Below are 144,179 nucleotides of genomic sequence, written 5' to 3'. Positions count from 1 at the left end.
AAACAATAGAAAAGATCAATAAAACTAAATGCGGGTCTTTGAGAAGATAAACAATATTGATAAACCATTAGCCAGACTCATCAGGAAAAAGGGGGAGAAGATTCAAATCAACAGAATTAGAAATGAAAAAGGAGAAGTAAAAACTGACACTGCAGAAATACAAACGATCATGAGAGACTACTACAAGCAACTATATGCCAATAAAATGGAAAACCTGGAAGAAATGGACAAATTCATAGAAAAGTACAACCTTCTAAGACTGAACCAGGAAGAAAGAGAAAATATGAACAGACCAATCACAAGCACTAAAATTGAAACTGTGATTAAAAATCTTCCAACAAGCAAAAGCCCAGGACAGATGGCTTCACAGGTGAAATCTATCAAACATTTGGAGAAGAGCTAACACCTATCCTTCTCAGACTCTTCCAAAATATAGCAGAGTGAGGAACACTTCCAAACTCGTTCTATGAGGCCACCATCACCCTGATACCAAAACCGAATAAAGATGTCACAAAAAAATAAAACTTCAGGCCAATATCACTGATGAACATAGATGCAAAAATCCTCAACAAAATACTAGCAAACAGAATCCAACAGCACATTAAAAGGATCATACACCATGATCAAGTGGGCTTTATCCCAGGAATGCAAGGATTCTTCAATATACACAAATCAATATGAACAAACTGAAGGATAAAAACTATATGATAATCTCAATAGATGCAGAAAAAGCTTTCAACAAAATTCAACACCCACTTATGATTTAAAAAAAAATCTCCAGAAAGGAGGCATAGAGGGAACCTACCTCAACATAATGAAGGCCATACATGACAAACCCACAGCCAACATCATTCTCAATGGTGAAAAACTGAAAGCATTTCCTCTAAGATCAGGAACAAGACAAGGATGCCCACTCTCACCATTATTACCTAACAGTTTTGGAAGTTTTAGCCACAGAAATCAGAGAAGAAAAATAAATAAAAGGAATCCAAATCGGAAAACAAGAAGTAAAACTGTCACTGTTTGCAGATGACATGATACTATACATAGAGAATCCTAAAGATGTTACCAGAAAACTACTAGAGCTAATTAATGAATCTGGTAAAGTAGCAGGATACAAAATTAATGCACAGAAATCTCTTGCATTCCTATACATTAACAATGAAAAATCTGAAAAAGAAATTAAGGAAACACTCCCATTTACCATTGCAACAAAAAGAATAAAATACCTGGGAATAAACCTACCTAAGGAGGCAAAAGACCTGTATGCAGAAAACTATAAGACACTGATGAAAGAAATTAAAGAGGATACAAACAGATGGAGAGATATACCATGTTCTTGGATTGGAAGAATCAACATTGTGAAAATGACTATACTACGCAAAGCAATCTACAGATTCGATGCAATCCCTATCAAACTACCAATGGCATTTTTCACAGAACTAGAACAAAAAATTTCATAATTTGTATGGAAACACAAAAGACCCTGAATAGCCAAAGCAATCTTGAAAAAGAAAAACGGAGCTGGAGGAATCAGGCCCCCTGACTTCAGACGATACTACAATGCTACAGTAATCAAGACAGTATGGTACTGGCACAAAAACAGAAATATAGATCAGTGAAACAGGATAGAAAGCCCAGAGATAAACCTACACACATATGGTCAACTTATCTTTGAGAAAGAAGGCAAGAATATACAATGGAGAAAAGACAGCCTCTTCAAAAAGTGGTACTGAGAAAACTGGACAGCTACATGTAAAAGAATGAAATGAAAACACTTCTTGACACCATACACAAAAACACAGTCAAAATGGATTAAAGACCTAAATGTAAGGCCAGACACTATCAAACTCTTAGAGGAAAACATAGGCAGAACCCTGTATGACATAAATTACAGGCAAGATCCTTTTTTCCCTAGAGTAATGGAAATAAAAACAAAAATAAACAAATGGGACCTAATGAAACTTAAAACCTTTTGCACAGCAAAGGAAACCATAAACAAGACAAAAAGACAACCCTCAGAGTGGGAGAAAATATTTGCAAATGAAGCAACTGACAAAAGATTAATCTCCAAAATATACAAGCAGCTCATGCAGCTCAATATAAAAAAAAAAAGAGAAAAACAACCCAATCTAAAATGGGAAGAAAACCTAAATAGACATTTCTCCAAAGAAGATATACAGATAGCCAAAAAACACATGAAAAGATGCTCAACATCACTAATCAATAATTGGAGAAATGTAAATCAAAACCACAATGAGTTATCGCCTCACACCAGTCAGAATGGCCATCATCAAATATCTACAAACAATAAATGCTGGAGAGGGTGTGGAGAAAAGGGAACCCTCTTGAACTATTGATGGGAATGTTAATTGATACAGCCACTATGGAGAACAGTATGGAGGTTCCTTAAAAATCTAAAAATAGAACTACCATATGACCCAGCAATCCCACTACTGGGCATGTACCCTGAGAAAGCCATAATTCAAGAAGAGTCGTGTACCATAATGTTCATTGCAGCTCTATTTACAATACCCAGGACATGGAAGCAACCTAAATGCCCATTGATAGATGAATGGATAAAGAAGATGTGGCATATATATATATACAATGGAATAATTCTCAGCCATAAAAGAAGCAAAATTGAGTTATTTGTAGTGAGGTGAATGGACCTAGAGTCTGTCATATAGAATGAAGTAAGTCAGAAAGAGAAAAACAAATATTGTATGCTAACACATATATATGGAATCTAAAAAAAAAAAGGGTTCTCATGAACCTAGTGGCTGGACAGGAATAAAGATGCAGATGGAGAGAATAGACTTGAGGAAATGGGGTAAGGGTGGGGACGGGGAAGCTGGGACAAAGTGAGAGAGTAGCACTCACATATGTATACTACCAAATGTAAAATAGATAGCTAGTGGGAAGCAGCTACATAGCACAGGGAGATCAGCTTGGTTCTTTGTGACTGCTTAGAGGGGTGGGATAAGGAGGGCGGGAGGGAGGCTGAAAAGGGAGGAGATATGGGGATATATGTATTCATATAGCTGATTCACTTTGTTATACAGCAGAAACTAACCCAACATTGTAAAGCAATTTTACTCCAGTAAAGTTGTGTAAAAAAAATAAAAAATAGCATTCAAAGAACTCAGGACAAGATTTAATGAACAGTGAGAAGTTAGAAGCTTTTAACAAAGAGTTAGAAAATATACAGAAGAACCAAACAAAGATGAATACAATAATTGAAATGAACAATACACTAGAAGGAGTCAACAGTAGATTAAATGATGCAGAGGAATGGATCAGCATGCTAGAAGACAGAGTGGAGAAAATCACTGAAACTGAACAGAAAAAAGAAAACATAAGAATTGAAAGAAATGAGGACAGTTTAAGAGACCTCTGAGACAACATAAAGCGTACTAATATTCACATTATAGGGGTATCAGAAGGAGAAGAGAGAAAGGAAAAGGCAGAGAACATATTTGAAGATATAATAGCTGAAAACTTCCTTATCCTGGGGAACAACAACAATATCCAGGTCCAGGAAGCAAAGAATCCCAAACAAGATGAACCCAAAGATATCCACACAAAGACGTTTTGTAAATAAAATGGCAAAAATGAAGGATAAAGACAGCAAGAGAAAAGCAACTCGTTACATACAAGGAATTCCCTTATGGAAAGCAGCAGACATTTCAGCAGAAACTTTGCAGGCCAGAAGGGAGTGGCATGATACATTCAAAATGATGAAAGGTAAAAAACCCCTACAAACAAGAATACTCTGCCCAACAAGGCTCTCATTCAGATTTGAAGGAGAAATAAAGAGTTTTACAGATAATCAAAAGTTAATGAGTTCAATAGCACTAAAATTGGCTTTACCATAAATGTTAAAGTGATTTCTCTAAGTGGAAAAGAAAAGACTACAACTAGATATATGATAATTATGACAAAAAATCTCACTGGTTAAGATAAATATTCAGAAAATTAGATTAACCCTTATAAAGCTAATAGGGGGATTCCCTGGTGGCACAGTGGTTAAGAATCCGCCTGCCAATGCAGGGGACACAAGTTTGAGCCCTGGTCTGGGAGGATGCCACATGCCACAAAGCAACTAAGCCCATGCGTCACAACTACTGAGCCTGTGCTCTAGAGCCCGCGAGCCACAACTACTGAAGCCCGCACACCTAGAGCCCATGCTCCACAACAAGAGAAGCCACCACCATGCTCCACCAATGAGAAGCCTGTGCACTGCAACAAAGAGTAGCTCCCACTCGCCACTACTAGAGAAAGCCCGTGCACAGCAACGAAGACTGAACACAGCCAAAAATAAATAAAATAAAATAAATAATTTTTTAATAGAATAAAGCTAATAGGAAGGTTAAAAGGTAAAAGTAGTAAAATCAACTATATCCACAATAACTAGTTAAGGGATACACAAAAGAAAAAGATGTAACATATTATGTCAAAAATTAAATGCAGGGGGGATAAAAATACAGGGTTGTTAGAATGTGTGTGAAAGTAAGAAATCATCAACTTAAAATAATCATATATATATTCATATATAGTCATTATAGTTATACATAAACCTCATGGCAACAACAAACATGTATCTATAATAGATACACACAAAAAAGAAAGGAATCCCAACATAACATTAAAGATGTTCACCAAATCACAAGGGAAGAAAGCAAAGGAAGAAGAAAGGAACAAAAAAGAACTACCAAAAAGCCCCCAAACAATTAATAAAATGGCAATAAATATATACCTATCAATAATTACTTAAAATGTAAATGGAATATGCTACTGAATAACCAATGGATCACTGCAGAAATTAAAGAGCAAATCAAAAAATACCTGGAGGCAAATAAAAATGGAAACACAACAATCCAAATTCTATGGGACACAGCAAGAGCAGTACAAAAAGGAAAGTTTAGAGCAATACAAGCCTACATCAGCAAGCAAGAAATATCTCAAATAAATAATCTAACCTTACACCTAAAGGACTAGAAAAAGAAGAAAAAACAAAACCCAAATTTAGTAGAAAGAAATAAATAATAAAAATCAGAGCAGAAATAAATGAAATAGAGGATAAAAAATATATACAAAAGATCAATGTCATTAAGAGATGGTTCTAAGAAAAGATAAACAAATTTGAAAAATCTCTAGCCAGTATCTTCAAGAAAAAATGAGAGAGAGGCCAAATGAATAAAATCAGAAATGAAAAAAAGAAGTTACAACTGACACCACAGAAATACACAGTATCATAAGAGATTGCAACAAACATTTGTATACTAATAAAATGTACAACCTAGAAGAAATGGATAAATTCCTAGAAATATACAATCTCCCAAGGCTAAATCAAGATGAAATAAAAAATATGACCAGACTGAATACCAATAATAAAATTGAATTAGTAATAAAAAAAATCCAAAAAACAAAGTCCAGGATCAGATCGTTTCACAGGTGAATTCTACCAAACACTTAAAGAAGAGTTAACACCTATCCTTCTCAAACCATTTCAAAAATTTAAAGTGAAAGGATTGCTTTTGAACTCATTGTAAAAGGCCAGAATCACCCTAATACTAAAACCATACACAGCACCAAGTCAAAAAAAAGGATAGTACTAAAATACTTGATAGAAATAGCATATACTTTAGGACTGGATGATTAGAGTTAAAGTATTCTAAAATCCTTTTATTGTTTAGGAGGAAGGTCAAAACATGAGCTAAAATTAGAATTTTGTTAGTTAAGTATGCATGTTAATACAGCTAGAGTAAACACTAAAAGACTAAAGAGAGCATATAACTTCCAAATGATAGAAGGAGAAAAATATAGAGTAAGGAGGAAAAGCTCTAATCATTCCAAAATATGGTAAAAAGTTAGGGGGAAAAGGGGGGAAATAGAATACATGGGACAAATAATAAGTGCATACAAATAAACAAAAATTATCAGCAATCACAATAAATTTACTATGTTAAATGACAGAGGTCATCAGAATATTTTTTAAATCCTGCTGTAAACAGTTCAAAAGAGATACACCTAAAACAGGATGGCACAGCAAGTGTGAATGTCAAAGTATGGAAAAATATATAACAGGCAAATACTAATAATGGAAAAAAGGTTGCTGTGGCTATGTTAATATCAGTCAAAATAGACCGTGAAGCAAAAAGCATTAGTACAGATAAAGGTGGTCACTATACAGTGACAAAATGATCAGTTAATCACTAAGATATAACAAATATAAATTTATATGTATCTAACAATTTAAGCTCAAAATTTATAAAGAAAAAAAATAACAGCACAATAAGGAGAAACAGACAACTTATACCATCACCATGGGAAGTTTAACACAGCTTTCTCAGTATTGATCAAGCGGACAGAGTCAGTAAAGTTATAGAAGACCTGAACAAAATAACAATCAAATTTGAACTGCTGGAGTTCAAAAAACTATATACAGAATTTCATACCCAGAATTTGGAGGATACATATTATTTTTAAGCATGCATGAACATTTGTGAAAATTGACCATGTGCTAGGCCCTAAGACTAACCTTAACAAATTTCAAACGATTGGCATCCTACAGCTCAAAAAAATGCAATCAATTTAAAAAACACTTATAAAAAGATAATTAAAGATATATTTAGAAATGAAGAACACCCTACTAAACAACTCATGAATCAAAGAAGAAATCAATGGAAAATTTGAAAATACTTAGAACTGAAAAATAATGAAGATACTACATAGAAAAACTAAAGTGGTACTTGTAAGAACATATTTACCTATGAATATTTATATTAGAAAAGAAGAAAGGCTCAAAATTAATAATTTAAGCACTCAAGAATTTAGAAAAGGAAAAGTTGAATGAACCCAAAGAGAGTAGAAAGTAGGGATAACATGCATGTAATTTGATAAAGTATTGCCAGTTTTTCCTTCAGTTTACACTCCCATCAGTAGTGCCTGAGTATTCCTATTTCCCATATGCTCATCAATACTCGATATTTTCCTCCTTACTAATTTTGTCACTTTTATCTGTATAAAGTGGCCGTTCATTATTTTATCTTTTCTCCAGATAAATTGAATATATATCCATATACTAATGAGCCATTCAGGTTTGTCTTTTTGTGAATAATTTTATTCTATAATTTTCCATTTTTGCTCTTGGATTTTGAGAGATATTCAAGAGTTAGAACCACATGACTGGTGACTGGATGTGGGACATTAGATAGAGGGAAGAGTCAGGGATAAGGATATCAATTTGGATTTCTCTAAGTTATCACTTCTCACCAAACAGCCCTGGTTCTAAAACCCTCCATGGATTATGGTATCCAGCTCCTTCATAAATTGACTTTTTGTCTTCTGAAAAAGTTCTGTCAATATCCTCCTAAAAGAGTTAGTACCAGAGCTGGATGAAGCCTTCTAGGTCACCTTCTCATTACAGACTTCTATAAATTCAGATTTGATATAGCCATACCATTAATTGTGCATTAATGAAGCAATTAGAACCCACCAATACAATGATGAAATGACAGAACTTTCTGTATTTGGGGGTCTATAGTGTTCCTCTTTCCACCTTCCCTCACTACTTAAAGCATATAGCCTCCTTAGCAGCTGTCCACTAATTCCACAAATTTTCCTGAAGCATATGGTCTGGATTAAGAGTAGAACACAGACAAGTGAGACCAGAGAATGGGTTATATTTCCCTAGGAAGCAGGTAGATCCCAACAGACAGAATTTGGTTCCCCAAACACAGACTGCTCTTCTTCTCTCCATTCATCTATTTCAAAGATGTTTGCCATCGGTCATAATGCACTGCTGCATATAAAGACCATTCCTCTTCCTTGGGATGAAAGTCAAATTATATGCTCTACCCATGGTGGGTCAAAAGAATCCTTCAAGACAGACATCATAACGTAGTAATTATGAGCATAGGTTCTGAAGTCAGACAGACATCTGTATTTGAATTTTGTTTCCACAACTCGCTGTCTGTGAAATCTTGGGCAAATTGTTTAACCTGTCTGAGCCTGTTTCCTCATCTGGGGAATAGCACATATCTCTTTGGAATGTTGTGAAGGTTAAGTGAGATAATGTGTGTACTAGGACCTTTGAACATAGTCCTTCATGAACATTAATAACTGTATATTATTGTTATTCAGTGATATAACAGTGCATGAGCATAAAGCAGAAGTAAATTAGACACTAAACATAATGAAGTGAAAAGAACACTGGTCTGGAGTTAGCAGAAGAAACTCCAATTATTAGCCAGATCCACTCATGCTGGTACAAATTTTTCAGACTAGATGAATCAAAAAATGCCCAGGTTATAATCTGTTCCCCCTAATCCTAGAAAAGAAGATTCTATCTCCCATTAATCTGCCCCTGGCTGCCTTGTCCTGGCCTGGGTTCTACCTGCCATCTATCTGAGCAGGTACCTCTATCTGACAGGGCCCAGGACAGCTCATAAATAAGATCCTAGATTTTTAACATACTAATTACTTTTTATTTGGAAATAATTTCAAATGTATGAAAAGTTGCAAGAATAAGAATAGTACATGATATGTCAATTATTTCTCAATAAAATTGGAAAAAAGAACAATAATACATAGGATACCCCTGTACCCTCTAGACTTTTTCATACTGAAATGTTTGTTTCTGTTATCACAGTGTGGAGTTTATTCCTCCTGACTATTGCCACCTCCCTCTTCTCCACATAAAGAGTAATAGAGAAAGAAAGGGCAACCAAGAGGTATTCCCCAAGTGACAATGGGAGGTCCAACCCTGGGAAGTTGCCCAGAAAACTCCGCTATCTTTCATTTTATTTAATGTAGTTTTTTAATAGGAAAAAACAAATTTTTATTTCTGTTACATTTTGGACTTTTTTATTCCTCAGGAGCTACCAGGGTCCCAAAGGGATCCAAGGAGATAGAAGAGTTACCCAAAGCAACCGATCCCCTCATTGGTTGCCAAGGAAACATCCTCTGTTGACAAAGGTCTCATGCAGTATCAACTTCATAGTTGAAGGAAGAGGGCCTTGCACAAAGCTGGCAGCTAGTCCCTAGGAGGCCAGGACATGGGGCTCAGGCCACAGTAACCATACTTTTTCCAATTTCAGAGAAAAAAAAGGAATAAATAGCCAATTTTTCTCAGAAAGACACCATGACTTTGGACACTTTGAGGCTCCTCCAGGCTAATTAGAGAGTCTTACCACATGATTGCTGCCCTTTCATTACCTGATTCACTCTCGCTACTCAATTCATAAGGCTTGGCTCCTGCTCTCAAAAGACTCTTAGAGCATAACTAGGTGCCATTTTGGGAACTGAACTTAATTTCAGAGAGGCACCATTGGCTTGTGGGAAGAATAGTTAACTATAGGAGTCAGTCGTCTCCACTCTGATTTTGACAATTTGTAAGACTCTTGGTCCAGACTCTCTTTGAGCCTGAGTCTTTCCATCTGACAAATGAGAGGAGAGAGAATTGAACTGGGTGATCCCTGAAGTCCCTTTGAACTCTGATGCTTTCTGAGTCAATACTGTCTCATTATTACTCCTCCACCCTGAGGTTAGCTTTGGTGTTCTTATAGCAATAAGAAAGGAGAACACCAAACCAGCCCCTCCCTCACATCGACAGTGTGGACATTTTCATCTCTGATATGCATCCCTATCCTTCAAACAGGTTGACATGCTGTTATTTGTATGGTCCATGGTGAATGAGAAGAGAAAAGGTAAATGACCCACAGAGGAGTTGAATTGGGCCTGTTGGCTTCAATAATGAGGTGTGCTAATTAACTGAGCTAATCTGCTATACACTAATAAAGCAGCTTAATGGCCTTATCTGAGCTTCCCAAGGGAAGATACCAGGAACAAAGAAGTTCCAAAATAGTTATTTTTCCCCTGAAAAAGGAAGGGCGGAAGGAAGGAAACTAGCACTTCATAAAAACCTATTATGTCAGCCCCTGTGTTTATTACACACCTTTTCATGCATTACCTCATTCTGCTATGAGGGGGGTTACAGATACATATTTGTCACCTTATTGACCTCCAACTTTGACTCCTCTTTAACCCTTGTCATCCCCTGTGTGTCACTCTTCCTTGAAGAGGATGATTTACAAAGAAGAGGACCATTATTCGGCAAATGACTTAAGGGTAGCTGTTCCTGCTGGAATCTTTGTTATCATATTTAATCCTCTTATCAGCTTCATGAGGTCCTGATCTCTTGCCCCCAGGTAAGACAGATGATGAAACGTATGTTCCACAAACTGAAATGGCTTACCCAAGGACACACACTAGCAAGTGTCAGATCTGGAATTGGAACCTAAGACTCTGATACCATGTCCAGTCTTATCTATACTGTTCCTTATAGGTGTTACTTAGATCCCTCCATTCTTGGGGACTAGGAATAACAGACAGGGGTAAGCCTCAGGAACACGGAATGGGCAGCCCAGCAAAACTGGGAGCTCTGTTTCCCAGAAGATGCTTCAGATTGGGAGATCCTCCCACGTTTACAGGCTGAAAAAAGTACCAAAATCAGCAAAGTAGCTTAGAGACCTGCTGAATTAATATTTCCATTTAAAGAAAACCACACTGTGAGACTAGTGAGACATCAGTACAGTCTGAGTTAGCTCTAGTCCACTCCGTCAGTCATCCCAATTTCTGTGTCATTAAAATGTTCTTGACTTCTCTGGCCCTTGCCTACTTCTTCTTGGAAGAGAAAGGAAACCAAGAAGTTCCCTGGAGCCCCCCAACCTGCCTCAGACTCCATGAGACAAAGTCCAGCTCCTGGGCCTTTGGCCAGTGGTATCTCAGTTTCATGAACTTACCCACAACAAAAAGCAAAAGGAAAGAGTGGGAAGGGCCCAGTAAGGTGGCAAGAGCTAAATTGTTTTTCCTCAAAATGAAATAAACTCATGGCAAAACAGGGCCCTCAGCAATTTTTTCCTCTGGCCCTGGTCAACTCATCTGACGTAAGCCATAAAGCCTTCACTGACAAAGAGTCATGAACTACACAAACTTAATGCCTTCCATATGCACAGGCTTCCTACCTGGTACTAAATCTTATACCAGGTACACTCAGAAACCTTATTGCATTAACTTATTATTAACTTATTGCATTAACTCCTCCAAACAACCCTAGAGAATGAGTAATAATAACTAATGTTCAATGAGTATTTGCTATGTTTCTAGCTCTGTTCTCTAAGCTTGGCATATATTAACTCATTTACTCCTCACAACAACAAATCTATGAGGAAAGTTCTACCATATTTCATCAAATTTTAGATGCACTTCAAAAAATTAATGTCAATAAAATTTGGATGTATTCAATATCTTGTTTCTTTAACATCTTGCTCTTCATCACAGCACTCATCACAAATTATACATTTGCTTGTGATTACATCTCTCACTGAACTGTGAGCTTTTTGAGGGCAGAACCCTTTGACATTTTTTGACCTTCTTTACTATCTTATCCCCAGCACTCAGCACACAGCATAGTGCATAGTAAGTGCTCAGAAAATATTGAATAAATTAATCAAACCACTAAAAAGTAGACATTTCAAAATAGAAAAGTGACTGGAATCATGTAAACTGCCCCTTTGCTTCTATGCAAAAATATTTGCAAAATTGACCCACATTAATAAAGCCTTCATGACATAAGTCACAGCAAGATCCTTTTTGACCCACCCCGTAAAGAAATGGAAATAAAAACAAAAATAAACAAATGGGACCTAATGAAACTTAAAAGCTTTTGCACAGCAAAGGAAACCATAAACAAGACCAAAAGACAACACTCAGAATGGGAGAAAATATTTGCAATAGAAGCAACTGACAAAGGATCAATCACCAAAATTTACAAGCAGCTCAGGCAACTCGATATCAAAAAAAAAAAAAAAAAAAACCCAATCCAAAAATGGGCAGAATATCTAAACAGACATTTCTCTAAAGAAGATATACAGATTGCCAACAAACACATGAAAGGATGCTCAACATCACTAATCATTAGAGAAATGAAAATCAAAACTACAATGAGATATCACCTCACACCAGTCAGAATGGCCATCATCAAAAAATCTACAAACAGTAAGTGCTGAAGAGGGTGTGGAGAAAAGGGAACCCTCTTGCACTCTTGGTGGGAATGTAAATTGATACAGCCACTATGGAGAACAGTATGGAGGTTCCTTAAAAAACTACAAATAGAACTACCATAAGACCCAGCAATCCCACTACTGGGCATACACCCTGAGAAAACTATGATTCAAAAAGAGTCATGTACCACAATGTTCATTGCAGCTCTATTTATAATACCCAGGACATGGAAGCAACCTAAGTGTCCATCAACAAATGAATGGATAAAGAAGATGTGGCACATATATACAATGGAATATTACTCAGCTATAAAAAGAAACGAAATTGAGTTATTTGTAGTGAGATGGATGGGCCTAGAGTCTGTCATACAGAGTGAAGTAAGTCAGAAAGAGAAAAACAAATACCGTATGCTAGCACATATATATGGCATCTAAAAAAAAAAAATATGGTCATGAAGAACCTAGGGGTAATTGATTCAAGATGGTGGAGTAGAAGGATGTGCTCTCACTCCCTGTTGCGCGAACACTGGAATCACAACTAACTGCTGAACAATCATTGACAGGAAGACACTGGATCTTAACAAAAAAGATACCCCACATCCAAAGACAAAGGAGAAGCCACAGTGAGACAGTAGGGGGGGCACAATCACGATAAAATCAAATCCCATAACTGTTGGGTGGGAGACCCACAAACTGGAGAACATTTATACCATAGTAGTCCACCCACTGGAGTGAAGGTTCTGAGCCCCACGTCAGGCTTCCAAGCTGGGGGTCCGGCAATGGGAGGAGGAATTCCTAGAGAATCAGACTTTGAAGGCTAGCGATATTTGATTGCAGGACTTTGACAGGACTGGGGGAAACAGAGACTCCACTCTTGGAGGGCACACAAAAACTAGTGTGGGCATCGGGACCCAGGAGAAGGAGCAGGGACCCCATAGAGACTGAACCAGACCTACCTCCTAGTGTTGGGGGTCTCCTGCAGAGGCGGGGGGTGACTCTGTCTTACCGTGAGGAAAAGGCAAGTGGCAGCAGAAGTTCTGGGAAGTACTTCTTGGCATGAGCTCTCCCAGAGTCTGCCATTAGCCCCACCAAAGAGCCTGGGTAGGCTCCAGTGCTGGTTGACCTCAGGCCAAACACCCAACAGGGAGGGGACCCAGCCCCACCCATTAGCAGGCAAGCAGATTAAAGTTTTACTGAGCTCTGCCCACCAGAGCAACAGCCAACTCTACCCACCACCAGTCCCTCTCATCAGGAAACTTGCACAAGCCTCTTAGATAGCCTCATCCACCAGAGGGCAGACAGCAGAAGCAAGAGGAACTAGAATCCTGCAGCCTGTGGAACAGAAACCACATTCATAGAAACATAGGCAAGATGAAAAGGCAGAGGGCTATGTACCAGATGAAGGAACAAGATAAAACCCCAGAAAAACAACTAAATGAAGTGGAGATAAGCAACCTTCCAGAAAAAGAATTCAGAATAATGAGAGTGAAGATGATCCAGAACCTTGGAAAAAGAATGGAGGCAAATATTGAGAAGATGCAAGTAATGTTTAACAAAGATCTAGGAGAATTAAAGAACAAACAAACAGAGATGACCAATACAATAACTGAAATGAAAACTACACTAGAAGGAATCAATAGCAGAATAACTGAGGCAGAAGAACGGATAAGTGACCTGGAAGACAGAATGGTGGAATTCACTGCTGCAGAACAGAATAAAGAAAAAAGAATGAAAAGAAATGAAGACAGCCTAAGAGACCTCTGAGACAACATTAAATGCAACAATATTTGCATTATAGGGGTCCCAGAAGGTGAAGAGAGAGAGAAAGGACCCGAGAAAATATTTGAAGAGATTATAGTCGAAAACTTTCCTAACATGGGAAAGGAAATAGCCACCCAAGTCCAGGAAGCACAGCGAGTCCCATACAGGATAAACCCAAGGAGAAACATGCCGAGACACACAGGAATGAAATTGGCAAAAATTAAAGACAAGAAAAATTATTGAAAGCAGCAACGGAAAAACGACAAATAACGTACAAGGGAACTCCCATAAGGTTAACAGCTGATTTCTTAGCAGAAACTCTACAAGCCAGAAGGGAGCAGCATGATATACTTAAAGTGATGAAGGGGAAAAACCGACAACCAAGATTACTCTACCTAACAAGGATCTCATTCAGATTCGATGGAGAAATCAAAAGCTTTACAGACAAGCAAAAGCTAAGAGAATTCAGCACCACCAAACCAACTCTACAACAAATGCTAAAGGAACTTCTCTAAGTGGGAAACACAAGAGAAGAAAAGGACCTACAAAAACAAACCCAAAACAATTAAGAAAATGGTCATAGGAACATACATATTGATAATTACCTTAAACATGAATGGATTAAATGCTCCAACCAAAAGACACAGGCTTGTTGAATGGATACAAAAACAAGAACCATATATGTGCTGTCTACAAGAGACCCACTTCAGACCTAGGGACACATACAAACTGAACATGAGGGGATGGAAAAGGTATTCCATGCAAATGGAAATCAAAAGAAAGCTGGAATAGCAATACTCATATCAGATAAAATAGACTTTAAAATAAAGAATGTTACAAGAGACAAGGAAGGACTCTACATAATGATCAATGGATCAATCCAAGAAGAAGATATAACAATTATAAATATAAATGCACCCAACATAGGAGCACTTCAACACATAAGGCAACTGCTAACAGCTATAAAAGAGGAAATCGACAGTAACACAATAACAATGGGGGACTTTAGCACCTCACTTACACCAATGGACAGATCTTCCAAAATGAAAATAAATAAGGAAACAGAAGCTTTAAATGACACAATAGACCAGATAGATTTAATTGATATTTATAGGACATTCCATCCAAAACCGCAGTTTACACTTTCTTCTCAAGTGTGCATGGAACATTCTCCAGGATAGATCACATCTTGGGTCACAAATCAAGCCTCAGTAAATTTAAAAATTGAAATCATATCAAGCATCTTTTCTGACCACAACGCTATGAGATTAGAAATGAATTACAGGGAAAAAAACGTAAAAAACAAAAACACATGGAGGCTAAACAATACGTTAGTAAATAACCAAGAGATCATTGAAGAAATCAAAGAGGAAATCAAAAAATACCTAGAAACAAATGAAAATGAAAACACGACAACCCAAAATCTATGGGATGCAGCAAAAGCAGTTCTAAGAGGGAAGTTTATAGCTATAGAAGCCTACCTCAAGAAAAAAGAAAAATCTCAAATAAACAATGTAACCTTACACCTAAAGGAACTAGAGAAAGAACAAACAAAACCCAAAGTTAGCAGAAGGAAAGAAATTATAACGATCAGAGCAGAAATAAATGAAATAGAAACAAGGAAAACAATAGCAAAGATCAATAAACCTAAAAGCTGGTTCTTTGAGAAGATAAACAAAATTGATAAACCATTAGCCAGACTCATCAATAAAAAGAGGGAGAGGGCTCAAATCAATAAAATTAAAAATGAAAAAGGAGAAGTTACAACAGACACCACAGAAATACAAAGCATCCTAAGAGATTACTACAAGCAACTCTATGCCAATAAAATGGAGAACCTGGAAGAAATGGGCAAATTCTTAGAAAGGTATAACCTCCCAAGACTAAACCAGGAAGAAATAGAAAATATGAACAGACCAATCACAAGTAATGAAATTGAAACTGTGATTAAAAATCTTCCAACAAATCTAAGAAAAAAGAAAAAAAAAAGGTCATGAAGTACCTAGGGGTAAGACGGGAATAAAGACACAGACCTACTAGAGCATGGACTTGAGGATATTGGGAGGGGGAAGGGTAAGCTGTGACAAAGTGAGAGAGTGGCATGGACATATATACACTACCAAATGTAAAATAGATAGCTAGTGGGAAGCAGCCGCATAGCACAGGCAGATCAGCTAGGTGGTTTGTGACTACCTAGAGGGGTGGGATAGGGAGGGTGGGAGGGAGGGAGATGCAAGAGGGAAGAGATATGGGAACATATGTATACATATAGCTGATTCACTTTGTTATAAAGCAGAAACTAACACACCATTGTAAAGCAATTATACTCCAATAAAGATGTTAAAAAAAAAAACAACTAAAAATAAAACTACCATATGACCCAGCAATCCCACTGCTGGGCATATACCCAGAGAAAACTATAATTCAAAAAGACACATGCACCTCAATGTTCATTGCACCACTATTTACAATAGCCAGGTCATAGAAGCAACCTAAATGTCCATTGACAGATGAATGAATAAAGAAGATGTGGTACATACATACAATGGAATATTACTCAGCCATAAAAAGGAACGAAACTGGGTCATTTGTCACACAGTGCCAGTGTCAGAGCTGCCATAATTTCTATTTCAGTGCTTTTTCTACCATACCATTCTCTTTCAGAACCTGCCAAAGAAGAATAATGGCTGCAATTTATGGAGCACTTATTCTTTACCAATCTCTGAGCCAAGCAATTTATGTTTATTAGTTGAATTGAGAAGATGGTTGGTGGTATACATAGAATGAATTGAAGAAAAGATTGAGGGTGGAGAGCATCAGATAGAAGGCTATTGAAATAGGTTAGTTTGAATAAAACTCATACTAGGAAACTGGTGGTGGAAATGGAAAGGAAAGGAGAAGTGGGAGATACTTCCATTGGATTAGCTGGAAACAGTAGGATCCCAAGGACACTGGACACATGAGTTTTGATGTAGGAAAAGATAAACAAATGTGTCCTCTAAAGAAAGGTGCTGTCCAGATTGCTATCCAGCATCTGTGAAGCTAGCTAGTTTCTAGAAGAATCCCAGCCTATATATATATCCCATATGCCTGTCTACTCCTCCCTCAATATGGAACTTCTCTCAAATGTGGCTATCCATTGGTAGCTCCAAATGCATCCATGTGCTTGCCATAAATCCTGCTCCACAGCCCCTCAAAATTCCATTAGCTTTCATTTCTGCAATGGGTACATCTGGGCAAAAGAGTAATTGGCAGGATCTCCTGCAGAATTTTGGTTCTGCATAATCTAAGTGAGGATGTTCCCTAGCATGTCCAGCTCCATCCTATCTTCTAAATACACACTTATACCCACATCTCAAATTTAGCATGTTTAAGACCTGCCCTTGATTCAACCTCCTTGATTTTCTAGGTTCTATAGACAGTCTCTCCATTCTCCCATCCCTGCGAGTTAAGTCCTGGGATATCCCAGACTTCTTCCTCTCTCTGACCTCCCACATCAAATCAATCACAGAGCCCTAACAATTCTCCCACTGCAGCAAAGCTGACATCAGTGTGGGCCTTTTCTTCTGCACTGCTCAAATTAAAGCTCTCATTACCACTGATACAGATTATTGTAATATGTGTTATTCCTGCCTCCTCTTTCTTACTCCTGTGATATATACTGCACCAAACACCCACCTATTTACTGAGGCCTTATGATGGCCTCTACACTGAACTAGTTGTGGAGATACAGATAATAACAACATTGCCCTTAAGAACCTCACCATCTGGTTAAGGAATACAGGTGAAAAATCAATGCAAAAATATTTTTGCAAGTACTACATTGGAAGCATGAATGAAAATGCTATAGAAACTTTTGTGCTTGTTGGGTGAAAATATTTGAAAGGACAGCTTCACAGAGGGGGTGACACTTGAGTATGATCTTAAAGGTTAAATAGTCGACCTGGTGGAAAAGCAGGAGAAAAGCACTGTAAGCAGAGGAAGGACATGCATGATGATATAAGGTGGTTACACCAGGACTGTTGAACAGTCTGAATGGTTAAAACACAGAAGAAAACCAGTAAGGCAGGGGATAGGGCTCAGCCAAACCAGGCAGAAACCCATGCCCCTTTTGTAGGAAGTGAGGGTGGGGAGAAGACTGTACAGCTATCTCAGACAGGATTCAGACTGGGCAGGGGAGCTGTCCAAATGAGGGCTTGTTTCTTGGCAACAGTATGATAGCCCAATAACTGTGTCCAGGGGTCTGTCAGAGCAAGACTATCATTGAGGAGCCAGCTCCTTCTGGCCCCACTTGAGCAGTCAGCCTAGCTCATGTGCCTTGCACTTTTCCCTAGGGGTACAATCAGGGTTGGCTCCAGTCCTCGTCCCACCAAGCTCTACCATCAGCTAGCTCTGCCTACCTCCCCATCAGCATCTCCAGAACCTCCTCATCTCCACCCTGTGCTTCCCTGAAATTGCTTGTGCTTTTCCCAAGGAAACATCTGGTCCCTACACATTCTTTTCCAGGCCACATCAACATTTGGCACTGTACATATCCAGAGCCCCTCCAAATTCTTTGCTTTTACTCTCTCATCCCCAAATACCCTATTTTGGCTGAAGCCCCTCAGCCTTGATGGCTCATACTCTAAGTGTGTGTGTGTGTATGTGTGTGTGTGTGCGTGTGTATGTGTGTGTGGTGTGCTACTTCCACTAGCTCCCTCAGAACAAGGGAGGGAAGCACTCACCACAAGGTCTTGAAGATTGGAAAGATCCAGTGAGAGCAGGATTGAGCTCTAAACCCAAATCATTTCTTCTTGCCCTTTCCTATGTCCTTGGGGTATGATTCCTGTCACTACAAATTAGCCAGACATTCTCCCAAACATTCTCCTATGCCTTCATCTCTCAGTGCCCCCCTCCTTTCATTCCCCACTCCCTTCAGAATCACTCAGCTAGAGGTCTTTTCTTGCCTTGTACTTTCCTCTCTGCTCAGGATACCCAACCCCTGTCTTCCCTGGGGCACCTTAGCCCCTGCCTCTCTCTACAGTGGCCCCAATCCTGCCCTCTCTTTCCTGGCCTCCCGAAGCATAGGGGAGACATGGTCCGCTATACCCCCAGCCCCTTACTCTGAAGCCCTATTCTTATGGAGTCTTCTACAGCCCCCGCCCCAAACACTGCGCTGTGAGATCTGCACCAGATTCCCTCCCCTCCCCTTCGCAGCTCTCCAGTAGCCCCTCCCCAGGGCGGTCTTAAGGTCAGAGGCTCTTTCCAGCTCAATTCCGTCCAATCCGTCCCAGTCCAGTCCAACCCGCCCCCAGCCCCCGCCAGATGACTCACGTACGTATTTAACAAGCGAGGAGGGTGATCGGCGGCTGGCAGGCTACAGGGAGGTTCGGAAACCCTCCGGTGGGAACCAGGAGTTTCTGGTCAAAGGCTGTTCCGCGCCTTCAGGGTCAGTCCTCGCTGCATCCCTGTTCACCTTCTTCTCTCTCGGTCTCCAGGCACTTAGGGCAGCCTCACTCGCTAGCCCGCTGGGCGCCGCCACGGGTCTGGGGCCCCAGGGCGGGGACGGGGAGAAGACAGCCGATTGTTGAAGAGAGCTTTACTCCTGTGGCAACCCCGCCACCATCCCGGCTACTGCTGCTGGTTCATGACAGCGCTGAGGGCTTCTGACAGGCTACCACTGCGACCTCGCGGAGCATGTCTCCCCTATCCTTTGGGCGAAATGCTGGACAAGCCCCGCCGATCGCTCTCCACTAGCCAGATCTGGCCAACTTCAGTGCCTGGCCCCCGTAAAGAAGATCAGAGCAAGGTATGTAGTTGGGGCAGCGGGGACGGAACAGGAGGCAGTTGTGCTCTACAACGTGGCCAGGCTCCGCACGAGAAGATGCACGTGGGAATACGAGTGGGGGGAATCAGGGCTGAGGGAGAGTCCTCCAACACCGACTCCACCTCCCGTAGCTTCAAAGCCCCGTCAACACCCTGATCTCCCACCCCAAACTTGAAAGTATATATATGACCTCACTTCCGAGGTGCGAAAACCACTTCCTTCTTCCCTGACGTGCCTGGAGTGCGAGCTGGAGAGTCAGATCCTAGAGTGCCAGGGGCTCTGCAGGGCTGGGTTCTTCCCAGTCAGAGAAATGTGGCATAGGCAGAGGCAAGCCCCCTCCCCAGACTGGGCATGATGATTCCCCACTCCCACTCAGCATTCAGAGGGGGTGGGAGTTCCACTTTGCTCCATCCAGCCCCAGAAGCTTTTCTCCACTAAGCCACAGTTTATTCATCTGTTAAATGAGGCTACCAAAGTCCACTCAGAGGGCTGCTGTGAAGATTACTGGAGGTAATGTATGTGCACAGCTCTTGACACACAGGGGTCACTCACTTTTACTTTTCTTTGCTCTTGACCCTACAACCTTTGAATGATAGAAACCTGGCACATTTCCTATGGGGTGATATTCTTGACCTCGCAGGCACAAATCATGCTGAATTAGCTACCTCAGGGACAGAGGCTCAAGAGACAAGTAGGGGTGGGCAGGAAAAGTCCAGAAGAAACGAGGAACCTGCTAATGAAAGGAGAAACTCTGGTGACTAAAGAATCCCAAGGAGAGGAAGAGCCTTGGAAAGTAGGAGGAGATGCCAGCAGGGAAGTAGAATCTGAGAAAGAGGTAGAGTCCCAGGGATTTGAACAGGGTAGCCCCAGGAGAAAAATTAAACCCCCAAAATAAAAAAGATTGAAGCCTCGGATTTAGAAAGGATACTGAAGAAAAAAAGGTGGTGCCACAGAGACATGGGGGACAGTGAATCCCATGAGACCTAGAAACCCAGGAGAAGAAGAAGATTGCAGAAAAGTGGTGGAGTCCCAAGGATGCCCAAAGGAAATAACAGGCTAGAGATGGGACTGCAGAAAATGAGTGGGGTCCCAGTGGTACAAGGAAGAGTCTCTAAAAAACAGTACTCCGGAAAAGGGGTGGAATCAGGAGGAGGGAGAGAAGGTTTCCTGAGAGAGATAAAAACTGCCCTGCCGGGCTTCCCTGGTGGCGCAGTGGTTGGGAGTCCGCCTGCCAATGCAGGGGACATGGGTTCGAGCCCCGGTTGGGGAGGGTCCCACGTGCCGCGGAGCAACTAGGCCCGTGCACTACGGCCGCTGAGCCTGCGGGCCACAACTGCTGAGCCTGAGTGCCACAACTGCTGAGCCCATGTGCCACAACTACTGAAGCCCGCTCTCCTAGAGCCAGTGCTCTGCAACAGGAGGGGCTGCCGCGGTGAGAAGCCTGTGCACCACAGCGAAGAGTGGCCCCCGCTCACCACAACTAGAGAAGGCCTGGGCGAGGCGGTGGGGACCCAAGGCAGGCAAAAATAAAAATAAATTAAAAAAAAAAAACTGCCCTGTAGTGCCAGGGATTTAGGGAGAAGAAAACAGAAAAATGATAAGAGATGCAAGCATAGGGGGTCCCCAGGAAAGGTAAGATTCCAGAAAAAATGGTGAAGCCCCAGGGAAAGATGGAATGGGGGCCTAAATAAAATTTGGACCCAAAGAGGGGTAGGACTCTATATCTAAAGGGAGGGTATTTTAGAAATGAGATAGAACCTTTCAAAAGACTGGCCTGTATATTGGAGGGACATCAGAAAAGGGAAATAGGTCCAGGGATTTGGGGTAGTGATACCAGAAGAAAGAATGAAGAAAAGGAGTAGAATTGCAGAGGTGCAGGAAGGGCACACCAGAAAAGTGGTATAGCCCTAAGATGTGGGGAGACCCTGAGAAATAAAAGGCCCCTAAAGGGAGTACAGCTTCAGAGATGTAAGGATGAGTCCCCAGGAGAGACATAAGACACTCCCTCAGAAAAGGCAAGGCCCAGAGACATAGAGAGTAAACCAAAGGAGAAAGTTAGGACTCTATTAAAAAGAAAGATGACTTCTAACAAATACGGGGTTTATTTTGGGGATGACGAGAATGTTCTCCAACTAATTATTATGGTGATGGTTACGCAATTCCGTGACTATAATAAAAAGTATTGAAGTGTACACTTTAAATGGTTGAATTATATGGTACCTGAATATCTATCTATCTAGATATATATAGATAGATAGATAGATAGAGGGAGAGAGAGAGAAGGAAGGAAGGAGGAAAGGAAAGAAAGTAGGGAGGGAAGGAGAAAGGAAAGCTGACTTGCCGATATAGGAAGGAGAGCCCCAGAGAGAATTTGGACTCCCAAATGGATGGCCCTAGATATAGAGTGAGGAGACACCAGTAGCGATAGAGGACCCCAGAAAAAAGGTACCCTGCAAAATTGGTGGCATGCAAAAAAGGGGTAACTCCAGTAATTTGGGGCAAGTAGGTTGAAGAAGAGACTTCAGAAAAGGGGTAAAGTCACAAAGATGTAAGGAGGGGCTTCTAGGCAAGAAATAAAACTGCCTAAGATGGGGGAGTCCCAGGGCTGCAAGGAGGGGACCCTAAGAGAGAGAGAATTGGCAATCCAAGTTGAAACCCCAGTGATTTGGGAATGGAACTCCAGGGGAGAGGCTGAACCCCAGAGACTTGAAGACCATGATTCTAAGATAGTTATAGAACTTCAGAAAATGGCCACAGCATTAGAGATTGGTTAAACGTATTGTTAAAAAGGTGGGGGGTGGTAAGCCAAATAAAAGAGACTCAGGACAAGAAGGAGTACCTCATAAAATTTTAGACTATCAGGGATTTCAGGGAGTTGAGGAAGAAAAAATTTCAAGAAAGAGATCGATACCCAGAAAAAAGGTGAATCCCTGGGAGAGAAGAGCAATTCAGCAAGCCAGGTAAACACCCAGAATTTAAGGATGAAGACCCCAGGAGAACAGTGTGATCAATGAAGAAGGGGCTTTGGGGAAAGAGTTTTATCCCAGGAGAGGGCTGAAATCCCAGCCCGGCCACTATCTTTTACTTTTTTGTCCCCCCAGCCAGCTGGGCTGAGATGACTGTGGTTTAAAACTGTGATAGGTTAAGGAGATCCTCAAGGAGGGGATTGGACTAGGCCACAACCCCCAGCTTCAGGGTCTTAATTAAAACATTCCCGGGCTTCCCTGGTGGCGCAGTGGTTGAGAATCTGCCTGCCAATGCAGGGGATGCGGGTTCGAGCCCTGGTCTGGGAAGATCCCACGTGCCGCAGAGCAACTGGGCCCGTGAGCCACAACTACTGAGCCTGCGCGTCTGGAGCCTGTGCTCCGCAATGAGAGGCCGCGACAGTGAGAGGCCCGCGCACCGCGATGAAGAGTGGCCCCCGCGTGCCACAACTAGAAAAAGCCCTCGCACAGAAACGAAGACCCAACACAGCCAAAAATAAATAAATAAAATTAAAAAAAAAATAAAATAAAATAAAAAAAAATAAAACATTCCCTGCCCCTACCTCCTTTCTTTCCTTACCTCTGGCACCCACCCTGGCCTTAATCTTAAAGGGCTTATTGACCATTATATTTTAAGTGATATTTGAACAGAGGGGCCTTCTTGTCTTTTTCAGATTTCAGCTGCTTACCTACTTGCCTGAGGTTTTTTCCCTCCCTTCTCATTTAATGCTCATTTTATTTCTGTTTTAGCTATTTCATTAATATATCATTATTATTATCATTACAATCACTGTTGTAAGAATAAAGCTAAAATATAAACCTACTAAGGAGAAGTGACATCATGTAATAAGACAAAGTCAAAAACACTGTATTACCTAGTTCTGTATTGAACTTGGGAGTGCTGGAGTAATTCACTTTTCCCAGCTGAGCCTCAGTTTCTTCATCTGAAATTCTCTATGTGATTCTGTGATTCTATAAACCAATTTCTGGACAGCACATTTACTCATCTACCTCAGGGTAGTCAGTTAAGGGAGTTGAGGCAATGGCTGGCACTCAGGGCAACCTATTCCCCCTAGTAGAGTCTCAAGAGCTCTCCAGGTAATCTCACTGCCAAATTATTCTAGTGGTCCTGGCTGGGCTACCAGGGGATCCTGGGAATCCAATTTTTGGTGCAGGTGCAGGAAGATTCTACTTCCATATCGGGCTTGGTGGTCTGACAATCACTGATGCTTCTACCCTGTCAGTGAGTGAGACAAGAGACTTATTGCTTATGCCTGCTGATCACCACTCAGAAGAAAGATTATTAGACTCTAAGGGGGCTGGGGCACCCTGTTATCTCCAATCCTGAGCTCATACCCAAGTGCCTTTAGGTGGGGCACCAGGAGAATCCCAAATGTCTTCAATCAACATACCAAGAAAAGATATCTGAAGGATTATACTGCTCCCACAGAGTGCAATGCCCTCTCAGTTGCTCCCATCCCACAGGAATTCTAATTTATTAAATCGGTCGGCTCAGTCTGAATTGTTTCCAGAGAATGCTGGTTAAATTCCTTTTCTTCTTGTTCTCTCTCTGCCCTACCCAGAACCTCTGCATTTGTTGGTAGCTGCCAAAGAGTAAGAACCTCTGTGGGGTACTGCATTGCTGCTGCTGCCACAAACCCAAGGAGAAAGACCCAGAAAGACCAAGGTTTGTTGATGGATTTTATTGGGGACCTAAAAGTCTAGGAATTATGTGGGTAATATTTTAAAACTAGCACTACTATTAAGCTTATGATAAGTACCCTGTGTTAATTATGAATATACCGAGATTGACTGCTCCCTGGGCATACTCTTTAGCCACTAATAACCAAGTATGCACACCCTGTCCCATGAACGTAACCTCTATGTCTTCTCAGCTCTAACCAGGGTCAAACACAAATGCCCTGTGTCCCAGGTATCTTTCTCCTTCCCATCCCCTCAGCTGAAATGAAGGGTGCCTGCTCTACCCAAAGATCCATGGGAGGGGAAAAAATAAACCATTCCTCTGCCCACCTTTCCCTCCCAAGGAAAACACTCCTAGGATAGAGCATACCCAGCCTTCCTGACTGGAAAGAATAATTAATATTTAGTCTTAAATCTCCCCTTACCTCATCCCCCTACCCACCTTACATTTAACTAAAGTGAGTCCAGATACAACACTTTCATGTATGTCAAAGCTGGAAGGGAACCAGACTGTCCTCTTCACTTTACAGGTGGTAAACTGAGACCCAGAAAGAAGAGATTTTTCTCAGTAACACTGTTAGTGGCAGAATAGGATATAAAACCTGCATTACCATTTCCCTCTCAGCACCACCCCTCCCACCCACTCTCACACACAACTCTGAGGCTTCTTCAGAACTGGACCTATGCATTTACAATGAAATGCTAGCCATCTACTGTATTTCCCTTCCCAGGTGGATTATCCCTGAAAAGAGGACCTCAGGGCAGATTTTCCCTTAACCAAATGAATGTCCTACCAGATACCTTCTAAAGTATCTGGTATCTGGTATCAATAATAGACTGAGAGAGATTGGAGTGGAGCAGGCTAGGAGGGGACCCAAGGAGAAGGAATGTGGACAATGTCTTCACTTTGACTTAGATTTATAAAGCCCACTCAGCTCATGCATGACCCCTCTCCATCACAGGCAGTTAACTCTGCACCCCCTACTCCACTCCCTTGCTAAACTGTCCTCCTGAAGCCAGCTCTAAGACAGGTATCTCAGACAGGAGTGAAAAGATAAAAGGCCAAGGTAAACACTCATACTTTTTGATTCCTTACCTACCACTCAGTGGCCCTAGACCAACCTTGGTTATCTGAAGTTTTGTTATGGGAAGTGGAGTTTTCAAGAAGCCCCCATATTATTACTTACCTTGGGCTCTGGACTGCATTTTTTAATCCCTGAAAACCAATTCCTTTGCCTCTGGTATTATGATACCATGGGCTGCCCACATAGACTTCTTCATCAGATAAGGCTTAGTAGCTAGACAAAGAAATGAGCAATGAAGCTTTGAAATTTCTGGGGTTTTTTTTAAGGGAAGAGAGGTGGTATGTGTGGAGGAGATCTATTTATAGATATTGGTTTTTCAAAGACTCCTCTAGGCCCAGAATTCTGGTCCATTTTACACGTCATCTTGGCAATCATCTACCCTGGGAACAGGAATAAGGGGGGTGAATACTTACTTTTCTTACTATAGTGTGACTTCTATGTAAATTATGTGAGTGAGTGGTGTTGTGTGTGTTCATGATTATATTTGTGAGTATGGTCGGTTGCACAGGTCAGTTTTACAAGTTTGTGTGTTCATATTTCAGCTAAAATTAATACAGTTAATATTGCTGGTTAACTTTGGCATGAATGAAAACAAACTTCCAAGCACTAAAATTATATGGAACAAAATCCATATATTCTAATTTCCCTAAATACTACAGAAGAGGCCTGTGTGCACATCAGTCTTGGCAGACACACACACACATCACTGGAGAGGATTATCCTTGTAGGGACACTATTGCTGTTTACTTGGCTCTTAGAGTAGAAACAAATTCTAATTTTAGAGACTATATCATTGAAAATGCCTGGGGCTGACTGGAAGCCTAGGAAGCTTAGTTCTTGCTTTGGTTCTTAGAACAACTCACTATGTGACCTTGGGCAGGTCTCTTCAACTCTCCAGGTCTGTTTTCCTCAACTGTAAACTTGGGCTGATGACATTAGCCTTCCTTTTCTAACAGTTTTGGAAGTTGAGGAGGCAAAGTACCCAACACAATGCCTGACAGAGAGTAGGGCCTCACTAAATAGCAAAGGGCAAAGGCTATACTATCTAATTCCTCCGTGTCCCTGTCCAGCTTCTTCCCTGGATAGGGGCCAACTCCTTGGCTTAAGGGAAGCATTTCTCAAAGTGATCAGGGTGAATGGTAGGTAAGTAGACTGCTTAGTAAAATCATTTTGAGCCCAGAAAGCCCTATCTTCACCAAGTTTAGAGCAGGAAGTACTGGCATCAGCCCATTTGCGCTTGGACCTCTGCCCAAGCGCAATGGAGTGGTGTTATTCCTTTCTGCTTGCTTCCTTATGGTGGTGAGGGCCCTTCTTCAGGACTATCCCTCCAGAACTTCTATTCCCTCCACCTTCTTCCAACCCTACCCATTCACCTGCTCACAGATTTTTTCTTTTTTTTTGGAGGCGTTGCAGCATCATGTGGGATCTTAGTTCCCCGACCAGGGATCAAACTCTGCCCCCTGCATTGGAAGTGTGGAGTCTTAACCACTGGACCGCCAGAGAAGTCCCTCATAGATTTTTAAAAGTCATTTCACTGGATGTACAAAAGGGCCAATAGTAAACCCTCCATGGGAGTGAAGTGGTCACTGCCTCTTTTCAGTTTCAGGGTTGCCAAGTAAGGTACTGTGACCTAAAAAATTATCCTCCTGGATACTGTTGCTATCTTAATCTTATGAGTCCTAGACACTTCAATGGAAATGACCTTGTTATGGGAGAAAAGAGCATGGCTATGCCCTTAGGCAGATTGCTTCTCCTCTCTCCCTTACTTTATTCATCTGCAAAATGGGACTGATCAGTCCCACCTTGATTGTCTTACAAGGTCTCACAAGGATCCAACAAGACAAAGCATGGTCTTTGTGAACCAAAAAACACAGGCCAAATAATGTGGATACCAAAAAAAACCAACCAACCAAACAAACAAAAAAACACCAGGCCAAATATCCATCAAATATTTATTCTCAAGTCTAAGAAATAAAAATAAATCAATACAAATGAGAGGCAGGGCTACGGACAAGGGCATAATTCAAATATAAATTTAGCCCAAGTACCATTTCTGTTGCCACTAAGAATAGCAAGAAGAGAGATGGAACAGAGGGATGGAAGTATGGATAGCAGTAGAAGATGTCTAACTTTCTCCCCTTAGTTTGATCATCACCTGAAATTCAGCCACCTGCCCTGTTCTGCATATTTTGAATTTTCATTTTTGGTTTTCTTTTCTTTTCAGGTGATTTCCACATGGGAGATATGGGGACTAAGACAGTAGGGTAAGAGGTAAGGGTAGCTAGGGCAAGGCCCTAACAGATAGTGGGCAGTTCCTTTTTTTCAACCCCAGTGTAAGGGCTGGCCCCCTTACATTTCTGGAGGAGACTTCTTTTGTGGTACAAGTGGTTTGAGGGCCTGCAACATTGCTAGCCCAGAATCATTCTGGCCTCTGACTCTGTGCCCATGGACAAGAGACTCCAAAATCACCCTCTTTGTCCAGGCCACAAAGCTGGAAGCTGGCCACACAGGCTGCTTGGCTGCTGTCTGTTTTGGCAAAAGCCATCCTACCTCCAGCAAGAAAGACCTAGATCCAGATGACTCCCCAGGGGCCATGAGGCATTTGGGGTAGTGAGGTAAAGGTACAGGTTGGAGAGATCCAGTGTTCTTTCTAGGGACATAGAACAGCTGGGGGTGGTTGTGAACCAGTTTGCCTCTAAGTCTGTCTAAAATTTCCCCATTCCCTTTAGGAGAAGCACTGTCTCCTCCTTAGGGATAGATCTGAGAGCCAGCCAATGAGACTGAAAGGATCCATGAGATGCAAGTCCAATCCTCTCTGAGATGCTGCTCACAAGCCAAGTGACCAGAGTCCAGAGTCCACAGCTGGGTCCTGGGCCCCTTCAAACTACCTCACAGGGTTGTTGTGAGGATGTCACGAGATCATGTGCCCAACACAGTAAAGAGCTCAATAAATGTCTCTTGAACAGATCCATACATGTGATGGTGCTTTGCAAACTATAAAGCTCCATGCCAAGTGGTAGAGAGAGTCAGGACACTGTTTTGCAGTCACATAAAGGAAGTGATTTTTGCCACTCATTCTCACCCCTCACTTAAGACTGGGGCATGGGAAGGAAATGGAGAGGAGGGAGAAGTTTGAAATAGGAAATAAAGGAATAAGAGAACAACAAATAAAAGAAGAACCTAAAGGCAGATTATTCTCCAGGGACCAACTTGTATTTGAGAGTGGCAATGAGGATACAGACAGGAGGGACTTAGAACTCTTTCTAGGGACAGAAGAACAGAGTTCAAATGGATCTTAGATATTTACTTCAAGGCCCCAGCTCCTGTTTGCAACACCTCCAATGATGGGTAACTGTTTTCTCCCTGAGGCAGCTGGTTCTAATTATAACCAGTTCTAATGGTTAGAAAGTACTTCCTTGTATTAAGCTGTTTCCTGCAGCTTTAAATTCTATCCCTTGGTGCCATATAGAAAAAAGCTAATGCCTTGACATCATGTGAGCATTCAATAAGTGTCTGTTGACTGACATATGGGCAGGTGCTAGGGAGGAGTAGACGATCTCCTTTTGTGTCTTCAGGAGCCAGTCAGCACAGCCTTATATTTTACTGAAGGTTCAATAAATATGTGTTGAATAAATGAATGAATGACCATCCCAGGGTAGGCATGACTGCTACAATCTCTTGAGTTGAAATGGTCCATTAAAAGTCATCCAAATCTATCAACCTACCTCTCAAAGAACTCTAAGCCATCCCATAAGATTCTGAGTCTTCAAAATAAGCACCTGGCTGTTCAGTGACTTTGGGCCAAACTGCAATCTTACAGTGAGAAAACTAATCTCTTATTGATCTACCCTCATCCTCTTCCACATCCCAAAGCTGATGGAAGGCAACATCTTAAGTGGAAAATGACTCTCAAAGCTAATGTGTGACAAATGCTCAAATAGAGGGTGCTATGGGAGCACAGGTACAGGAGTACTTGAGTCCACCTGGCTAGGAGGGGCTGTGTGAGGACATTCTAGAGCTGAGTCTTGAAAGATAAAGAAGCTGCATGTATAAATGAGGTGGGAGGAGCGGGCAGGTAGCTCAGATAGAGGGAACTTCATGGAGTCCTGAACATGCATTCATGGGAAATAGCAGGAGTTTGCAAAATGGCTAAGGCTTCCTAAATGGGGTCCTGAAATTTGGATGGGGGGTGGTGAGAGAGCAAATAACAACTTCTAATTCAATTTGATTCTGGAGGTGACCCAGAGTTTGGCAAGAAGCCGGGCCGTGATTAAATAATCACCATAGCTACTATGATCAGCACTGTTCATCTTCACCGCTCTCATCTCATGTGTCACCACTGGCATCATCACCGTTGTCAGGACTGTCATCGCTGCTACCCGAAGTGTCAACATAATTGTTACCATTCCAGCCCACTAGCATTCCAACTATTACTTCACCCATGCTCTTCACCACTGACATCCACCATCACTCTTGTCATGGCCCTCTGAGCCAGTGTTTCTCATATACTCCAGGAAGTTGGGGGGAATATTCTGTCCTTCTGGGGTGTGCTAGGGATGCAACCCAAAACAGCTAACTACAAGCCAAATTTTCTTTGAAATGTTATGTTGTGAATCAAATATTTATGCAAGTTTTGTTTTCTTTGATATAGCCATGTTTGTTTTAAGATAAAAGCAACACTATTTAAATTGTTTACTCCCCCTCCCCCCGCCAAATCTGTAAGTAAAACTGATGTTGCATGAAGGTGTTTTGTGTTTACTCTGCCACTTCGTGTATCCTTCGGTGCCTGAACTATTTCCTTGCTTCCATCCCATCATTTTCTGTCCCTGATTTTCAGAGGCAACAGAGCATAACAGTTAAGAGTATGCATCCTGATGTCAAACAGCTTGGGTTTGAATCATATTATACTGTGGTATGTCCTTGGAAAAATTACTTAGCCTCTGTCATTCTGTTTTCACATCTCCAAAACAGAACTAATAATAGTACTTACCCGTAGGAATATTGTGTTTTTGTAATGAGTTAGTGCATGTAAAGTGCTTAACACAGTGCCTGGCACATAATCTGTGTCCAATAAATTTATTGTACCACGGTTGAATCAATTCAGTCTTTACAGAGCACATACTCTATGGCAGACATAGTGATAGGCTATGCTGTTGGGGGAGAAAGAGTGGAGTCAGATATGGGACTAATCTTTAAATTGCTCGCACTTGGTGGGGTAGGACATGAAGTGAGGAGTATGAAATAAAATGTATTTAATCAATACCATAAGAAAGGAAAAATCAAATTGTGCCATGGAAAATTTAGCATTTAATAAGGATCTTGAAAGATAGGTAGAATAAAGATACACAGAAATGTACCAGATTGAAGGAATCCCACGGGTGAAAGGGTAGAAATGGGAAAATAGAAGACACAATGAAGAAACGAGTGTTGCAGTTTGATTGGAGCATGGGATTTTTGGAATAGGGAAATATAAGATTGACCTGTGAAACAAAGACCTATATGTAGAAAAGAAATTACTGGAAAGAGAATCCAGCAATGTATTTACCTTGATTGTGTTTGAGAACTGGTATACTAAGTAATTTCCTTCTTTTTTGTATTTTTCAAAATAAGCATGCATCATTTTTATACCAAAGAAACAAAAAAGTTATATTTTATTTTTTCTTGAGGGAAGATGAATTGTATCAGGTTATCCAGGTGGACTTGAAAGGGCCTATAGGTTAGTATAGTGGAGGCCTGGGGTCTCCTAACCACCAACCCCCCAATTCTGCCACTGTGTGACTTTGGATAAATCTGTTTCAGTTGCCATATCTGTAAATTCATTAATTGATTTTAAAAATGTTTACTGAGCACCTACTATGAGCCAAGTTCTAGGTGCTGGGGATATAGCAGCAAACCAAACAGAGAAAAATTCCTGCTCTGTTTATTCTAAGCTTTAAAATAAAAGTCTTCTTATTTTCATCATGTGAAATCTTCAAAAGTATCCCCTACTTCCTCAGATTACATAAGGCCTGTTGGCACGCTTTATTCTCCATAGGCCCTATTGAGGAACCTACGTGTTGGTCCCTGTGCCTGTCTGCAGACACCTAAACATTCCTATTAACACCTCCTCAGCTGCTCACACCTTCAATGATACCACCTGTTTGTTCAGTGACTTTGGGCCACATCTTCAATGATTCTTTCTTCCCTCTAAGGTCACTTTATAAACCAACCAACAAATATACCTTCATTTCCACAACTCCCAAGAGATCAGGCCATGGGAAAGAGGGTCCGAGGTCTACCTTCACCTACCATGGGCAAATGCCCCATTGTCCTTGGTGCCCTGTTCCAAATTCAGCTTGGTACTATTCAGCAGGCTTAGGTGAACACCTGTGCCAGGCATGGTGTTGGACTGCCTGGTAAAATCTTTGCAAAGAGATAGAGTTTTAGATGGGCAGCTCTGCATTCTCTAGAGATCCCCAAGTTTCAGAGAAACAGGCTAATAACAAAGTATGTCTCTCTGTTCTTAAGGAGCCTCTGAAAGAAAGGCCTTGGTCCTAGTCTTAATTCTGTCACTGTTTCCTTACTTCAGAATGGGAAGTGCTGATGAGGGGCAGTATCTCATTTAAGGATAGGTTTCCTGGAAATATTCCAGGGTGCAAAGACTGAAGGTGGCCAGAGAACTCTAAGTCTACAGGGAGCATTCCTAGACTGGTATCCCCAAACCTAGAGCAGAGCTCAGTAGCCTTAAAGCCCTATGATAATCTCAGATTCACCGTTATAGGGATGGTGGGTGATAGGGAGGGGTGTGGTCAGAGAAAGAACTATAGATGTAGCCCAATGTAGGGTTCTCCCTGCTATCAATGAGCACAATGCCTTAAGCCTAAGTGGCTTACTGAGAACAAGGAACTAATCATATCAACATTCAGCCAAGGTTTGCTTCCTTTCTCCCACATCATGCCCTTTCTTAGCCCTTTCTATAAGAATCTAGGACCAAGGCCAGTCCTACTTCCCTACACTCCACTCCAGCTACTTGACCTTTCTGTGATTCAGTGTCCTTAGTTGCAAAATGGAAATAATAATGATACAACTTCACAGGGCTGAGGAGAGGGTGACATGAGTTAATCTAAGTAAGTGCCTAGTGCATTTACTAGTGCATTATATTACTATCATCAATATTATAACAAGTGGTATTTAATGAGTCCAAGCTAAGTTTTGAGACTCAAGGGGTATCTGAGGATGGAATGTTACTTTAAGGAAGGTATACCCCTCAACCCAGGAGAAAGAGAAATTTTTCCAAGCCTTAGGAATGGCAAAATATCATCCCACAAGAAAAAATTCAATAGCCTCTTTTTGGAGTGTCTACCACCTTTCCTCAGGAGCAAATGACCCATACCTGCCTAGAGAGGGGAGGAGAGCAAAACGAAAATATCAAAACAAAACACAAAACAAAACAAACAAAAAAATGCCAGACTTGACCCTGATGCCACCCCTGATAAGGTGGGACCCTAATCTCTTTGGGCTTCAGTTTCCTCAGCTACCATATAGAATAATGATACTAACTGTATTGGGTTGTGGAGACTATCATGGATATAATAGAGGTGAAAACAGTTTTCAACTATAATACATGCTCCAACCATAAGGTCTTAATGGGGACAGAAACTAACTGCTCCTGCCACAAGAAGAATTTAAGGAAGAACTTCCTGGTAACTCAGGGTTTTCTATTATTGCAATGGGTTAGGGAGAGGGAAAAAGAAAGAGACAGTGACATCCTTTATAATCAGAAGCCATCTGCTCTGCCTGGCTTGGCGCTAGTATAATCTTTTCTCCCAACGGGAGAAAGGTCTAATTTCTGATGATCCCTTCCTCACTGAAGATCCCAGCTCTCTTTGGTTGCTGGACAGCCTAACACTGTGAGTATCATACCCAGCTTCTGTTTGCATTCAGTTTCCCCCTTTCCTTCCTTCCTATCTTCCATCTTCCTTCTTTCTTTCCTTCCTTCCATCTTCCTTCCTTTCTCCTTCCCTCTCTCCCTTCCTTTCTTTGTAAAAATTATTCCCTGACATACATCAACTACTGCAGTCCTGTGTGGGGAACTGTAATTGCCAATCACTTGTTCTCTTCCTTAGCCCCTCCTTCCTGCCCTGTCCCAACACTCCTTCCACATCCCTTCATCCCATTATCTAGGTCCCTGTCTTGGGAAGATGAATTAAACTGTGGTGGTAGTATCAGATTTGAAGTTTTACTGAATCTACCCAGGGGATAGGCGAACATCACTCTCAGCCCTCTAGCTCCGAAGAGCTTGCTTGGGCTTCAGTAAGGCTGAAATTCTCAAATTTCAAAGGGCAAAGGGAGGAAAGTTGGGAATTTGAGTGTGAGAGGGACTAGGAAGGTGTGGGCCTTTAGTGGCCATCACCATTAATGGTTTTTAATGGACATTCACCATCCTGTGTGTTTTAGGGAAGGGAAAGGGGACCAAAAAGAGTAATAATAATGCTTTTTGAGCACCTACTATATACTGGGTATTTCGTGTGGTTAGGATTATTATTGGTCCTCCATCTTACAGAGAAGGAAATGGAGGTTCTGAGAGATGAAGTAACCTCTCCAAGAGTACACAGTTAGTAGGTACGAGTGCTGGAATTGATACCCAGAACTGCCTGATTTTTCCAGCCCAAACAGGCAATGGTCAATTAGAAACTGGCATAAAAAGTGGATGCTCTGACCACTAGATGCAAGTATTTTTTTTTGGAGTATAGTTGATTTACAATGTTGTGTTAGTTTCTGGTGTAATTAAAGTGATTTAGTTACATATATATGTATACATATATATCTGTATACATATGTGTATATATATATATTCTTTTTCATATTCATTTCCATTATAGTTTATTACAAGATATTTAATATAGTTCCCTGTGCTATACAGTAGGACCTTGTTGTTTATCTATTTTATATATAGTAGTTTTTATCTGCTAATCTCAAACTCCCAATTTATCCCTCCCCCACACTCTTTCCCCCTTGGTGCACCATAAATTTGTTTTCTGTGTCTGTGAGTCTGTTTCTATTTTGCAAATAAGTTCATTTGTATCATATTTTAGATTCCACATATAAGTGATATCACATGGTATTTGTCTTTCTCTGTCTGACTTACTTCACCAGCATGACGATCTCTAGGTCCTTCCATGTTGCAGCAAATGGCATTATTTCATTTTTTGTTTATGGCTGAGTAGTATTCCATTGTGTGTGTGTGTGTGTGTGTGTGTGTGTGTGTGTGTGTGTATTATATATATATATATATATATATATATATATATATATATATATATATATATATATATATATATATATATATATATATATATATATCTCGCATCTTCTTTATCCATTCATCTGCCGATGGACATTTAGGTTGCTTCCATGTCTTGGCTTTTGTAAATTGTGCTGCTATGAACATTGAGGTACATGTATCTTTTTGAATTAGAGTTTTCTCTGGATATATGCCCAGGAGTGGGATTGCTGGATCAAGGCAACTTTTCAGTGTTTTAAGGAACCTCCATACTGTTTTCCATAGTGGATGCACCAATTTACATTCCCACCAACAGTGTAGGAGGGCTCCCTTTTCTCCACACCCTCTCCAGAATTTATTATTTGTAGACTTTTTAATGATGGCCATTCTGACTGGTGTGAAGTGATACCTCATTGTAGTTTTGATTTTTGTTTCTCTAATAATTAGCGATGTTGAGTAGAAATAAGTAATTTAGGATGTGACTTTGGTCAAGTCACTTCTCCTCTCAGCTTCATCTTCCTCATCTGTAAAATGGGGGTTGAGTTGGGTTGGGTTGGGGAAAGTGGAAGCAAAGGTGTTGGACCACATGATATCAAAGATCTTGTAGACCACTGACATTTTCTACGTCTCAGGTGTTATGAATATGTTCCTCATGGTCATGCTCCTTTGGGATGCTTGGTATTGAATGAGATGGGTAATAAAAAAGGTCATCTGCCAGGAAGACAGATGATTTCTTTCCCTCCAGACATACAGGCTGAGAGCAGGGCATCAGTGAGACCAGAGAGTGGATACGGGGCTCTGGGCTAGGTGCTGACTGGGGAACTGCACAATTAGGGACATAGATCATGGGGCAGACAACTTGTGTACATTTTCCCTCTCAAAATGTCTTCTTTTAGGCATCATTTCCAAAACTTATCTAATACTTGCAATCACTTGGAGTGGGAGTTCTTTCAATTACAAATTGCCAGGCATCTCCCTTGAATATTCTGAACCAACATATTTGGGGTGGGATTGATTCCTCCAAAGTTGGATTGTCCCTCATATGTGGCACAGACCTTTTTCCAAAGGGTCCTCAGCTGAGACTAACATCCATCAAAAGTGATAGTGACAAATCCTAAAGAATAGAAAGGAAATAAGTACAGAAATCATGAATAGGAAAAAAACAGCCAAGTTTCTTAAGTATAGTATACGTTGATTGATTTGTGCATATTAAAGAATCCTTGCATCCCTCAGATAGTTCCCAGCTGATCATGGTGTATAATCCTTTTAATATGTTGTTCGATTTGGTTTGCTAGGATTTTTGCATCAATGTTCATCAGTGATATTGGCATGTAATTTTCTTTTTTCGTGATATCTTTGGTTTTGGTATCAGGGTGATGGTGGCCTTGTATAATGACCTTGGGAGTGTTCCTTACTCTGCAATTTTTTAGAAGACTTTCAGAAGGATTCGGGTTAACCCTACTCTAAATGTTTGGTAGAATTCAACTGTGAAGCCATCTGGTCCTGGACTTTTGTTTGTTGGAAGATTTTTAATCACAGTTTCAATTTCAGTATATGTGATTGGTGTGTTCATATATTCAGTTTCTTCCTAGTTCAGTCTTGGAAGGTAGGACCTTTCTAATAATTTGTCCTTTCTTCTATGTTGTCCATTTTATTGTCATACAGTTGCTTGCAGTAGTCTCTCATGATCCTTTGTATTTCTGTGGTGACAGTTGTAACTTCTCCTTTTTCATTTCTAATTTTATTCATTTGAGTCCTCTCCCTTTTTTTCTTGATGAGTCTAGCTAAGGCTTATCAATTTTATTTATCATCACAAAGAACCACCTTTTAGTCATTGATCTTTGCTACTGTTTTCCTCATCTCTGTTTTGTTTATTTCTGCTCTGATCTTGATGATGTTTTTCTTCTACTAACTTTAGGTTTTGCTTGTTCTTCTTTCTCCAGTTGCTCTAGGTGTAAGGTTAACTTGTTTATTCTAGATTTTTCTTATTTCCTGAGGTAAGACTGTACTGCTATAAACTTCCCTCTTAGAACTGCTTTTGCTGTTTCCCATACATTTTCATTCGTTGTGTTTTGGTTGTCATTTTTCTCTGGGTATTGTTTTTATTTCCTCTTTGATTTCTTCAGTGACCCATTAGTTGTTCAGTAACATATTATTTAGCCTCCATGTGTTTGTGTTTTTTACAATGTTTTTCCCTGTAATTGATTTCTAATCTCATAACATTGTAGTCAGAAAAGATGCTTGATATGATTTCAATTTTTTTTAATTTACCGAGACTTGATTTGTTACCCAATATGTGATCTATCCTGAAGAATGTTCTGTGTGCACTTGAGATGAAAGAGTATTCTGTGCTTTCGATGGAATGTGCTATAAGTAGCAATTAAGTCTATCTGGTCTAATATGTCATTTAAGGCTTGTGTTTCCTCTTTAATTTTCAGTCTGGATGATCTGTCCATTTGTGTCAGTGGGGTGTTAAATTCCCCCACTATTATTGTGTTACTTTTGATTTCCCCTTTTATGGCTGTTAGCATTTGCCTTATATATTGAGGTGCTCCCATGTTGTGTACATATATATTTACAATTGTTATATCTTCTTCTTGGATTGACCCCTTGATCATTATGTAGTGTCCTTCCTTGTCTCTTGTAACAGTCTTTATTTTAAAGTTTATTTTGTCTAATATGAGTATTGCTACTCCAGCTTTCTTTTGACTTCTATTTGCATGGAATATCTTTTTCCATCCACTCACTTTCAGTCTGTATGTGTCCCTAGGTCTGATGCAGGTCTCTTGTAGACAGCATATATATGGGTCTTGTTTTTGTATCCATTCAACTAGTCTGTGTCTTTTGTTTGGAGCATTTAATCCGTTTACATTTAAGGTAATTATCAATATGTATGTTCCTATTTCCATTTTCTAATTGTTTTGGCTTTGTTTTTGTAGGTCTTTTTTCTTCCCTTCCTCTTTTGTTCTCTTCTCTTGTGGTTTGATGACCATCTTTTTGTATTTGGGTTGCTTTTCCTTTTTTGTGTGTGTATCTATTGTAGTTTTTGGGTTGCATTTCCCATGAAGTTTTGATATAGCAGTCTATACATATACAAGGTTGTTTTAAGTTGCTGGTCTCTTAATTTCAAATGCAATTCCCATTTTCTGCATTTGTACTCACCTCTTCTCATGGTTGCTCGTTTTGATATCATATTTGTGTATGGATGATTTCCTGCTTTTACTGTATGTTTGCTTTTACCAGTGAGCTTTCCCATTTGTGATTTTCTCGTTTATAGTTGTGGCCTTTTTTTTTCCCCTTGCTAGAGAGGTTCCTTTAGCATTTGTTGTAAAGCTGGATTGGATGTGCAGAATTCTCTTAGCTTTTTTTTGTCTGTAAAGCTTTTGACTTCTCCATCGAATCTGAATGAGAGCCTTGCTGGGTAGAGTATTCTTGGTTGTACATTTTTCTCTTTCATCACTTTAAACATATCATGCCACTCCCTTCTGGTCTGCAGAGTTTCTGCTGAAAAATCAGCTGATAGCCTTATGGAGATTCCCTTATATTGTGTTTGTTGCTTTTCCCTTGTTGCTTTTAATATTTTTTCTTTGTATTTAATTTTTGTTTGTTTGATTAATATGTGTCTCAGCATGTTCCTCCTTGGGTTTATCCTGTATGGGACTCTCTGGGTTTCCTGGATCTGGGTGACTATTTCCATATTAGGGAAGTTTTAGACTACAATCTCTTCAAATATTTTCTCAGACACTTTCTCTTTCTCTTCTTCTGGGATCTCTATAATTCGAATGTTGGTGCGTTAAATGTTGTCCCAGAGGTCTCTGAGACTGTGCTCATTCTTTTTTTTTAATTCTCTTTTGTGGCAGTGATTTCCACCATTCCATCTTCCAGCTCACTTATCCGTTCTTCTGCCTCAGTTATTCTGCTATTGATTCCTTCTAGTTTATTTTTCATTTCAGTTATTTTATTGTTCATCTCTGTTTGTTTGTTCTTCTAGGTCTTTGTTAAACATTTCTTGTATTATCTTCTCAATCTATGCCTCCATCCTTTTTCTGAGATCTTGTATCATCTTTACTATCATTACTCTGAATTATTTTTCAGGTAGTTTGCCTATCTCCTCTTCATTTAGTTGTTCTTGTAGGTTTTTATCTTGCTCCTTCATCTGCAACATATTTCTCTGTCTTCTCATTTTGTCTAGCTTACTGTGTTTGTGGTCTCCTTTCCACAGGCTGCAGAATCGTAGTTCCTCTTTCTTCTGTTGTCTGCCCCCTGGTGGGTGAGATTTGTCTAGGGGCTTGTGCAGGCTTCCTGGTGGGAGGGTCTGTTGCCTCCCCTCCTGTGAGTGGAGCTGGGTCTTGTCCCTGTGGTTGGCAGGGCAATGTCAAGGGTTGTGTTTTGGGGTGTCTGTGAGCTTAGTACAACTTTAGGCAACCTGTCTGCTGATGGGTGGGGCTGTGTTTCTGTCTTGCTGGTTGTTTGGCCTGAGACGTTCCAGCACTGGAGCCTGCTGTCTTTTGGGTGGGGCCAGCTCTTGGTGTAGAGATGGGTACCTCTGGGAGAGCTCACAGTGATTAATATTGCCTGGGGCCTCCACTACCTATCCCCTTGCCACCACAGTGAGCTACATCTAACCCCGCCTCTCCAGGAGATGCTCCAAGACCCCTAGGTAGGTCTAGACCTGTGTTCCTATGGAAGTGCTTCTTTTTGCTGGGTTCCACTGTACGTGAAGCCTTGTGTGTGCTCTCCAAGAGGAAATGTCCCTGTGTAGCCTGCATATGCATGGGGTTAATTTTTTTGTTGTTGTTGTTCAAGGGCTCTTTTTAGTATGGATGACTGCCACCTCTTTCCTCAGTGTATGCTGGTCATTATTCCCTTGATAGGGTGTTTGACTGGTGTCTTGGTGACCAGAGCCTGCCCTGGATATTGAGCGGGGCCTCCCCTTTGCTGTGTGGTTGTCACTGCCCTGTCAGGGACAGTGTCTGCTCCTTAGTTTTTGGAGTAGTGGCCCCCAGTTCTGTTTCTTTACTGTGTTTCTGATCTGCATTGCAAGGTAGGTGGGATTGGAGCACCCCCACTGGGAGAGAAGGCACTGAGAATTCTTCCTCTGGAGCTGTTCAACTGTGCGTGTGCTCTGTTGTGTCCCCTTTCACCCATTGTGCTGGCTCACAAAGTACACTGTTGTCGGGACTGGTCTCAGTCCTTTCACCATGGGTATGTTGGCAATTGGCTCTGGTGTCTCTCAGGCACTCTTTCACCAGGCCACCAGTGCAGAATCACTGTGGTCAGGTCCCAGGACTTCAGTAATCATGTACCTGGACCTGCTATGGGAGCTATAGAAGTAGCTCAGATTCTGGCCTGGCCCGACCCCCATGTGTACATGCCCACAAATCCCACATCTGCTAAAGCCAGACCCATCTCAGCTGCAGAAGCACTTGTCTGTTCGGATGTTGTGCAGGTGCTGAATTTAGGAAGCCTTTAGCAGAGTTATAACTCCACCATTCACACTGGTGGGAGGAGAGATTTCAGCTCTCCTTCCTTAGTCACACCACCTCTGGGACTCAGCTGTGGTTTCAGTCTCACCTCTGCATGTGGGTCACCCACTGGCATCTGCTTCAAAGTCTGCCAGAGCACACAAGCCTGTCAGGTGGGAGGGAGCTGCAAAGGCGATGGGGCAAGCGGGCTGCCCAGGAAGGAGGGAGCAGAGGCAGAAATCGGGGCTAGCATGTTGCCCAGGTGGGGAGGGGCAGAGGAGGCGATGGCTGCGGTCAGTCGTGTAAGCCTACTCCGGCGGAACCCCTCCCTAGTGCCCATGGAGGCAGGGGTCGGCACCTGAGGGCAGAAGCTGCAATGGTGGCCCCACCCTTTGCACCTCACACAACAATGGTGCTTTGCTTCTATGGTGGTCTGGGCTTCCTCCATGAGCACTCCTGTTTGCAGATTTCCTTACTCCCATGCCTTCAGGCTGTCTCTTCACAGCCAACAGCAGTCCCCTCCCCACATCTGCTCTCCAAACCCCACGTTCCAGCACCCATCCCCCTTGTGCACTGGCAGACACCCATCTCAGCCTGGGCTGTGCAGAGCTGTGGCACAGACCATCTGTGTAGGTCTCACTCTGCCACATACCGGTTGCTGTGCTCTCCTCCAAGCCCCCGAAGCTCCCCTTCTGTCCCAGCTGATCTCCTCACCAGTGAGGGGCCTTCCCCAGATGCGGAAACCTCTCCTCTTCTTTAGCTCTCCCCCAACCAGGGGCACAGGTCCCGTCCCACTTCCTTTCCTCTTCCTTTTCCCTTCTTCTTTCTTTTGGCCTACCTGGTTATGTGGGGATATTTCTTGTCCTTTTAGGTGTCTGAGGTCCTCTGCTAGTGTTCAGCAGGTGCTCTGTGAGAATAGTTCCATTTGTAGATTTATTCTTGCTGCATTTGTGGGAAGAGATGAACTCCATATCCTCCTACTCCTCCACCATCTTGACCTCCCTCTTTGCCATTTTAATTACAATGTGTCTTGGTGTTGTCCTCTTTGGGTTGATCCTGTTTGGGACTCTGTGGTTTCTAGACCTGGGTGCCTGTTTCCTTTCCCAAGTTAAGTAAGTTTTCAGCTATTATGTCTCCAATATGTTCCCTGTACATCTCTCTCTCTCTCTCTCTCTCTCTCTCTCTCCTCCCTCTGCGACCCCTATAATGCAAAAATTAGTATGCTTGATTTTGTCCTTGAGGTGTCTTAAAATGTCCTAATTTTTTTAAATTCATTTTTCTTTTTTCTGTTCAGCTTTGGTAATTTCAACTACTTTGCCTTCCAGTTTGCTGATTCATTCTTCTGTATCCTCTAATCTACTGTTGATTCATTCTAGTGTAATTTTTATTTCAATTATTGTATTCTTCAGCTATGTTTGGTTCTTTCTCTGTATTTTCTATTTGTTAAGATTCTCTGCCTGTTCATTCATTCTTCTCCCAAGTTCATTAAGCATTTATGATTGTTACCTTGAACTCCTTTTTGGGTAGGTTACTTATCTCCATTTATTTTCTTTTTCTGAGATTATGTCTTGTTCTTTCATTTGGAACATAGTACTCTGTCTCTTCGTTTTGCCTAATTTTCTCTGATTATTTCTATGTATTATGTAGGTCTGTTACATATTCTGATCTTGGAGAAGTGGCCTTATGTAGGAGACATCCTATGAAGCCCAGAAGCATACTCTCCTCTGGTCACCAGAGCTATATGCTCTAGTGGTAACTTCCATGTTGGTTGCATGGGCCCTTCTCTGTGGCAAGGCTTACTACTGTGGTTGTGCTGGTAGGTGAAGATGGCCACCAGCCCAGTTGACTGCCAGGCCCTGCCTCATGTGATGGTCACTGGCCCACTGGCTCACTGGCAGGCAGGGCTGGTCCTGGTGCAGCTGGCTGCAGGGCCCAGGGGACTCAGGGTTGGTGCTGGCCCACTGGTGGTGAGTAAGCCTCCGGCACTTGTAGGTTAGAGGGAGGACTCCAAAATAGTGCTTGCCAGCATGAGTGTCCTCACAGTAAAATGAGTTCCCTAAAATGGCTACCGCCAGCATCTCCATCCCCAGGGAGATTCTCAATTGCTGTCTCTCTCTCTGGGAGGCTCTCTAAGATCATCAGTGTGTCTGACCCAGGTTCCTTTCAAATTACTGTCTCTGCACTGGGACTTGGAGCATGTAAAATTGTTAATAGCAGAGTCTCTGTTTCCTCTGGCTCTCCGATATGTAAGCCCTGCTGGCCTCAAAGCCAGATGTTCTGAAGGTTTGCTTTCCTGGGGCAAGACTCCTGGGCTGGGAAGCCTGATGTGGGGTTCAGACCCCTTGCTCCTTGGGGAGAACTATGCAATTGTCATTATCTTCCCATTTGTGGGTTGCACACCTGGAGGTGTGGGTCTTGACTATACCATGTCCCTGCCCCTCCCACTCATCTTGTTTTGGTTCCTTTTAAAAATCTTTAGTTGTGGAAAATCTTTTCTGCTAGTCTTCAGATCATTCTCATAGATAGTTGCTCTGTAAATAGTTTTGATTTTGGTGTGTCCATTGGAGGAGGTGAGCTCAGGGTCTTTCTAATCCACCATCTTGGCCACACCTTCTATAGCTGTTTAATTTCTCTGTGCCTTAGTTTCCTTCCTCATCTATAATGAGGTAATAAAAGTATTTACCTCATGGAAGCATAATGAGTATGATTTAATATATAGAGAGAGCTTAGAACAGTATCTGTCATATAAGAAGTCATATGTTTTATTTATTGTAGGTGTGTATGTGTTGGGAGTTGGGGACTAATTTAGATAGGGTAGGAAAGGAAGGACTCCATGAATTGGGACCTGAACAATTAGGAGCCAGCCATTGGAAGAGCATTGCAGATAGTGGGACAGTTAAAGGCCTTGATACTAGAATGAGCTTAGATTATTAAAGGAACAAAAATAAGCACCAGGACCAACCTGGTAGGAGAATCTGAGCAAAGAAGATGAGAAGGGTATAGGGGTTTCTAGCAGGTGGCTGGCAGCAGAGGGTAGAAAGGTAGACAGGAGATCTAGTGAGGAAGCCATGACAATCGTCCCAGCACCAGAGGAGGAGTAAGGAGATGTGGCATTAAAAAGTTATTTAGGGAGCAGGATTAAAGGCAGGAGGACTGGGAACAGGGACATGGTAAGACGAGAGGGAATTGTCAAGGAAAATATCCAGGTTCTTATTTTGGAAAAATGAGTAGATAGTGGTGCCACCAAGTGAGAGGGGAACAGATGAGGATAAGCAGAGTAGGGTGACAATATAGAGAATATATTTGCTTATTAGACATTCTGAATTTGAGGTTCCAAGAAATATTTAAATCTTGTCTCTGTCACTCCAAGCTGTGTGACCTTTGACAATTTATTTATCCTCTCTGTGCCTTAGTTTCCTCATCTGTAATAATTGGCCTTGACTCAGAGATGTGAAAATAACATGAAGAACTATAAAGCACATTGAAGAGTGTCCGACATACAGTAAGTGCTTAGTAAACATTAATTATAATTACAATTATTATTACAAAGCCATGAGCAAATCTGAGATGTTGAGGGGCTGGGAAGGATCTACTATGTCTAGAATGTAAAGTGCTGGGGGGAGATAGACGATGATGAATAGTGGAAGAAAAGACAAGTCAAATTCTGAAGAGTCATGAATGCTCCCTAAGCTAAGCAAGGTAATGGATGTTCTCAAAGAGCAACAGGCTTGGAGCCCTCCATTTCAGCTCTAGAAAATGATTTAGAAGTAGTGTGGCCTATTTCCTTAAGATCTTGACTAAAGGCTTCGAGAAACATCACCTATGCACAGATATGTAAATGTGGGATGGGGAGGTATCTTTAGGAAGAGGATTGGAAACAAAGCAGCTAAGACAGTAAGGGTGCCCCATGGTAGACTGTGTACAGGTCTGAGGCAGATACAGGAGATAGTTCAAGGCTAAGTCCTGCTATTGTGACTGTGGACAAGTACCTTTGATCCTTGAGCTTCAGTTTCCCACTCTATAGAATGGGGAGAAAGGATTAGATCCAGGAATCTCTCTGGTCCCTTCCTGATCAGATATTATAATTAAGGGATATAGTAAAGCAAGCAATGGAGCACTACTCCTGGATGGCAGAGAAGGCCTGACCTAGGCCTTGAAGGCCCACTGAAGAGTCAGGAAGCAAGTTCTAGGCCCCTATCTGCCTGACTGCTTGTGTGACCTTAGACAAGTCTCTTATCTCTCAGGAAAGTATTTGTCTAGTCTGGACTCCAGTGGCTCTCAAAGTGTGGCCCCTGGAACAGCAGCATCAATGCAAATTCTCAGGTTCCACTTCAGACCCACTGAATCAGAGACTCTGGAGGTGGAGTCTAGTAATCTGTTTTAAGCAGCCCACAAAGTGATTCCAATAGACAGTAAAATTTGAGAACCATTATTCTAGATATTTTCAAACTTTTGCAGCGAGAGAACCCCCCCCCTTTATCTTTTCTTTTTCATGGATTTGTAATTTACATACACCTTGATGAATTTTTACATGTTTATACCCTGTATCCACCACCCAAACCAATTGTATTTCCATGACCTCAGGTTTCCTTGTGCCACTTTCCAGTCAATCCCTCCCACCCCAGCTCCAGACAACCATGCCTGCTCTAGAACTTGACATAGATGGAATTATATGTTCTCTTTTGTGTCTACTTTTTTTTCTCTACAAGATATTACCTGTGAGATTCATTCATATTGTTGTGTCAGTAGTTGTTTTTTCTTTAATTTCTACTGCTGAGCAATATACCATTGTATGAATATACTATAGTTTTGTCCATTCTCTAGTTGATGAATATTTGTGTTGTTTTCAGATTTGGAGCTATTGCAAATAGTACTGCTACGTCTTTTGGTGGCCAGAAACACTCATTACTCTTGGATATATACCCAGGAGTACCACCACCCCTTTTAAAAATTAAATCTTTTTCTTTTGAGATCACTGTAGATTCACATGCAGTTATAAGATAAATAATACAAAGAGATCTCATGTACACTTTATTCACTTTCCACCAATGGTAATATCTTGTAAACTATGGTATAACATCACAACCAAGATATTAATATTGACACAGTCAAGATAGAGTGTCACTGCAAGGATCTCTCATGTTGCTCTCTTATATATCCAGATCTACTTCTCAGATGGCTTCCCCCCACTTCCTTAACTGCTGGAAACCTACACTTTGGAATCATTAAATACATTGATACCTGTGTCCCACTACTAGAGATTATAATTTGATCTGAGGATGTGGTCTAGGCTTTGGAATCTTTAAGATTCTAATACGCAGACAAGTTTGAGAGCCACTGCCTCAAAGGGTTGTCGTAAGGATTTAAAGCTCACAGAATACATACTTACTTTTCCTTGCAAGTGTTGGCTCACCAAGAAGGGAGCTGGTAAGTGAGAGAGTATGCCAGGTCCAAGACGGCCTGGAAGGCTGATCTGGGTCTCAGTTTCCTCGTCTGTAAAACTGGGATAACCATATCTAGGCTACAAAATTGCCATGTTTTATAAACCATAAAGTACATCTTTTGTACATACATATACTACTCTCCATTCTTACTTCATACTCCACTCCCTACTACCTTTTGCAACAGGGCTCAAGGTAATTTCTCTGACCTTCACTGGCACTGCAATAAGTGATAGTAGGAGGTGAGCAAGCCTGGAGGCCTTCCTGAAAAGAGGCAGGATAGGGCCTGACCACCCCAGGGGGAGTCCAGAGATATAAACCACCCCCCACAAGCAGCCCCAAAGCCCCAATGCCAAACAAGCCCAGGAGCATCATATGGTCAATACAGGGCCCATCTACACCAGAAAAAATTGGCCTAGGGCTATGGAAAGGGCACAGGCTATTAAGTCATACAGTCCTGTGCCATTGGGCAGTTATTCTACTTTTTCAAGTCCATTCCCTCCTCTATAAAACGAGGATAGTCATATCCACTCTCCATAGGACTGAAGTGAGAATGAAATGAGACCAGGGATAGGAAAGTGGTCCACAGAGTGCAAATTACAGTGAAGTATCTTACAGCCACCCACTCATGCCACAAAGAAAGATCAAGTCACAGTGAAGTCTTCCTAGATTTTATTGGCACTGAAATAGAACATTGGTTAAGCATAAACCCCTCCGAAAACAAATTTTAAAAACCCCAAAAATACACACACAAAAAAACTGAATATAAAATCTAACCTTTTTCCCCAGCTTCCCTGGGGCGGGGGGGTACTACCTTTAAGGCAGCTAGATTGCCCCACAATTCCAGGTTTGAATTTAGCCAATATAGGGCATATCACCAAGAGAGTGTCAATATAATTCACAGCAATGCACATAAGACTCCGCAAGGTCAAGCAGGAGGCAAGGGGAGGGAGGGATCAAAGCCATGGACTCTGGGCTAGGGGCACTGCATGGAAGGACAGTAGGGCCCCTTGGGGAATGAACTCTGAGGAGAAGGCAAAAAAAGGAACAATAAAACCAAATACCAAGAACCTTAAAAAAGGATTGTATGACCTATAGTGACAGGTGATATCACTAATACTGAAAGCTTCCTACATTAATTTTTCTGGCAAAATATTTTTTTACAATATAGTATATGCTTCCTAGGTGTAGGGGTGGCAAGGGAATGAGGCCAAAACGATCCTGTCCCAACACTAATATCTTCTAAGGGTGCATTAGCAAGAAACACAGAAATCAATATTGAGTTAGATGCCACTAAAATATATAATACTGTTGGAAAGAAAAAGAGCACACATGAGACAGAGAGGAGGAGGAGGCTGCTCCTGGGTTGAAAGAAAGAGGTGGGGGTGTGAAAAGGACCAGGCCAGAGCCCCTAACAGCTCTCTGGTTTACAGCTCCAAGGGATAGCACAGCTGGTGGCAAGACCTGGGTTAGAGGTTTATTAAACAGAGGCAGGACCCAATCACCACCTTGGAGAGGTGTAAACTGTAGGATCTGGGCCACAAGCTTCTCTCATCATACTCAGCTTCTTCCACCCACTCAACAATTGAGCCAACTGACATCAAGATCCAGGGCTCACCAAACCAAGGCCTTAATGGCCCTGAAACAGGAGCTGTGGTCCAAGTAACTCTGAAGGGAGAAGTGGTCTGGGACCCCTGGCAGGTAAAATACTGAAGCCACGTGTGAATATTTCCTCCCTTTAGCAAGAGTTCTGGATGGGGCTGGCTGGGTTTGGGGGTAACCATCCCTACTGTTCTACCTGGAGGGGGTTTGGGGATTGGAGTGGGGAGGGGCAGATCCCAAGAGGGGAAGAGGAACACAGAATAATAAGTAAGGGATATCTCTGCCCATAGAGCTCACTTGAAACAAGTCTAGGCTCCCATAAGGCATAGGGGCAGATCCTCTACCCAATCTTGTCTGAACAAAATGGCCAACGGCCTTCCAGGATGTTGGTGAAGCCTCTTGCAGGCACTGTCTCCCCCATATCACCCTGAAGAGAAACTGAGTCCCTGAACTCAGGGACAAGGTTTACTGGGACCGAGTTTGTAACAGGCCCAATCTGGGAGGTAGAGAGAAGAATGAGTGAACATCTTTTTAGCCTCCAATCATTACAAAGCCTAAACAACTCTAGAAGGAATGGACACTGGGAGGCTTAATCCTAGGGCAGTTGACATCCTAGAGCATATAGCCAGGGCTCCACCTCCTTCTCTAAACCCTGTGATGTTCCAATTCTGCAAATCACAGGACCGTGAAGAGGAAGGCAGTGGTGGGGGCCAGTTTTCAACATACTACACTTGACTCCTGCAGAGCAACAGTAAATGTGGGGGTATTTCCCAAATCAAGTGGGAAGTGCCTCTGAGCTGAGAAAGTGATCTCTTCTAGCAAGCTAGATCACCTGGGATAGAGGAAAAAGAGGGTCCCATCATCACCACAGTGGGCCGTCTCTCTGCCTAGGGAAGTGAGTGAGGGCTGAGGGGCTAGGTTTGGTCCCATGGCTGTACTGAATGCTTGGCATGACTCCTGGGCTGCTCTAGTTAGTGGCTCCAGCACAGTGTGAGTTAGGCAAGAGTGTAGGAGTGTGGGGGCAAGGAAGAAGGGAGGAGGGGTCCCTAGAGGCTGGGTGCCCATTACATGGACTCAAACTCATCAATGCGCTGCTTAGTATTGCCCTGCCGGATCTGGCGCAGGGTCTTGTATTTGTCTCGACCCAGTCGCATGTTCTCAGCATGGATCATGTCATTAGCAGTCTTCTTGGACTCATCACGGGCATTGGCCAGCTCTGAAGTGAGGGCCTGTGAGGGTGCAAGGGGATAAGGGGTTAATGGCTTCCTCTCATTTTACCTCCCCTCGTTAATCAGATGTATTTTCTGATTTATTTCCTTCTTACCTTCCTCCCACCCTCTCCACCACCTTTCTCTCTCACCCCCCCCCACCCCTGCCCCCCTCTTTATACACACAAACACAGACACACACATTTTTTGAGAGCCATTTCCAGCCCTGTTAGAACTGCAGTGGGGCAAGAATTAAAAAAACAAAACAAAAAAAACAAAACACCAACTTAGCAGATCAACTGATGACAGAATCCTGAGAGTAGAACAATACACCAAAGATTCAAGTAGGAATTGTGACAACTAAGTGTTTTCTGAATATGAGGTACATGGAATATAGGTGGAGGACGGTGCAAAAAAAACAAAAAAAAAAAAAGGAAGAGGCGGTCCAGGCTCTGATTAATAAGTGAGAGGTGGGACTTCCCTGGTGGCACAGTGGTTAAGAATCCGCCTGACAATGCAGGGGACACGGGTTCGAGCCCTGGTCCGGGAAGATCCCACATGCCGCGGAGCAACTAAGCCCATGTGCCACAACTACCGAGCCTGCGTGCCACAGCTAGAGAAAGCCCACGCACAGCAATGAAGACCCAACACAGCCAAAGATAAATAAATAAATAAATTTATAAAATAAATAAATAAATAAAAAATAAATAAGTGAGAGGTGCCCTCCCTGAAAGTTCTCACTGAGAAATGCTCAAGCTCCCACACAGCACTGAGACAGGCTCCTCTACTGCTCACGTGCCCCGATGATCTAGGGAAGGCCATGGGCTACTAAGTCAATACACATGGTCTCCATGACCATGCCTCGATACCTTCAGGTGCTTCTGCACACGCTCATTCTTCTCTGCCTCAGTGGTACGTTCCTCCTCGCTGCGATCCTTGGCCATGGCATCAGCCCGCAGTTCGGCGCTGGCCTCTGCACCGTTCTCATCCTGCTCATCCTGCTCATTCTCGGCAGGCTCTGCCACATGAGGCGTGCTCATGGCAGTCTTCAGCTCTGCACGGGTCTTCTCCAAGTCTTCTTGTACCATCTGAGCCTGTCCAGTAACAGAGGAAGAGAAGGACTGGCAGTCAGACCAGGCTAACTTTCAGCATCCCTATGTGTGCCTAGAATGGCCCAGCAGAAAGCAGGCACCAGGTAGGCCAAGTCACTTTGTCTGACTGATCCTGAGTTCCTTCAGCTGTATAATAGGAGTAATTGTACCAAATTCCCTGGGGGTATTGGAGAATTCTGGGAAGTATTTGAGAAAGCCTTGAGCTCCTTCTCCCATGATACCCACTGTCAAGGAAGGATGGAAGCGTGAAGAAACCCAAATCCTCACATCAGTCAGAACGGCCATCATCAAAAAATCTGCAAACAATACATGTTGGAGAGGGTGTGGAGAAAAGGGAACCCTCTTCCACTGTTGGTGGGAATGTAAATTGATACAGCCACTATGGAGAACAGTATGGAGGTTCCTTAAAAAACTAAATAGAACTACCATATGACCCAGCAATCCCACTACTGGGCATATACCCTGAGAAAACCATAATTCAAAAAGAGACATGTACCACAATGTTCACTGCAGCACTATTTACAATAGCCAGGACATGGAAGCAACCTAAGTGTCCATCGACAGATGAATGGATAAAGAAAATGTGGCACATATATACAATGGAATATTACTCAGCCATAAAAAGAAATGAAATTGAGTTATTTGTAGTGAGGTGGATGTACCTAGAGTCTGTCATACAGAGTGAAGTAAATCAGAAAGAGAAAAACAAATACCGTATGCTAACACATATATATGGAATCAAAAAAAAATGGTTCTGAAGAACCTAGGGGCAGAACAGGAATAAAGACACAGACGTAGAGAATGGACTTGAGGACACGGGGAGGGGGAAGGGTAAGCTGAGAAGAAGTGAGAGAGTGGCATGGACATATATACACTACCAAATGTAAAATAGATAGCTAGTGGGAAGCAGCCACATAGCACAGGGAGATCAGCTCGGTGCTCTGTGACCACCTAGAGGGGTGGGATAGGGAGGGTGGGAGGGAGACGCAAGAGGGAGGAGATATGGGGATATATGTATATGTATAGCTGATTCACTTTGTTGTAGAGCAGAAACTAACACACCATTGTAAAGTAATTATACTCCAATGAAGATGTTAAAAAAATAATAATATTTTTTTTAAATAAAAAATAAAATAAAAGATACTTCCAGGTATTATCTTTAAAAATAAATAAATAAATAAAAGAATCTAAGGAACTGGAGCCTATGCATATGATACCCCATCCCACACTGCTTTGTCCTGGGCACTGTATCTTACCTTCTGCTGCCATTCCACAGCCTCACTCTCCTTTTTCTGTCGGGCCATCTCCAGCTGGGAGATCCGAGCTGTCAGCTCTGCCATTTCCAAGGCCTGTGGATCAATTGGAAGCTTATGAGAGGTGGGCCTTCTGGTCCTCAGGCCCCAGGTGTCTTCAACCCCAGATCCCCTGAGAACTAACAGGGAACTTGCTGCTCTACTTGCTTGCTGCTCTGGAGGCTCTTTTTACCACACTTCCTCCAGGAAGCCCAGAGGAACACTCTTATTCTCAGATCTACTATAGCACCCTATTAACTCCAAACTATTTCCTTATAAGTCAGAGCTCCCTGCCTAGACTATAGACCTGAGGACAAACAATGTGTCATCTCTGGCTCTTCCTCATCTCTCTCTCTCCCTCTCTCCCTCTTGGTATTGCCAATTGCACAGTTAGGGCCTCAGTAAAGCTTTGGAGATCACTGTGTCACTGCCTGAAGTGGCAGACCCTTTCCTGTTATCCTACAATGCTCAGGGCTCCACTAAGACTCTTCCCAGGACAAGTATAGGAATGACACTCAAGTGTCACAAAGTGATCTGAAGAAGGGAATAAAGCTTATGTATGCCCTCACACTTTGGGCAAATCTCCCAGAGGACGTTTCCCCCTGAGAATTAGGTTTTAGGTTCCTGCACTCCCACTCCAAACGGTACAGGGGGAGAGCATATGTCAAGGACTTTGGGACACAGGTTCTTAATTTCTGAGTCACAGAACCCTTGAAAATTGTGATGAAAGTATAGATGCTCACCCTTCTCCCCTAAAAAATGTATAGACACACAGTTTTACATGTGATTTTAGGGAGCAAACCTTTAAAAGAGAGGCAGAAATGACTTCTCATTCTTACTCAGTCACAACAGTGTGACCTCTGACGAGTCTCTTCAACCTCTCTGAGCCCTAATTTCCTTATCTGGGCATATTATCCCACAAGGATTAATCTCATAGGGTTATTAGGAAGAGGAAATAAGGAAGTAAGGAAAAGGGAAAAGTTGCTAGTATAGCTTGTAACACACGTAGCTAGTCAATCAAGTGTGAATCCCTTTACTTCTTTCCTCCCTCTCTCCTTTGTCAGGTCATCAGCTCAAATCCCCAATTGCTAAGAAAGAGAATAAAAGTAAGGGTTAGGGAAGAGTATTTGCAAAATGACTTCTCAGCTTGCTTCTGAAGGAGCTATCTGCTGGAAGCCTGCTGAGAGTTACCCTGCTGGAAAGAACCAGTCCTGCAAGCAGAGGTGGCTGTGAATAGGTAGGCAGACAGAAGAGAAAACTCAGGTCCCATAATCCCAGCCCATTTTGTAGCTTTACCAGTTGTTCCTGGGTCTTCTTCTGGTCCCGGGAGGCCTGCAACAGGGCCTCCTTGGCCTCTTCAGCTTCTTGACGCTCTTTGGCCAGTTTTTCAGCCTCGCTCTGGGCACGCTTCCGCTCCTGTTCAAGTTCCAGAGCCCTGCGGGTCTGTTCTTCCAGTTCTGGGAAGAGAAGGTAGGGGAAAGGTGGTGAAGAGTGCAGAGATCAAGAAGGGACACCTAACTTCCTTCCTGGAAATGCTTCACCCCAGGACACAGCTGGCAGAATGTTCTAGGCACTCTTCCTCTTGCCCCATCACTCCTCTATTCTTTAGCCATATCTGGAATATATGGCCTGAGTCTGCAGCTCAGACAGAAGGGTTTCCAGCTCATAGAGTCAGACTGTGGGAAAACCCAGTCTCCAAGGTGACTCCAAGCCTCACCTTGTTGAGCCTTCTTAGTCTGTTCCTCAATCTGCTTCAGTCTCTCCATCAGTTCCTCCTTTTCCCGTTCAATCTTCTCCTTCTCCTTTTCTGCCATCTCACGTTTCTTCTTCTCATTTTCCAGCAGAGCACTAGGAAAGGAGAAAGAAGGGATGGAACAGGATAGCAAGGCCACATGGAAGCCTTGGAATCCCCAAGGCTCCCTGGCCCTGGCCCCTCAGTCCCCACCCATCCAACACACTCAGGGCTTGTGAGGCAAGACCACTCTCCCTTCTCTCTACATTCTTGTCCTTACATCATAGCCCTACGTGGGCCGGTATGCTCAGGGCCCTGTCAGTTTGTCCCAGAATCAGGAGATCCAACCTGGACTCTCAGCTTGTCCACTACCCAGTGGGTAATCAGTGGGTGACCTTAGCTACATCATTTCTTTGTTCTTGTTCTCAGTAACCTTATCTGTAAAATGGCCAAATAAGTCCTGCCCTATCTACCTTATAAAGTTACAGGGAGAAAAGTTTTGGATCTGTGCTGATATACTGTGGTTCAAGTCTGGTGATCCCTATGGCTAGGGCATCAGTCCTCTGGCTGCCCTCTGAAGCTCAGCTCTAGGCTCCTTTTCCCCAGAATTTGTTGTAAATCTAAAATAAGTATTTGCTTTTTCTTGCCCCAGCGCCTCTTCCAGGAGGCCTTCTTTTCTCCCTTGGCTAGATGTCTTTTCTCTTTCTGACCCCTCAGAATACTTGGCCTATCCTTCTCCACATCCTTCCTCCCTGTTATTTTTCTCCATAGTACTTCTTATCATGTCACATACCATATAATATGCTTATTTGATCTGTCTGTCTCTTCCCACTAGAATGACAGCTTCATGGGAGCAGAGCAGAGATTTTTGTCTTTTTTTTTTTTCACTGCTCAATAAATATATATTGAGTGAATGAATGACACAGCATTTGTACCTTGAACCGTTATATATATACTGTTTTTTCCCTTTCTTCTACTATACTGTGAGGTCCTTGAGGGCAGGTTCCTGCCAGATCCAGTTCTGTAAACTGCCCCTAATTTCATTTTTTCAGAATAAATGTGAACTTTGGTGTCTAACCTCTCACACACGGAGTCATTTTCCAGCCTACTAGATTAGAAGCCTCCTGAGGTTCCAAACTCTTTATGACAGAGTATCTACTAAAACAGTGCTCTCAAACATTAACATGCACAGGAATCACCAGGGATCTTATTTTTCAAATAACTTACTGAGGTGAAATTCACATAATATAAAATTAACCATTTTAAAGTGAATAATTCAGTGGCATTTAATACATTCACAATGTTGTATGACCACTACCTCTACTAGTTCCAAAACATTTCATCACTCCAAAGGAAAACCTCATACCTGGTATTAAGCAGTTTCTCCACATCTCCCCTCCCTCCAGCCCCTGACAACCACCAATCTGCCTTCTGTTTATCTATTCTGGATATTTCATATAAATGGAATAATACAATATGTGACCTTTTGTGTCTGGTTTCTTTCACTTAGCATAATGTTTTAGAGATTCATCTACATTGTAGTATGTATCAATACTTTGTTCTAAAATTTTTAATGGCTGAATAATATTTCACTGGATGGCTGTACAATTTGCTTATCCATTCATTCACTGATGGGCATTTGGGCTGTTTCCAATTTTTGGTTATTGTGAATTGCACTGCTATGAACAGGTACGTGCATGTACATGTTTGAACACCTGTTTTCAATTTTTTTCAGTATATACCTAGGAGTGGAATTGTGGAATTATATGGTAATTCTACATTTAACTTTTTGAGGAACCATCAAATTGTTTTCTACAGCAGCTGAACCATTTTACATTCCCACTAGCAATGAGCATGAGTTCCAATTTCTCCATACCCTTGCCAACAACTGTTATTTTCTGTTTTCATTTATTATATCCATATTAGTGAGTATGAGGTGGTACCTCACTGTGGTTTCGACTTGCATTTCCCTAATGACTAAGGGTGTTTTCATGTGCCTGCTGGCCATTTGCATATCTTCTTTGAAGAAATGTTCAACTAGGATCTTAAGTTGCAGATTTTGAATCAGCAGCTTTGGGGTAGGTCTCAGAATACTGCCTTTCTAAAAAGTTCCAAAGTTGATGCTGATGCTGCTGAGCTTTGATGCACTTTGAGTAGCAAGGGGCCGCAGTGCAAAAGGGCTTGGTAGGGAAAATTCTGGTGGCTCTGCCCAATTCCACTCAAAAAACCCTAGAGTCCAGGTTTAAATGTGCATGAAGCCTTCTGCTACTGCTGCGATACTGGTCAGATAGCCCAGAGCAACCCAGAGTCCACCTAGAAGAGCAATGGCATGAGGGTCATAGATAATGGGGAACTATGAAATGCCCCTCCCTCCTATGAGCCTCTGAAATCCTAGGGTTCTAAATGCCTGCCTCCTGGGGATGGGGATGCCTGAGACTTAATGGAAGGGGTGTATCCCTGTACAGCTCTCTCTCCCCCAGTACCAGGATGGCTTCATGCCTTGACTTTAGCAGGCTTGGCACCTCTGAGAAGCTTCCTTGCCGCAGCCCCGGCCCCCACTTCAGTTCCATGTCACCTACCGCTCCATCTGTTTCTGGTGCTTCTCCTCCCGGGCCTGTGCCTTCATCTGCTGCACCTCGATTGTGTCGGGCTTGCGGCGGCGCATGTATAGCTCATGGTTCCCCATACACAGAGCCAAGATCCGCTTGTTAATCCGCAGCCGAGGAGCATAGAAGACGAAGTCCTGGTGGAAAACCAGCAGTCAGAAAGAGTTTAGAGGGACAGATAAAGGTGGGCTTCTGCCTTCTGAAAAGCTAAGTCCAAAAGCACTGGAAAGATCACGTTACAGATGGGAAGACCAATTATCAGAGTGGGGAAGTGACTTGCCCAGGGTCAGATGGCAGGTTAGTGGCAGACCCAGGGCTAGAACCCAGGCTTCTTGACTCCGAAACCAGTGCTCTTTCCACCGAGCCACAATTTCTTTCAACCTTTGCTTATGAAAAGCATCCTAAAATACCCTCAATGCAATTGAAAGATAGAAACTGACTTTATCTGCTAATTAGATATCCTGCTGGGTCTCAGGGGCCTCTCTTAGAGGCCCAATAATCCCTGCATAATACCGTGGTGAGTGTAGTATGGGTGGGCTGGACTGGTTCTATAATCTCCTAAAAGCATATCCTAGACCCAGTCCCTTCAATCCTGTTTGGAATAAGGCAGTTTGTAAATACATACATGAATATATAAATCTCCTGAACATCGATTATCCTGGTTGTTGTTTTTTAAATATGCCCTTGATCTCAGCTGGCTTTGTTACTTACCTTTTTCTGATGAAAGTTGAGCACAGCAGCAGTATTAAAAAAACAAAACAAAACAAAAAAAAAAAAAAACAAAAAAACAAAACACACACACACACACAAGAAAATCCAGTGAGTTTGAGTTTGTTACTACAAATACCACTGGACCAAGGTCACCAGCTGATGGGCTAACCACCAGCTCCTCTGCCACTGAACCCAAACTGCTACCATCTCACATAGCTTGGGGTGCAGTAGAAGAAGCACAAGAACCAGAGGTCAAACAACCTAGGTGTAAATCCCAGCTCTATCACTTTTAGCTGTGTGATCTTGGGCAAATCACTCCATCCCTCTGAAACTCAATTTTATCATTTATAAAATAGGTATGCTACTACCTACCTGACAATGTCGTTGAGGGTTTAAAGAGACAACATATATAAAGTTCCTAGCAGGGCAAGTTCAGAGACCTCGGAGCTGGAGAAGAATGGCTGAGGCCTCATGAGAAAGGTCTGGTTCAGCATGGCCATTGGCCCTTGTTGGACATGAGGTACATCAAAAGAGGAAACTCCCATCTCAGTTTTCTATCCTATTCCCAAGCACCAGCTTTCCAGTCTTGTCAGCCACAGGCAACTGAGTAGGTGACAGGTGTGGCAAGCATGTTAGAGGAATGACTGGACTGAAAGCACTTTCTTGATTTTGGATTGCTCTGGAGATAAGTCTTGAGAGGACAGCAGCAAAGTTATAACAAAAAGAACACCTGGAGAATCATCTTTGGATCTGGACTTCTCCTGGCTCTGTCCTTTCTCCACAATTAAAGATAAATCAAGTACATGAACAGTTTCCACTTTCTAGGGCCTAGAGGCTTTAAAAGATAAGATGTACTCTCTGTTTCTACCCCAGAGCCTCAGGGAAGTAAAAGACAGTGGCTAAGAGGCAGTAATTAGACTGCCTGTGGCTCTCCATAATCCATGCTTCTCCTGAGACACAGGTAGCAGTGTGGCACCAGTTATAGGATGCCTCCTGACCATTTCTTGGCATCAGCATCCCCTTTCATTGCCAATCGCCTTTTGTGCCTCCTATTCCCACCCACATACACAAAAAAGCCAAAAAAGGGAGAGAAATATAGAATGACACAATTGCTTCTAGCATTATCCAGGCCTTGGCAAGTACCTGTGTTGGCCAGCAGGAGGAGTCACTTACCGGGGCTTTTTTGTCAATGGGCTTGATGACAAATTTCTTGTCATTGAAAGAGATGTTCCTGATTTCACTCCAGGGGAAGCCTATCTTAGGAGTCAGTCTGTAAAAATGGATGCCAAGAACATTAGGATAAAGGCAAGACAAGAAGGACTTAGAGGGTTGGTGCCTTGCTCTCCCCACCACCAACTTCTTCCTTAAGGAGGTAGATTCATTGCCAGCTCAGCCAGTGTCATCACATGCCACCACGTCAGCTGCCAGCATTGAGGGTGCACAAAGGACCTCCTGATACCACAATCAACATATCCCTTGTCCCAGTATCTGAGGTTTGTTTTATTTTATTTTTTGTTGAGGCATGGACCTTGTAACAATCTCTCACAAGAATCCCCAGCCCTACTTAACTCGAACTATTCTACCCAAGGTTGTAAAAGTTGGGGAGAAGGTAAATAATGAGTTCCAAGACTCAGAAGTTACACAAAACAATAATATACTGATCTCCATCCTCATCAAGAGCAAGCCAAGAAGGGACTTCCCTAGTGGTCCAGTTGAGAACCCACCTTCCAATGCAGGGGACACGGGTTCGATCCCTGGTCAGGGAACTAAGATCCCACATGCTGCGGGGCAACTGAGCCCACGTGCCGCAACTACTGAGCCCACGTGCTCTGGAGCCTGTGCGCCACAACTAGAGAGAAGCCCGTGCACCGCAACGAAGAGCCCATGTGCCACAACTAAGACCCAACATGGCAATAAATAAATAAAATACTTTTTTTAAAAAAAAGAGCAATCCAAGGAAAAAAAAATAAGCTAGTGAGATAAGGCTGTAGCAAGAGGGATTACAGGCCAAAAGGCACTTAATCATCATATGCAAAGGAGATTAATTACACATCGTGACAAGGTAGGTTTTAGACCAGTGTTGTCCAACAGAAATATAATGAGAACCACACATGTAATTTTAAATTTTCTAACAGCCACATGAAAATAAGTAAAAGGAAATAGGTGGAATTAACTATAACAGCAGTTCATTTAACCCAGTATATGTAAAATACTATCATTTGAACATGTAAATCAATATTTTTAAAAATATTAGTGAGACATTTTGTATTCTGTTATTCACACTAAGTCTTCAAAGTCCAGTATGGAGTTTACACTTATAGCACATCTCAGTTCAGAGCAGCCACATTTCAAGTGCTCAACAGCTATATGTGGCCAAAAGCTACCATAGTGGACAGTGCAAGTCTAGTCAATGCAAGATTTAGAGGCCTGAGGGAGGTTGTACAATCATCTGGACTGGTCTAAACTAGGTAGAAGAAGAATGATATAGGTGGGACCCAGGAAGTATAATCTTACTCTGTCAAATCCCAGGTGTCAAAGTGGTCCAAAAAACTAAGTAAGCTCTGAACTATACCTGTCATTCTGCTCATAGATGTTGAGACCCAGGGCATCCACTCCCAGCCACAGCTCTGAGCCTTTCTTGTTCTTGATGCTGAAGTAGTTCACACCATACATCTCCAGATCCTGGGCAATCTTCAGATACTCCAGGACAGCATCCTCCCTAAACAAGAGAGCAGGGTGGGGCGGGGGCGGGGAATATAGGGGAGCCTGTGAATCAGACCCAGGGAGACAGAAAGCCTACTTGTTCTGCACTTCTGACAAGAATCTTGCTATAAGGGGTGGGAAAGAGGATGGAAGGTGAACAGATGATGGCGAACAGAGCACAACATGACTTTTGCCAAAACATGCTCACAGGAGCCTCAGGTCTGAGGTTCCCAAGGGGAATAAAGGCAGGCTGACCCTTGCTGGCCTCTGGCATGTTAGCTATCACAGAAGCCTCGTACGCAGGCACATTACTAGCAGAGCGCAAATGAGGTGGTGATGGCAAAATGGTAAGATTTGTTCTTCAACTAGACAACTCCCAAATGGTATGCCATGTTTATAGAGCTCCTTCTTCATTTCATTCTTGGGGAGGAGCCCCTGGTGGCGCAGAAACTCCCTAGGGATCCTGAGATCCCCTTCATTTCTTTATGGTCAAAATTGTCTGGGCTATCAGTTGCCATCATTCACAAAAAGTACAGCTTTATAATGGCCCTGATTTGCCTTCCATTTCTAATTTCCTGTTTCTCTCTCTCCAACGTCCTCCAGTGTTCCTAGCCCTCTGCCTCTTCTCCCTCCAGAACCAACTCTCATTCTCCCTGCAGGGGCAGTAGAGCCCACAGTTGCTAGGGCCGGCTTACCTGAGCATGCCCCGGTGCTCTTCATGCCACACCTGGATCCGTTCCTCCCACTGGTCCTTGTTAAGTTTGTGCTGTTCCAGGACCCTGGAAAGACAATGCATGGTGAGTAGTTTAAAGCACAAAGTCCAAAAGCAGGGGTAAAGGGAAGTCTACTTAGCTCCCTAAGGGGTTGATGCAAAAAGAATGTGGGGTCATTACACCAGAAGCAGACTGAAATTACAGCAGGAGGTATTAATTAGACATAGGGAACTGCCTGAGGGGTATGAGAGATACAGAATGGGTGACCAAGAAAGACAATAGGAACACCTTCCTTTGTACCTTTAACCAGAAAATCCAATATGTGCTGTGGTCTCTACGCAGAGCAATAACATATCAACAGTCTGTGCTGGCTTGTGGGGCTAAGAGTAGGAACGGGCCTCGTGGAGGCATGCACACGCTCTCCTAGATCTTTGTGGTACCAACAGTTTGCAATTGTGAGACTATTGCTCAGGGATAAGATTACAGCCTGTGGCTACAGAACAAAGAACTGAGCCCAAATGGCTCTGGGAGAAACTATTGATAATGGGCTCAACCTCCCAGATCTACTAGATCATAAACAAGGCTTGCTTTAAATATGCTATCTCAGACATTATGGCAGTGACTTAGGTAGAGTCCGAGGGCACAACCACTATCCCTAATACCTTCAGGTGAGTTGTACATTTGCCACAGCTCCACTGGGACTGAGGCTACCAGAATGAAGCAGAACTTTTCCTTCCAATCCAGAAGCCTATGAAAATAGCGAATGGATGCAGTGGGGTTAAAAAAATCAAGAGACTAGGGTTCTAGGTCACCTTAAATGAGCTGTGGGAGATTGAGCAGGTCAGAGTGAGCACCTCTGCACATCTATTTCCTGAGCCAATGAGGATTGTGCTGCCTTATTCATTTTGTGTGTTGTTGTGATGCTAAAACAAGAATAATGAGTGTTTGAGAATGTTCAATTTTGAAGTTTACAAAAGCAGAAATCTCTGTACACTGGTTATCAATATTAAAAGACTGTTCGAGCTCCCCACATCCTTGGCTTAAGTATTTCTCACTCCTATGAACCTCTGATATAAGAGGTCTAAATCAGTGAAAAGGATTGAGAAAATGGAACCGGGGCAAGGAGAATCAATCCATCTCTGGTTCTCTATATAAGCACCTGTTTACAGGGTAATGAAGTCCTGTAATTAGGCAAACAGAGGAGGAAAAAAAGCTTTTTATTTTGAGAACCAGAGAAATAACAACAGGGTATGGTGCCATATGCAAATGTGTCTGTCTGAGCAGCATAACACGGTCTTCAGACAGACCCTAGTGGAGAGGGACAGATCTGGCAACCCCTGTATAATAGGGATCAGTCAGCTTTGGGCTGCAGCCCACTCTGACCAGGGCAGATGGCCAGTACATCACCTCACCTCTGTGGCAGCAACTTGTCCCCGGCCAAGTAGCCAGACTTGTGGACTTCCTTATTGAAGTCACCATACTTGGACTGGACAGCATAGGAGGCCAGCAACACAGCAGTCTCAGGTGGGCAGTAAATATCATCATTGAGAATGCCCTCCTTCACTTGCAGGAAGAATAGTCGCTGTGTGATGTCCTGGATCAATTCCTCGGATACATCCTCAGGGTAGAACTTAGCCCGGAACTTGAAAAGCAGGGGGCTTTCCTTCCGCACATCCTGGGCAGTCACCTGGGAGCAGCAAGGGGTTATGGGCTCTCAAAAAATAGACTTTAGGGGTGGGGGAGTGGCTGTAGGGTGGGGAGAAGACACTGAAAAGTCATCAATTTGGATAATCCCAAAGAGTTGGGTGGCAATTCTCCTGGTAATTCAGAAAAGAGACACATTACTTTCATTGGGGACCCAATCCCATATCCATAATTGCTTCCTGTTGGGAATTTCTTCCTGAAATAACCTAACACCCACTGATAGTCATAAGCCCTTAAGCCATCATCATCTGACAATATATCCAGCTGCCCCCACGTTCTGAAAGTAGGCTTAAGAAACTCCTCTTTTAAGGCTCCCCCAACTCCATAAATCAGCAAAGTAAAGACTAGGATGTATGACTGAGGTCTGGGAATTGGCTATAGGCAAAAGCACAAATCAGACTGTCTTTTAAAGCCTGAAATTGGCTATTAGCGGCTCCACATTTTTCCAGCAGAAGTCTCCACTCTTTGTGAAAAGAAGACTCTGCCAGTAGAAGGTGGGGCACCCATCCCCTAGACACTGTCAGGAAAATAAGCCATAGGACAATATGGAGACCTCCAAGGACAAAGTCAGCCAGTTTGAGGATAATGAGATGGAGAACTGCCATGTTCCTGCAGAGATGCTGCTTGGAGGTGGAGAGTTTGAATGGACCTATACTTAAACCATCCCACTTGGAGTTCAACTGAGACAGAAAATCAAGAAAGAAGGACACATCTGTATGGGGCTCAGGCATCAGTTGACAGGTAAGAAAAGGGACAAGATAAGATTATGAGACTTTCAAGATTCTTTCCAGTTTAATAGTCTATGACTCTCTGTTTAACAAATTTCCTAAAGCCCTTCAGTTTGGAAAAGAAAAAAGGATACCAATCCCCTCCTGAAGAACTACTAATGGCTATGGTCCATAAGTGGGTCCCATCCTCCTTGGACACTGGCCATTCTCGCTGTTAGGAGTCCAAGTGGAGACAGCAAGAGATCTGCCCTTATTCTGATCTAGTGGTCGATCAGAATTTTTCACTCATGAAAAACTGAGCCCTAGATGCCCTGCATTTGCCAGCGAACACATTTTACACCCCTGAGAAAGATCTGGTAGAGGAGTGAATTCCAAACCTGACAATGGGATAAGCAATTACCTTCTTATTGAGTTTTAGCCAAGTAGAGAAACCCTTAGTGTCCTGGTACTGCAGACCAAAAAACCAAACTTCCCTCAGGCCGATAGTTTTCACCACCTGAAAGACAAAACACAAAACAACCACTAGTTGAATGCCTACCTTGTGCCAGGCACAGAGGACAGAAATGTGGAGCCCACATGGTCCCAGGGTCTGGCAAGAAAATATACTTGGGCAGGAGCTAAGAAACTATGTCAACATCTCTCTGAACAAAGTACTTTCACTGAGGTAGGGACTGGATCGATTACTTATGAGCACGACCACACACCAATAACTTGATATCCATTATCTCCTTGAATTTTCACAATAGCCCTATGATATAATTACAATTGGGCCCATTTTATAGATAATAAAAGTAAGGTTCAGAAGTGAAGGTTCAGTTAGTAAGTAGCAGAGTCAGGTCTGTTTGACTCCAAACCCATTCAAATCCAGTGCTTTCTGCCACCCCCCCCACCCCCCCTCAATTATGCCATGCAGTTTCACACACCCAGGATGGATTAAAAGCTGAAGGTAAAAACTGTTGGTTTAAATCCTGAATCTTGTTCTCCTGGATTACTTCTTTATGTTTAGCAACTAGGAATAATGCCCACACCCTTCAGAATGAATCCTATTTACAATGTCCAAATAAAGAATGTTTGAGGAGACAGAGCAGGGACTGTGGTATCTATACACCCCAAAGCTGTGCTGTGCCTAGGGGCTGAGATGCTTCTTTCCAGTCCTGATTAGAGTTCAGTCATGATTCCCCTTTACCACTCACACAGGTTGAGAGTGGGAATGAGGGTGGAAACAGGGTGAGTACCTCAGTGTAGTAGCTGAGGGGCCCCGTGGTGTTCTGGGCATCTTGGCTGAGCAGTGGGCAGGAAAGGGAGGCCAGCCAGGAGAAGACAGATGGGGTCTGTTTTCCAGTCCCCGACATTAGCATGTAAATAGTTCTGGCTGGTGGCTCAAACCCAGCATGCCCACCACTGGGGATAGAGGCAATAAAGCTGAGCCACATCCTAATGAGGTCACGCTGGCATCAGAGTCTTCTTTATATTTTCTTCTATTGTGGGGGGGTGGTGCTGGGGGTGTGTGGTTGAGGTGAAGAAATTTACCTGGACTTAGAAACAGGTAACAAGGACCCAGTGTTGCTTATGTCTTCCCTGTGAATAAATCAGTATATCCCCTCAAAACGCACACATGCACGCTCACACACACACACTGCACTGTATCCAAAGTCTGCACTACACATCCAAGGCCAGGCCCCATAGTCACTCCCAGAGCTTACAATCTAGAGCTTCAGAGGTCCCAAGGAAAAAGTAGATCATGTTTATTAAAGTACCTGTTATGTGCCAGGTACCAAACACTGAACAACCATGAGATAGCTATTATCTCCATTTTATAAATGAGGAAAATAAGGCTTAGAGAGGCAACCTGTCTAAAACTGCAGAGCCTAGACTAGAATCCTAATTGTATGACTCCAAAACCTATACCCTTTTCTCTTGCATGCTATCTCCTAATGCCAAGGGTTCAAAGGATCTTAGAAGCTCTGGGGTTCCCAAGTGACTAACTCCCTTGTCTCTCTTTTGGCCCAGATATCCCAGCCAGACAATGAACTTTGACTACCTCTGCATCTAGATATAGTTCCTGGCTTTCCCACTAGACTCAATCAACAACAGCTTTGGAGAGAAGCCATATCCCGAGGTCATTAACCTTCATTGCTCACCAGGGTATGCATGGTGATCGCCCTTCCCTTTCTAGCTTGAATCAGGTATCAGAAAACCTCAGTGGAAGTCTCAATTCTGTCTCCAACTTGCTGTGTGATCTTAAGGTACCATATTTCCCTCTCTGGGCCTCAGCTTCCTCATCTATCCAGCTTCCCCATCTACTACGAATGGTGTGGCTTAAACGATCTCTTTTTGCTCTCAAGTTCTACCATTCTACTAATTAGGTTATTTGTAAATGACCAAGAAATACAACCCCATTTCCCACCTACCTCTTGCCAACTTGGGTAACTAGGAACATGCTTAGAAAAAATAAATGAAGGAAGGTGCATGGTATGAGGAAAGATCAAAAGACTTCCAGGATTCAATGGCAAGGTGAGTCCTTGAGTCTAAGTCAATAGGCAGTAGGAATTACCAGTTTTTAGATGACAACAAAGTAGTCATGTTGAAATGTGATTTTGGCTTTTTTGCAGAGGATAGAGGGAGAGGATGTGGACAGGAAAGATTTTTTTAAAGCACCTCTTATCTCATCCTATATCTAAGATAGGGCCTAATTAACAATTCTAATGGTTTTTCACAAGGCTGCAAAATAATAATGTGCCAAGGTACAATTGGTGGAAAGAAAGAAGTTCCAAGAAACAATTCAGCCCCAAGAGAGAAAGGGACCCACTGAAGATGTTGAAAATGGACCATTAGGGCCAGGATGCTAGGTCACGGCAGGGCAGACTGGGAACAGAACTAGTAGGGCAGCAACTGGTTTTTGCCTGTACCAACGGTACAGCTGTAGAGGCTCAGAGACCCCAGAACTAAAAGGGAGTGAGGAAGGCACAGACTACACAGCCAGTCCCATAGGTCCCAGGAGTAAGTTCCTTAGCCTCTTCTTGCACCATGTTGTCTGTTTCACTAGTGGGATGGGTAGGGGTTGATGAGAAGAGGATCATGGGAGCCAAAACAGTTCCAGGATCTAGAGTATCTCTTAGGATAAAGTAATAGCTAAAGCGATATCAAAAGAAAGATTTCAGGATCAGCAAGGCATTTTAATCTCTCTGAGCACTGCCTCTTCCCTTATGAATACAGAGAAATCAGATGCATATAAATTTTCCACTTCCTTAGGCTGTAGGGCTTGGAGAGATGAGCAATGTCTCTTAGCCTCCACTGAAGTCCTAAAGTGAGGAAGTGAGGGTGTGGGGGGAAGGAAATATGGTCTGAAGTCAGAATCAAGACTGAAAAAGAACAAAGGATAAAACAGATGACCCCTGGACCCCAGGCTATAAGGAAAACTCCAATTAAGGTCCACAGGGCGCTGGGAATCACTTGATCAGGCAACTCTTGGCCCCATTTCAAAGTCCTGAAATATGGAAATGAGGTCAAGCTTAGCTTGCTTCCAGCTTTGCCTCCAGCTGAGACCTTACTCCAGAGGAAACAGAAACCTCGTTTTCTAGTGGGAAAGAGTATCTAGGTCCCAGTTCCAGGAACATCTGTGGCTCCAGTGACGGGTCCTTACCATTCCACTCTGAGAAATGGCTGCATCCCTGAGAAAAAATGTCTTTCTTTGCTCCCTTTGATTCCAGAGAGCCAGCTCATCTGGCCTGAGCTAGTATTTCTCAAAGTTGCCGTGGAAGAAATCCTTAAGCAGCAGAAGATAATGAATGCATATACCCGGGGGACGGGGGTGGGGTGGGGTGGGGGTGGCAGCGTGAGATACAAGAAGATGGCTGCAAGCCACAATTTTTTTGAAGCCTGAAGCTTTAACCTTAATCATTTGTGCAAATTTTACTTTCTGCTCCTTAAATATCCATGTTTTAATAATGAAATAGATATTATCTACAAGTAAAACTGATGCGCCAAGATACTAAATCACATCCATCCCATGGCTCTGTGTACCTCCTGGAACCTGCCACATTCACCTAGAGGGGCTAGGACTTCAGTTTGTAAGACACTGGCTGTGGATTCTATTCAGCCACACAATAGAAATCCCCCAAACAGACTGGAGCATTGCAGGATCCAAGCAGCATAAACTAGAAAACTGGGGTCCAGTGAGGGAAAGAGATTTGCCTCTGAGAAAATCCTCACTAATTACCAGGAGCATCTGGATGTAAGCAAGAACTCCCTTTTGCCTCTCTTTTGCATGTGAAAGCTACTTACGTCTGAGGTCTGGGGAGGGGAGGGGAGATTAGGTCAATTCTGGAAACCAAAGCCCCCCTCCTCATATCCTTTATGCATCTATCTGAGTAAACAAACTAGTGACATAAGCAGTCACTTCAGAAGCCCAGAGCAGGATTGGGAAGCAAGGCTTGAGCCTCAAGAGGAAAACTGCATGAGAAATTATGTGCAAAACTGCACCAAAGCCCAAACACCTGAGGCCCACTGAGATACCATTACAGGCTTGGCAGCAGCTGCATCAGCCACCCACCTGAAAGCAAATCAGTGCACAACTGGAAAATTCCAGGAGGGCTGCCACCATCACTGCTTCTGCTACCCCACACTGCCTGTGCCCAAGTGGCCACCTGCTCTGTAACACAGAACCCATTCAGCTAGCGTTCTAAGTTTAGGGACCAAACTTTGTTCTTAGAACGGAAACAGGCAAATAAAGAGGAGGTCACAGAGGACACAGCTGACAAAAGGCACTGGGAAAATTGCAAATGCTATAAGCTTTGGTTCAAGCCACTATACTACTTCTTAGCTATCTGACCTTAAACAGGTCTTTTCCCCTCTCCAAGCCTCAGTTCATCATCTATAAGATGGGGATACTATTATTATAATAATAGATATTAGTTATTTTATAAAACAAAAATGGTAAGAAAAAAAGAAGAAGGGATTGCTGCCTTCAATGCAGAGTCGACAAATCCTAAGGCCTTCACTGAGCCAGAAAAGCATCCTGATTTCATGGCTCCCTTATCTGAACTCCCAGGGGAAATTCCACCCACTTATTTAGCCCTTAATAAGAATAAGCAACATTAGAATGCCTGCTATGCACCAGGCACTTTACTTACTCCAGGATTAAATAAGACTACAAAATCTCTAAGATTAGTGTGATTACTATTTTACTGAGGAAAGTAAAGTCCTAAGAGGCTAAACAAGCCATCCAAGGTCACACAGCTGAATAGCAGGACAGAATTTGAACCCAAGGCTGACACCAAATCCCATGCTCTATATACCACCTCTATACACAACCTGAGCCTCAAGGGTGTTTGTTTCATTCAATGTGAGAGGAGAGTTGCATGTACTTTTCTCTGCTTCCATAGGTGAGTAACTCCAAGTTCCTTAAGGACAGAGATGGTGTTTGATAGGTCTAGAGATTCTCCTAGAGACACAGTAGACCTTCAGTCAATACTTAATCAATGAACAGATGAATGAATGGATGGATGCTCTGAGATTTCACCTCTCTTCTAGAGCTCAAAACCTTAAGTGGAGGGGGCAGGTAGAGCTAGAATAGAGCTAGAGCTAGAGACCACGGCTGAGGAGAAGCCAGGCAGAGGGTTCTTAAAGTGGAACTTATTATGGCAGCACTGCCCCCTAGTGGCACCTAGGTAATCAAGAGCCCTCGGAAGAACCTCACGCTTTAGAAGTGGGGCTAAGTGACAAAATCGCTGTAACAAAATGTGTTCTCTCTCCTCCTTAGCTGTGAACACACTCACAAGAAGGAACAAAGGCAAACGGGAAGAACTATGGGCCCCACTTCCCTTTCCCACCAGGCCTTGTAACTCCTCAAGCTATGGCTTCCCATTGTTGCCTGTTATTTATCGCTGGTGCCAAGGAGGGTGCTTCCTCTCCAGTCAGCTTCCTCTCTGGTCATCAGCCAGACAACTGCTGGATTCCAGGATGGCCCCAGAGCTTCTGTCAATTCCTCCCAAGGAGTCCAGCTCCTTCCTCCTAGGCCCCTGATCTCACTGAATGATGGATCTCAAAGGTCAGACAGAATGGACTTCCTTCCTTATGCCTCATCAACTTAGAGAGAGGGAAGAAGGGAAGAGATCAAATCCCCCAATGGCCTGTGAACACGCACCTCTGAGGATTTCCATCCAGACCGGCCTTGGCCCCGAGAGTGCCATATGCTCAATTCTGTGTCAGAGTTCAATTTTTTTTTTCCTGTAGTTTTCACCTATGGGGTCCCAGCTCTGCTCCTTCTGACCTCACAGAACATGATTGCCCCCTCCTTCCTACAACAGCCCCTCAGTGATCCCAAGACAGAGAATACATCTTCTCTTGAGTCTTCTCCAAGCCAAACAGGCTCATTCACCCCAAACAGAGTAGCACAGTAGGGAAAAGTATAGTTTTACAGTCAGAGCTATATTTGAAACTCTGTATCACAATTTACTAACTACATAACCTAGAGTGTGTTTTTTCACCTCTCATAGGCAGGGTCACTACAAGGATTAAAACAAGGTTAGTCCATAGTAGGTGCTCACTAAATCATATTTCTCAAAACAACACCGATCTTCCTGGTCGGAAATCATGAACTTCCTGGTTTCCTCCCTTTCCTCTCCCCAACCAGTATGAAAGACTCAAGTCTCTCAAGGGCTTTTTTGGGGAAGCAGTAGCTTTCAGAACTAGCACACCAATCTGGCCAGGGCTCCCTACCAACTGGGCTTCCCTCAGAACCACACCCACAGTACACAAACCAAACCAACACTAACAAAGAACTATCCGGCCCTGTGGCTTTTCAAAGTTAATAAACCCCTTTGTTCAAGTATTTTTCTGCTCGAGGCTCTAAATTATGCCTTCCTCACCCTCCACAGCTACGCCCTCCAATGCAAATGGACAAAGCCCCCAGTGTTGAAGGCAGGGAACGGTGTCATTTGTTTGAGAGAGGTGGGGTATAGAACCAGGGCTCTGGGAAGACGTCTGGGTAGAGGCCAAGGGAGTCTCTGGTACCCAGCTGGACTATAAAATCCACATTGGCTGATACTCTCCTCTCTACAGCTGCTGCCCAGAATGATACTGCTGTCTGAAGCAAAGGGCCCAACAGCCTACCTATGGTATGGACACCTTCTCCCTTTTGTCCCAGAGACAGTAGAAGCCTACCTAGGAAGAGTTGTCCCCCCGCCAGGTATCCTTCCCCTCCCCACGCCCTGGCATATGCCAATTGCAGATCATACTCAAGTGAAGCATTTCCCTCCTTTTTACAGAAAGGGGTCATCTGAAATCCAAATAGTGGGGTTAGAAATGGGAAAGAAAAGATATGGAATACAGAAATAAATGCCACAGATAAATTTCTGAGAGATAACCAAATTTGAGATATCAGTTAGACAGTGTACAGATGGGGAAACTGAGGCCCAAAGAGGGGAAAGTTTTGTGTAAGGTATCAGGAGAGTTAGTGGTAGAGCTAGGCCTAAGGCCCAAAATTTCCAACTTTCTATCCAGTGCCCTTTCAACTTCACCAGGCTGTCCCTTGAAAAGCTTTCCAATATAAAACCTGCATGCAAAGGGAGAATGCAAAACCTTAATGTAATCAAAATGCATTCAGTCATTCCAGACTAGCATTGTAATCACTTGTGAACTATGTGAATGTCAGCACATTAATTGTAGTAAATGTGTGTTTAAATGTTCCTCTGACTAACTTGTCTTTTGTAGATTAAATATCAATGACTACCTTTCACCATTCGATACAAAACAAACTCCAGAGAAGAAGCAAGTTCTAGCTAGATCCAAAGTTAGATATGCTGAGGATCTTCAAGCCCATCTCCCAACTCTAGCTGATTAATGAGACAAGAAGTGTCACAGCATTTGGAAGCTATCATTTATTACATCTCTACTACATGCCAGATGCTTCACATAACACTCACTTCTCTATTTGTATTTTCTTATTGCCTTTCTCTCCTATTTCTAATTTATCCTTTTGTATCCTTATAAACCACCGTAACAAGTTTTCTGAGTAGCAAGTGAGATACAAATAACATACTCTTTCATAACCTCACAAAAAGCCTGTGAGGTAGGTATTAGACCCACTTTTGTGGGGCAGGGACAGGAGAGGAATGAGACTACCAACCCAGAAAGGTTCAATAATTTTCCCAAGGCCTAGCTACGAATATGAAGATTTTGTTTCCCCATCTGTAAAATGGGGCCAGTACTAATTCCTGCATTCATTGGGCCTTGTGATAGTCAAATGATATGGTACACAAAATGTCTGTCACAGTACCTGACATACTGTAAGCCCTGGACAAATGTTAACTTTCATCTGTAATAGCCATAGACAACAATTTTCCCACTCTACCACATGACATCAGGGACTCAGGAGACATGCCCAAGCTGTCCTCACATTTCTAGGCATATTTTCCTTCCTTTTACATAGAGATCTGAATGGAAAACAGCCTTGCACCATCCCCATCTCCATCCTCTCCCCTCACCAGTCAGGAGTATTCATAGTAACAGAATGATCTCATTTGAATATAATCTCCTTCTTCCTTTCCCTTCCCAACTCTGGGTAAGCTCTCAGACAGCAGAGGTACTCAGAGAGCAAAGGAGAAAGGGAAGCAAGAGGGCCTGGGAAATCCATTAAGGGGACATGCGGTCCCAACAACCAGGACAATGTTAGACTCCCACCTCACCAGAGGCGGGTGTGGAAATAGGATAATGGCCCACCTGGAGGGATTCCAATCTCTGGAAATGGGAACCCCATTTTTACTCCTAGAAGTCTGGTCACAGATGGCACACTCCTTTGGCCCCTGGAGGGTCTTTGAATGCTAATAGATTCTGTGGCCCCCACCTGGCTATTATATAGCACACCCCTTTTGACAATGGTGATTCACAGCGAAGGAACACCCCTTGGATTGGAGATGGGAATGACCACTTCAGCATTATCTCCATGGCATGACTACAGGAGCTGAGGTATCCTCCTATTGCATTCATCACCCCCGGTGGTATCCTAAGTCCCAATATTCCTTGAGGGAAATGTACATAGAGCACACTACTTCAGGGAGAATATGTTGGTTTCTTTCTACTAGGAAGAAAAAACAATGTGACAGAGGCCATGTTGTACAGTGACAAGAACATGGGGTTCAAATACCAGCCAGATACCAGCTGAGTGCAATTAAGTTATTTAATTTCTGAGCATCATCATCAAAATAGAGATCACTTACATCTTTCAGAGTTGAGAGAAAGGCTCTGCATGCTGACATTTTAAAAGCATCTAGCACAGTCATATCCCACTCGCTTCTCTTTTCTCCCAGGTTCAGCACCAAGGATAGGATTAATCGGGGCCATCAAGGTGCAGGCTGCCAAAGTTAAACTTTGCCTCCTTCGTTATTAAGGCTGAGGCCAGACTTTGTTTTGACCTATCCTGGAGGAGTGAGTAGGAGAAGAGATTCCCCAAAAGTGGGCATTATGGTGGAAGCTATTGGGAGAAGTGGGGGGCTAAGGAGCAACAAGTCCCTCCCTTACCTGGTCAAACAGCTGCTTGCCAGTGGTGTTGGGCTGAATGGCAAATTCCAGCTCTGCATCCATGGTGGTCACACGCACATTGATCTAGGATGAGATCAAAGGAGGCAAGTTAGTTGTCTGGCTCTATGCTCAGCAGAGCCTGGGACAAGTCTCTGTTCAACCACAGGAGAGGGAACTAAGATGCAAGAACCTAAGACATTTAGATACTGGTGTGAAGGAAGGGAGACTATTGAACAAACAATAACCTAGCCCCTGCTCCCAACCAGTTTACTGAAGACAAAAAACCCCATAGCTACAGGGCAATGCTTACCAAGGGGCAAACAAATGAATGCAAATCAACCTACTATCAAGAGGAAACAAGTGTTGACTGTACTTCTTCCACCTACACCAGCCAGCTCCAAGCCCACAGCATTCTCTCCCCACCTCTGATCTATAGCCTGGATTATCTACAGCACTGATCTTTGCAGAGGCAAGTTAAGGGCAGGATAAAGAACACTGCATTCTAAGCCTAGCATCATAACTGGTTCACTCTACAACCTTGGATAAGTCTTATCCCCTTCCTGGGCCTTAGTTCCCCTCATCTGTGCAAGGGCAGGAGTGCAGGGGGTGGAGGTTGTCAATTACACTAGGCAATCTCCAACAACCATTTCAGTGCTGACGTCTATGGTTCTATATACTGACTTACATTGTTAACACTTCCTGTATTTATGTCTCACTGGTCTCCCTAGGCTCAAGAGAGGAAAGGGGCCTCAACAGAGATAGGTGTGGGCAGCACAGAGGTGCTTGACTTCCCAAAGCCAAGTCAGCAGAGGCAAAAGGAACAGGGACAGGCCCAGATGGAAACACACAGTATTTCACAGGCACTAGAAAAAGTATCCTCTACCTTTAAGAAGAGATCCCCTAGCCAAAGTCAATGATAGCTGAAATTTCATCAATAGAGATATGTTCCTTTGGCTGAAAGCTTGGTGGTGGTGGTAATAGTATTAATAGCAATAATAAGCAGCAGCTTTCATGTATGGAGACTTATTACTCACTAGGCACTTTATATGCACTACCCCATTTAATATCAACAATCACCCTGTGAAGTAGAGAGTATTATCTCCACAGTGGGGATGAAGACTTAGATACTTGCCTAAAGTCACATCACTAGTAAGTGGGGAAGACAGGGTTTGAATTCAGATCTAAGTCCAAGCCTCACAATTTAAACCAATACGCCAAACTCCTCTTACACCAAAGTGTAAAATGTCTCCATTAAAAGAAATCAAAGATTAAGTGTTTTTTTCTGCTGTTGGACATTTTGCTTAAGTAACCTATATGGTATAGCCACAAGATGGCTTGTTACATGGTCATATAAAATATTCATAAAGATTATTTCATGCCCAAGGCAAATACTTCAGTAATATTAAGTAAGGAAGACTAAGCAACAAGATTTCATGAGCTCAACTTTGTAAAAAGTATGCATACAGAGGTTATTGGAACCATACCCAAGTGTTAGTCAGTCTTGGTTTTTGGGTAGTGATCTTACGAGTGCATTCTCCCTTCTTTAAATTAAAAAAAAAACTAATCTACATTTTCTAAGATGCTCACGTATTACTTATACTATTGGGAGGGAACTAAAAATAGGATCGTCAAAGATGCAAATCCCCACGGAGTGGGTAAGACATTAGGCCTTATCAGTCTTTGACACCTATGGGCCCTTCCTGAGCACAGGGGTCAGCTAGCAGGGAAGAGGGGGCCAGACAGCAATTTTGCCAGCTAAACAATTCTGATGAGGACCAGGCCTGGGGAACAATTTTGTAAATAAATCTCACCAGGGAGCCAAGGAGGAAATCTATTTCAGGATTGACAATGGGACAGGAAAGGCCATGAAGGCAGGAACAAGTAAGGCAAGTACCCCAGTGGGAGACAACGGGCAGGGTTAGCCACTTTGACTCAGTGTTACCTAGGCTTCCTGCCAATCCAGTGACCTCCATAGAATAGGCCCTCATAAGGTAGGGAGAATGAGGCCCAAAGGGCTGGAATTTGGCCTCAACATCTAGCCTTAAATCACCCTTAAGCTGAGTCAGGGGAGCCCTCAAAACACCAATGACTTGATAGGGATAGGAAAGAGTAGAAAAGGGACAGTGGCCCTTTTAGTACATTGAGAAATTTCATTCTCACCTCAAGGTTTCTGTCTTAATTAGAGTTACCTCTCTAGTATCCAAGACTCAGTGGGTACTCACAAGATATTGGCTAAATGAACAGTACTAAGCAAGGGGATATAAGAGATAAATATAGCATAGTATACAGAATCAGAGGTGGGAACATTTTACATCTTGACATTTTTGTGCCATGGACCTTTCCAAGCAGTTTAGTGCTGTCTATGGACCTCCTTCTCAGAATATTTGTAAATGCATGAAATAAAGTAGATACAAAGAGACCAATTATATTGAAATAGTTATCAAAGTTTAATATGTACTTCTTTATTATATTATATAATTACCTAACACTGGGTCTTATTAATTATTACTACTGTAATTTCAACTTTGTCTTCAGCATAAATGATATTTTGAGAAATCTATAATAAGTAAATCGTGATACAAAAGTATCTTAGATTTCCACTGGTGACAAAGTCATAGTTACTAACTTTTTTTTTTTTTGGCCTACATTCATAATTGAAAGAGGGGCTAAATTTCAGTGAGAGGTTAGTGAAAACAAATATGTAATTTTCCTCCATCCAACTTCATAGATCCTTCCCACTTCAAATTATACCTATGGACTTCATGGAGGCTCAAGGACTCCAGGTTAAGGAGCTTCCTATAAATTTATTTCAGTTTACCCAATATTAATGGAATACTATGTTTAAGGAACTATGGTTGCAGTAGAGCTATAGGACCAGTCCCTGACCCCAAGGTACTTACTGAATAACAGGAAAATTATAATATACAAGGGAAACCCTGAGAAGTGCCATACCAGAACAGAAGAAACCTTTTGTGGAAATACGGAACCACAGTTCAAAGTGGTATTTGCACTGGTCTCTAAGGATAACCTGGATTTTGAAAAAGGGAGAGTGCGGGAATTGGGGGGAAGAGCACACAAATGCCCTAGGTAGAGAAAGAAATATGTGCAACGGCCCAAAAGGAGACAGAGATAAAAGCATGCAGGTCTATACTGCTGAACTGAATGAATAAGCATTTTCAGAACGCTAATGGAAAACTGATTAATTCATAAAAGTGCTAACAAAAGATCAAGATGAAAAAAAAATTAATTACATGGGACTGAGTGAACTGATGAGGATGATTATAATTTTTGTGACTTTATGTTTGAATAAAAAAAAACACATTTGTAATTAAAAAAAACAAAAAAAGCATGCAGGTCTCCTCCAGGGTAAATGAGGCCCGCAAGGTGAAGAGTGGGCAGAGAGGCCAGGAAGGTAGGTGGAAGGCCTTGAAGAATATGCTAGAAAGCTGGGCCTTAATCCTGTTGAGAGTGGCCAGCCACCCTGAAGGTTCTGAGCAGGGTGGGGCAGAATCAGAACAGGGCTTTTTAGAAGAAAGCACCCAGGGAGGACACTGAGGAAAGGGGTGGGGCTCTAGGGAACATTCCACAGCTAGGAGTTCCCTTTATTTTTTTAAAAGATTTATTTATTATTTATTTATTTATTTTATTTATTTTTGTCTGTGTTGGGTCTTAGTTGCGGCACGCGGGATCTTCGTTGGGGCATGCGGGATCTTTCATTGCGCTGCACGGGCTTTTCTCTAGTTGTGGTGTGTGGATTTTCTATCTCTAGTTGTGGCGCGCAGGCTCCAGGGCGCGTGGGCTCTGTAGTTGTGGCGTGTGGGTTCCAGAGTGCATGAGCTCTGTAGTTTGCGGCACACAGGCTCTCTAGTTGAGGTGAGGAGCTCAGTAGTTGTGGCACACGGGCTTAGTTGCCCCGCGGCATGTGGGATCTTAGTTCCCTGACCAGGGATCGAACCCGTGTCCCCTGCATTGTAAGGTGGATTCTTTACCACTGGACCACCAAGGAATTCCCAGGAGTTCCCTTTAATTCACTCTATTGGGAAGAATTTTCAAAGGAAATTCAGTGTCTCTTGCAGATCATGTCAGTCACAGGTCATACCAATCTATCATCTTCAGGGGCTGGCCCACAAGTCCAAATATTTAACTTAAATATTTGGTAAATAAATGTTTCTTAAATAAATCAACTGGTAGAAAAGAACTCAGCCTGGGTTAGGAATAAGCATGTCAGAGAGGCTACTACTGTCCAGCTTCCTCCCTCCTAATAGAGCATCACCCCAGAACAAGGGCTCTCCTCAAATCTGAAGCTGTCCAGCTGAAACCAAACTGGAACCTACTTCTCTAGAATCCCCGCTCAGAGTTTCTGTCATTCCACTGTGGCTGCTTCTCGAGGGAAAGCAGCCTGTGGTTTCCTGAACTTCACTGTGGAGACAAATAATCTTAGGTTTAAAAAAATTAGAAAGAAAAGCAAACACAAAGGGACTTCTCTTCTTGCCACTACTTAACTCAGAAGAAAATGTGAGTCATGAAGACAGGGTCATGGGTCTGTGTTCTTTTTTTCTGTGTGTCAGAGGTAGGGGGTAGTAAGGGTAATAGCATGACTGGGGCTGAAGGTGATAGGTATAGGGCAGGAGTGTTGATCAAAGAATATCCCTTGTTTTCCTTAAGAGTAATCTGAGACCCAAATGTGTATAAGGAGCTGCAGGCCCAGACCCACTGCCACACAGGGCCCACTGGATGCTCACCCTAGTGGGCACCCACTGCCTTCCTTTTGGGCCTGGCCTCTTCAATCTCAATGAGGAGAAGAGGGCACTCTAGTTTGAGAGGCAAGAACTTGAAAATAAAGCCTCCAAAGTCAGCAGAAAGTTCCCAGGCAGCCCCTCAGCTCAGCAGGAGTGGAGGAGCTGGCCTGGGTGGAGTAGCATTTCAAGATGTGGTCCCCAACAGAGAACTAACGCCCTGTGTAAGCCTGTCCTTGAAAACTGTGTCTCTGGAGAACATTTAGAGTTTAAGGAACAAAAAAAGTCTGGGTGTGGTGGGGGGGTGTGACACCCTCTCATACACCCTAGCCCTCCCACCCCTAGCCCAAGAACAATAAATCCACTTTTATTGAACAACTGAACACAGACACTTCCCACACCAAGCCTTTCACTGGACACTAACAAGCCCATCTCAGTGGTCTGTGATCCAAAGCCCTCAACAAACTGGGATCTCTCCTGTGTCCCCAGTTGGCTGGCCTAAGAAACAAAATAACCAGGCCAGATGCTACCTCTGCCTTGGCTGCAACAGCTGGGGTACTTTGCTCTCTGGACTTGGCCAACTTCAAATAAGGGACCCTCTCTTTCCCTAGGGCCAGGAGTACCCAGATGAGCAGTAGCTGGGCCACAGGGAGATCAGGGCAAAGTTTCCTCTTACTCACCCATGTCACTGAACTACAAGATGGCTCTTTCCTGGAAAGGAATTTGGGGGAGATAGAGGACAAAGCAGAGAGAGTCGAATAATCACAAGTGGCTTGTCTGAAGCATGGACCTGTACACATAAGGCAAATGGCATTGCCAGCCTCACGTCACGGATGAGGAAATTGACGAGCATAGAGGCAGGTAACAGAAGGATGGAAATGAACACTTACTGTATAGCAGCTATGTGCCAAGCCCCTTCACTCACAGTCTCACTTAACATCACTGAAACCACATTTACTCAGCCAGCAAGTGGTGAAGACAAGTCTTCTGGACGTTCCCAGAGCACCATCCTTGACTCCACCTACCTCTCCAGTGATGCTGATTTCACTGCTGACTTCAGACACCACCTTGGCAACTATTTTGGCTAAGGCCCAAACACTTTAGCATAGGAAGCCTGGGCACATCTGGGAAGCACTGCTTGGGAAGGCCCCCTTGCCAGGGCAGAGCTTATGAGTCAGTCCAGTTGTGGCTGAGCTCAATGACATCACCCCTCACCTGCCACCTCACCATTCTCTTCAAAGGCCCAACTCCTCTGGGCTTTCAGTGGCACCGCTGCTATGGAGAAGGCAAAGGTTAAGTGTAGGAGGGTGGCCAGAGGCAGGACAAGCCCTACCAGGGTAACCCCAGAACTTCAGTCTCTTCCCTGGACAGAGAGCAGTCACCACAGTGTCACTCAAACTGCCTATCCCCATTATTTAGGCTCTAGCACCCACCACTTCCTGCTGCCAGAACTGGGGCCAGCGCAGGGCAGGGCAGGACAGGGCAGGGCCTGGTCTGTCTTGCCTCTTGGGATGACAGCACTGCCTCAAGCAGCTGTTTTCCATAAGGGGTAAAACAAGGGTTGCTTTGAATCTCTAGCCTAGGAGGCATTCTCCCCCTCCCCCTTCCCCTCCTCCTCCTCCACTGACTCACTCACTTCCCGGCAACTCAGCCTCTTCCCTGTGGACTTGGAAGTGGTACCTGGTACAGTTATCTGTTCTGACCTCTTCCTGCCCATTTCCAGACCCTTAATACAGCTGGCAAGACCTGCCTAGGGTTAACCCTTCCTATGCCTGTGCTTTTTCCCAGTAGGTTCTAGAAAGGAGACCACACCCAACCCCATGCACACCCATACCTTTAATGGGTCAGCAATAATTCTTTAATCACTCCAACTGCTGCAAAGGGCATGGGCGACAAGGGTCCCCTTTCACTTGCTTTGGCCCAGTCCTGCCTTCCAAAAGCTCCCTGAGAAGCATTTCAACTGGGAGACAAGGGCGTATTGGACACTGGGTGTTACTCCTCCAGTTATCATATACTTAGGGGAGTAACCCCAAACAAAACTAACCCCTCTTAGCAATGAGAATATAACTACATTGTCACTATAGGAGGAGAGCTCAGGACAGAGAACAAAGCTGAAAAGGTCAAAGGTCAGAAACAGTGAGGTTACCTTCGTAAGCTACAGCTTCCCCATTAATCCAGCCTTAATTGCACAGCCTTTTGCTCAAACTCAGACTGAGGTAGAGTCCCCCTCTTCTTCTCAACACATGAAGGTCAGGAAGGAAACTAGCTCCTCACCATTTATACCTAACTCCAGGACTTATTTTCAAAATCAGCTCAGCCAAACCATATCCCAGGAGCAAACACCACCCACTCCCTTACCCCCCACCCCAGCTCATCTCTCCTTCCAAGGCACAGGGGGCTGCCCCACAAGCTCCTTAGCATAGCCATTCCTCCTCTTTAAATTTCCTCAAGATTTCAATCCACTCATCCTAGAATCTCATCTGGCACCTCCAGAATAAACCCTTCTGAACTTCTCATCCCTATTCTCCAAAAGAATAAATAATCCAGAATCCCCAACTATCAGACCTGAAAGGAACCTTAGAGATCACTTGATTCAAACTCTGCAATATACAGCTGGGGAAACTGAGGTCCAAGGAAGGGGAAGCACTGGCCCAGGGTCACACAGCTGCTGGACAGTGTGAGAGCAAGGATTAAAAATCTGGCTCTTGAACCAGTGGCCATAATAAGCAATAGAAACATCCTAGCACTTGGAAAACAGTAGACACGTCAGGCTGTTGAGCTGGAAAGACTATGTGGAGGAGGCAGCACCAGCTTGCTTCCATGAAAAACTCCAAGCTGACACCGAATGGAAATCTAGTTTATGACAGAGGGCAAGCCTAACTTTCAGGCTCTGATACATTCACCATCACCCATTCTAGGGAGACTAAACCTTTTATAACAGCATGGAAGGAAACTCAAAGATCCCTTGTTTCTAGGACAGTTTCTTTTGCAAAAACCTGGTTAGCAACTGATTGGGAAGGTCCCTGGCAGCAGTCACAGCCAAGACCCAAGCTGGAGGTTGGGACAGGGCGGGGAGGTACAGAGAGGGTGGAGACGACACAGCAGGGAAAGAGGCAGGGAATTTGAGGAACGGATTTATATCTAGATAGCCAAGAACAACAGATTCTTCAATTCTCATAAAACTTTGAAGCTGCCGAAATAAAAGGAAAGAGGGCCCATCATTAATAAAATAAGTCTCTCAAATGGGTTAAGCCCCTCTCTGGGGCCCCACCCAGCTGGGCTTCAGTCTCTAGCATCAGTTTCCTGCTTGACCCAGCTTCCTGCCTACAAGTTTCACAGGAAGTATTTATAGACTGGAAACACAGACCGTTTGCAGCTGCCTGGAGACACCAGTTCTGCCCAGAGCACCAGAAGAGGGCTCTACTTTCTGTGCTCAAGAACACATCACAGCGACCTCCAGCACCCCAGCTCTGAAAGGCACTGGAGCTGATGATCTAAGCCTCAGCTTGGGTTCTATCCATTATTCATGGGATTTCTGCCCTGTCCTGTGCTCCTCGGTATTAAAATTGCTGAAGCCAGGATCAGTCAACTATGCAGGAGCAAGGGGAGGCTTCCAGGGTAAATCAAAAAGCTGTTTTCTAAATTTATGGTTACCAGCAGGGAAAGGGAGGAAGGGATAAATTGGGAGATTGGGATTGGCATATATACACTACTACATATAAAATAGATAACGAATAAGGACCTACTGTATAGCACAGGGAACTCTACTCAATACTCTGTAGTGACCTATATGGGAAAAGAATCTAAAAAAGAGTGGATATATGTATATGTATAACTGATTTACTTTGCTGTACACCTGAAACTAACATAACATTGTAAATCAACTATACTCCAATAAAAATTGGAAAAAAAAAAAGCAGCTCTGTTTTCAACCCCAGAGCTAAGCTAAGGTCAGCTTCCTGCCAACGTTGCTGGTAAGCCAACAGCCAAACCTGGTATCTGGGGAACTCATAAAATTGCAGCCCTCGTCCCAGAAATAATGGTCTCAGTTCTTTGAGGAACAGATCATGTTATAGCAGAAAGAGGCTTTGGAGTCTCTCTGACCTTCCTCTTTCTGAAACTCAGTTTTCTAATCTATAAAATGGGTCTAATAACATCACCCTCACAACAGGGTTACTGGGAGATTTAAGTTAAAATAACAGACATGAAAGTACTTGGTATATCATAAGTAGAATGTGATGATTACTAACCCCTCCTTTTTTAGCCATATTATTACAAATATTCTACCTCTCTGAAATGATTTAAAACAAAAACCTGTTCGACTGCACCTAAGGGCTATGGATTGCCCAAGAAGACCTCCAGAGAGCCCTTCTAGCATAAAGGACTCTTTGACTGTGGGGGCAAACTCTAAAAACGTGATTCGATTTCTACTTGGTTAGACAGTTTGAAGCCATGCACATCAGGTGCACACACACATCCTTGCATTATTTTAAATGTTTTCTCTCTTGGGAGGGATGGGGATTTCCCCCAAGAAGCAGAGCCCTGAGGGGAGGCAGAATACAACAGAGCGCCTATGCTGCCTTGTTCTTTTAAAGGCTGCCTGATCTTCTTTCCTCGTTCTAGGCTCTGCCTTGCCATTTTCTCCAAACATGTCCCATCAATATATACAAGTTCCCAACCCTTCAACACAACACACTAAGATGTCCAAACTCCTTCAGCTGTTATCCAGAAAAATCACAAACTTTTTAAAATACAGATTCCCTGGCTTCACCCACAGAGATCATGATTTATTATTATGTAAGAAGCAGGGCCTGGGCATCAGAAGTTAAGAGCTTCAGATGATTCCAAGGCCCAGCCAGGTTTGGGAACCTCTGGCATGGAATACAGCCTCTCATGTGCTGGTGTTAACACGGCCAGAGGGATGCTTGATGGAAGGGAAACAAAGCCAAGTAGAGAGCAGTAACTACAGGGACACCTAGGCCAGTGAGCCTAGTGAATGGCTCTCCAGAGTTGAATGCAGCTCACCTCCACAAAAGATCAGGAATGCAGTCAGTCCTGCTACTGCCCCCAAAGCCCTCTGCAACCTGGTCTCTTTATTCGTAAAGTAGGGCAGGAATTATCTTTGCCCCTCCCTACCTAGTATCATCACTTCCCACCACCACAGACACTATTATGTACTAAAGCAATTTCTCTCTTGTAGGAGGAACATAGCTTTGTACTCTAAAAACCTGAGGGCAGCATCCAGCTCTGCCAATAACAAGCCATGATCTCTCAATCATCCTATCTGTAAAATGGGCATAATGACATCCACCTGGCAGACGGTTGTGCAGTGGTAATGTGGTGTTTCCCAAACTTAACTGTTGGGAATCATTTGGGGCACTAGTTTAAAAACCCAGATTCCTGGACTCCACTCTAAGCTTACTGAAACAGACTCTCCAGAGAAGGAGCTTCGGAAGCAGTAGCTTTGTCCCAAGTGATTCTTACCCTCTGGGAAGTTTAAAGAAACATCACCTGGCACAGATGCGGTTGAGATGAAATGAGAGGTCAGACCAGAGCTCCGGTCCTCCAAAATGCCTCCTGGCCCAGAAATCCTCATAGCAGGAACCTTTAGGTTAGAACCCAGCAGAGGACGCTCTGCAGGCAGAAGAGGGAGGAGAAGGCTTTGGAATTCCAATCAGAAAGCTAAGTGCAGGACTTCCCTGGTGGTCCAGTGGTTAAGAATCCGCCTTCCAATGCAGGGGACGCGGGGTTCCATTCCTGGTCGGGGAACTAAGATCCCACATGCCCCCGGGCAACTAAACCCGCAGGCTGCAACTACAGAAAAGCCCGCTTCGAAGACCCAGCGCAGCCAAAAAAAGGAAGAAAGCTAAGTGCTTTCTGGAATGACCATACCCTCAGGCCACTGTCCAGAGCCTTCCACTATCTTCCCATCTAGTTAGGAATTAGACAGTGGGAGGAAACAACTGGTGCAAATACCTCAGCAGCCAAAACACATTGATCAAAATACTCTAATTAGGGCCCCAATCAAAATCTTGTCAAGTTCTCTGCCCCTTAAACACTTTCTCTTGGGAGAACTTTCAGGCAAGGAGCAGACCTTAAATGATATTCTCCCTTTCCTGGATGCTCTGGGAACTTGGGGAACAGAAAAGACATGGTGAGAGGGTCTTGCATTTGCATACAGATGTGAACAGATTGAGGGTGGGAGTGAGCCTGGGACTCTAAGATAGGTGTGATTAATAACAGTGCACTGGAACCAGCTCGTACTAGAACTGATCATGTGCCACTCTGTACAACTCCTCCTTCAAAGACCTTGTATTGGCAGTTTGAAATTGGCCATGGTGAGAGTATTTACACCACAGGGATTAGTAAACAGTTCAAATCATGGCTTCACCAGAGAGTTTGTTGTGAAACATTTACCAGCACATGAAACACACGTGAAGTTAAGCCACCTTTAGGCCCATTTTACAAATGAGGAAACTGAGTCTCAATGAAGGGAAGCAACTGCCATCTTTTAGTTGCATGATCTTGGCCAAGAGCCAGGTCTGTCCAACTAGCAACAAATCCCAGGCTCTTCCTACCAGCACCCCAGGGCAGTAGTAAGCCCTTGTCAACAAAAAGGGAGCTGACCCAAAGGGCTCCTCCATCAACTAACAGCCAAAGGGCACCTAAGTGCACCTGGTGTACCACCAAGGAAAGCAAGAGGTAAAGAGCCCAGGACTGAGACATGAAGGCAATAAGAGACAGTTTCATCCCCACCAGAGGAGAGAGGCTGGAGTGGAGCAGGGAATGGGTTGGAAAGCCCCAAAGGAAACCACAGCACTTTCTTAAGGTCTCTTTACAAATACATGACGGAGAGTGTGGGTTCTGGAAGGAAGCCCTGGGGGCACTGCAAGTCCCTAGATCTCTTGAAGCATCAGTTTTCCTGCAAGTAAAATGGGAGTAACAATGCCTACCTCACAGATTGTTGTGAGGACAGCATTATCTCCTTTACTCATAGGAAAGGACCTGGCTTGGCACCTAGCATGTATTAGATGTTTGATACCTTTTAGTTCCTTTCTCCTGCAACCTCATTATCCAATCCAGGACCTCTGGCTCACCCTTATACAATAAAAATCCTAACCCCATGTGCACAGTGCTTTACACTTTAAAAGACACTGTCCACATGCATTCTCTCACTGAACTCAACTCTGTATGAAAGGCAGAGCAGAGATGAGCACCATTTTATAGACAGGTAAAATGGAAGCTCAGTGAGGTAAATGGCAATTTGCTCAAGTGTGAAGGAGACAGGACTAGAACCCAGGTCTCCTCAACTACTAGCAAGTACACTGTTCTTTGCCCTTCCAAGTTTCTCTTATTTAAGGTTGCAAGAGAGTCCTTCCAAAGGCTTACCTGCTATCATTTATTTCATCCAAGAAATCTAGTGGCCTCTGGCCTCTAGCTCTGTCTCAGGGTGCTACAAGAGGGGCTCTCCTTGGGATGGGAGAAGATCAAGGCAGCACAGGGTGGGAACAGTCTTTCTTGTAGTGGAGGGAGCCACACCATTAGTTGGAAGCAACCAGCCAAAAACAGTGGACCAGTAACCTTGAGATAGTCCCTTCCCCCTCTGGGTTGGAGTGTCCCTAACTGTACTGGGTAGGTCTTGATCAGTGGTTTTCAGTTTTATTACTTTTTTTAGCAGCTTCCTGCCTCTTCATTCTCCCAAACAGAAAATCTCATGAAATTTCAGGATATAAAGTACATAAAAGTAGAATTGTTCTGGTCGAAGGATGGCTACAGCTCCCCAGGCAGCTTGGCCAAATACAGTTTGCAAACCACTGGACTAGCAGCTTGGGGGAAGAGAGGGAGCTCCAGTTCTAACCTTGTAAAATTCTACTCATCTTAACTCTGCTGATTCCTTAGAGGACTTAAAGACTCCCTGGGGCTCAGTTTACCCATCTATGGTATGAGGTGGTTGGACCAGTTAGTCTCTAAAAGCCCTTTTTTGCCTTGTGATTCTAGGAAAAGGGAGCCCAGCAATCCCCGTGGTGGAGAACTGTGATGAGAGACCAACAAGAGCAAAGCCTCATCCCTACGCCCAGAAAGCCCCTCTGCCTCTGATGACTCTGAACTTAACTCTACAGTCAGTTCCTCAAGCGCTGGCAGCTGAGCGGGTGGGCAGACAGGCAGGAAGGCGGGCGCCCCACCCTCCCTTGCACAGGAAGCTAGCTACATCCTCTTTTCCCCACCCCAGGCAGCACATCTCCAAAGGTCCCCAGAAGAAGTAGTGGGGGCGGGGAAAAGAAGAGGATGGGGCCTGAAAGGAAACTGAACATGCAAATCACCTTAGTGTTCTAGGCAGCCATCTGTTCAGAGGGGAGTCACTGGGGCCTGAGGAAAAGCAACAAAGCAACCCCATTCTCTACTGGGGTACAGCTCCCCGGACAAAACCTTGCCAAAATGGCCTATGGCTGCAGGAGTCACAAGGCATGGGCTGATACAGCGGGCAGCCTGGGCCCACCCACTCCTTGTCACTGAGTTTCTCCAGCCTGAAGAGCTGGGCCTCATTCACAGGTGTTTACAGTTCTTTCTTAGAGTAAGAACACAGACATGCCATGGGTGGGTGGGTGTACACGAGTTAACACTAGAGAATAGAGGGGCTCTTCATGCCTCTCAAAGCCAAGGAGGCAGGCACCAACCCACATGGCCACACTACCAGCCCACTTTCCTGCGCCCGCCCCCATACCCTGTGACTGGGCCCCAGCCCTCCCCACATCCTGTTCTCAGAGAACACGTGGCTGCCTGGGGAAAGATAATGTCATTACCACACTTCCCCTCCCTGGAGGAGGCTTTGGTTGACTGGGGAGGGAGCTGGAGTAACCTGCTTGATCAAGCTGAAAAATCTGCAGTATTCTCCCAGTTTCACAGACAGGGACAGGAAGGGTGACCAGCTAACCATGGGAGCACCTTCCACACTGGAGGACCCATGCCTAGAGAAAGATGGTGATGGTCCAAAGTACTTCTGGAAAAATGAATTTTCTGAGAAAACACAAATTGGCAACTTCTCCTATATTTGGAAACTGAAAGAAAACATGCCAATGCTCTTCCTTAATTAATGAACCAGGAGATGCAAAAATACAGTAAACGTATTTTTTTAAAGGCTCCCAAACATCACTGAAGTCTCACTACACATGGGTTTTAGATGCCAGTATCAGCATTTCTGCTAAAGCAACATGATTTGCACAGCGTCTTAATGGGCCTAGAGTGGCTTTGGCCACTGGATAAAAGAAAATGACTTCAGACCAATAGGAACAGCTCCCCCAACAAGATCAGAGGAAGGGATGGTGAGGAGGTACCACAGTCTGAGCCCACTCATTGTTCAATTTCCCTTCACTCCTCTCTGACCAGCTGACGCCCTGGATCCCCCCCTTGTCTTCCCTTCCCAGACTATAAGTAGCAAAGAATGCGGTTGAACATTCCATCTGAATATTCAGGGAGGGCCTCCTCATTCATCCAGGGTGAGAAATCAGAAGGCAGATGCCATTCCACAGCACTGCCTCACTAAGTGCAGACCTTCAGTGCAGCATAATCCCAGGCTAGATTTATATGGGAGACCTTGGCTGACTACCCCTAAACAAGTCGTCCCCAGTCCCAACCAGCCTACTGCTCTCCGACAGCTAATCTTGCAGCCCAATCTAACTCTTGCCCCCATCAAGGAACAAGGTTTGTCATATAGGCCTTAAGCAAATACCAACTCTTAGCACCTGCCTCCAGTGGATGTGATGAAGGCTGAAGAGTGGCGTCTGGCATCACACCTGCCCTAGGTATCTCTGTTTGTAGCCACAGTCTTCATTTTTGTCATGGTCACCTTCCTGGAAGCAGAGGTATAGAGAGCCCAAATAATGCCCTTGAGCTCTGTGGATCTATGATTGTTTTGGAAAAGTCCTAGGGCAGGGTGAGGGGGGCAGTCAGTAAGAGAACAGGGACATGACATCCAGCTTATTAATTTTGGTCCCTATGTAGATTAACATAACTTCTTTAAATGCTGGCTCTGTATTTTTTGAGTTGATAAAGCCACATCTTGCCCTCCAAACCACAAGCTCAGCTACTAATTTACTGAGACCGGTAAAAACTGTTTAACCTATCCAACCAACAATACGAGGGTTTTTAGCACCCCTACCACCAGAAACTTACAATCTTTGTATCCCCTAATGCTAAGGTTGAGCATGCATGAAACCACTCACTCCCAACACATACGCACATTAGAGTTCTTCGGGTAGGGTAAGAAGCACCCACACCCTAACTTTGGTTTAGTTTCTTTCCATAGCAGCAGGAAAGAGGCCCACCAGAATCTCTATAGAAATTACCCGGCAGCCTCTCTTATGGCCCAGGCAATAGATATTGTTCCACAATCCAAAGTGAGTCCTAAAATTGTACCTACAATTCTAATAAGACCTAGAAAAGCAAACAGGGCCACCTCTTACCTACCTCAGGTGTTTCAGAAAGGACCTCTACCCCTGACACAGTCACATATATACACATGCTTGCTTCACACACCACTATGGACCAGGCCTTGAGATGATTCTAATGCTTGCAAATGTGCATTGTGAAAGTGAGTGAGCAAGCGTGTGAGAGTGTTTTTGTTGGGGAGGGGTTGCAAGTTCATGGGGAATTACCGTGCTGTACAGCAAGAGCAGTGATAGAGGTAATCAGAGGGAACTGTGGAAACATAAAGGGGCACCCAGGGCATAATGGAGAAGGCAGGAGGGCAGGTTTCTAGAGAAAGAGCAGACCTGTCCTGAATGACAAATAATATTTTCACAGGAAAAAGATGTTAAAGGGAAAGGGAAGCTCATGGTATTCCAGGTAGACAAATAGCCTGTACAGGGACACAGAGTGTAGGCCCTTCAAATGCCACAGGAAAATATACAGTATGTGAAATCCCTCCCAAAAGTACAAAGTTAAGTATCAAGTCCTCCTTTCCCAGCTCTCTGACCCTCTTGCCAGAAACTATCAGAAGAAAATACATTAGAGAGCTTTCCACCACCACAGTATTAAACACCAGCTCATCAGGTGTGGGGGAGAGGCGTGCCACAGGCAGAGACAGAAATCCCTGAAGACAAAGCCAGACAAGGTGGCCTAGTACACAAGATATAGGTAGGAAGCTGGTTCTATTCCGCACAGCCTCACTGAGGTACCAGCTTAGCTTAATGAGCACTCCCTACCCTAGCTTCCACAAACCTTGGGGGAACCACTCTCCAGATCTTGAGGGATCCTGCTACAACCCACTTTCAGTCCATATGGAAAACCTGTCTACCCACAGATAGACCTGGAAGGGTGACAAGACTAAGATCCCCCTGCACCCTACCACACACACACACACACACACACACACACACACACACACACACAGAGGAAGTGAAAGCTACCAGCACAGCAAGGGCTTGGGGTGGGCCTCAGCTATGGCTGCCTAGCTTCTGCAAAGGGGTGGGGACCCAATGATTTCACAAACTGTTTTGCCTTCTTGAGTAAGGGTTCCTCTAACCATTGTCTCCTCTGCACATTCTCTCTTCTTCCCATCCCAAAACCATCCTGTCTAACCTGGGTCTCATAATACCTAACTCCCTCATCTTGGGACTTTCAAGGCTCCCCAGAGCTGGGGTTCTTCTTCACAGAGCAACAGATTCACCCACACAAATTCTTGGACTGTTTCCCCTCAAAGGGCTGCAGTGGAAGGTAGTGCAGTGCAGGGAGCACATTTACAAATTAGAGGAAAAGCCTAACTAGGGTCCTAAAATTCTTTGATCTCAAATACTTAAAAAGGGCAAAATACAATGAAAGAAATTAAGAGAAAAGGGGCTTTTATCAAGCATCTTCAATATGCCAGGCACCCTTCTAGGTATACTTTCATGCTCATGTGCTCTTTTCTCTCTCATAAATTCCAAGGAAGTGGGTGTCATTTTTTATCTCCATTTTAAAGATGGAAAACTAAGATTCAGAAGGTTAAATACCTTACCCAAGGTCATGCAGCTATAAATAATGGTTGAAAATAATTCTACAGGAGCTTCCCTGGTGGCACAGTGGTTAAGAATCTGCCTGCCAATACAGGGGACACAGGTTCAAGCCCTGGTCCAGGAAGATCCCACATGCCGCGGAGCAACTAAGCCCGTGCGCCACAACTACTGAGCCTGCACTCTACAGCCCGCAAGCCACAACTACTGAGCCCACATGCCACAACTACTGAGCCTGCGTGCCACAACTACTGAAGCCCGCGCGCCTAAAGCCTGTGCTCCACACAAGAGAAGCCACCGCAATGAGAAGCCCACGCACCACAACAAAGAGTAGCGCCCGCTCGCCACAACTAGAGAAAGCCCACGTGCAGCAACGAAGACCCAACGCAGCCAAAGATAAATAAATTTTTTTAAAAAAGAAAATAATTCTACATAATTGGCCCACTTAATTTATCTTATGGCTACCATCTTCCTTTCTCTCAAGTCACCTTGAACAATTCCGACCACACACCCGCCCAAAGAAGTCAGGAGAAAAAGCTGAGGCAACTCTACTTGGAATGCTCACCATTAATTGTCACCTTAAAACCATTTAAGCTAGCCTCACTCACTGACTATTCACAAACATGCTTCAGTCCCTAAGGGTCGGAACATCTTTACACATTCCACAAGTCTTCTATACTGTTGGGTGTAGAGGTATAGGGCTTTGGGGACAGAAAGGAAGGGGAGATGAGGAGCAGCCCTCGTCACCCCTCAGGAAGCATAGTGGTTGAGTCTCCCAGGCCTAGTAGCCTAGAGTTGGGTGGGTATCTACAATCCTAGGTGTGTTTGGGGAAGGGTGGGGACAGCAGAGGAGAAAAGAGAAAGCATTCCAAAGCAGATCTGGTACAACACCTCTTATAATCCTGGCTTTTCCAGGAGAATGACTCAGCCTTGGCACCATACTCTCTCCATTACAGGATTCCCAGGAACTCGGCAAGAATGGGCATGGGTGACCAAATAGGCATATACCCACATAAACACACAACAGTTAACAAAATGCAAACCTCCAGAACACTGGATGTAAGGGCTCCAGATAGAGCTGGGAATGCCTCCCTGTCTGGGTAAAAGCTACGCTCTAATATCACCCCTACAACAAACGGTCTCAGTATCTTACTCCAAAAGTACCCAGGATTCCTTCTGTTCAAGCATAGTCTGGAAAGAACACAAAGGAGGCACCTTCTCAAAAAGCCAGGATTGATTTTTAGGAGGCTCAGCAAAGCCAGGGATGAAGTGTGCGGGGAGGAGCAGGAAGAGTTAGCCCCTGCTCCAGAATTCCCTGTTGAACACAGCTTTGGACTTTTGTGATTTTGTTTTCAAATCTCCCTAATTACCATCAACAGGAGCTGCTTACTTATCAGATTTGGGGCCATCTGAGATGAAAAGCTAAGTCTTACACAGGAACAGTGAGCTGGAGGAAAGCATCATCTATCTGGTTCTTTCCCCTCCAAGAAGGATACAATTCTAATTCTAACCCCCAGTGAGTATGACACCAAGTATACACCAGAAGGAGACAGAGTGGTTTGGTTAGTTAGTAACCAACACAGAAGGGACTAGCTACAAACATCCCAATCATAAATCAGGAGTCAAAGGCCTACCATGTGCCTGGCTCAGGAAAGAGGAACCATGAGTTTATAAGAAATTGGTATATAATAGGGACTTTCCTGGTGGTCCAGTGGTTAAGAATCCACCTTCCAATGTAGGGGACGCAGGTTCGATCCCTGGTCAGGGAACTAAGATCCCACATGCCGCAGGGCAACTAAGCCTGCGCGCTCAAGAGCCCATGTGCCACAACTAGAGAAGCCCACGCGCCGCAACGAAGAGCCCGCATGCCACAATGAAAGATCCCACATGCCACAACGAAGATCCCGCATGCCTCAACTAAGACCCAACACAGCCAAATAAATAAATAAATTTTTTTTTTTAAAAAATGATTTGGGAATCTTAAAAAAAAAAGAAATTGGTATATAATAACTTGGTAGTGTAAAGCATAGATTACCAGGGGGTGGCAAACTGTTTCTATGGGCCACATATGGTCTCTGTTGCATATTCCTCTTTTTTCTTTTTAACAATGCTTTTAAAATATGAAACCTATTCTTACAATACATACAAAATCAGGCCTCACGGGCAAGTTTGCTAATTGCTAGACTAGGCTAGTAACTCCATTCACTATCTGCAAGGTCTCAAACCTGGACCAATAGCACTCTTCACATTCTACTTTCCATAGAAGATGGGCAGCAAGAGTCTTATCTGAAAGTTAACCAAAGAAAACTGGACCAGACCATCATACACAGTAGTCTATTCCCTTCCTAAGTAAAGGCAGTGGGGGAAAAAAAGGTAATAAGCTTAGACCACTAACCATCTATTCCCCAAAGGCTCATTCAGATACCAGAAATGCCCTGGGCCAAGCTGACCCCCCTCAATAGCAGGCCCCAGACCAGGGGCTGAATCAAGGATTGCCTGGCCCCTAGGCCTCTGGCTCAAAACTCTGGCCTTGAAGAGCAAGAGGCATGCATGAAGAAGAAAGAAGAAGGGGACCTTCCTAGCCGGCCTATTAAGGGCTAAAGAAACAAAGGGACATATGTGGTTTGTTTCCCTCCTTATCCCCTTAGAAAACGTTTGGAGAATAAAAGGAAATCAAGTTGGAGCTGCCAAACTCAGCGGGAGGGACAGCTAAGAATGAAACTAATGCCAACCACAAAGCTCCAAGGCTAAAGACCTCCATTAGTGGCCAACACTGCACACAAGCCTTTCTCCTCTGGACAAGGATCTAGGATCTAGGATCTTCAAGGGTCCAGTTAGCACTTCTCTCACAAGCAAGTGGTGAAAAGAAACAACCATTCAGGAGTGCCCACCTTCTAACCTCCCACTTCATGCCCTCATACTTGCCCCTCCTGTAGAAAAAAAAAAAGAAAAACAAAAACATATGTGTGAAAGTATGTGTACTCTAAAAGTCAACTACTACTATGAACTGTGGGCTTCTGGATACAAGGGATACACCAACAGCTAATGCTCAGATGCAGCCCTTTCCTCCTCCCTAGCTTCCAGATTCTTCCCCCAGGAGACAGAAGGCTTCTAGGGAGTCTAGCCTGACTCAAGGGAGGGAACAGGAGAAGAGATGCCTTCAAATCAATTCAGCAGCTATTGAGTACCTGCAAAGTGTGGGGCAGGGTGCTGGGCACTGAGAATACAGAGATTATGACAAGCCCCTACTTCAAAGCGTTCCCCATCTAGTAGTGAAAAAATGTAATTATTGGATCCCAAAGAATGCAGTGTGTGCTATATCCACCCTGAAGCTCCCAGTCACCTTTCTCTTCAAATAAAAAGTTCCTTTGGAGGCTGGTAGGAGAAAAGAAACCAAGATACCTTCTTAGCACTGCCTGGTTCTCCACACTAAGCACCTTCTTGTGCTCCTGGGAAGACTGGGAGCAAAGCCCTCTTTCCAATCATGAAAGGAATTTATTCTCTAATTGGGGTGCCACATACAAAACATTGGGAAATAATAAAAGACCACACTGTGATATGGTGCCAGGGCTTATGAGAGAGCTTGGTGTACTCTGAAAGTATAGGAGCAGCAAGGGCTGGGACCTGGTCAGATGTAAAGGCCATCCAGCTGAAGCAGGAAGTGGAGAATCAGCAGTCTTCAGTTCCAAAGCACCTTGCCTTGGACACAAGGCAGGGTCCCAGCCCAGCACTTCTATATGGAACTGAGGAATGAAGTCACCAGATCCTTGGGCTCTTACTCACCAACTCCCTGTAATGTTCCCACTAACTGAATGCCTTGGTGTCCACAGCATTACTCACTTTCCATCCTGTCCTATCCTTTCTCTCCCACCACCACTGGTATGCACATGCCTAGCCAGTGAACTCGAGCTCTAAAGAGAGCTGCTTACCTCCCTGGGGTCCAGTTAGTTTCTTTGAACCTCACCCCTTCCTCTAGTACTTGAGGTGGGGAGTGGTGCATAACTCCCATCTCATCCAGGCCCAATAACCAAGTTTAGAGAATGCCCAATTGAGCTGTCTGGGCCACCTTTACTTCCAGCTATGAATGGAGTGGAAACAGCCCTAGACAAAGTCTCAGCTCAGCTTAGCTATATTCATGCTGTGTTGGCATGGGCATGGGCCTCCATTTCCTAGGCTCAGTTTTCTCAGATGTAACATGGAGAGGCTTCAGTTAAGGATGTAGTTATCAACCCTGGCCCAAAATTAGAATATCCTACGGGAGCTCTTAAAAAATACTGATGCCCAAAGCCCTAAGCCAAAACATGAATCAGAGTCTACAACATGCTTCCACAAGCTGGCCAAGACCAACTAACTGTATAGGCAAGCTGGACTTCCCCAATGGATCAGAAGGCTGTTCCCATGCAGAACTCAACACCCTACTATAAGAAGGGCAGCCCTAACAGTTAAACTCCACCTTCATTTTAGCCCTTAGGGCCACTAGGGTCATGAGTTCAAATTTCCCCCTTTTCCCAACCTTGCTTCAAATCCACAAGAATTCAAATGCATCAGCACTAGTAAATTCAACCTCACATGCTTTGACATTAAGCAAGCATTATGATTTTTCCTTCTTCTAAAAGACCAGGCCTATCTGCCATTACAAACTGGGTTTCTCCATTGCCACATCTGGTCTCCATGGCCCAACTTTAAGGACCTCACACTCTACACAACGGAGATGGTGACAAGGGAGAGCTGTTCCTCCTGCTTCCACAGCCTTTGATTGCTCTAGTGACACATTGCTTAGTGACAGTGTCACATTCCTGAGGGCTTACCAACTACTTGTGACCAGGAACTATCTGGCCAGGGACTACACTAAACTGTCTACACCTCATGATGTCATCCTATTGCCTGTTTCTGGGGGGCTGCCCAAGTACTACCTTTCCAGAGCACCTCTTCCTTCCTTACCCAGATCAGGCCAGGTCTGATTCTTGCCACCCTTGCCTGCCCAACCCTCTACCCAATTATGCTCCATAACATTCCCAAGGCCTTTCTATGAAGGGTTCTCTTCTAAGGCCAGGTGTAGCTGATCACTCCCAACCTCTCAGAGCTGGTAGAGTTGCCATTTGGCCCAGTATCCCACAGAATGAGAACATTTCTGAGATGTGTGCCACAATCCCCCTACCCAAGGTGGGGCAGACCACCCTCCATTGTTGAGGGAATGCAACATCTCTGAATAAATCACAGACTTGAGGAGCAGGAATGGCGCTCAGAGATTAGCCAAACCAACTCCTCGAAGAACAGACTGTGGTCCCAAAAGGGGCAAGGGCCTGGTCAAGATTGCCCTGGGAAGCTAGCAGCAGAGCTCAGACTAAACTCCAGCTCTTCAACTCCAGAAGAGTGCTCTTTCCACAATTCCCCAGTACCTCTTCCACTAACGCTCCCGCCAAGGTCCAAACAAGACTCTACATTAGCTAGGCCGAAGCAATCCCCAAACAATTCTCACTTCCTAACAAGTAACATCTATGTATCCAAGAGCAAGGTAAAGCCAAGTAAGTTATTGGCCCAACCAGGTAGAAAGCTCAACCAGCCTTGAAGGCAGTGGTCTGACATTAGCAAGAAGGGTAACATACGAAGCCAGCTACAAAACAAGTGTCAGGCCAGGCCCCAAGCAGGCAGAACACAAACATGACAGGTGGACATCCACACACAGATCCCAACTACTACAATTCTCTCTAAACTTTATTCTTCACTCATGATATTTTAGGCGAGACTAAAGGGAGGTTGAGCAACTATTAGAACAGGGGAAGGACCTGATGTTTAAAGCTGAAACTTCTTTTCTAGCCTCAAAACTCTGGCCTAATCATGACTAGAGCTTAAGTCCAGGCCTTTATGAAACAACACTCATCTCCCCTTTCTACACCCCCTACCCCATGCAAAGTCTAAAACAAACATTAGACTTTGGTTTTAGACTTTGAACTCTTGTGTTCCTTATTCATTAGCTGAGTGATTTCTGCAGTCACTTAACCTCTCTGAGCCTCAGTTTCCCCATATGAAAAAGCAGGGTTAATAATTCCTAACCTGCCAACTGGAGAGAGTTAATGAATATCAAATGACATAATAATAATAGTGGTAAAAAGGGCTTTGACAACTACAATGCATATCACAAATGTAAAGATTATCAGTATTTGTGCTGGGGACTTTTTTTTGGTCCAGACAAGGGGTGAGTACAGCTAGGAACACTGGAAAATAATTGCAGGGCAATGCCAGCCAACCTATAAAGGGATTCCTTCAATTCACATCTGACAGGGCCATTTTAAACAGGGAACTACTTGGACAACAGGCAGCTACCCCCTAAACTTATAACTCCCTCCCAGATTCCTAACCAAAAAATTCCCTTTTCTGGGCTACTCAACAGCTAGAGGTTCCAGCGGAACTTGCCCAGAGAGGTCTCTAGTAGTTCTTTCAAGATTTCTTCAGTCTTGCCTCTTTCTGACAAAGGCTAGATCCCAGCAGGGGGAGCGGGGTTGAGAACTGTTCCAATCCTCCTTGGAATAACAGTCCATATAGGGCAATCTCACACATGGTCTTTCCTAGCTCCATCCTTTGAATGGTTTGCCTCTCTCCTAATCCCAGTCTTATAAATTTGTCACACCCACCTGAGTTCATAGGCTGGAGGGATGGTCACAGAGGGCATAAATGATCTGCGAAGTAGAAGCCCATCACTTTCCTTGCTCCAGAAGCCAAAGTTCACCATTATTCTTTTGATTAAGGTCAGTTATCCACATCAACGTAAGAATAATACCCTGTGGATAACTCAGCAGTAGCAATCTAACCACTTTACTTTGGGTTTTTTTTGGAAATATTTATGTAACTAACTATGTCTTGTTTGGACTATCAGAAGGGCCAAGGGAGTTTGCATTCCCTGGGCTCATATGGCTTAGGACAGGCAGTCCACACATAGCTAGGAGAAGAATGTTTTGTTATGGATAGTTGAGAGCCGATTATATTTCAATGCATCATTCGTCCCAAATGGTCTATAAATGATCCGTTCCACAGAAGTGAACTTTTCCTGATAACTGAGGCTTACCCTTTTAAGGATCATAACCATTCTTAATGGTGAGGTGAAAGTCTTTCATCCACTGAACACATTTTACTGCTTTTGTCAACAGAGGGTGTGAAAATATGATTTACGCTTCTCTAAGCACCTGAATCCTATATGCTTGATTTTCTATAGAACTAACATTCGAGGGCTTTTTAATGTTATCTTATCCAAGTTTCCCACCAGCACTGAGGATTATCATCCCCACTTTACCGATGAAGAATGGGAGGTTAAGGGACTTCCAAAAGGTCACACAGCTAATATGTGTTGAAACACGTATCTTCCTACAAGCCTGACCTACAATAAATTCCTGAAGATACTTTGGATCCAAGCCTTCTCAAGTAGCGCAAGAAATTCTTTAAAATGTCATTCCCTTTCCCTTTTTAGAGTCTGACCTCAGAGCCTTGCTCTCCCTGCCCCACAAGGATTCAGAAAGCTCCAATCACTCAATTTGCAGGCAGCTTCCTGTTTGCCTAAAGGGGAAGGAATAATGCCTGCAGTGGCCTGTAGTAGGCCTGGCCTAATCAAGGTCAACCTCTGGTGGCAGAGGCTCTAGGATTAAAGGCTGGACAAGCATAAGCTCTGTTCCACCCACTGTGAAAGTCTGGGAACTAAGAAGACAAGAGAAGGGTGGGGCATGCCATGAGTGAGCAGAAGAGAGCCTGCATTTCTGGTAATCCTGCTTCTCCTTGCCTGGCCTGGCTTCTTCAACATGATCAGTACCCTCAAGCTAGCAAGCTTCTAAGAGCAGGAGTGGCCACTGGGCTAGATTTTTTTTAATATACTGTGTACAGCTGACCCTTGAACAACATGGCTCTCAACTGTGCTGGTCCACTTATAAGCGAGTATTTTTCAATAAAAACGTACCACAGTACCACACAATCTGCAGGTGGCTGAATCTGTGGTTGGTTGGTTGAATATGTGGATGTAGAACCAGGGATATGGAAGGCCAACTGTAAAGTTATATGCAATTTCGACTGGCAGAACACGGTGGTGGTGGGGAGCCCATGACCTCCCTATTGTTCAAGGGTCAACTGTATTTATTTGCATTTCAAAAATCACTATCTTTCTCAGTTCTTCAACTGGATGCCTCAGCTATAGCTGAGCACTCTGCAAAATTCCACTTTTCTGCCACTTGGACAAGATCCCTGGTAAGTACGGGGTGAGGGGATTCTAATCCAGCTTCACTGCTCTTCTCTGGGGAAGACTGGAAAGGCATGTGCACACCAACAAAACACACACACACACACAGCTTCCTTCCTCAACCTCAGATAGCTATAGCAGCCAGAGGTCTTCTGAGGAACAGGGTTCTCAGTCAGGTACTGTTTGGAATCAAACTACCCCAAACTGGCAAAACCACAGAAGAGGGAGAGGGCCACGTTAAGCACAGAAAAGTGGTTTACCCTACCACCAATCACTCCACTCAGATCACTTAGGCATGGGTGAAATCACAGCAATCTCTAAAAGTGGGGCCTACTGAGCTTGAAAAGGGGAACAGCTTTCATCACCCTATCCTTCATCCCAACAGAAGGGTCCACAACTCCCTCCTTCTCCAGAAAGCCTTCTCTCTCAGGCAGGCAAGCCCTTACAATGTTCTCTTTATTTTCCATTCAATGAAGAATATGAGCCCTTTTCATTTGTGAAACGCTTTTAAGTGCTTTTAAGTGTTCCACCCACTTGATAATTTGATTATTAATGAGCCCATACAGATGTTAAAATCTGATTTGATATGAAAAGATGGCCACCACATAGTAAGTTTAAAAAAACAAGTTGCAGAACAGTATGGATTTGTATTATGTGTGTATTTAAAGTTATATGTGTATAAATGCATTTAAAAAGGAGTCTAAGTTCATATAACTAACTAGGTCACATAAATGTTGGTTCTCTCTGGAGAATAGAGTCAGGGCAGAAAACAGGGGATTTTGTATTTTTCAGTGTTGTTTTATTTCTCACAGCAAATACGTATTAGTTTCACAATGAAAAAACACAAATCAAAAATTGTAAAATAAATAAAGTCTGGTTTTATTAAAGTCTGCCCTACCAAAAAGCACAGACTATGTCTGTTTCTATTCTTCGTACGGTGTCTAGCTCAGCACTATAAGAACAGATGGAAAAAGTCCTTTAAAGACTAGATAACCTTCAGAGGCTCTTGCTATTTTAGGCCACCCAACCCTATCTAGTAAGCCTAAACCTATACCTCCCAAATGCTGGCCACACCCCTCTCTCAGGGAATGTGTGGGAGGAAGAATACCTCCTATTGCTCCCCAAATTAGCCTACCTTGACTAAAACAGGCCCAAATCTGCAAAGATACACAGTCTGGGACCTAAGGCAGCCTGGGTGATGGTGGTGGCAGTGGTGGTGACAACAGCAGCAACAGCAGAACACGGCTGCTGGGTGCCCCAACATGATGATCTACAGCATTTCCCTGCTGTCCTTCCTGATCTGTGTCTGGCCCTACCCATCTCTAAGCAGAGGAGCTAACTCAATCCTTAAACCTTGGGAGCACAAACCTCTCAGGATTAGATTACACAATGCAGTCCTGCAATGCTGGCCATGCCACAATGAGCAGCACACATACAAAAAAGTAAAAATTTTTAAAAGCTGGGTAGTGCTTCAAATATGTACTCTAGGGCCAAACTCTGGGTTGCTTCACAAACGCAAATAGAAATGCTTGCACGACTACCTGTTAAAATCCACTAAAAACTTTGATTTGAATATTCTCCCTTGGTGTGAACACTACTGCATTGTGTGAAGACATGGGAAAAGGGAATGGAAATTAGCTATGAACAAGCTGGTCACTCACACACAGGTAAACAGGTTCTTCAAGGTGCACAAGAGGGAAAACTCCTCCCCATTTCTCAGCACTACTTAGCGCCACTCTTCCAGGGCCCAGCTGGGTCCACATTAGGTAATTTCCAGTGGGCCCCTGAAATTGTTGTTTGGCTTTCTAGTAGACCTAGCCAAAGGAGTCTGTGCAAGACAATTCCAACTTGACAATAGTAGCTATTAATGTATTTATTCAACAAATATTTGTCGAGCACCTCCTCTATGCCAAGCACTTGTGCTAGGTACTGGGGATACAATGGGAAACTGTCCCTGTTCTCAAGAAGCTTACATTCTCAGTGGGCTAAGCTGATAGAATGAAAACAACACACTCCTGAGAGTCTTGGCTTAAAGACTTGCTTCTGCCCCTGACTGTCTACATGACCTTGAGCAAGTCTCTTCCCCTTGTTGTGTTTTATAGTTGACAAATAGATCTTCCATAGATTCAGGTAATTTGCTTCCTTTGTAAAACATAAAATTCTGGGGTGGATTCGGGGTTTTCAAATGGCCAGGACAGCAGCAAGAAGCCATGGGTAGTATGTGGAGAAAATAAAAGTCACACTAGATGGAGGAGAATCTCTATCCAAAGACCTTGAATGTTCCCCATGAGCTATTTGCCCAAGACAGGTGGGATGGGCAGGCCTTTGAAGAGCATATAGTCAGTGACAGACACAGAGTCCTGTCCTTCTAACAGTACATGGCTGGTTTGAGGCCAGAAGGCCTGAAAGGTGCCCAGTTTCACTGCAGCTTCTATAAATACTTCCACCTCCAGCTGAAGAGATGTTAGGAAACCCTCTACTCTAGTACCACTCATTTGTTGCTAAAGAGCTGAAGAGAAGGTGGTATCTCCCTCCCCGGCCACCTGTGGCCACTTTTTAGTAGGGCTGTGCTGGGGCCAGTTGGAGCCATGCTGCCCAGGTAAGTGGGGAGATGGGGACTTCCCTGCATACCTCCCACCAAAAGCATCAGGTTGTGGGGCACCTATGGGAATGTTTGCTCGGGGAAACTGTAGCATCTGACGTTATGGGCTCAGAAGCTTGATGAGCAACACACATAGAGCAGAACTTTAAAAGGCCAACTGGAACAAAAATTACGGAGTGTCGACCTACCCTCCCTCCCCTGTGCCCCACACCTCACAGAGCACTTCCAGGTGCATTAGTGCCCGAATCTTCACCATAACCCTAAGATGTAGGGTGCTATTACTCTTTCCATTTTACAGATGGGAAATCGAGATCTGGAATGGTTTGAGAAGTCTGCTCTGGTGTGTCAAGGCCAGCAAGACTCTCTCTCAGGGCTCTCCACCCTATAGGTGCTAATGCATCGTCCCTTCTCCAACGTGTATTTTCTCTATTATCAGTACCTAGTATGTCCTACCAGGTGCTCATTCAACACTGTTGGATCCCTTGCATACATTACTGCTGCTTCCCCTTCTCCATGTCTGTCACTGACTATATGCTCTTCAAAGGCCTGCCCATCCCTAACCATCTCCACCTGAACAACAGCCCCTTCTTGAAGCAGGAGGAGTTAGAAACGTTCAAATCCACAAGTTTACTAAAGGAGAAAGCATGGGAGCCCAGGTGGCTTCAATACCACATGGTAAGTATCATAACAGAAATTCTCACAAGGTACAGTGGGCACACAGAAGATAGTACAACTAATACTACCTGGGAGTATTAAAGAAAGTATCCAGTGGAGGTGTCATGGAGTGGGGGAAGGTGAGGAAGAGACACTTGACATTTCAAGTTGAAAGAAAAAACATATGCTAAAGGTGAAAGATATAAGAGGTAAGGCTTACTTGGGGAAACTTAATCCCACAAAGCTACAGCATAGCGTACATGTGGGGCCAAGTGGGACCTGAGTCTGGAGAGAGAGCTAGGATGGAGCCAGGTATCAAAGGGCTCTCCATATATACCATGCTAAGGGGTTTAGATTTTCTCTTTTTCACATTCACTGCAGTGTTATAAATACTGGCAAATGCTGGGAGTAATCTAAATGACCGGCAAAAGGGGAATGGTTAGTAAATTATGACATAGTCATTGGATGGAATTTTGTAAAGGCATTAAAATGTTCGTTTTTAAAAACTAAATAGCATTTACCTAAGTTTTTAGTGATATGTTAAATAGGGATAAAGAAGTAAGATTTTTTTTTATGTACAATATGATTATACCATGGAAAACTAAGGTACATATATGAGATGTGATGAGAAATACACATAAACAATAACTGCTATGTTAAAATGGTGGACTTATGGAAGATGTCTCCCTCTTTTTGCTAAACTCTGTCATATGCCATGTTGGGTTTTATAAAAAGGGGAAGTATAAAAATAACCACTCTTCTTCTATTTGACTCCTCTTTCGTTCTCCCCTTCTCTCTCCTCTACCGGTTTCCCTACTCTCCCTCACCAATAGCATTTCTAATCTACCACCTGTGACTGGAATCCTTAACAACACATGTGAGGCCCCTAGGAAGGAAAGGCTGCCAGCAAGGTGGCTACTCCAAGCAGCAAGCTCCTGCATGGTCCAGAGGCCGTTCCAGCTCAATGCTGGAGAAGAATCTTCCACCCAAAAGCATTGTCCAGCTTTACCCAACTAAGTCTTCTCTGATTAAACTGCCCTAGGAACTTATTCCCAAAGGAAAGAAGACAGACGCCAAGAAGACTTCTATCTTGCCCTCACTCCAGGAGGCTCAGGGCAGGTGAAGATCATGTTCATGGCCAACTCCTAGGTGGTTGATATACAGCCTGGGATCCTTGATTTACAAGCAAGCACTGTACAAAATGTCAGTGAGGAGGAAGAAGAAGGGTGAAAACAGATCCAGCCAAGGGCACACCATCTCCAGGAACTAGCTTATGCCTCATCAGCCTATCACTCCCTCATGGGAAATTCAGAAATCCCTCCCCTTTCATCTACAGGTCTAACACCACAGGAAGTCATATTCACAAAATGCAGGATAAGTTGAAGGCTGAACACTAGGCCTATGGCAATCTCCCTCACTAGAAATTTCTCCCCTTCACTCCACCCAAGACCACATCACCTAGCTCTCCCGATCCAAGGGCAAGAAAGACAGCGGTGACTCCGACAGAAGAAGGGGAAGGGGAGCTTAGCAATTTAAGACTCAGCCAAAAGCAATTTCATAACCCTAAGGAGAGGTATGTTGTGGGGGAAGGGAGTAGAGGAAGTCAAATCTCATTTGCATTTCAGTTTTGGTTTGTTTCTTGGTCTTCTCCTTCCCTACTGGAACAATGACCAATTCAAGGGTCTTCTATTCTTCCTGGAGTCACCAATGACCCAAAATAGCCAGCAACTGTACTCTGCAGGCTGAATTCCAAGGCCCCACCCACAAGGCACTCAGTTAACAGTTGTCTCTCCAAGCCAGGATACCCATGGCAAGCTCTGTGGTACGTGGATCTAATGCACCTAAGGAGAACTCACTGAAATAGAGAGGGCTACTTACACATTGATAGCTGGGGGGGAAATGACACTCCCAATACCATTCTAAAGAGGAAAGAGCAACTTCTCCAAATAGTCACTGTTCTCTGTTCTGTTACACTCTTTCCAAGAACCTCTTACTATCTTCTTAAAGACTAGGCACAAATAATCAGAATGTCAGAAAAAGCCAATGTTTTCATTTTACAGATATGAAAACTAAGGCCCATAAAAGTGACCTGCCCAAGGTCACACAGGCAGAGACTAAAAACCAAGTATCCTGATTCAGTCTGTTATTCTTTTTGTTGTACCATTTCTACTCAAAAGCATTTAAAAAAAAAATTCCAGACAAGTGCTCCAAGCTGTGTCAAAAGCTGAGCTCTTCTAAGCTAGGGCTAGACAGCTCAGGACTGGAGATAAGAGGCAGAGGGACGCTGGACGCAGCCCGCTCTGGAAAGTCAAGTGAGAAGCCTAGGCATACGAAAGGCACAAGTAAAGAACTCAGCAACTGGAAGGCTTTACTTACTCCAAAGGAGTAGTTTCAGATGCTGAGAGCCCAACCGCACCCCACCCCACCCCCACGATCTGAGCCTTTCCAGGCCGAGCAAGACTACTCTTAGGCTATCAGAGATCTAAGTAAGAAGCTAGAGGGAGGTGACCAGGCAGGGTAAGGAGGGCAATGAGAGATAAGAAAGCAGGGTGGAGAAATCACAGTCATTCCAAAGCTCTCTCATCTTCCTCTCTCCTTTCTCACTGGCCCCCACCCTGGCCCCAACAAAGAGCCTCACCTCCTGCTCCAAACAAGCCTTAAAGAAGGAGAAAATAAAAGTTTGCAGATGGCACTATATAAACATGAGGAAGGTGTTCCCTGTACCAAAGAAGAACAAGGCACTAGTTGAGGTGGCAAAGGCATTTGAGGGGGGAAAATATAGCCAAATAAGGCATACTTGACTGGTAAGGAATCATCAGGAAAGGTTCCAGAAGCTGACGTCGCAGGGAGGAAGCCTTTAGTCATTGGTTTCCTCTGGCAACTGGCCTAAGGCCAGGCGGCAAACTCCCAACCTTAGGAAAATGCCCAGGCTATGGTAGAAAGAAAGGCAACTAAGGCTAAATTTTCCCCAGGCCCTCTTCAGGTCCTGCTGTAGCACCTCTCCAAGTACCAGCAGAGAGGTGTAGGATAACCCTGAAGCAAAGTGGCAGATGTCCTCACCAAGCATATGCTAGATCGGCCAAGGCCCAGGTGCCAAGAAGAGTAAGGAACCTGAGGAAAAGGGCTCTACTCCAGTTAAATATTTCTGATATTGTTGATATTTTCAAGTTAGAGAAAAGAAAAATTCAAACACAAAATGTTAAGTGACTTTTGCTCTCAACAAGGGAACTTCTATGGGTTAGTCAATCTCCCAGGAGTTAGTCAATCTGCAAGGATAATTGGAGAGAGGTTTAGCTCACTTAAAACCCTTGAAGATAGCAAAGATTTGTACACCTTAACTAAAGACCCCCAAATTGGCTATTACCTTGACCCCCACCCTCCAACTGCATACCACAGATTAGTCAACCCCAGTTAAAGATTACAACAGGTATACAACAGGTATACAGGTATACTCTTGGTATACTTCATCTAACCTTCAGGCTGAGATTTCTGATAAAGGACAGGGGTGTGGGAAGGGTGAGGGGCAGATTAGACCAAGACAGTGAGATCAGGAACCTTATCTAAATATACTTCAGTGGAGAAAAATGAGCCTTGACCTTTCCCAGGTATTTAAGGGAGGCCAGGACTAAAGATAGGGAAGGAAATGCTGACCAAGCCCAATAGGTATGCCTTATTCCCCCTCCTATCTGCCAAATAAATATCCAGGAAAGGATTTCTCAGGATTATACTTTGTTACGTATGACCAAATGCCCACATCTCAACTTTTCTCTCATTAGACCTGGATTGATACCCTGGCCACACAAAATATCTACCAAATTCCCACAGAGAAGGGTCACCAGGGACAGGAAGAAACTTCAACCTTTGAAGTCACCTATCACAGGAGCTACCTGGCAAAGCATTACTACTAAGCAAACACAGTGGTAGGTCACCATACCAGTGGCCTAGGAGCTAACTCAACACTTACCTTATGCCACAACAAGCCCACTGAAAGGAGCATCAAATCTGGTTCTGTCATCAGGCACAGCCGAAGAGCTGTGCTTTGAAAGTTACCCAAAAGTTCTTTCTTCAAGTTTAAGGCCCAGATGCTCCAGCTGGGTCCTGGCCAGAAAATGCCACACTCTTCAACCTATCACAATCACACACGAAGAAATCCTCCCCTCATTTCCATCCTTTCTCAAATACCTATCTCATAGCAAAGCCACTGAGAGAACTAAAAGCTGGTTTTAGGCTGCTGACCTAAAGAGAGTAATCACTAAGCTCTATTCCTTGGTTTAGCTCACATGGAAACATGAAGGAAGGAGCTGCTCACATACCCACTTGGGCAACAAAGACAACAAAATTTGTTTTAGTTAATTCACCGGATTCTGGAAAACCCAAGGTAGAGTCTCCCCCAACAAACCCCTTCAGAAGGGGTTTGCCAGTTGAGACAAGACTGTTGGCTCCAACTGACCCTTTAAAAAGCAACTTGGTCTATGCTGACATGTACTCTGTGGCTTGTACAATCCACAATCCCTTGAAACAATCAGCACATCAAGCCTTCCTTCATTTCAGACAAACTCATTTCAAGAGAACACTGGCCTAGGGCCACTTGGTTTACACCCACATACCAAAACTACATCACTGTCCCACCCAGAAAAGCCACTGCCCCCAAGTGTACACATCCTCTAAAGCCCTGTTCATGTCCCAATAAACTCCCTTCTCAAAATCTATAGAAAATGTCATGTACACACTTTTGTCAAACTGTTTTTAAGTGAGTTAGCCCTAAATCTCCAGTTAAATAGGAGATCTATGAAGGCAGCAATTGTATCCTCCATTCATATATTTGTATCCCTTATAGTAAATAGTACCTAGTAACCACTCAAATAACAGTGAGAATGCAGCTGCCTGCCTTCATTCTTACCATCCTACCTAGCACAGGGTTGGGCATATAGTAGTTCCATAAATAATAATAACTAACATTTGCATAGCACTGATTAGATAGATGCTAGGCACAGTTCTAAGCACTTTATAGGAATTGCCCTGTTTAATCCTTACAACAACCCTACGAGATAGGTACTACCATTATCTTCACTTTACAGTTGAGGAAAATGAAGCACATAAGTAACTTGCCCAAGGCTACAAAACTAGTTGGTCATAGAGCTGGAATTTGAATCCAAGCAGTCTGGTTCTAGAGTTTGTGCTTTTCACCAGTACTCTATGTTCCCTTTCTATAAAGGCCTAAAAAGTCCTTTTTTTGGCTAGCTATCTTCATCGGCCTTGGCCTACAAAACCTAAAGGTGAGTAGTGAGGGTTGAGGCCAGGACACTCCAGTCTGTATTCAAATGGTTGCAAAGCAGAAAATATTGTCGCCAAAGTGTAAGAAAGTACCATAATATTCTCCTAACTCAAGGAACAAGACAAGCTGGAGCACTGAGTCAGAATACAAAGAGGTCAGAGCTCAAAAATTTAAATGGCAAAGAGAAAGTGGGGAACTTGGGTGAGGGGCAGGCAGGAAGAGAAAAAAGTCATTTTGAGGCCCCAGAAGAAGTGAGTCACCCACTGACTGAAACTTGCTACAGCAGAAGCTATTTAGGGGAACTCCACTGTGGCCATATTGTTAATGTAATCACCATAGAGCCAATTCTCTGGACATCTGTGTCCCATGGGTGAAAAGAGTCATCCTTCCAAGTCAGGCAAGTCCAGCGAGAGACCACTAACTTGGGAATCAGGAAAGCCAAGTTCTCCTTTCAAAACTGTTACCAAGGGACTTCCCTGGTGGCGCAGTGGTTAAGAATCCACCTGCCAATGCAGGGCACATGGGTTCGAGCCCTGGTCCGGGAAGATACCACATGCCATGGAGCAACTAAGCCCGTGTGCCACAACTACTGAGCCTGCGCTCTAGAGCCCGTGAGCCACAACTACTGAGCACGCATGCCACAACTACTGAAGCCCACGTGCCTAGAGCCCGTGCTCCGCAACAAGAGAAGCCACCGCAATGAGAAGCCCGCACACCGCAATGAAGAGTAGCCCCCGCTCGCCGCAACTAGAGAAAGCCGGTGCGCAGCAACAAAGACCCAACACAGCCATAAATTAATTAATTAATTAATTGATAAGGATAATCATAGCTATCATAAAAAAAAAAAACTGTTACCAACTTCATGTGATCCTGAACAAGCTGGCTAACCTTTCCAGGTATGAATATGGAAAAGAAATAACTCTACTCAATAAAGACTCTTACTGGGACTTCCCTGGTGGTCCAGTGGTTAAGAATCCGCCTTCCAATGCAGGGAACATGTGTTTGATCCCTGGTCGGGGAATTAAGATGCCACATGCTGCAGGGCAACTAAGCCCGCACACTGCAACTACTGAGCCTGCGCGCTCTGGAGCCCGTGTGCCACAACTAGAGAGAAGCCCACGCTCTGCAACGAAGAGCTCACGAGCTGCAACAAAAGATCCCTCATGCCGCAACTAAGAGCCGACGCAGCCAATAAATAAATAAATAAATATATATATATATATATTTTTTTTTTTTAAATAAAAACTCTTAAAACTGTGAAGTCTAGCCTCAAGCAGGAAAACAGCTAGTCTCCTCTCCTTACCTCCCTTCAGTGCACATATCTACTTTCCACCACACTTTACAGCCAAAGCAAAACACTTACCTTCCTGGGAAGTGCTACAAAGAATCCCAAAAGCAAGGTCAGAGCCTGAATCATCTCAATTATCTCCATACAAAGTAACCTTTGAGATGAGCTCTACATACTCAGAACCACTGCTCTTCCCAGGACCATTTTAACACTATGGTCAAGTCACCCACAGCACAAAGGGAGAAAACACTGAGCACACTGCAGCAAGTGCCATTTAAAAGGCAGGCATTCAAAATTCCTCCCCTAATCTGGGACCAGGCAAGTTGGATTTTAGTCATAGCCTTATTACCAGTTCATTCAAATCACTTCTGTTTCTTGGGCTTTGGTATCCCCAACTAAAATATAAACTAAACTTAAACTACAAAGTTTAAGGCCAGCTCGTTTGCTCTGTGATTCAAAACACTCCTGTGAGAAACCCAGACCACTCAGAACAATCAGCTAAAAGGGAAGCTTAAGGCTAAGGAAGCTCTTGGTCATCGTAAATACAGATGCATTTGAAATGCTGCACCCCACAACAGCCAGCCTTCAGCTCATTGGTGATAGATACCTTAGGAGGTCGGTTTATGCCCACCAGCTCCTGACTGTCTACCAGTATATCTAACTACCACACTCAACAGGTTAAAAGTAAACTTGAAATATAACTCAGTAGCTTCCTGGCCTCTCAGCAGAACTACAGGAGGCAGGGGGTGGGGGCGGGCCTATGCTACAGACAGGCAAGGAGAAGAAAGGGGGGGAAACCCATGAGGTTTTCTGAGTGTTTGTCTGAGGCTCTTCAGTCAACCCACAGCCTTCACAATATAGTCTCAGTTGGTTTCCTTCTTGTTCCTCAGACATAGCCCATAGACATAGGCCATAGTCCGTAGCCTCAAGAGGAAACGGCCAAGAACACTCATGCCAGTGTTCCTGCCAGAGCTACTAATGAGACAAACCAATTCCCAAGCTAGAAACTCTCTATTCTGAACCCAGTACCCAGGAAGAAACAGCACTCCAGAGGTGTAGGGGGACAAGAAGATACATTTTAGCAAGTGCTGTTGAACTTTGTATTCTCAGCATAGCCTAGCACACTGCCTGGTACAAAGAAGGCACTCAAATGTTAAGGGAAGGATGTCTGAAGGAACAGACGTACAAATGGGAGGCTTGAGGCTGTACCATCAAGGCTTTCAAGAACATCAGTACCAGAAGGGTCCCTAGAATGTATCTATTACTAGTACAGTTCTCTCATGACAAGCTGGAGAGATTGAGGGCCTGAAGAAAGACCTTGCCTAAAGGCCCACTTCATTTGGATCACTTTACTGAGGACAGGGAAGATGTTCTTCTTACATGGAAAGAGAAGAAGAAAAATTATCAGATCAGTGTTACCTGCCATTTCCCAACACCCACCTACCAAATCAATGGAGTCCTGAGCTAACCCTCCAAGTGACTGCTCCTGCACCACAAATCAGAACCTGGAATTGAAAAGATTTTCAGCTCTATCAAGCATTAAATAGGAGGAGGGATGAACAGCAAAACCAGTCAATCATGACAAGACCACCTCCTTCACTTGACCAACAGACTGCCCCAAAAGAGATTACCTTTGTACTGTTTTTTCTTCGGGGGAAGAAGAGTAGAGTGGGGTAGCAGGGAGAAAATATCATGAGTTAGGAAAGATATACATGATAAACTCAGTTCTTTCTTTGAAAGATCAGAAACAGACTGTTCCCAACCTGTAATGATGCCAATTTTCAGTAACTCTAGCCATGAAAGACCCAATCCTAGTAGTGTTGGTAGCCAGATATTCTCCCTTCTGGGGACCTTGAGTTTTGAAATTCCAGTGACGGGGATTCCCAGGAAGATACAAAGGGACCTAGATATCCTGTTGCCAAGTAACACTGTTAGAAAAGATTTCAGAATAAATGTAGCTGTCAACTCATCTCATCCCTCTAGACAGAATTGGAATTGGAGTCAGGGAAATAGACCAGATGACCTCTAAATGTCCCTTCCAGCTCCACCATTCAGTAAAGCAATCTCCTGAGAGAAGGAAGAAAGAGAAAAGTAAGAAGAACACCCTCAAGGGCTTCCTTGGTGGCACAGTGGTTGGTAGTCCACCTGCCAATGCAGGGGACACGGGTTTGAGCCCTGGTCCGGGAAGATCCCACATGCCGCGGAGCAACTAAGCCTATGGGCCACAACTACTGAGCCTGCGCTCTAGAGCCCATGAGCCACAACTACTGGGCCCACACACCACAACTACTAAAGCCCGTGAGCCTACAGCCCATGCTCTGCAACAAGAGAAGACCCCAAATGAGAAGCCCGCACACCGCAACAAAGAATAGCCCCCGCTCGCCGCAACTAGAGAAAGCCTGCATGCAGCAACGAAGACCCAACGCAGCCAAAAATAAATAAATAAAATAAATAAAATTTTTTAAAAAGTTTAAAAAAAAAAGAACACCCTTAAAACAAGCTGTTGTTACAGGCAGCTAGATAATAATGAAGAGTTAGCAGACTTGTGATCAATACCATCTCTGTCACCCACTCATAGAGCAACCTTCCCTTCTCCAAGCCTAACATGATAGAGTATAGATTAGTTGGTACCTTCGAGGGTCCCACAAAGGCTCTCTTGCCACACTAGCCCCTCTCTGCCCAGAGAGCTATTCAAGGAGAAGCCTAAAGGAAATCCCCAAGATGGTTCCTGCTCTATCATCTAAACTTTCACAGAGGGCCAAGTGAACTGGAGAACCGAAGAAGTGGACAAATGCAGGATCCAAAGAGTCAGTCTCTCTCACATAACCTCCATTCCTGATCCTTTGTCCACCCCTGAAGTCTACAGGCAGGGAAGGGTTAAGAGACTGATATTCTGCCTCCTATTCAGCAAGTACCACTTTAGTGCCACTCGAGTGGCTCAAGTAATGCTAGGAATGGCAGGAGAATAAACAGTCCACACAGCCCCTGTTAAAGTTTAGCTGAATGCAGACCCAGAAGCCTTCAAATACTTCAAGGAGCTGGACTCCTTACATCTGCTCACATGGATGGTCCCATCAATGACCATTTGATCACCTTTCCCCTGACCTGTTGAGCTAGAGCTAAAAACTCAGCAAACTGAAGAGGTTTTACCAAGACTGATCCTCTAACTAAGTCCCAGATTCAAATCCTAGCTTCACTACTGACTTGCTGCATCATTCTAGGTCAGTCCCTCCTATCTGTGGGTCTCAGTTTCGCCATCTATACAATGAGAACAATTGGACCTGACAATTGTGAAGAGCCTTTTCGACTCTAGTAAACCAAAAACTCAAGAACACCTTGAAAATTCAAAACAATCACTTTTCAGGGAATCCAGGAGTCCCAAAGACTTTGTGATCTAAAAAAGTTAAAGAGGGTAGGGAGGGGAAAAAACCTTTTTTTTTTTTTTTAACAACTGTCTTATCATCACCACAAAGTATAGACAGTAGTTAATAAACTTCTTCATTCTGGCTACTAAAGCAGACTCAGGAAACTGGCAAGTAGAAGCACAGAATCCAAGAATTGGTTGGGGGGACAGGCGTGTAGAGGGGCATGTTTTAACAGATTTAAAGGGAGCTGGGTGACTAAGGGAGAAAATTGGCTGTAAAAGTGAAACTAACCCTAGACAGACTGTAGACATCGTTCATATGAATGAATGGATTTGATTTTTCCACTACCTTCCCTATCTGTCATACTCCAGAAATAGCCTAAAGCACACTAGTGAAGAAGGAATGGAGAATAAGGAATTTTTTCCCTTCATTAAAGTTACTAGCTGGTATGCAGTGAACTAGAGTGTGCCCCTGGATGCCTCAGCATTGGGATAAGGAATGAGAAAAGTAACATGAGGCACTTTGTGACACCTCGAACTCTCACCAGGAGACCAAACAAATGCCAACCTTGGTTACTTTGCCTAAATCATCCACTTCCTTTTATCTGAGGACCAGAAAGTCCTGAGAATAGGGGGCAATTTGCTTTGAGCAAGAGAGGGGGCTCAACTTCAAAAATCCTTCACTGAGTGAGAATAGAGGGTCAATGGGATGAGCATCAAAAAGCACGGACCCCGATCTTGGTTCTGTCACCATGTGCCCTTAGGTGGTAAGTCCTTTCCTGTTAGGCCTAAATATCCTCATTAGTTGAGAGAGAGAGAGAGAGATACTAGATAGTGTCTGAGATTCCTTTCAGGTTAAGATTCTATGGTCTTAACAGGCATGATATAGTTGTTTCTCCTAAAAGTTGACCATTCCTTATTTGGGACAGGTCCCATTGCCCAGGTGGGCGTCGCCCAGGTGGGCTCAGGAATTTCATAACCATCGCAACATGGTGGGGAGGGCGATTAAGAGTCGGGTAGGGGGTGTAACGCTGAAACTTTTTCAGGCAGGGTCGTCCTTTGTCCTTGAAGCACCATTGTCCTTGGAGCACCACAATTCCTTGAGCCAAACAGCATAGGAAATTCTCCAAAGCTGCCAGTCTATCAAAATTCAGCCCTCTCCTTCCAACATGATTCAAGTTTCAGTCAATCTGCATAAAACTACTTTCAGTATTCAGGTACTTTCAGTACCCTAGGCCTGACCTCAAACAGCTCATACTCCAATCTCTCCACAGCAGGAAAAAGATCACCATGCTGTCTTCTTTGCCACTTTTGACTGAGATAGGATGGTTTAGATAACTTTGAAATAATTTCCAGGCCCATTAAGTTGCATTTAAATGAGAGATATCTCAGGATTGAGGATGAGAGATGTCACTAAAGAAAAGCGGTTGTGGGGCACAGTCTATTCCCAGAGATCCACCCACCTATTTAGGCAAAGCCACATCTGAAGAGGAGTCGAAGAGTCAACCACAGAGAGATAAAACCAAAGAGAGGCTCCTGGAAGGATTTTTATAATCCTCTGTGATAGCGGAGACTGCCCTCCCCCCTTTTCAAAACCATTCTGTCTCACTTTGTGTGTATGTGGGGCGGGGGGGGGGGTGAGGGGGAGTGTGGAAAAGCCCCATGTCATAAAACCATTAGCAACTGAAAAGAGAGAGATGGTAGAAGTACACACTTGTTGAAAACTTGGTGTTTTTGAAGGACAGGTTCTGGAAAGGCAACAATGACTTCGCAGTAAGGCTGGAACACAGCAACGTGGCAACTAAAGCTCAGCACACACCAAAAGAACTGGGCCCCCCACTCCTCTCTTTCAGGGACCCTCAGTCCTTCTCAAGGCTACTAGTCACTATCTCAGCTCTACAAGGCTCAGGCAGTCCTAGGGAGAGGGGTCTGGGATAACTGCATAGCCTAAGCCAGTGCAACAAGTTGCCTGGCCTAAGGGACTCAAGCCAGGGTGGTCACCCAGCCTTTCTGAGCAAGGGAAGGGCCTCAGCAGCCATTTGGCATGACTTGCACAAAAGCAAGCAGGGCTCATTATTCAGGCACACCCCTCCCCCCTCCCTCCTGGGCATCCGGCCCCCCCTAGGCCCCACTCCCAGGAGGCTTCTTCTCTTCTCAAAACAGCCAGTAGGGTGGAGACCAGATCCTTAGAAGCTACCACCACCCTAGAAAGGTGTGGCCCCCACAGGCGAGTCCACACCTCACAGATTAGTACGGAGTGGATAGGAGGAAATAGAGAGCCAGTAAGTAATGGGAAAGGCAGGGATTTGGCGAGTGGAGAGGAGGAAGAAACCAGTCTTCTTCTCCCCGACCCGCCCCCCAACCGCGCGCGTCCAGCCGCCCCCCCACCGCGCGCGTCCAGCCCGCCCCGCCCGCAAAGTCTTCTTGCCTCCCTTCAGACTGGTGCCTAGTGAAGTGTTAGCGCTCCCGGGTAAGAGCAAGCGGCCTCGATGAGTCTGTCCACAACTCTCTCCTCCCCTCCTAGTGGGAAACAGCTGAAGCCGCCTGGGGAGGCTGTGGGAAAGGTGAGTGGGGGTACGGGATCCGCCCTGAGCAGCTCCCACCCTCCTCCTTGCTTCTCGTTTCCCATGGCCCCTCCTGGTCAGTGGCAGCCTCGCCCCATAAAAGCGCCAATTCCTGGACTGGGGTAAGTGTCCTCCCCCGAACCAGAGTCCTCTCCCCTGCGCCCAGGGCCCGTCAGGGGTAAAAGGAGACCTTGGGCCCCCAAGGAAGCCTTCCCTACTGTGGCAATCCAAACACAAGGAACTAGAATCTGCGAAAGAAACCGGCCAGCCCGGCCCACACTTCTATCCCTGGACCCCTTTACCCGCGAGAGCGCGCCAGACCCGGACTCCACTGCCGCCCCTCCCCACGCCTGGCCTCGGCGGAAGGCGCGGCATCGCGAGCGGACGCGCGGCTGCCCAAGCCCCCGGCCATCGGCGAGGGGCTACGAGGGTCCGCAAGAGCCCCCGGGGTAGGAAGCGCCCATCCCCGGCACTCACCGTCTTGGGCATGGTGGCGGAAAAGGCGGCGGAGTTGGTGAAGTTTGGCTGGGAGCTGTCGGACGGCGCTGAGAACGCAGTACACACGGCTCGGACTCCGGGGACTGGGGGTTCGGATTGGGTCTCTCGCCAGCGTCGGGGCGACTGCTCCGCTTCCTGCTAACGGGCCACGACTTCACAAACCCCACCCAGGAAAGAGCCGCCCCCGTCGCACCGCCCGCTCCTTTATGTGGCCCGGCTTCCGCACCGCTCCCCGCCCTCGCGCCCGCCTTCTAGCCTGCCGCCGGCCTCGCCCCGCCCAGCCCATCCCTGCCCTGCCCTGCCCTGCCTGGCCACACCAGCTACTTGGGGGCTAGGCTGGGCCTGGGCGCCCCGGTGGGGGCTCCCACCACTCACCTAGGCCTGCCTGCCCCTCTCCCACCCCCTTCACGGCCCCTGGCCCTCAGCATCCGGGCCATTCGGCCCCACCCCCAAGTAGGGCTGGGCCCTAGGCCGCACCCTGGAAAGAGGCTTACAGCCCTGGCTGCAACTTTCCACTAATGGGGAGCTCACTACCTGTCAAAACTCTCCGTTCCTACTCAAGACGGCTCTGACTCTCAGAAAGTTCTTCCCGTGTGTATCTGAACTCCTCTGTGGCTCCGCCTATGGATCTCAGCTCTGCTCCCTGAGACAACACAAATCCCCTGCTGTCCCTAACTCCTCAGAAGTCTGAAGATCCCATATCCCCCTGAAACTTCTTTTCTCTTGGCTAAACTGCCTCAGCTTCTACAACACTTCATCGATTCTGTTCTGTAGGATTCTATATCGCTTTTCCCATCATATTTCATCCCCATCCTTGCTCAATCCTCATTTTTATCAGAATTGGGCTCCTTTTTCCCATATCTGTCTCTATTCACTTTCCTTCCTACCAATCCCAGTCTCCACCTTATTCAAATCCTGATCCTATAGCCCCTCCAACACATTCACTGATACCTGATTCACTGTCTGATAATTCCCCCAGGTTAGATGCACCCCCAGTCCACTCCTTTGAGATATGTCTGCCAGCATCCTTTCTGCTTCTTGTCAAGGTCACAGAATCCCAGGATAGAGGTGCTCTAGACTGTAACAGTCATCTAGTTAAGTCTGAGCTTTAGTTTGAAAGTGACGGACCATAGTTCTTTTTTCTACTATCCACTGGTAATTGTGCGGAGGCATGGTCTGAGTATTCTTTGTGAGGTAGGGTAACACATACCTCAGGGATGATGAGCCAGCTTGGGACAGTGAAAAGGATATTTGAGAGGGATGGTCGGGACACCTGGACTTTAGTCATAGCTTTGCCATTAACTCACTCTCTGATCACTGTGTAGCCTTGGGTAAGTCCCTTCCCCACTCTGGGCTTGAGTTTCCCCTTCTGTAACAAGAAAGGGCTGAACTCCTGGGCTTCCAAGGTCCTTTCCCACTCTGACATTATAAAAGGATAACAAAGGACGTAGACTTCCTAGGACAATAGATGAGTCTAGCAGGGTTGCATAAAGACTGGCCTTACATTTGCTCTCAGGAATCAGCAGTCCTATTCTCTACTCCTCTGCTTTCCCAGCTCAACAGGGTCCATGCATCAATGTGCCTCAGCTTCTCTCACTGCTGTCAAAATCCATTGATATGTGCTAGGGAAAACAAAGTTCCCTGCCCAGACCATTTTCTGGAGCTGAGCAGTTGACCCAAGAAAGAGCAGCACTCCCCAGAAAGCCTCAGCAGCATGGGTAGCAATGGCATCAATCACATTCCTTGACATTGTCATGGCCCTTTTCTCCCAGGAGTTCAAGGAACTCACTGATTCCCTCATTCATATTCTAGAGCTCACAGGGGCCTGGAACTAGGCGAAGTGCCTAAAGCCGGAGGAGAAATTGATTGGAAACTCCAACTTTCATTATCCATCCTGGAAAGTGGAAACCCCCTGTGTGTCATTCCCCACATCCCATGCCAACACACCCCCTGCTCCAAACACACACACATAAGAGACCTGATTAGGGAGTGTCAAGCATCTGAACACAGTATTAAAAGGGAAAAGAGACACAGGAGTTCAAGTGAGGGAAGGGAAGTCAAAGGGTAGGGAAGCAAGGAGGTTGATGGAAAGAGGGGCTGAGAGAGGAGGTGGTTAGCCCCCTGGGGAGAAGGGTGGGGAAATGGGAGGAGACTGTTTAGTCTAGCCCCCATTCAGGTCAAGGGAACTGAGGATCCAAAAGAGGAAAGGACTTACTCAAGATCGGGCAACTAGTGTGGAGAATGGATTCAGGGGTAATAAAGAAGACAAAGAGCTCAGTTAAGCTGTTTCCATAATACAAGCAAGAATTTTTGAAGGCTAGAATCAGAGGAGTAGTGCTGCCGCCACTTCACCAGACTGAAGTTTGTTATGGTGATTATAGTCAAGCAGCTGGACATTGCTTGAAGGTTAGACTTGAAACCTCCTGGCTAGGAGGGACCCATATTTGATATCTCCATGTCTCCAAAGCAGAGCAGAGGCAGCTGAGGTGCTCTCTTGTTCTTCAAGATGGCCAGGGAAACACACCTTTGTTTTTACCTCTTTGTAAAATACTTCATGCCTATATGGCCAGAACTAATCTCCCCCACCCACCCCACACCCTACCATGATCCCATGTGAATTGAGTTAGCTCAATCTTCTTGGGGCCAGAGTAATCCCGATACTTAGCTTTAGATATGATGAGGTTTATGCCAGTGTTTGTAGAGAGAAGACATGGGAGTAAGGGCTAAACATGCCCATATATGTTGGCTGGGTGAGGGAAGTAAGAGGTATGAAGATACTTGGGTTTTTAGAAGAGCTGAATTCAAAGTTCTAGGAGGAACAGGCAAGTATTTTTCAAGCAGTAAATCTAGGTGAGGGGCAGTGCAAGGACATTCTGAAGCTGGAGTCCAAAGAAGCTGGGGTGGAGGTGGGGATCTGAATCCGGGGGTAGGAGATACAAAAGGAGAAATCTGACCTGTGCTTTAGGGCCATACATGGGGTCAAGTGGAAAGGCTCAGGATTCCTCGGAGGCTGGGACTGTTCCAGAGCTGCCCCAAGTCTGGATATCAGAGTCAAGGAAATGGCAAGCAGGAGCTGCGTAAGGCTGATTTATGTGAAAGCCTATGCCAAGCTCAAGAGAGAAATGAGATTGGACTTGTAATCACCTCCCACTCAAGATATAAGCTCACTGCAGTAAAGAAGCTTCTGCATTCTAAATGGTATTCCTCTTTCAGAGGACACAATAGTGCAGGAGAGGCAATATCAGAGAGGAACTGGGTAGGGTGCAGTCCTGAATCCCAGGAATACTTTGACTAAAGAAACATTCCTCCCCAATCCATTGGATGGTAACAGTTAAAAGTTCCCCTTCACTCAGAACTTTCTGAGGGCTGCTTTTCATTTTCATCATTGTTAGAAAGTCCTTCTATACATCTAAATTAGATCTCTTCTGCTTCACTCCACACAATTGCTCTTGGCTGATGCTTGGGTAAGGAATTAACTAAGCCTCTAAGTTGCTCTTCTCCTTCATTCATAGAAGAGAAATGTAGCAGAGAGGTGAGGAGAAACATAAGCTTAAGGCTATGCACTCAGAGTCCTTCTCTCTCTCTCTTAATTTCCCTGGATCAGCAGCCCAAGCACTAGGCTAGCTGTGCTCTTTACACAAACAAGAAAATAAGCAGAAGAATATACTCTTGTCTCCCCAAAGGGAAGAGGTCCTCTTGGTATAATATGGCTGAGAGTAAAAACTGCAGCAGTAGAGAAGTCTTGCTTTTAACCATCCTCAATCTTCTACCTACTTCTTGGAAACAAAAGCTAGGGTTTGGTTTAAAGAAGAGAAGATAACATTAATGAGGCACTTATCGTGTGCTGAGCAGTGGGGAGGACATTTCAATACCTAACAAGAACCTTTAAGGGTAGAAATGAGGAAATTGAGGGTCTAAGGAGTTATCTAAAAGTCACACAATTTGTTGATGGTGGGACTGGGATTTGGGCCCCGGTCCTGTGAGTCCAAGGTCCACCTTCTTTCTACCAGCCTGACCTGTGACCTTCTCAGTCCCTAGCTGTGACCAGGCAAACCCGAGGAAAGAGATGGATTTTAAGATTCATATCACCCCTGCACCTCAGTGGTCAGACTAGACAGCTTGAGAGAGCGGGTGGGTAATAATAAACAGTGGTAATATGGCATCTTGCCAATATAAAGTACCTGGGAATATTTATTATTAATCATACAAATGGACCACAGTGAGAGGGAAGAGAGTTTCTCTCTGGCTTTTCCTCTTAGTAGTAAGGCTGGAAGCTTTTTGAGAGCTTCCCCCAGCCAGCCAATATCAATTCAGTTTGAGCCAGTGCCATCTTGGAATATGAAATTAGCCCTGCAGAGAGAGTCTCGCAGTGGAGTCACTAGCTCCCAGCCCTACCCCCAGCAGCCAGTGACCAGCAACCACACCTATGTGTCCGGTCTGCCTATGGGGCCCAGAGAGAAAACAGCCCGCTGAGCACATGGCCCTTCCTTCTGTGAACAACCCACAATTCAAACTCGATACACTTAGAAGGAAACTATCCATCTGTCCATCCTACCCATGCCTCCAGCAGTGACCAGGTGCCTGCTGGGTGCCCGGTTCTATGTGAGGCTCTGCAAGGGGTACTCACCCTCTTCCTCCCCAGGAGCTCTCCTTCCCAACCGCTCTGTGTTTGTTGGTGGTTTTGCTGTTAGCGCCGTCCTTTGTGTGCACCATGTCATCATCTTTAACTCTCCTCTGCCTTCCCTCTACCATCTGATCACCAAGCCCTGCTCTCTGTCTGTCTGTCCTTCACAGCTTCTCTCCCTCCCATCTCTGCTGCCAGTGCCCTAAGTCAGCCCTCACCGACTCTCCCTGGTCTCCCTGACTCTAGGCTGCCCCACCCAGGCCATCCTCCACATGGTCACCATGGTGATCTTCAGAAATGCAGCCTTCACCTGTGCTCAAACACGTCAGATGACCCCCTCCACCCAACACACACACACTTAACCTTTGCAGGCTTCTCTTGCTCCCACAGCTCCTCAGCACAGCCCTTCCCCTCGAGCCAGGCTACTCTCACCGCATGCACACAGCCCGGTGTGCTCGCTCTTGTCTCTGCACAAAGCCTTCCCTTGATCTCTCCTGCCCTCCTTGTGCTCTCTGCCTCCCCCCAGCTCCTGTAGTGCCCAGGTCTGCAGTGCTCATCTGGCCTCCCTCCCACATTCTGCTTTGTCTTGTCAGCTGCTGCTTTTTTTTTCTTTTCCTCCATTCCAGGCTGGGCTGTAGTTGCCCCCCAAAAGGGATCACACTTTGTGTTCCATGCAGAAGGAGCACAGCACACTTCCAGGCATATCTTTGGAGCTCAGGATAGATTGCTCAGCTAAAGAGAGGGATCTGCTATTCTCATGTCCAACCCTAGAGACCTATCAACTGGTATTATGTCCAGATTCTCTGAAGGCCCAAGTTCCCCCTTACACTGCCTCAAATTCTCCTGTTAGGAGACAAGACCAATGAATAGAGCCTTCTATTCCTATCTCATTACTCCTCCCCCCATTCACAGCTCTATTTGTGGGGGTGGGTTGGGGGGGTGCGTGTGCATGTGCCATCTCTACTACCAGTCTATCTTAAGGAAACACTCTATTGTTCACAAAGAGGCATCTACAAGGACATTTACTGCAGTACTATAATAATAAAAAGAAACAACCTAAATGTCCATCACTATGGGACTGATTATATACATGGTATATCCATACAACAGGATGTTATTCAGCCTTTTAAAAGTATGAACTACTATGAAAAGACATTTTTTTAAATCTACTCTGAAATCACAGAACAGTATGAATAGTATGATACCATTTATGAATTAAAATATCTATGTTTTTATAAATATGTTTGTAAGTCCCCAGAAAAGGGGAAAGATGCACATGAGATTGATACTAGTTGTTACCTCTGGAACGGGGACTGGGATTTTAGAGGAGAGTAAAGGGAGAATTTTTCCTTCTTAATGTATATATTTCTATACTATTTGATTTTTTCAATGAGCCTGAAAGAAAGAAAGAAAGAAAGAAAGAAAGAAAGAAAGAAAGAAAGAAAGAAAGAAAGAAAGAAAGAAAGAAAGAAAGAAAGAAAGAAAGAAAGAAAGGTGAGTAGGAGGAGGAAGAAGAGAAGGAAAAAAAATCTGGGAGGGAATGTGGATAGGTTGGGCAACAGAGTCAGGATCCAAAAAGTTTATGACAAGCCCGAGTGATGGTAAAGCTTAAAAGGATAACAGATGTAAAGGTTGTGCTTGGGTCCAAATAATCAACCTTGTGAGGAAAAGATGGGAAAGATGTGACTTAGCAGCAGTATGGCTAAAAAGACCTCTGAGGTTTTACTTGTTAATAAACTACGTGAACGTTAGCAGTGAGCTGTGGCTGCCAGGAGAGTTAATTCAAACTCAGAAGGCTAATGTTTAGGGGGAAGGGGACAGTCCTACCTTTTGCTTCCCTGGTCTGAGCCCATCTGACGACTGTATCCTGCTGTGCACCCCTCTTTAAGGGGGAGACACACACACTGGTGTATATGTCCATGTGAGCTAGCTGGGGAGGGAGCTGAGCCCAGGACACATGAATAGTTGGAGGATCTGAGGTTGTTTGACCTTGGGAAGATTCAAGGGGATGTTGTCTATGTCTTTGGACTGCTAAATGCCTACCTTAAGAAAGAAGGAACAGACGGGCTCCATATGACCCCAAAGGGCAGAGCTCAGAGAAAGCTATGATGGATGCAAGGAAGAAGGTCCTTATGGTCATATCTGTCTAAAACTGGAAATGGCCACTCAATGAATACTGAAGTCATAATTGGAAGTGTGTGAGCAAAGGTTGGATGACTACACAATGTGGGTTGTTGAAGAGGAGATTGCTATACTCTGAGAGTCTATGAAACCAGCATGTTAAAAACCCTCAAGTGAAAACAGGGCTATTTTCAAATCATTATTTCATTTACTGCTAAGAAAAACTTAGGTAGACTTAGGTAGACAAATTAGGTATCAATCCTTATTTGACAGATAAGGTAACTGAAATTCAAAAAAGTTAGGGCACTTGGCCATGATCACACTACAAGTAAGGACTTGAAATTAAGCCATTTGACTTTATTATTCATCCATTCATTTTTTAAATTCATTCAGAAAATGAGTGTGTGTGTGTACGTGTGTGTGTGTGTGTGTGTGCTTACTATACATAAGACACTGTACTAAGCCCCAGGGATATATACATGAAAAGACGGAAGAAGTCCCCACTCTCACAGAGCTCATTGCCCGGTGGGAGAGACAGAGATGAAACATAGAAATAATGTGTTCTTTCCACTACTCCCCACATCCTAAGTGTTGAGGTATGGGGATCAAAGCTTTCATCTCAGCAGGGCCAACTGAAATCATTGGCCCGTCATGGAAAGCTCCTATGCTCTGTAAAAGGAGCCCATAGGTGAGTGGAAAAGGAACAGAAGGAAGGATAACTCGTGGGTTTGAACAGACTCTTCCCCTCATTACTGAGGCCTCCATAACAGTGCTGCTCAGCACCTTCTGCTGGTGGCTTTATGCATTTATATATGTATTAAGCCATTTGATGTTATTATTCATCCATCCATTTTATTCATTCAGAAAATGTAAATGCATATTTGTAGCATATAGAGATAGGCATATATGCAGCAAGATAGCAGCATGAATTTTTGTATGTGTATGGGAGAGAGAAAGAAAGTGCCACTTAGAATGCAGCATGAGGTAGTATAAAAGAACACTGAATTTGAAGCCAGAAGACCTGGTTTTAGCCTCAGTTTTGCCATTTACTAGTTTGATAAATTTAGGCAAATCAATTGATTAACCCCAAGCCTCAGTTTCCTCATCTGTAAAAATTGAGGTAATAATAATTGATACCTTCCAGGATTGTTGTCAAGAAGATATATAAGGTTGAACATGAGAAGTATTTTGCAAACCATAAGGTACTTGCATGTGGAAAAAGGATGATCATAACTGTGTTTATTTGGGGTAGAAATGCATGTTCCAGGGTTTTCCTGGGTCCAGATGTGCCTCTGTTTGGTCATATGTGTATTGTCTATATGCTCCCATACTTGCCTGTTTATGCATTTGCATGTATGTGTGTGTATTTCCAAGTCAGTGACATGTAGGTTCATCTTCCTGAAATACTTTTTCTTCCCTTAATCCCTAGTCTCAGACCAGAAAACATTCTAACATTCTTTTACCTGAGAAATGTAGGTCTCAAACATCCCTAACTATATTTCGAGAGCCCTTCCCCTTCTTCCCACCGCCCCCCAATGCGCTGGGTATGTTCAACCCAGCCATGTGTATACATGCAGATGAGAACCCATATGTGGATGTTTCTCAATGGGGAAAATGCAGGCCCTTCCACTGGGTTGGACATGCCTTTCAGAACCAGACACATCATGTGCTCCTGAACTTCCCCAGTGGCTCCAGATGATGTGCTACTGGTGGATGTAATGCCTCAGGGGAAAAAGAGGAGCTGTTCTCCACTTCCCCTCACACAAATACCACTCCCCAACCCTTTCAGCCTCCCCTTCTCCAAGGCTTTGGGATTGGGGGCTTGAGAAGTCTAGCTCTACTTTCCTCAGATCAACAAAGCCTCAAATGTACTGCCAGATGTCCCAAGACCTCTGGTCAATTATTCTGAGTGTCAGAGTGTTTGGGAGAAGAGAGAGCCCTGTGTTTAACTCATAGAAACACTGAATCTTAGAACTGGCCTGGTCCTTCATCACTTCCTAATCCCACCTCTCTCACATCCTTGTGAAAGGATGAAAACAGAAATCAGAATCCTGAAATATCACACCTTTAACATCATCTAGGGTACATGTCCCCATTTTATATGTGAGGACATATAGACCAAGAGAAGCAAATGAACTTGCTCAGGGAAAAACTTAGCTCTCCTGAGTCCCAGGCCAGTGTTCTTTCTGCTGGATCTCCAAACTCAAGAGCAATAAGGATCAAGCAAGTTAGGAGAAAAGAGGAATGGTCCTACAGTCCTGTTGCTTTGGGGATATCTCCTGGAAATTGAAGCTGAGTGGTTCTTGGGGAGGGGAATAAAGGTACAGAAGCAGGCTGGTGAGTCTCTCTGCCGAGAAAAAACCTGGACAAATTACCTACCATGGCTCAGCGGAGTATCTGACACCCAGGAAAAATGTGGGCTCTCTTGTCTAGCAGCTGATCTGGAAACTGATAGGTCTTATTCCTCCTGTGACATGAATTCCAGATCTCCAGCCAAAGCTCCTGAAGTCAAGGATTGCGGCTTGCATTCTCTCCTCATCTCCCAGAAACTTGCCCAACTCCAGGCCTCCTGATTGATGATGCTTGCCATAGAGATGAGATCATCCTGGCTTCCTGGGCAAAAGCCTCTGTCTGGATCTACCCACTGGCTGTATGTGTCCTTGAGCTGCAAGTACACCAGCCCTTTGGTGCTCCACATTCTGATTGTCCCCATCTTCTAGGGAGTTGAATCAGCACAGTACACTGCAGGGCTCATGGGGTTGCCTGCTGGTCTAGGGGGGCTGCTTCTCATCCCTATGGCTCTGACCTCATAGACTACATGGAGAATGGAGGTGGAGGTAATGAAACCCCTTCACCTCATCGCATTTATTTGATTTACTTCTGTGAGGTATTCTGCTCCTACTTGAGCTCTCCCACTCTTTAGGAAAGTCTGGACTTGGGCTACTTCCACTTACCATTCAGTGTCATACTTTTTCAACTTTGGGGTCTTTGCAGATGCCTTTCCTTCTGCCTGATACACTCTTCCTGGAACACTCTTCCTCTAGCTATCTGCATTGCTGGCTCCTTCCTTTCCTTTAGGTCTCAGCTGAAATATAATTCCTTTCTTTGTCCATCCTTTCTAAAGTAGAATGCCTTCTGTCCCCACCTCCCCCCAAAAAACCCTTTATTCTCAGAGATTTGTTTCCTCAGCACTTACTATAGTTTGCAATAATGTGTTTTATCTATGTATTTACTTATTTAATGTCTACCTCTCTGCAGCAGGCAGAATAACAGAGTAATGCCCCCCAAAAGATGTCCACATCCCAATCACCAGAACCTGTGAATTTGACAAATTATGACAAAGAGGAATTAAGGTTGCAGATATAATTAAGGCTGCTAATCAGCTGACATTGAGATGGGGAGATTATCCTGGATTATCCAGGTGAGCCCAATGTCATCACAAGGGTCCTTATAAGTGGAAGAATGGAAGAGGAAGGCATGAGAAGATGTCAGAGTGATGTGATGAGGATTCAACCTGCCATTGCTGACTTTGAAGATGGAGGAAGGGATCACAAGTCAAGGAATGCAGACAGTCTCAAGAAACTGGAAAAGGCAAGAAAACAGATTCTCCTCCAGAGTCTCAGAAAGGAATGTAGCCCTGCTGACCCATTTTAGATTTCTGACCTCCAGACTGTAAGAGAATAAGCTAATGTTGCTTTAAGTCTTTAAGTTTGTACTAATTTGTTATAGTAGCCATAGAAAACTATTACACTCCCTGTTAGACCATAATTTTTTTTAACATCTTTATTGTAGTATAATTGCTTTACAATGGTGTGTTAGTTTCTGCTTTATAACAAAGTGAATCAGTTATACATATGTTACCCTCCCTCCATAATGCCCCTCAGTGTGGGGTGGCCTTCTATTCAAGGGGCTGAGCCCAAGGGAGGCCAATAACTTCCCAGCCAGTGTTTGGTAGGAGAAAGAAGCTAGAAGCCTGGAAACACATCTTTTATTTCTCAGAAAAGGAAGACTGTGAACTCTATGTCAGCCACCTGTCTATCCACACAGGAATGTACAGATGTTCTTTTTCACACTTTCTTATATACAGATGCTGATTTTCATCCAAGAACCTTTTCTGGAGCTCTTGCTATCTGCCATGTGCAATGTTAGCAAGATGCTCATATGTTATTTGTGGATGGTGGTGGTTATAGTGTGTTTTCCCACATGTTAATCTTATTATCTCATTTATTCCTTGTTTTGACAAGGTAGAGATTCCCAGCCCTACTATGAAAAGGCTCAGAGAAGGTATGAGCCCTGCTCAAAACCACACAGCCAGAGTATAAGAGCTGAAACTAGAGTCCAGCTCACCAGACACTAGACCCAGTAATAATTTTATTTTTTTTACTACTGCCTACCTCCACCATTCCTTTGTACACAATATCCCATATGCTGGACCTACCTTTTTTCTTCCCTTAGACTACATCCTGAACATTTCACCATCTCCCTGCTGAAGTGATACACCCTGCCTTTTAGCAAGCACTTTTTCTTCATTTTCCCTCTAGTGAAAGAAAACAGTAAGTTGAGTAGAAAGGTCATATGATTTGGCATCCTGGCCTAGGTGTGAGTGCTCCTTTGGTGACTTATGAACAGTGTGATTTTTGGCACTTTCTCTCTGTCCACAGCCAGGCCCTATACCTTTCATTTCCAGACTCATCTCTCCCTTTAAATGCAGCTGGATTTCTCTATCAGGCTGGTGTCTCCTTTGCCCATGCCCACCCCAACCCCCACTACACACACACACACACACAAATGCCCAACAACAATAAATACAATCTTAATTGAGTGTTTATTATGTATCAGACACCTTGCTAAGTACTAGATATGCATTATTATCTCATTTAATCCTCACAACCACCTCAAATCATTAGTATTACTATCTTTGTGTTATAGATGAGGAAGCTGAAGCTGAGAGAGATTTAAGTAAGTTGCCCAAGGTCATTGGCACCTGAAGATGAGAGGATATAAGCCCAGATGCTCTGACGCAGGACACACACTTTTAACTACTGCACTCACTTGGTTATTCTATATTCACACACACATACACACCCTGTACATTCACACCTTAGAGACATTCTTCTAGCTACTCCTTCCTCCTGGAAAGCGGGGATGGGGTGGGGGGAGTAATGAAAGTAGTGCATCAGACAGAAGGAACAGGATCTATAAAGTGAAGAAAGCAAGAGAGATCACAGAAATTTAGAAACCTGCAAGCAGATTGATAAGGCTGGAGCACTAGGTCATGTGGCAAAGAGGCTCCACATTACAGAGTCCTCTAACTCAACACTTCCAAAAGTTGGATTCCTCTTATCTTCCCTCTCAAACCTGTCCTCCTTCAGAAACCTAAGAGTCATTCTTAACATCTCTTTCTTCTTCACCCCTACCATTTCAGTCCATTGCCAAGTCCTATCAATGGGCCTCATAAATAGCTCTCAAATCTGTCCACTTCTCCCCATCTCTACTGTTACTACCCTGGTCCCAGCTGAGTCAAATGGACAACTGTAGCAGGTTCCTAACTGATCTTCCCACATCCTTTCTGGCTCTCCTCCAATCTATTCTCCACAAAGCAGTCAGAGGAAACTTTTCAATATGCAAATCGGATCCTGTCGCTCTCTAGTTTAAAAACCTTCAGTGGCTTCTTCCCTTAGCTCTTATGATGAAGAACAGAATCTTTGTCATGGCCTTTAAAAGCCCTTTATGGTCTGGCTCCTGCCTACCTCTACAGCCTCTCAACCAACTCTCTCTGTTGCTACTTGCATCCCAGTTACACTGGCGTTCTTTCTGTTTCTAAAATGTATCATGCTTCCTCCAATCTATCCCCTACAAAGACCTTTGCATACTATTTGTTCTTCAGGGGGCACATACTTCCCCACACCCACAATTTACCTAGTTAACCAACCTATTCCTTCTTTTAGACCAAATACCACTTCTTGTGGAACTTTCTAAAACTTAGGCCCCCTGCCATATGTCCTCAGAGAACTAGCCACCCTTCGTCCAGAGAACTGACCACAGTTTGTAAGTATACATTCGAGTCTTGAGTTGATTAATGTCTGTCTCCCCAAATAGACTGTAAGTTCCATGAGGGCAAGAATAGTACATATTTTTGATCACTATTGAATGCCAGTGCCTAGAACAGTATTTAGCACATAGTATAATTGGTACTCATATAAGTACAAATAAATGAAAGGTGGTAAGTTTCCAAAGGGGCTTGCAACTCACGCTAAAGGTCTTTAATGTTATCCTCAGGGCAATGAGGAACTGCTGATGGTTTTAAAGCAAGGGGATGACTTGATCAGGATTTGCTTTTAGAAAGAATAATGTTGCAGGCCAGAGGAGGACAGATTGGAGGGGATGAGATAGGGTTGTGAGATATAGAACTCAGTTTGGAAGCCATTGTAATAGTTCAGGTGAAAATAATGAGGATCTGAAATATTTTATCTCCTGTGGGCCAACCATCTGTCAACTCATCCAGTTCTCAATTTGTTCCATAAATGATCTGAGGTAACTCACCACAGAAATGCAATAGAATTATAAAATAAATAAATACAATTTTTAAATCAGGATGACAGACATTAGAATCAGAAGACAAAATTGAGGAACCTTGTTGATAGTGAGAGAGGAGGAGAAATTAGTAAGAATAGAGGACAGATATGGAAGCCACTAGGGCTGACACAGTTGAGCTGTGAATTTGGCTCTGAGCATCCTGTACTCCATATGAAAAGGGAGACATGATCAGTCACATAATTTTCTTTGTAGAATGGGAGAAGTCATATTCATTCTTCAGTACTGGACTAGGATGGTAGTTTTAGGAACAGAGAGAAGAGGATACATTACAGAGAAATTAAAGAGGTAGAATTACTAGGACTCAGTGATTAGAAGCTCTAGAAGAGGACCGATTTGTGGGGCAAGAAGATGAAGTTTTTGGACATGGTGAGTTTGAGGTATCCATGAACCATCAAGTGGAGAGGCCCAGGAGGAAGCTGAGCAGTCTTATCTCAACATTTCCTCCAGCATTCCCTGTCCTCCCTAACCCCACCATGCATTTCGTCTACGCTGGAACCGCACCTAATCATCCCTAGGTCAGTTCAAAGCTCTGTTCCTTCAAGCCTATTGTTCCCTCAGTTTTATAATCCTTCTCCCCCTGACCAACCCCTATCAATCTTTACATCTCAAGCCATATGTCATTTTCCCTGGGAAGCTGCCCACCCCCACCACAGGTACTGCCTTCCTTCTCTGTGTTACCACTATGCTTTGGACACCCAGCTCTCCCACTGTCCTATAATTACTTTTGTCTGCCTTCCTCTTTAGACTGTCAGTGAATGAACATGCTTCAGGAAAACTCCATGGGGGAGAAAGAAAGAGAACCTTGTGCTATAGGGAACTGAATTGAAAGGGTCATTACATGAAACCCAGAATACAGATGGGGAACACTCCCCCAATGCAGATTGGAACAAGAACCAGAGCAGAGATCTTGGGGGATGCATTGCCAGGGAACAGAACTGCCAGTGGTAGAGAGGTCCGGGCCCCCTGGGCCCCTTGTCCCGGAGCAACCTAGGAAGCACACTCTTTGAGAGACAGCCTGAAGGCCAGCCAGCTTGGGCCCAGAGTCTATCTGGCTCAGCCTAGACTCAGCCCAGACAGGGGAGGGTGAGGCTGAACCTCCACACAGGAGCTGGGCCTCCTCCCAGTCCAGTATCCCAGGGATGAGTCAGGGCTAGGCGTCATTCCATTACTCAGCAACTTGGGCCAGGAAAGTGAGTGTCTTGTTCTGAGACTGAGGATAATGCTAACTCTCACATTGTTTTTGTTAATCCCTCTCTATTTGCCCTGGAGTTAAAAGTGGTTAAAGAGAGCTAAATATCTGACCCAAGCTTAAAACCCTTCAATGGTGTTCTGACATCTACAGGCTAAAGTTCAAACTCCTTAGTAGGAATTTATATGACCAGCCTCATCTGTCCAGCTACCAATCACCCTGCTTTCTAGTCACACCAACCACTGGACTGGACTGAAGAACCATGTTTTCTGACTCTTCTGGGCCATTGGGTCTGCTTTTCCCACTGCCTAAAATGCCCTTTCCCTGCTGGCTCCCCACAACCGCCACACACACACCCCTGTTTACCTGAAGAACTATTACTTTTCTTCTAGTCTCAGCTCATGTCATCTGAGAAGCCCTTCCTGACCATAGCCACTTCCCCAAGCTGAATTTGGTTCCCATGCCTTGAACTCCCATAGTCCCTTGAGCTTCCTTTTCTCTTTGTACTCAGACAATGTTTATGGGAAAAATTAAATACAGTGCCCTCATAAAGGACATATGGGCTTATGGGAGTCAGGGAGGTGGTTGGACAATGTTATGTAACTCTGGAATGAAGGGGCTGGGCATCAAGATGTGCTGAGTTTGAATCCCAGCTCTGGCATTAATGAGCTGTATGATCTTGATCAACAGTTACTTTACCTCCTAGGCCTCTGTCTCTCCATCTGTTTAATGGTGGGATAGGACTGAAAGGTGTCAGTGGTCCTTTCCACCTCTGATATCCTAGAATTGTTTAAATGTTGAAAGAAGAGGTAAAGAAAACCATGGGAGAGAAGAAAAGGATAAATGGGAGCCAGCCAATCACCACAATGGACATTACAGATTTGACTGGCAAGAATCCTATGACCTTTACAGCCTGGCAGGTAGTGCTTATTATTTATAACATTCCGTCCAGTACTGTATGCAGTGCTTTACAGATCACTGAGCCCTTTCACTAATGTTATTCCATTTTATAGTAGCCAGTGAGAGAGTCAGCATAAACATTCAAAGGCTATTCCTGTTTCACAGAAGAGAAAACTGAGGGCGAAAAAGAAGTGGTTGTCCCAGTCTGTGCTCAAATAAATGACTGAAGGTTTAAATACTTGCAGTCACACTGTGGTGGCCACCCTTTCTGATTTGCTGGGGATGTGGGAAATCAGAAAAGTTTTAAAATCAGAAAAGTCCCAGGAAAACCAGAAAGTTTGGTCATCTACACAAGTAACTAGCCCTCCTGCCTTTAATCACCCTTGAGGCAAGGGGCTGTAGCTGGGGGGGCAGAGGGGTAGTACTGTCCCTTCCACATGATTCTGCACTACTGAGAACCAGAAGGCTGATCTAGCCCTGTTTGTTCTCCCCCAAACTAGATTATATCTGACTGGGCTTCTCTTAACTTGGTTCACAGCCCTGGCTGCATATTAGAATCACTTGGGAAGACTTGCAAAAATAACTATGCTTGAACCCCACCCTAGACCAATTAAATCAGAATCTTCTGGCTTGAGTGAAATCTGGGCATCAGTATTTTGAAAAACTCTCTGGGTGATTCTAATGCGCAGCCAGACCTAGGAGCTACTGAGTCTAGCTGTTCTAAGCTTTAACTGCACTGTAGATTGGGCCCCTGGATAGAAAAATTCCTCCCCAAAGGCCTCCTCCCCTCTTCTGCCTTACTTAGCTTCCCAGCATACAAAACTTCTCTAGATACTCTCAGAAGAGGCTTTCTGCAGAATGCAGAAGCCCTTCCCTACCCCTCCCCTTTTCCTGGCAGCTTAAGGTGATCCCCTTCCCGGAATTATTGGCATTTTTGCAAAGGAACTTTGGAAAGCATTCAAGATTCAAAGGACAAAGCACTATGGTGAAAAATCAGACATTGGGGAGGTCCCTTAAAACAAGGGGATCCGCCTAGTGCCCTTGGAATCACACCACCTAGGTAACCGCCTACCTATTCAGCCTAACAATGGAACCAATTTAAACTCTCTGACCCAGAAGGAGGGAAGGGCTGTAGGAGTTCCAATCTCCTTGCTGGAAGCCCTGCAGTCCCCACAGGTCAGATGCTGTAGGAGAAGGAAAGGGCTAGTGGGGAAGAGAGGCCAGGAGAGGTAAGGAGAGATCTCTCCAAGGGACTGGGGGTGGGAAGCCAGGCTGACTGTGGTCTTTGCTCTAACTCAACGCAGGTCCCACCAGGCTTTATTCCCAGGGGCTCCTGCCCTTGCCTTTCCCATCCGTCCCAGGCAGGCAATGCAGGTCCACATTTGTCAAGTGTGAGACTCAAAAACTAGAGGGGAACTGACTTGGAAGCCATCTAACTGACTCCCTGACCCTCTTCTTACTTACCTCCAGTGGTGAGAAACTCACTTCCCATATCTAGCTAGACAGCTTACTCAATCACAAGAGAACTAGAGCATTTGAAGGGTTTCTTTTATTTAAGCCAGAATCAGTTTCCCTGGAATTTTTATCCTCTCTGGCTCCAGCACCTTCACCTATTTCCCTGAGTTGGGTCCCTTCTAGCCTACTTACTTCCCTCTGGATAGACCCCAATTTGTCATTTGTCATTTGTCTGTGTGCCTGTTAACACACCATGCCCAAAGCTGGACCCTAGAGGACTTTGCCCAAGGTATAGCTGAACTTCTTCTAGAAATGATGTTTCTCTTAATATAGTCCAGGATATATATATATTTGTATTGTCTTGCACAATGGTCAGACGGCTCATGTATTTCTGAAGAAGGAAATAAACTACTTTTAAAGCTAATATATGTGTGTGTGTGTGTGTGTGTGTACACACACACACACACACACACCAACCATAATTTACACTCTCTACATGATGATTTATAATTTGCTTTTTTTCACTCAAAAGTATTTCATGGGCATCCTTTTATGTCAACTAATATAAATCTATTTCACCATTTTAAGTGGCTGCATAGTGTTTCATTGCATGGATGTACCATAGTTTATTTAAGCATTCTGCTACCTAAGGACACTTGGGTTATTTTTAATTTTGTATTATCAAACAACATTGTAATGGATAACCTTATGCATATATCTCTACACACTGGTCCACATTTATTTCTCAGTGAGTCAAAGGGTAAGCAAATTTTAAATTTTGATACATGTTGCCAAATAATCTTCAGAGAGATTGTACTAACTTTCATTTCCATGAGCAGTGCATGCAAGTACTTTTATCCTCACATGCCCACCAACACTGGGTATCAATCATTTTAATCTTTGCCAATATGCTAGACAAAAAAAAAATTTCCTTCATCTTTATCTTCATTTATATAATTACTAGTGAGGTTGAGCATCTTTTCATGTTAAGTTAGTCATATATTTCTTATTTTGTGAATTGACTCATATCCTTTGTTCAATTTTTCCTGAGGTGTTCTCTTTTTATCATTGATTTAGAAAATTTCCTTATAATTAAGGCTATCACCCCCTTATATGTCAAATATCTTGCAAATATGTCGTCAGTTTTTCCTTTGTCTTTTGACTTTAATTTTTCACAATGCAAATTTTATTTTCTGTTGTCAACCTTATCAATATTTGTTTTGTTATTTCTGTCTTGTCCTGCCAAGGTTATAAAAATATTAATCCATATTTACTTCCAATACATTTAAGCCCTCATTCTGGCTACTATACCGTTCTTCTGCCTTCCATCAGAACTCAGCATCTGGCACCTGCTTTCCTTTGCTTCCTGCTAGAGATTAAAGCTAGTAAACTGAGAAATGCTAATAGCCGCCTATGTGTTCTCAGGCTCCCAGGTATACTGTCCTAACATGTTGATAGGGAATTCTTGGAAGCAAGTGCTACCCCACAAGAGTACCATTCTAATGGAGTAATTTTGAGAACTAAGGTAGGTGAAGGAAATGATTTGGAGGCAGCAGGTTCAGGGAGGTAGGTAGTGGAAATAGTGGAAATAGTACCAAGTTTAAAGTTAGACAAATCTGCATTTGGGATCTCAGCACTAGCTGTGTGTTGTGGCCAAATCATATTCTCTCTCTGAGACCCAGTTTCCTCATCCATAAAATGAGAAGACTACCATGTGTTCTTTATGTTTATTGCCTGTTTGCCCTCTGTGTCCTCCCCCTCTGGTCTCATTCACTGTATACTCCCAGCACCCAGCACAGTACCTGACAGATAGTAGATGCTCAATAAGCTGTTTTAATTTCTACCTGTAGGCATGTGTTAATGGTTTTTTGGGGGGGGGGACAGGTGTTGGGAGAGGGGAAAGAGAGAATGTCAGGTTGGGAGAATATGGAGAGTGGCAGGGAGTTTGAACATTCCAAAGGGAAACATGGCAAGTAAGAGAATAATTTAGAAAGGTAAGTGGGGACTAACAAACAGGCTTCTTAGGCTTACATGTCAAGCTAAGGGATTTTGGATTTTATCCAATAGGTACTGGGGAGCTAGTGAAGGCTTTAAGCAGGTGTGACACACTCCTGCAATCCCACCCCAACCCCAAATTACGATAGGTTTCTCTGGCCAGTATGGAGGCTAGATTGCCCAGAGAGAGTCTAGAAGCCAAAAAAACAAGCTATTGCAACAATCCATGACAGATATAGTAAACTAGGGCACAGGTGATGGAAATGGATCTAAGAGATTTTTTCTCCCTTCCTTTTTGAGAAATATCAATAGTGCCCTCTCCAGTCTTCCCCATATATACATATTGAGGGAGCAAGACCAGCTGACTTCTAGGATACCTTCCAGATAGGATACTTTGGCATCTTGGGGTTTGAGGTGCTTTATACACCTCCACTGTGCTCCCTGAGTGTCTCATCATGTGTTGCGACTACTCCCCTCTCTCTCCATGACACTCCACTCTGGGGCAGTGTTACTATTGTTTTCTCAGGCCTGGTGGGAGCTCAGGAAGGATAGAAGGCAGGCCATAGTTCTTCTATCATCAATGAATCCTCTGACAACCCAGGCTGAATGGAGGGGGTAGGAGTCTTCTGGGATATTTTGAAAGCTTCCAAAAATAGCCTCAAGGCCTCAGTTAGAGAGCACAGGGCCAGGACACTGACTGAACATTGGAACTCACAGTTTTTGCCAAGTTCACACCCCGGCCTCCATCCTATTACTGAGTAAGCCAGTTTTCCCTACTGCTTTAGTTTTCTCCTTGGAGGACCCCACCCAAGCCTGAAAAGTTCAAATTTAGCCTTAAGTCTCCATCCCTAACTCCTCTGGAGAAAAAGCCCAGGATATAGCAACTTAACCTCTTTAAAAGTCCCTGTGGGCTCTGTGATGGGAAAAAAAATAAGACAAAGATAGGGGATGATGAGACCAAGACACACATCCACAGATGTCAAGAAGCAAAGGAAGAAACACTGGAATATGAGGAAAATAGAGAAGGAAAGACAGAATGACAAGGAGAGAAATAGAAAGGATAAAATAAAGGAGAAACTGAGTCTGAGAGACTAGGGCAAAGAAAGAGAAAGACTCAGAGATATAACTGAATAGAGAGGGCAAGAAAAAAGCAAAGAGAAAGAGGGAAAAAGATACATATAGTCAGAGACAGGCAGAGAAAAAGGGAAAGTGGGAGCCAGAGAAAAGAGGGAGCCTCAGTTCCTTGTCCTGTACTAAACTCCTTCATCAAGCCAACAACTTGTAGTTAGAGGCCTGAACTGAGCCCTGAAGGCAGTCCCTACAAAACCCAGTTCCTCAGGGGTGGGAGCTGACAGGGCCCCCCAGAGACCATGACAGACAGAGAGACCAAGACAAGCGTGGTTGTCAGCCCAAGCAGCCCTCATCAGGCACTCACACCCACCATGTACTGCAGATGGGCCAATAAATAGTCACCTTCAAAGCCAGTGCACAAAAAAATGACCTCTAAAGTGAGAACACTTTCCTATTTGATATTTAAAAACACTTCAAATTAGTTATCATGCGATATCAGAATATTAATGAACTTCTTTACACTGATTTCAATGGCTTATTGTTTTTATTTTGAATTATGTATTGGCAGGGCCACCACAATCTGTTCATCATCTGGGACCTTTAAAGGTTTTCACTTGATGTGCCACCATGGTTCTGGGTGTTAGTGTACAGTGATGAAAGGACATGTTTCCCTTCTGGACCTGTTTGGATGCCTCTCTGACTGCCCCTTCTCAGTCATTTTTTCAGAGTCCTTGGATAAGAAGTAGAAACTTTCAAGCCAAAACCTGTCCTTTGGGGGTTGTAAGGATCAGTGGGGAGAAAGCAAAGAGATTTGGCCAAGAAGGTGAAGAAGCGGTGTCTAATCTAGTAAGGCATTGGACCACATAGGTTTAAGGCCCAACTCTGCCCCAGAAACACTGTGTAAACTTGGGCATGTGACTTCATCCTTCTGAAATTCAGCCTCCTTTTTAATAAAACAGAATACCTATCTTGCCAGAGTTCTCATGAGGTTAACAAGAGAATAAGCTATTAGAAACTACAAGTGTGAGAAGAGTTCCTATTATTACAAATAGCTTTAAGGAATGTCAGACCATTAAAGCAAACACACTTCCTGGTAGAGATGAGGCAACCCAGGCTCTCTGAATTTCACTAGGGCAGGAACAGGAAGAGAAAACAAGAAAGCCTGAAAGAGGCCTGGGGGAAAACAGGGGAAACAGGAGCAGGGGGTTAAAAAATGGAAATCTGAGTTTATTGTCTTAATAAGAACTGAGATGTGATTAATTACATGTCTATGGCCATGTTTGGGCTTTGTTTGGTGATGGGCTAGGGAGGAATTATAAATATGTCTAATATGTAGAGAGCTTTTCATAACAAACCATTGAAAAGGGAGCATGGCCAGCCCATCGGAGACCCAGAAAGTAGCCACCTCCTTGACATCAGGAGTCTGAGCAAGAAGCCTCAGGAGATAAGGGGCACCATAAAAGTCTCCAACCTGGCCAAATGTCACTCCTGGAGATTCCATGGCTCCCCAGTACCTATGAGGTTAATTCTAAACTCCATTTTGTAGTAAGTCCCTGCTCGATCCCTCACTGCCTCCTCCCCAACCTCATCTCTGGCTTTTCTCCACCCCAATCTCCCTGTCACACAGCCATATTAAACTTCTGACCACCATACCCTATATGTACTCTCTGCCTGAAATGCATCCATGTCACTCCTCCCTTTGCTTAGCTAAACTAACTTGTTCTTCAAAGCTTAGCTAAAAATCACCTTTCCTAGGAAATCTTGCACAACCATCTTCCATCCCCAATCTGAGATCTCTTAATTTCTGGTTCATGCCTCCTCCATTTAGCAATCTGGGTTGACATTATTTGTTTCCATGTCGTTTTCTTCCATAACATAATGACTATTTTGAAGGTGGGGACTATATCATTGACATTTTTGTAATAATAATTATAGCTAGCATTTACCTAGCTATGCCAGACACTTAACACACATGAACTCTCACATGAACCCCATTGAGGTGGACACTATAAAATAGCTCAGGTCATACAATGAGATATCACTATAAACCCATCAAAATGTCTAAAATAAAAAAAAGTGACAACACCAAATGCTGATAATGATATGAAGAAACTGATTCACTCATACATTGCTGCTGGGAATGCAAAATGGTGTAGCTCTGAAATACAGTTTGGCAGTTTCTTTTCTTTTTTTAATTAATTAATTAATTAATTTTTAAATTTATTTTTGGCTGCGTTGGGTCTTCATTGCTGCACGCAGGCTTTCTGTAGTTGTGGTGAGTGGGGGCTACTCTTCATTGTGGTGCACAGGTTTCTCATTGTGGTGGCTTCTCTTTGTTGTGGAGCATGGGCTCTAGGCATGTGGGCTTCAGTAGTTGTGGCACATGGGCTCAGTAGTTGTGGCTCGTGGGCTCTAGAGCTCAGGGTCAGTAGTTGTGGCGCACAGGCTTAGTTGCTCCATGGCATGTGGGATCTTCCTGGACCAGGGATTGAACCCATGTCCCCTGCATTGGCAGGCAGATTCTTAACCACTGCACCACTAGGGGAGTCCTGGAAGTTTCTTTTTCTTTTTTTTTTTTTTTTGAATTTTTTTGAATTTAATTTAATTTATTTTTTATACAGCATGTTCTTATTAGTTATCTATTTTCTACATATTAGTGTATATATGTCAATCCCAATCTCCCAATTCATCCCACCACCACCCCCCCAACCACTTTCCCCCCCTTGGTGTCCATATATTTGTTCTCTACATCTGTGTCTCTATTTCTGCCTTGCAAACCAGTTCATCTGTACCATTTTTCTAGATTCCACATATATGTGTTAATACACGATATTTGTTTTTCTCTTTCTGACTTACTTCACTCTGTATGACAGTCTCTAGGTCCATCCACGTCTCTACAGATGACCTAATTTCTGGCAGTTTCTTATAAAACTAAAAATGTAACTACCATAAGACCCAGCAATTGCACTCTTGGGCATTTATCCCAGATAAGTGAGAATTTCTGTTCACACAAAAACCTGCACATGAAAGTTCATAACAGCTTTATTCATAATAGCCCCAAATTGGAAACTACCTAAATGTCCTTCAGTGGGTGAATGTTTGAACAAACTGTGGTACATCCATAACATGGAATACCACTCAGCAATAAAAAGGGGATAAACGATTAAAACATACAACAATATGTATGGACCTCAAAAGATTATGCTGAGTGAAAAAAGTCAATTCCCAAAGCTACATATTGTAAAATTATAGTCACTTAACATTCCTGAAATGACAAAAATTATATATATGGAAAACAGATAAGAGACTGCCAGGGATAAAGAAGAGGGTGGAGGTAGGAGAGTGGTGAATGTGGCTATAATAGGAAAACATGAGGGATCCTTGTAGTAATGAAAATGTTCTGTATTTTGACTGTTTCAATGTCAACATCCTGGTTGTGATATTGTACTATAGTTGTCGGTAACTGGGAAAAAACTGCAGAGGATCCCCCTGTCTTACTTCCTACAACTGCATGTGAATCTACTACTATCTCAAAATTAAGAGTTAATTTTTTAGAAAAGGAATAGAGTACTGATACATGTCATGACATGGATGAACTATGTAAAAATTATACTAAGTGAAAGAAGTCAGTAACAAAAGACCACATAATGCATGGTTCTATTTATATGAAATATTAAGAAAAGACAAATCCCTAGAGACAGAAATTGGACTAGTGGTTGCCTAGAGCTGGAGGAGGGGGAAAATGGGAAGTGACTGATAAAGTCACTTTTTATGGTGATGAGAATGTTCAAAATTAAGATAATGGTGATGTTTGCAAAACTCTGTGATTACTAAAGCCCACTGAATTGTACACTTTAGAAGGTAAAGTTTATGATATATGAATTATATCTCAATAAAGCTATTGTTTAAAAAATTATAGATCATGTAGCAAAATAGCAAAGTAGAAAATTCCAAGCTCTCATTTCTCCACAGAGATATCAAAAAACAAGCAGAAACTGTTAGACCAACTTTGTTAGAACTCTGAAAAGCAGTCAAATGTTTCTAGCAATCAAGTGAACACTAAATCAAGAAAAAGACAACTGGAAATGGTAGAAGAGCTTTGTGGTGCATTTGCATGCCCTTGCTCCACCACTTCCTCGGTATGGTAGCAGTCTTAATGTGGTAAAAGCCCATGCTTCCAGTGTGGGACCCTGGTCCCTGGTTCCAGAGGGAGCAGAGAAGACCTTATTTGCAAAGTATTGTATATGTCTGTTCTACGTTTTCTGAGGTCTACTTGAAGTACTAATGCAAGGAACTTGTCTCTACTTTGCCTAACTTAGAATTCAGACCACACTAACTTTCACCCCAGCTCAGTGCAAGCCTAAGTGTTAGATTGCCCCAGCACAGAACCAGTCTCTAAAGACTGGGAGAGGTGTTTCAGGTTTTTCTGAGGGAGGATGCTTTTCTTTTATTGTTGTTATTTGATTTTGTTTTTAGCTCCTGGCATTCAGGGAAATCTCTATCAAAACACTAGCCAAACGTGAGCTAAAGGAATAGAGACTTCAGAGACCATTCACGACAAGGAATACAATCTTTTCAAAAATAGTTTGGAGTGCTCACTAAACATACAGACTACTCCAGCCTTTCAACAATCAACAAAACAGCAAACCCTGGGAAAGGAGGAGAATCTGATTTCCAGAGTTATAACATTATAATATTCAAATGTCCAGTTTTCAACAAAAAAATATCACAAGATATGCAAAGAAATTGGAAAGTATGGCCCATTCAAAAGGAATAAAATTAATGGACAGAAACTATCCCTAATGAAGTTCAGACATAAGACTTACTAGACAAAGACTTCAAAACAACTGTATTAAATATGTTCAAAGTGCTAAACGAAAACATGAAGAAAAAAACTAAAGAAAATCAGAAGGAAGATGTATCAAAAAGTTTTGAACATCAATAAAGAGATAGAAATTATAAAAAAGAACCAAATGGAAATTCTGGGGCTAAAAAGTATAGTAACTGAAAAAATTCAACAGAGGGATTTAACAGCATATTTAATCAGGGAGAAATAAGAATCAGTGAACTTGAAGGTAGGCCAACTGAAATTTATGAAGTGTGAAATTTATCAAGTAGAAAGAAAAAAGAATAATGAAAAGTGAATAGAACCTAAGGGACCTGAAGTAAATCAAGTGGAGCGACATACATATTATGGGAATCTCAGAGGGAGAAATGAGAGACAAAGGGGAAGAAAGAATCCTGGAAGAAATAATGTTCAAAAACTTCCCAAATCTAATGCAAGACATGCATTTACAAATCAAGAACCTTAACAAATTCCAACTAGAGTAAATTCAAAGATATCCACACAGAGACACATGATCAAACTGTCAAAAGACAGTATCTTGAAAGCAGTAAGAGAGAAAAGTGATTCATCATGTAAATAAATACAAGAGATTCTGAAGAAGATTAACAGCCAATTTGTCATCAAAAACCATTGAGGATAGAAGATATTGTGATGATATATTTAGAATGCTGAAAAGAAAAAAACCCTCTCAACCAAGAATTCTGTACCTGGCAAAACTCTTCTTCAAAAACAAGGGCAAAATTGAGGCATTTCTAGATAAACAATAGCTGAGGAAATTTGTTAACACTGTACCTGCCCTACAAGAAAAATGCTAAAGCAAGTCTCTTAGGTTGAAATGAAAGGACACTAGACAGTAACTAGAAGTCATATGAAGAAATAAAGATCTCTGATAAAAGTCCATAGATAGGTAAACATCAAGGCTAATACTTTTAACTCCAATTTTTATTTCCTACATTATTTAAAAGACATATAAAAAATAATTATAATATGTTATTGGGCACAAAACATATAAAGTTGTAATTTGTGAAACAGTAACACAAAATGACTGAGCTGTATAGTAGCAGAGTTTTTGTATGCTATTGAAGTTAAGCTGTTAATAATTCAATTTAGATTGTTATAAACACATAATATGTTATTAACATATAAATATGTTAAACATAATCCCTATGGTAACCATAAAAAGAAATCTAAAGTATATACATATAAGGAAAAGAGAAGGGACTCAAAATGGTTCCCCATGAAAAAAAAATAAACACAAAAGTAGGCAGTAATGGAGAAAATGAGGGACAAAAAAGAATAAAAAATACAAATAGCAAAAGGGTAAGTAAGTCCTTACTTATCAGTAATTTTCTTAAATGTAAATGGATTAAACTAACTAATCAAGAGGCAGAGATTGATGAAGTGGTTAAAAAACTTGACCCAACTATATACTGTCTACAAGAGACTCACTTTGTATCCAAAAAGTACAAATAGATTGAAAGTGAAAGGATGGAAAAATATTATCCATTGCAAATAGTAACCAAAAGTAGCTGGGTGGCTATATAAATATCAGATAAAATAAAATTTAAGTCACAATATTACAAGACACAAAAAAGGAAATTATATATTGGTAAAGTGTCAATGCAACCAGAATATATAATCATTAGAAACATATATGCACCAAACAATTGAGTCCCCAAAACATAAAGCAAATATTGACAAAATTGAAGGAGAAATAGATAATTGTACAAAAATAGTGGAAAACTCAATAACCCACTTTCAATAATAAATAGAACATCTAGACAGAAGAAAAACAAGAAAACAGAGGACTTAAGTAGCACTGTAAACCAACTAGACCTAACAGACATATGTAGAACACTATGCAACAATGGCTGAATGCATTCTTTTCAACTGCATGGTGATGCATTCTCCAGGATAAACCATATGTTAAGTCACAAAACAAGTCCCATTAAATTAAAAAAAAAATTTGAAATCATACAAAGTGTCTTCTCCAACCACAATGGAATGAAGCTAGAAGTCAATAACAAAAGGAAAATGGAAATGATATAAATATGTGGAAATTAAACATCATACTCTTAAATGACAAATGGATCAAAGAATAAATCACAGGGAAAATTAGAACCTACTTAAATATAAATTAAAATAAAAGCACAACATACAAAAATTATTGAGATGAAGTGAAGACAATTATCAGAAGGAAATTTATAGTTGTCAATACCTACATTAAAAAGAAGAGAAATCTATAATCAGTACCCTAACTTTACACCTTGAGGAACTATAAAAAAACCCAAAGGTAGCAGAAGGAAGGAACAAGAAAGATTAGAATCGAGACAAGAAAAATAGAGAAAAGAAAACCAATAGAGGGCTTCCCTGGCAGCACAGTGGTTAAGAATCCGCCTGCCAATGCAGGGGACAGGGGTTCGAGCCCTGGTCCAGGAAGATCCCACATGCCATGGAGCAACTAAGCCCGTGTGCCACAACTACTGAGACTGCACGCCTAGAGCCCGTGCTCTGCAACAAAAGAAGCCACGACAATGAGAAGCCCCCACTCTCCACAATTAGAGAAAAGCCCGCGCATAGCAATGAAGACCCAACGCAGCCAAAAATAAATAAATAAAATAAATAAATTTATTAAAAAAATAAAAAGAAAACCAATAGAGAGAATTACTGAAACCAGAAGTTGGTTCTTTGAAAAGATCAACAAAACTGACAAACCTTAACTAGAATGACAAAGAAAAAGAGAGAGAATGCACATGAAACTAAAGACAGAAATGACAGTGGGGACATTGCTACTGACCTTACAGAAATAAAAAGGATTATAAGAGAATATTATGAAAAATTATATAACAACAAATTAGATAACTTAGATGAATTGGAAAAATTCCTAGAAACATACAAATTACCTGACTCAAGAAGAAATAGAAAACCTTAACAGACTTATACCAAGTAAAGAGATTAAATCAGTAGTCAAAAACCTCCCAAAGGAAAATCCAGGACCAGGTAGCTTCATTGATGAATTCTACCAAATAGTTAAAGAAGAATTACCACCATTGGCATTCTTAGATATGACACCAAAAACAAAAAGAGAAAAAAATAGATAATTTGGACTTAATGAAAATTAAAAACTTTTGTGTATCAAAAGACATTATCTATAAACTGAAAAGACAACCTACATAATGAGAGAAAACATTTGCAAATCATATATGTGTTAAGGGCTTAATATCCAGAATATATCAAAAACTCATACAAGTCAACAACAAAAATACAAAAAGTCCAATTTTAAAAATAAGCAAAAGATTTGAATAGAGACAAAGGACATTACATAAAGATCAAGGGATCAATCCAAGAAAATATAATAATTATATGTATATATACATATGTGTATATATATATACACACACACACACCCAACATAGGACCACCTAAATACATAAAGCATGTATTAAGAGACATGAAGGGGAAATTGACATTAACACAATAATAGTAGGGAACTTTAACACCCCACTTAAATCAATGGATGGATCATCCAGACAGAAAATCAATAAGGAAAAACTGGCCTTAAATGACACATTAGACCAGATGCACTTAATAGGTATATATAGAACATTCCATCCAAAAGCAGCAGAATACATATTCTTTTCAAGCATACATGGAACATTCTCCAGGATAGATCACATGCTAGGCAACAAAACAAGCCTCAGTATATTTAAGAAAATTGAATACATATGAAGCATCTTTTCTGACTGCAACACTATGAGACTAGAAATCAACTACAAGAAAAAAACACAAAAAACAAACACATGGATGCTAAACAAGATACTGCTTTAAACAACCAGTGGATCACTAAAGAAATTAAAAAAAAATACCTGGGGACAAATGAAAAAGAAAAACACAATGATCCAAAATCTATGGGATGCAGGAAAAGCAGTTCTAAGAAGGAAGATTACAGTGATACAAGCTTACCTCAGGAGACAAGAAAAATCTCAAATAAACAACATAACCTTATATCTAAAGGAACTAGAAGAACAAACAAATCCAAAAGTTTTAGAAGGAAAGAAATCATAAAGGTCAGAGTATAAATAAATGAATTAGAGACTATAAAAACAATAGAAAAAAATCAATGAAACTTAAAATGGATTGAAGACTTAAGTGTAAGACCAGAAGCCATAAAACTCCTAGAAGAAAACATAGACAGAACATTCTTTGACATAAATTGTAGCAATTTGGGGGGAGCTATCTCTTAAGGTAAAGGATGCAAATGCAAAAATAAACAAATGGAACCTAATTAAACTTAAAAGCTTTTGCACAGCAAAGGAAACCACCAACAAAACGAAAAGACAACCCACAGAATGGGAGAAAATATTTGCAAATGTTACGACCAATAAGGGGTTGATATCCAAAATAAATATACAGCTAATACAATACTCAATGTCAAAAAACCCTGATTAAAAAATGGGCAGAAGACCAGAATAGACAATTTTCTTTTTAAAAAATTTTTATTGAAATATAGTTGATTTACAATGTTGTGTTAGTGATTCACTTATACATGTATATATAATATATATATTCTTTTTTTACATTCTTTTCCATTATAGGTTATTATAAGATATTGAGTATAGTTCCTTGTGTTATATAGTAGGTCCTTGTTGATTATGTATTTTACATATAGTAGTATGAATATTTTAATCCCAAACTCCTAATTTATCCCTCCCCCACTCCCTTTTGGTAACCATGTTTGTTTTCTATGTCTGTGAGTCTATTTCTGTTTTTTATATAAGTTCATTTGTATCATTTTTTTAGATTCCACATATAAGCAAAATCATACGATATTTGTTTTTCTCTGTCTGGTTTACTTCACTTAGTATGATAATCTCTAGGTCCATCCATGTTGCTGTAAATGGCATTATTTCATTTTTTTTAATGGCTGAGTAATATTGCATTTTATATATATATATATATATATATATATATATATATATATATATATATATGCCACATTTTCTTTATCCATTCATCTGTCAATGGACACTTAGGTTGCTTCCATGTCTAGGCTATTGTAAATTGTGCTGCTATGAACACTGGGCTGCATGTAACTTTTGAATTATGTTTTTCTCCAGATATATGCCCAGGAGTGGGATTGCAGGATCATATGTTAGATCTATTTTTAGTTTTTTAAGGAACCTTCATACTGTCCTCCATAGTGGTTGTACCAATTTACATTCCCACCAACAGTGTAGGAGGGTTCCTTTTTCTCCACACCCTCTCCAACATTTATTATTTGTAGACTTTTTGATGTTGGCCATTCTGACTGCTGCGAGGTGACACCTCATTGTAGTTTTGACTTGTGTTTCTCTAATAATTAGCAATGTTGAACATCTTTTCATGTGCCTTTTGGCCATCTGTATGTCTTCTTTGGAGAAATGCCTATTTAGATCTTCTGCTCATTTTTTGATTGAGTTGTTTTCTTTTTGTGATATTGGGCTGTATGAGCTGTTTTGTATATTTTTCAGATTAATCCTTTGTGAGTCACATCATTTGCAAATATTTTCTCCCACAGAATAGACAACCCTTAGAATGGGAGAAAATATTTGCAAACGAAGCAATCAACAAGGGAATAATTTCCAAAATATACAAACAGATCAAGCAGCTCGATATCAAAACAAACAAATCAAAAAAATGGATGGAAGATCTAAATAGACAATTCTTCAAAGAAGACATACAGATCGCTAAAAAGCACATGAAAAGATGCTCAACATCGCTAATTATTAGAGAAATGCAAATCAAAACTACAGTGAGGTATCACCTCACACGGGTCAGAACGGTCATCATCAAAAATCTACAAACAATAAATGCTGGAGAGGGTTTGGAGAAAAGGGAACCTTCCTACACTGTTGGTGGGAATGTAAATTGGTACAGCCACTATGGAGAACAGTATGGAGGTTCCTTAAAAAGTAAAAGTAGAGCTACCGTATCATCCAGCAATCCCACTCCTGGGAAGATATCTGGAGAAAACCATAATTCAAAAAGATACATGCACCCCAGTGTTCATTGCAGCACTATTTATGATTGCCAGGACATGGAAGCGACCTAAATGTCCATCAACAGAGGAATGGATAAAGATGACATGGTATATATATACAATGGAATATTACTCAGCCATAAAAAGGAATGAAATAATGCCATTTGCAGCAACATGGATGGACCTAGAGATTGTCATACTGAGTGAGGTATGTCAGACAGAGAAAGACAGATATCATATAATATCACTTATATGTGGAATCTAAAAAAAATGATACAAATGAACTTATATACAAAACAGAAATAAACTCACAGACATAGAAAACAAACATGCTTACCAAAGGGGAGTGGGAGAGGGATAAATTAGGAGATTGGTATTGACATATACACACTACTATATATAAAATAGATAACTAATAAGGACTTACTGTATAGCACAGGGAACTCTACTCAATACTCTGTAATGACCTATATGGGAAAAGAATCTAAAAAAGAGTGGATATATGTATATGTATAACTGATTCACTTTGCTGCACACCTGAAACTAACACAACATTGTAAGTCAACTATACTCCAATAAAATTTTTTTAAATAAATAAAATAAAATACCTATAGTAAAAATAAATAAATAAAACTAGTCAATGTAACCAAAAAGAGACAGACTTACAGATATAGAGCATAAACTACTGGTTACCAGTGGGGATACGGTAGGGGGAAGGGGCAAGATAGGGGATATGGTAGGGGGAAGGGGCAAGATATGGTAGGGGGGAGGGGCAAGATATGGTAGGGGGAAGGGGCAAGATAGAGGTACAAATTACTATGCATAAAATAAGTAAGCTGCAAGGATATATTGTAAAGCACAGGGAATATAGCCAATATTTTATAATAACTATAAATGGAGTATAATTTATATAAACTTAGAGTCACTATGACTATGTTGTACACCTGAAACTAATATAATCTTACAACTCAAC

General features: G+C 43.3%; 1 protein-coding gene and 1 long non-coding RNA gene across 2 annotated transcripts; one reads left to right on the top strand and one right to left on the bottom strand.

Annotated features, from left to right (window-relative positions):
* Nucleotides 1-19,170: 19,170 nt before the first annotated feature.
* LOC133082545 (uncharacterized) lies at nt 19,171-28,819 on the top strand. The gene is made up of 4 exons (XR_009698965.1): nt 19,171-19,617; nt 24,203-24,306; nt 27,630-27,676; nt 28,135-28,819. It is a non-coding gene; the product is annotated as an uncharacterized LOC133082545 (long non-coding RNA).
* A 17,409-nt stretch (nt 28,820-46,228) lies between these two features.
* On the bottom strand, nt 46,229-112,595 carry MSN (moesin). Its single transcript, XM_061179161.1, has 13 exons — nt 112,369-112,595; nt 71,204-71,287; nt 62,085-62,180; nt 60,665-60,939; nt 59,235-59,318; nt 58,409-58,555; nt 57,010-57,106; nt 55,099-55,262; nt 52,505-52,635; nt 52,084-52,244; nt 50,752-50,844; nt 49,253-49,477; nt 46,229-48,404 (listed from the first exon to the last, which is right to left on the bottom strand). Exons 1-13 carry the CDS (start codon nt 112,378-112,380, stop codon nt 48,240-48,242), a joined length of 1,734 nt encoding a protein of 577 aa, XP_061035144.1. The 5' UTR covers nt 112,381-112,595; the 3' UTR covers nt 46,229-48,239.
* Nucleotides 112,596-144,179: the final 31,584 nt, after the last annotated feature.

This window comes from Eubalaena glacialis, chromosome X (genome assembly GCF_028564815.1).
Source record: "Eubalaena glacialis isolate mEubGla1 chromosome X, mEubGla1.1.hap2.+ XY, whole genome shotgun sequence".
Lineage (NCBI taxonomy): Eukaryota > Metazoa > Chordata > Mammalia > Artiodactyla > Balaenidae > Eubalaena > Eubalaena glacialis.
The sequence above is the reverse complement of the archived record's forward strand: the minus strand, read 5'-3'. Positions and strand labels throughout refer to the sequence as shown.

Coding starts and splice junctions, on each gene's coding strand:
- MSN (XM_061179161.1), bottom strand. Junction 57,107..58,408: donor ATCTATGAGCAGAATGACAG/GTATAGTTCAGA, acceptor CCATTTTTACAG/ACTGACTCCTAAGATAGGCT. Junction 52,245..52,504: donor GACTAAGAAGGCTCAACAAG/GTGAGGCTTGGA, acceptor TTCTCTTCCCAG/AACTGGAAGAACAGACCCGC.